The sequence below is a fragment of the Malaya genurostris genome, chromosome 1 (genome assembly GCF_030247185.1).
Source record: "Malaya genurostris strain Urasoe2022 chromosome 1, Malgen_1.1, whole genome shotgun sequence".
Taxonomy (NCBI): Eukaryota; Metazoa; Arthropoda; class Insecta; order Diptera; family Culicidae; genus Malaya; species Malaya genurostris.
Genome location: NC_080570.1, coordinates 18,562,890 through 18,672,819, shown reverse-complemented (window position 1 = coordinate 18,672,819; position 109,930 = coordinate 18,562,890). Strand labels below are relative to the sequence as shown.

At 39.6% G+C, this 109,930-nt stretch overlaps 5 protein-coding genes and 1 long non-coding RNA gene across 11 annotated transcripts; 2 read left to right on the top strand and 4 right to left on the bottom strand.

The window, feature by feature from the left end:
- Window positions 1-5,319: 5,319 nt before the first annotated feature.
- Window positions 5,320-15,895, bottom strand: LOC131434169 (nuclear pore complex protein Nup98-Nup96). The gene is made up of 5 exons (XM_058600823.1): window positions 15,266-15,895; window positions 12,899-15,191; window positions 6,254-8,904; window positions 6,079-6,191; window positions 5,320-6,004 (listed from the first exon to the last, which is right to left on the bottom strand). The coding sequence occupies exons 1-5, from the start codon at window positions 15,540-15,542 to the stop codon at window positions 5,684-5,686; spliced, it is 5,655 nt and encodes a 1,884-aa protein (XP_058456806.1). The 5' UTR covers window positions 15,543-15,895; the 3' UTR covers window positions 5,320-5,683.
- Window positions 15,896-19,613: 3,718 nt separating this feature from the next.
- Window positions 19,614-83,738, top strand: LOC131434138 (dedicator of cytokinesis protein 1). 5 transcript variants are annotated; one of them, XM_058600784.1, is made up of 13 exons: window positions 19,614-20,083; window positions 53,817-53,928; window positions 58,162-58,606; window positions 58,676-60,312; window positions 60,376-60,907; window positions 65,618-65,731; window positions 66,173-68,053; window positions 68,122-68,627; window positions 68,701-68,811; window positions 69,067-69,174; window positions 70,054-70,129; window positions 70,203-70,415; window positions 82,384-83,738. In XM_058600784.1, the coding sequence occupies exons 1-13, from the start codon at window positions 20,038-20,040 to the stop codon at window positions 82,861-82,863; spliced, it is 6,261 nt and encodes a 2,086-aa protein (XP_058456767.1). In that variant the 5' UTR covers window positions 19,614-20,037; the 3' UTR covers window positions 82,864-83,738. The 5 variants fall into 5 exon arrangements, with proteins under 5 accessions (XP_058456767.1, XP_058456778.1, XP_058456774.1 ...); XM_058600795.1 differs by lacking the exon at window positions 65,618-65,731; XM_058600791.1 differs by lacking the exon at window positions 69,067-69,174.
- Window positions 76,702-80,527, bottom strand: LOC131434163 (uncharacterized). The gene is made up of 3 exons (XR_009230315.1): window positions 80,103-80,527; window positions 76,859-77,004; window positions 76,702-76,793 (listed from the first exon to the last, which is right to left on the bottom strand). It is a non-coding gene; the product is annotated as an uncharacterized LOC131434163 (long non-coding RNA).
- Window positions 83,739-83,782: 44 nt separating the features above from the next.
- On the bottom strand, window positions 83,783-86,368 carry LOC131434121 (cellular tumor antigen p53-like). 2 transcript variants are annotated; one of them, XM_058600776.1, is made up of 5 exons: window positions 86,162-86,368; window positions 85,340-85,450; window positions 85,228-85,270; window positions 84,031-85,165; window positions 83,783-83,947 (listed from the first exon to the last, which is right to left on the bottom strand). In XM_058600776.1, exons 2-5 carry the CDS (start codon window positions 85,387-85,389, stop codon window positions 83,898-83,900), a joined length of 1,278 nt encoding a protein of 425 aa, XP_058456759.1. In that variant the 5' UTR covers window positions 85,390-85,450; window positions 86,162-86,368; the 3' UTR covers window positions 83,783-83,897. The 2 variants fall into 2 exon arrangements, with proteins under 2 accessions (XP_058456759.1, XP_058456751.1); XM_058600768.1 differs by having other exon boundaries at window positions 83,813-85,165.
- A 396-nt stretch (window positions 86,369-86,764) lies between these two features.
- LOC131434114 (venom protease-like) lies at window positions 86,765-96,207 on the bottom strand. Its single transcript, XM_058600760.1, has 4 exons — window positions 95,909-96,207; window positions 87,781-88,011; window positions 87,195-87,725; window positions 86,765-87,133 (listed from the first exon to the last, which is right to left on the bottom strand). The coding sequence occupies exons 1-4, from the start codon at window positions 96,003-96,005 to the stop codon at window positions 86,811-86,813; spliced, it is 1,182 nt and encodes a 393-aa protein (XP_058456743.1). The 5' UTR covers window positions 96,006-96,207; the 3' UTR covers window positions 86,765-86,810.
- A 6,379-nt stretch (window positions 96,208-102,586) lies between these two features.
- Window positions 102,587-103,731, top strand: LOC131434066 (venom protease-like). Its single transcript, XM_058600717.1, has 3 exons — window positions 102,587-102,713; window positions 102,794-103,073; window positions 103,134-103,731. Exons 1-3 carry the CDS (start codon window positions 102,620-102,622, stop codon window positions 103,726-103,728), a joined length of 969 nt encoding a protein of 322 aa, XP_058456700.1. The 5' UTR covers window positions 102,587-102,619; the 3' UTR covers window positions 103,729-103,731.
- The last annotated feature ends 6,199 nt before the right edge of the window (window positions 103,732-109,930 follow it).

Below are 109,930 nucleotides of genomic sequence, written 5' to 3'. Positions count from 1 at the left end.
AATGATGAGTATTTGTAACTACTCCAGCAATAGCAATATTTTTATTTTCGTTTAGCTGAAAATAAATTTGATTTGCCATTGAAACGTTAAGGTTAATGAAATATTAACAATTTAAATCTACACTTTGTCATTTTTTCGCGTATAGTTCTAAAGATATTCATCACTTCCACAAAAAAAATAAGAAGAAGAAATAATGTTGGTAATGATGGAAAATCCACAATTCCATCATTACTGAACTCGTAGACCTTACACGATCATTAAAAGTGCCATTCCTTTTTAGTAATGACACTTTTAATGATCGTGTAAGGGCCGCTATAGAATAGTAGGCATTGGAATGGTTGAGCTTGTGTGGTAGGGAAATCTATCGGAATCGATAGTTGCTGAGTATTTGATTGAGTGAATAAAACGTGAGTTGAAAATTCAATTTCAAGTTCTTGTTTAATTCTGAATACCCGAACATTCCATTTCGGTTTCTAATCCGATGATGAAGTCACCATATTAAAATTACAAAACGAAGTAGGGGCATACTCCATTTTGTATGATGTAGGTACGTGAAAAAAAATTCTACTTACTTTTTGGTCTTATTTTAGAATTAGTTTCTGCAGCAACTTTTTCAGTTTCACTTCTTTTTTTTTCCTCTACCAGCGTACGCGCTTATCATTTTTCAAACATAATTGGACAACATTTCCACTTTTACTATGCATATTAAAGTTGAAAGTTTTTGAATGGATTGATAATTATAATACGATTGAAGAATTTATACGCGATCAAATTTAGAAACAATTAGCTCCGTGAACGGGCACAGCAAGTCCGGAGCGAAATAAGAGCGGCTTTGACATCTTCTTCTCGCTGATTGTCAGTGATAGCACAGTCACTTGGTGGGTGAAATGAACTTCACCTCTGAGCTAACTTTTTTCGTGAGGTAAGTAAAATACGGCTGAGTCGGCCGCCGACCTGTCGTCGGAAGCGGCGAACCCCACACCTGTAATCCACCCGTTTGTCCGGTCTACTCAAAACTAGGGGCTACCCCTTGGGCCCATATAAGAATGTCGCAAGGCGGCGAAGCCGCATTTTTTTTCTATTTACCGCCCTTATTCTGATAAAGACGACGCGGACAAGGCAACCTCGACGGCGCCAAGCCGCCGAGGTAACGCAGTCCGACTGGCACAATCACTAGTCGGAAGCAATTGTCTCTAGCAAGGAAACCTTTTATCAACGTGTTTTCGGTCTTCTGTGTTTAAACTTTTTGTGATATTTGGCCTTTTGTAGCTTTCGGCCTTTGTGCTTTCACTTTTATTTGCCGCTTGTTATACAAACTTGGTTTGAATGGTTTTCCGGTTTTCGGTTCCGGAAGTAGCGGCCAAAACTTCCAAAAAAGAACACACAAATATTTACCAGAGATGCCCGATTGTCATGATGATAGGATGGATTCAAATGAAAGGTTTTATCCGAATCCGGCTTCTGGTTCCAGAAATACAAAATCAAACTGTTATATACGTTTATGAGCTCGCGATCGAGAATGATACTCATGTTTTCGGCAGACAGAATTTGTCCGTTTGAAAGAGTCATTATTGAGCATTTAAATAAAATTGGTTACTGTGCCCGTGATCAGGTTACTATATTACTTTTCATTACATTACAAGACTTTATAATCGCCCTTATTCTGAATAACGTCGTATCAATTTTACGATCGTATTTCATTTGTATTCCTAATAACGCTAGCAAAATCAAAGGTAGCTAGGATTCGATCGAACCACATTCGATCGAAAAATCAATACGTCGTTATTCAGAATAAGGGCGAATGATGCGTTAGATTTTGCAAAGTGATCGGAGATAGCTCCCTTACTCCGATACGTGGAGAACGAAAAACATCTTCTAAATTTGTAGTTTATATTAGTTGCTAACTATACAAACTTACTTTGGTTATACTATCTTCGATTTCAGGTTCCGGAAGTACCGTTCGAAAATTCTAAAAAGAAACTCACAACAATTTCTCAGAGATGAGAAGAGGTTTGGGAACAGATAATAGTTCTACGAAGGTAAATCAGGTGAACAAGGTGGATCTTTCCGACCCATTGAGCTGTCAAGTTTTGTATGCTGATTCATGGGTTACTATGATACTATATGCTGTATGATTAGTTTCGGTGGTGCGGATGAAGGTAAACCCATGGAAAATCGGTAATTTTCGTCGTTACACGCTTCTTGCCTTCCAGAACGACATTGAATTTATTGGTGTTGATCGCAGAGTTGTGGAAGAGAAACAAAGCGGCGATAATAGGATTGATCAATTGAATAATGAACAAATTAGTTCATTTAGCTTAGAATTGCAATTCAAGAAAAGCGAAAATGTTAATCTAAAACTCTTCGGTTTCTCTGAATACTGTCCGAGAAAAATTATTTCAGTTTCAGCTTACTTCAACTAACACATGTGATTAGCAACGCATGCGGGAATTAAAATTCACATTCATAAAATGTAAGCCATATTCCATCAAACATTTGTGAAAAATTGATCAAAACTGATATTTTTCTCAACATGCCAGGCTTCAAGTAGTGATACGGAAGCTGCTGTTTCGGATGTTCCAGGTTGACATGGTAAACTTAAACAATTTCATCGATACCCCGGAGATGGTCCAATGCACTGCAAAAAAAAAACTGAAAAGTTCCTGAGCCCGATTGACGCTTTGGCTGGACCACTAAGTGTTATTCTCACTCGATTATTTGAGCCAGCTTAATTCCCGCGGATATCCTATATTTACCCAATATTTAAAGATGGCGGTCGTCGTAATGTTGAAAACTATCGTGGCATAACAAATCTTCATCGAAACTTTTCGAGATTGTTGTGAGTAGTGCTATAATAACAGATCGGCTGAAAAGTTCGTATCGTTTCTATGAGAGGGCGCCACTAGAATTAAATCCATACCATTTTCAGTTAGTACCAACCTTCAAATGATACGTATATAAATTTGACAGCTGTCTGATTATTAGTTTGTGAGATATTGCATTTTGAGTGAAGCTACTTTTGTTATTGTGAAAAAAAATGGAAAAAAGGAATTTCGTGTGTTGATGAAACACTACTTTTTGATGAAAAAAAGTGCCGCCGATACCAAAACATGGCTTGATGAGTGTTATCCAGACTCTGCATCGGCGAAGCAACAATTCGTAAGTGGTTTGCAAAATTTCGTACTGGTCATATGAGCACCGAAGACGATGAACGCAGTGGACGTCCAAAAGAGGCTGTTACCGATGAAAACGTGAAAAAAATCCACAAAATGACCGTAAAGTGAAGTTGATCGAGATAGCTGACACCCTAAAGATACCAAAGGACCGTGTTGGACATATTATTCACGAATATTTGGATATGAGAAAGCTTTGTGCAAAATGGGTGCCGCGTGAGCTCACAATCGATCAAAAACAACAACGAATTGATGATTCTGAGCAGTGTTTGGAGCTGTTATATCGAAATAAAACCGATTTTTTTCGTCGATATATAGCAATGGACGAAACATGGCTCCATCACTTCACTCCGGAGTCCAATCGACAGTCAGCTGAGTGGACTGCACGCGATGAACCGAACCCAAAGCGTGGAAAGACTCAACAATCGGCCGGTAAGGTTATGGCGTCTGTATTTTGGGATTCGCATGGTATAATTTTCATCGACTACCTTGAAAAGGGAAAAACCATCAACAGTGACTATTATATAGCGTTATTAGAGTGCCCCCCAGTGACTTTTTTCTGTTCTCAGGCCTCAAGAGAATGCTCGCTGGTAAAAAATTTAGAAGCAATGAAGAGGTAATCGCTGAAACTGAGGCCTATTTTGAGGCAAAGGACAAATCGTACTACAAAAATGGTATCGAAAAGTTGGAAGATCGCTATAATCGCTATATCGCCTCTGATGGCAATTATGTTGAATAATAAAAACGAATTTTGGCAAAAAAATGTGTGTTTCTATTAAACGATACGAACTTTTCAGCCGAACTGTTTGACCGAGCAAGGAATTATATATCATTCGATCAACATGGATTCATGCCAGGAAGATCAGTTGCAACAAATCTGTAAACATTTACTTCAAAGTGTATTGCCAGCATGAAAGCTAAAGCTCAGATGAATGTCGTTTATACGGATCTAATAGCTCCTTTCGTCAAAATTGACCACACAATACTTCTCAGCAAGTGTTCTGGTTGAGCTTATATCTCTCCGGTCGAGTTTTACAGGTAAAATTGAGCAACAGTTCATCATCACTTTTCTCTAACAATTCAGGGGTGCCACAAGGCAGTAATTTAGGACCTTTGCTTTTCGTGTTATATTTCAATGATGTCTCATTTGCTTTGAGAACTGGTTGCAAACTGACTTATGTAGACGACCTGAAATTGTACCTCGTTATTCGCACTGTGGAGGATTGTTGGCGGTTGCAAAATGCACTTGAATCGTTCGTAGATTCGAAACAAATTTATGATCAACGTCGCAAAATGTCAGGTGATCACGTTTAACCGTACTCTGAGGCCTGTCAAATTTGACTATCACATCGGAGGCTAGAGTTTTGACTAGAGTTACTCGGGTTTGCGATTTGGGAATACTGCTAGATGAAAAATTATCATTTGATTTACAACGATCACAAATCATCTCAAAAGCATCACGTCAATTGGGCTTTATCAGTAAAATCGCTAAAGATTTTAGAGATCCTCGCTGTTTGAAAGCTTTGTATTGTTCACTTTTTTTTATTCAATAATAACATATTTGAAGGCACACTGCTTAAGCTCTAAGATGCCAAGGGTATTTTCTGATCTTGATTAACGGTATTGTTCACTTGTCTGGCCTATTCTAGAGAATGGTTCAGGAGTTTTGATTGCTTATCAACTTTCGTGCAGCATACGCATTAAAAGAGTTCGTCTGGCATTACGAAACTTACCTTGGCAAAATCCTGCAAATCTACCGCCATATCAGGATAGATGTCAACTATTAGGAATCGATACGCTTCATCGGCGCCGAAAAATCCGACAAGCATTATTAATTGCAAAACTGATCAATGGGGAAATTGATGCTCCTAAATTACGCTCTGAAGTAAATATTTTCGAATACCGAATAGGACACTGCCGATCGTTTGAGAATGACAAACGAACAGTTCAATTCAAAGGGGGTTTTTCCCCACTTTAATTGTCCATGAAGATCTTGTATCCGATGGACATAATAATAGTAAATAAATAAATAAATACGGCAACCGGCGAATCAATCAATAGAAAATATTGGGAGGGGAAAAAAGTTTCAAGTGGAGGAATCATTTGGAAGTCATCACATTCTAGAAATAAAATACGCCTTGGCCAGTCTAGGTGCTGGAAGGATACACTATTACCAATTAACATGATTCAAAACTTACAAAAATATTACGTTTTCGTTTTGGTTTATACACTACAGTAGCATAAGTTGTCTTTCTAGCAAAAAAATAAACACATAAAAGTAATCCCTATTTTAGGCAACTAAATTAGAATTATTTCAGTAATTATTTTTAACTCGGTACAGCTGTGAAATCTCCATCTAGTGCCCTTATCTATTCAAGTAAGTAGTATGTTCAACAAGTTTATATTGATGTATTTTCTCCGTTTAAACACACCTTACAGAATAAAACACGGAGCATCCTGCTGCGATCTAGTATAATAGCTCCAAATAGACGCATAGTTACGTCGGAACTCTAGATCGGTTTCCGTAGGTCCTCGGTCAGGAACGCATGCAACATATGCCGCAGCTCTTCCAGAGCGTACTCCTGCGGTAGCGGTAGCTTTTCCAGTGCACTGCGCATCAGCGCACAACTGTTGATACGCGGGTCCTGCGTGAAGAACGACCGTATCAGATAGGCCAACCGTTGGGCGATTTCGCTTTGGCACAGCCGGTGCTTCGGCGTGGGACAGGGGAACATCTTGATCACCGAGCACAGATCGGAAAGTTTCGGTTTCAACTCCTCCAGTCGGGCGTCCGCCACCTCGTCATCGATGGCATCCCGGATGAGCTCGAACTGCGGAAAAGAAAGAAGGAGTTCGATATTTTAGCATAGCTAAATAATTTGTTTCACGAATAAAAAAACATTACCTTCTCATTCAGCTCGATGAAATCCCGCAAAATCTGTCCCTTGATCGACCAGTTGGAAATTTGTTTAACATCCTCAAATTCAACGAGCAGCGACTTCAAATATGGAATATCGTCTGAGAAAGAAGAAAATAAAGTTCTTAGGAGTCACAAACCCAGACGATTGAGAGCAACTTACCGTTGATGACACAATCCGCCGCTATGTGTTCCATGATGACCTCGTGTGCTTTGGACCACTGTTTCGCTTTGAGCAGGAAGCGGGCCTGCTGATGGTAATCGAACTGTGAACCGGCCCGTACCGCTTTCGCCCAGAAGATCCACTTTTCCGGAATGCCCAGCTCGCCGATGACAAACTGTTCCCGCTCGAGGTAGTCCGCTTCGTCGGATAATTCAATGTGACGATACAGCAGATCCTGAATGGCCAATTCCCGTCGGCTCTGGTCGTTCAGGTGCAGCAGAACGTAGACGGCCCATTGCCAGAGGCCATGATTTTCCAGTTGGTTCGCAAAGGACAGATGAATTTGACTGCGCGACAGTTCGGAACAGTGCCGATAGCCGAGGGTTTCCAGTGTTTGCAGCAGAAACCACGATAGACGGAAATCCAACGGATCGGGTGTGTGCGTTGCTGGGTTCAGCAGCGATTCCAGTGGGTGCGAACGTTTAGAGTACAGTTTAAGCAGATGGAAACGGATGTCCTGGATTGGTTTCGGACTGTCCAGCTTAATCCGGGAGGTGTACGGTGGGTTAGGAGGAAGTGCGAAGAATTCGTTGGATTGGAAAGATTTCTCGTAGCTCATCAGGGCATCCGTGATGGATGCGGTCGGTGAACACAGATACCAGAGGTTAATGGCAAGGGATTTTAACCAGTCGAGCTGTTCGAAAATGTTGATTGTGCCGTGAGTAGACGAAAGCAGCGGAATGCCGGCCACCAGCATAAACACTTTCAACCGACGAACATCAATGAATTTATCGGCTTCGACGTCTTGCCAGGAGCTCAGCTGATGTTGGATCAGCTGGCAAACGGTTGGACCTCCGGAAATTTGGGCCATCAACATCGACAAGTTGATATCGTCGTTCTCGAAGGCCAACTCGCACGCGTCCAGCACCTTGTGAGTGCAGATCAGTTCCAACAGTTGATCCAGGTAATCTTGCTTTTTGCCCTTCAAAGCTGCGGCCATTTCCCGGGATGACTGCTCGGTGACTACACCTTCCAACCATTCGGAAAATAAATCCCGTCGAAACATGGTGCTCAAATGGGCTGTGATCTCGACATCCTCAAGCTCTTCACGGGCTCCCCACAAAGCCGCACACAGGGACCAAACTTCCACGCACAGTTCATCGAAACTATTTTCGTCGGCAACCAATTTAGCCATTTCCAGATGATCGGCCAGTCCGGCATGTTTCCCACCGGCCACGTAGTACGGACAGTCGGTGTTTTCCAGTTTTCGAATATCGTCGTACTTCAGCTCGATCCGAAGATGATCTTCGACCGTTTTCTGGAACCCGTCGATCTCTGCTGAAGAACGGATTTGAAGCATCTGCAGTGCCGCCGGTGAGTAGTCCTTAGCCGAACGACCCCGGAAGAAGTGATGTAGATCACCGATGTGAAGAATTTCGTTCCTTTTCAGTAGCGAACAATTTTCCGCCGTGTTCAGTTGAACCAGCGACGATGGGAAACTCCATCCTACTTTAAACTTACGTCCATGGAAGAAAGCTAAATCCGTTTTCTTGTTCAGAAAACGAGCCAAAATGGATTGCTGAACCGGTAGAACGACGTCGTTGGGTTGAACTAGCTCTACCTTGGGCTTAACAACCAACGGTAGAGATTTGGGACCGATTGGACGAGGGATTTCGGTAGCGGTAGTATCCTTTCGCTTTGGTTGGTGAATGTGTTCCTGAAAATTTCTGCTCGTTGATGTCGTGAAAAGTGTCGTGGGTTGTTCGAAGTCATCCATCTGAATGGAATCAGATTCCAACACTTTCGGAGATTCCGTTCTTAGATAGAGGCTGCTGGTTAGCGTTCTTCCCAGTCCAAAGTATTGTTTATTCGGAACAGTCTGATCGGGACTATCCCGGCCACCGTCGGTCACTTCCGACAGTACCGATCGACGATCAAAATCATCTTCAACGAAGAAGGAAGCCTTCATTAGTTGCAGTTTGTGGGAGTCGGTTCCCATGCCGAGAGCCAGAGCGGCAGTCGGACTGGTAGGAGCTAAACTCTCGTTCGTCATCAGTGAGTAGTTGAACTCGTCCTGCTGACCCAAGGTCTTGTCACGATTAAACATAACGGATACAGAAGATTTTTTCGGGATCGCTCCGGTTTCTTTGTCTACGGGGGCCATCATTTTCACTTTCTTCGGATCGGCCTGTGCTTCATCCTCATCGCTATCGCTTAATCCGTATTTTGAAAAGTGCTCCACTTTAAACACCCAGCTTCCGGTATCCGGTCTGTACTCCAAGAAACGGGTATCATGTTTATCGCAAACCCGGCGCAATTTTCCCTCATAATCCATCAATCCCAGCCGTTGCGGATCCTTGATCGGTTCGTGCAGTGCCTTATCATGGGGCCAAACCTGATCCAGGGTGATTTGGGCCTTGCGATTCAGACCTTGCCCAACCGTCGGTTTGTTTTCGTCATCCGGATATATGATAACCTCTTTGTGCCGAAAGTGCACAATTTCGTCCAGGTTTAGATTGGCCACATCGATCGGTTCGTTGAAGTACACGTTGCCGTAACCTTTCCGACCGATGGTGAAGTTCGGCACCACGCAACGACCCTCCTCGTCCATCAGCTGCAGGATGTCGTCCAACGATGGAATTGTGTAGTACCTGCGGGAAGGAAAAATAAAAATCTGATAAAAACAACAAGGAACTACAAAACTGTTTTCAAAAGCGACACCATTCTGCACACCCGGAAGAGTGCAGAACGATTCGCAATATGTATGAGCAGAAGTAAATTCGGCACCCCATAAGGGATGCCAAACAACCTGCTAAAACCTATTTACAGCCAATACAAAAAAGATTCATTCACTCCAGGAAGAACGATGAACGCATCTGACTATAGCTCCCTACTACATTGGGTGAGAAAAGATAGAATATCCGTTAATTTTAGCTCCCCATAAACAGATTCAACCATGTATGAAGGACCAAAAACCCGGATACGTAGTTGCGTCAATGCGAGACAGTTACCGTCATCGCATTCCCACGAATAATACCCAGCATGTGAATAGTAGTCATGTGATAGTTCAGTTTACAATGTCCAATCAGAGTTCTGACAAGAATCCTGCAATGATGCTTGGAAAAATGCAGTAGACATATTGACATTTTCAGATTCAAATCTGGCGAAAAATGCTTATTGTCTGAGCACAAGTTGGCAAGCTGTGCCAGTAGCTGGCGTGTTTGGATGCAGCCCAAGAAAGAATCCTGTTCTTTATCCAACTAGTTGACAGTGGTAAAGTTGGATATTTCATTCGTGCTTTCAGCCTATAGCCAACTCGTCCGAGATAGTTTCTCCGGTATCTGAATTTTCAACGGTGAGTGAAATCCCAACTGCATCCCGCATTTGAAATCCAAATACTCGAGTGAATTACGTAGCCATCTCGACGAGCCTTACCAAAAGCGTTTTGCTTTGCAGTACCAACAAATGACGCGTAATCGCTCAAGAGAAATAAGAGAGATTAAGGCTGTGAACCATTTCGCGGTTAATTTTAACTTTTGGTTAAAATCTGACATTCGATTTGATGTCAAAAATAACCCTGCTCGAGAGCATGGTTATTTTTAACAGATCGATAGTTATTTTCCAACACTGAAAAAAATCTCGCAATGAAAATTCTAATACTAATTCTTTAGTTGAAATTGTTTATAGTGGAAAATAAACCCAAATAACTTTCCGTCCGTCAAACTTTGAAATGGGCCACAGTTTTAGTCAAATTTAACTACTCGACACCAAATAACCACTCAAGTGTCAGATTTTAACCAAAAGTTAAAATTAACCGTGAAATGGTTCACAGCCTAAGTAGGATATCACACTTCGCTTGACAGCGTGAGCGTATGAGAGCAAATAATGATGGCTTTAGCTCCACTGTAACTTATATAATATGAAGAATATGAGGTCATTGCTCGGCAAAGACCGGTTATATGACAAATGTTTTCTGTCTATGCCTTCAATTAGTCACTCTAACTGTAACACGGAGTTTCAAGCTTCGTAAGGGCAAAGCCCACAAATGTTCCGTTTACGACTGCCTTTTTTAGGCTCCTGCAGTCATTCAGTCATCGACACGGAAATGCACCTTGACTTGCGAGGCTTCCGTTTTAGTGGCCTTTTACGACATGGAACAGGAAACCAGTGAATTAATTCTTGGTTGAAATAATATTGCCGGATGCCACACGGCTTAGCTGTTTGGTGGACCTATACCATCGGGACAGGTGGACCGTAGTGCTGTTCTTAGCCAGTTGAGAACCGCTAACGACACTACACGACTATCTAGGTTGCTCAGATAGAGAAGTTGACATTAAAAATCAATTTCCATTGCTGGCCGAGTAGCCGAGTGTTTGCGAAAAAGTTTTCTCGTTTTTTTTTTCAAATGAAATCTTGACTTAGCAAGAAATAGCAGTCACAACACTTCATTTGCTATCATCATCCTCGCACCTTGTGAAACACAACGTTTGATGGTCCATACCGCTCGTGTATTTCCGTGGCTCTTACAAACAATTTTTCGAACCGCTTCTTCACATTGACATTTATTGAGAAAGAACCAATGAGCCGTTCAATTGAATCGGCTATTACGAAAGAGCGTTCGGTTCAGAGCCGTATTACTCATTACTAGTTCCAATTGTTGGTTGGTACCCATGAAATCTAGTCGCCAAGAGCCCTCTTCATAGAGGTCCCAGTTTGTAGACTTGGGATTACGATATATGACAATATCAAATTTAAAGTTTAAATGATTAAAAAAGATATACACTAAGGTCACTTTTTACACGGTTTTTTTTCGCACGTTTTTTTCATACACGGTCTTCAGATCTTGAAGCCCTGTCGTAAATTAAACGACAACGTCTCTTCCGCTCAGTTGTGGTGTATGATGTCAGCATCGTCATTGATATCATCGAGAATTTCGTAGCGTTGAAGAACTAGTCGGATTTACTAATCTCTTCAAATCTTCATCATACCGAGCAGTACAGTATTTTATACCCATTTGAATGATATAGCTCTAGTATTATTATGATTTACACCGATGAAATGAGTTGCTTCAGTATGACAGATAGTAATACCTTTTCTAATTTGATCCATATTCATCTCTATGAATTCTTCCCCTTTAATTCTGTCGCTACGTGCATAGATCTTCATCTAATAGCCATGTCTTCCCACGCAGTTTAGTTGAACATGACTGTTAGTGTTTACTACACATCGCACCTTCGGAATTGAAAAGAACTTATTTTCAAGCTTTATTTGTAGTGAAAGTGTTTATGGGTGGTATTACCAGCACTTCTTTAGTATAACGTTCTAATTTGTACGTATTATCGTTCTTCTGAAAACTGAATGCATTATACAGAAGGAATGAGCCATTTAGATTAATTTGCTTATCGCACAACGCGTTTCCTAAGTGTTCTAATTTTAATTCGTCATCCAATGTGTTTTATCAAGTATCACTAGACCCTTCTCGTAACCTCAGACTGGTTTTTAGATTTCCGTTTTTATTGTGAAATAACAGTTACATTTTCACAGTTATATGCACCTTGCATAAATTTGGGTGGTAAAAAATACGCTTTTTTCCTCTTCAAATTATCAAAAGTTACATTTTATCCAAAACAAAACAAACAAATAATCAAATCAACGGTTTTTGGAATTATTACGTCAAATTTTCCACGCGGTTTTTTTTGCACGGTTCCCGCAATTAACACGGTTTTCTTTTACACGGATTTTTTTCAACACGGTAAGTAACCCCCGTGTAAAAAGAGACCTTAGTGTACTTATGATCAGATAACAAAAGTTCGAGCTCATCGGAGATCAACTCATTCGCAATTCTATCAGAGCAGAAAGGTACGTCCAAAACCTCCTCTCTTGCAGATATCGCAAAAGTTGGAAGATTTCCTGCATTGATTATCTGCAGGTTTGTACTGCAATTCCATCCTATCAGAGTTTATCGAATTTAAATCTGTGCTGCCACGAATGATATGGCGAGCATTGATGTCACTGCCGGTAAATAATTTTTGCAGCAGTTTACTTGGCGACGGTTGGCTATGTGACAAATATGCCGGGCAATATACATATTTCCTGTCTATGCCGTCACTAGTCATACCAACTGTGACAGCACAAATATTCCGAGTTGTGAGCTTCGATATGAGAGATACATCGAGAGCACTATTTGCAAGTACGCATGCTCGAGACATTTTACGTGGATTAGTCATACCATTCTTGTTGAAGGCAACGACGTCCGGGTCTAACAACTTTCCAACGTAGAAGTTTCCCTTTTGGAAATATGGTTCTTGAACCAAAGTTGTAGAAGCTTTTTCTTCTTGCAGAAGTCTGGATAGATTCATAGTTGCTGTACGTTTATGCTGGAAATTGATTTGTGCTACTCGAACCACCATCTCCAGCACTTATCGCACAATAACTAGAAAAAAAAATTGGCTTATAATCGCCCATAGTGAACCATGGAAGGATTTTTTTTAAATGTTTTAATCATTTAAATCCCACGAGATTCGAACAAATGAAATCATCCACTGTACCAGAGATTCGCTTAACACAGTAACGACAAAACCCAAGATATTCCTCCTTTCACAACTGCATTATTTAACCTCCTTCAAAGCCGTAAGCCCTACTCACCCTGGCCGTCGCAGTACGATCCCGGTTGGATGTGGTTCCGCATCTTCCAGTGCAGCCTCGTCGGAAACGGCCGACACATCGCCAACGCCGGTAACGTTGGTGGTTTCGTTTAGGAAAGACCGATTCGATGATGACATCAGCGAAGAATCGTTCATGTTGACCGGCGAGCTGGTGCTGACGGAATCTTTCTTAGCCGCAACGGTAGACTGTGCCGAATGACCGGCCGGGGTCGGAGGGGAAGCCGAAGAGTCCAGGTTCGTGAGCTGTGTTTCTTTCGTGAGCGATGTGGATGCTGACTGGAGTCCGCCGGCCGGGGCGAACTCTTTGATGGTGCTGTCCAGAACCGATTCCGATAGGCGATTGTTCTGGCGTACCTTATCCAGGGCGTTCGATTGTAGCCACGAAACACGCCGGCTGGTGTCCTGACTGGTAGTGGGTTGGGCTTCCAACGGAATCTGATACGTTTCCTTTCCAATTGAATCTTCTTTGGGAGTAGTGCTACTGGATTGAACCAACGAGGATCGATTTTGAATGGTTATAGTAGGGGTGGCGGATTTTGGTTTGATAATTAATCGCTTGGCATTCGGTTTAAGAGAAAACGATTCTTCCAAAGTACTATCGTACTCTTCCAGTCCTTCAAACAAGGATTTTTTCGATAAAGTGACCGATCCTACCGGTTTCACCTTGACACCATTGCCGGTTACCTTCGGTGATACCTTGAACTGTTGATTCGTACCCTCGAGAATTGCTTTTTGAGCTGACGGATTCGTTGGTTTCAGAGAATCTTCCGACGCTCCGGCGAGAGGCTTGATGTCTTTAAAAATAGGATTATCGCCATACGGAGAAGTTACCATCGCCAGAATTTGCTGATGTATTGGAACTGCGGCACTAGCGGGATTGGCTACGTTTCCTAAACCGGTGTTTGTGCCAATGCCGGTACCGAAACCTCCACTTCCAAGAGTTCCGAAGGCTCCCGTTCCACCTCCCATCGCGGATGTGTTTCCAAACAGACTACTGCCCGTACCAAGGCCTCCGGGTTTATTGGCTGTATTACCAAACAGTGAACCGGATCCGGCACCAAAATTCAATCCACCACCAAACGTTCCCGTGGACGTAGCTGTGTTCATTCCAAAAGCTGGTGCTGCCGGTTTATTGAAAGTATTGGCAAACAGCGATCCCCCCGTGTTGGTATTAGTTCCGAAGCCACCGAATGCTGGTGCCGTAGAAGTTGGATTTTGCCCGAAGGTACTGCCTAGAGTGCCAAAGGTGTTTGCCGGTTTGGCACCGAACAATCCACCTCCCGCAGTATTGGTAGCCGTGTTGGAACCGAATCCAAACCCAGACTGTGTTGTTTGAGCTCCCAAGCCTCCAAAAGCGCTCGTCCCTGGTGCAGTACTGGTTGCAGCTCCCGAGAATAAACTTCCCGGTTGTTGGGCTTGAGCTTGCGTTCCAAATCCTCCGAAAGTGGAAGCCTGTCCGAACGTATTGGTCGCAGGGGTTGCAGTTTGTCCGAAGAGACCTGTTGTAGCCGCACCAAACGCCGGTTTATTTGCACCCAAACCACCCATTGTGTTGGTGTTTGTTGGTCCAAATCCGAATCCTCCGGTCGTGGTTGCACTACCAAAAGGCTTTCCAAAACCTGGCTGTTGTGTTGCACCGAACGCGGGAGCCGTTGTTTGTCCGAAAGTGTTGGTTGTGCTTCCGAATAAGCCCGTGCTCGCCTGAGCGGTCGTAGTTTGTCCGAATAAGGACTGTGGCTGTGCAGCAGTGGCACCGAATGGAGTAGCCGTTGGAGTTGCTCCGAAAAATCCTCCCGGTGTTGCTCCCGCCTGTGGACCCTTTCGATTAGCAGCATAATCCTCATACCGGAGCTCTTCCACTGATTTATTTTCATATTCCTTCATAAAAGTGATACAATATTGTTTGGTTTGAACCGTTGTACTTTGACCGTTCTTAACCAACGTGTCCGTCGATGGGGTTTGCTGGTATTTGACCACCGCAGTTCCATTCCCAGCGCCAACGGGTGCAGTCGCTCCGAAGGCCGGTTTTTGTGCTCCAAATAATCCTCCACTTTGTGTGTTCTGACCGAAAAATCCTCCCGTTGTCGTTTGACTTGTAGTGGCCTGTCCAAACAGTGATGTTTGTGGAGCCGTCTGACCAAATCCTCCAAAACCCGCTGGTTTCGCCGCTCCGAAAGCGGAATTATTGTTAGCACCAAACAACGATGCATTCGGTGCTGTATTGTTTTGCGTTCCAAACAAAGACGTTGATTGTTGTTGCGGTTGACCGAATGCTGAAAAAATAATTTCATTCATGAATTTTCTTGTTAGCAATTGCGTCTTATTTAATGGCATGAGCTACACCCACCTCCAAAGCCGGACTGTGTAGTTGCTGTAGCTCCGAAGGCCGGCGCTGTGCTGGTACTCGCACCGAACAAATTACCTGCCGGCTGCGGTTGACCGAACAGTGAATTGTTCGCTTGCTGTCCAAAGGCCGGGGTAGCTCCGAAAGCACCCGCCGTTGCAGGTTTACCGAATGTGTTTGCCTGTCCGAAGGGGCTGGCCGTTGCTGTGTTGTTTCCGAATGTACCGAATCCTCCAGCAGCACTGGTTTGACCGAAACCACCCGGTTTTGCACCGAACATTTTGCTATACAATATTTTTCAGAAACAAAACAGCCCTTGGTTTGCTTTGTTTTGAAAACACTTCGTAGCTGTCAAATCAAAGTTCGAAACGCGCCAACCTCGTCGGCTGAAGACAGCAGAAAACTTTATTCGAGTAACAGAACAAACAAGAGTAAGAAAATTTTACGATTTTCTTCGACGGTTTAACACCAAACTTTACGTCGCAATTCAACGTTTTCCACTATTTATCACTTCTAGCTGATCTGTGGAAACGATTTCCACACTTTTCAACAACTGTAAATCAAGGAAAACCTCTAATTATCGCTATTTTTCTCAACTTATTCACAGCTACACTTTTCACGTTGTTGATTCAGACAGCGTTCGGGTAGTGAAGATCAGAGTTGCCAAAATATATTATAGCAGTTTGTTGGTTAGAAAATGGTTAGAAAATTTTGTCAGAACCTGTTGAGGACTGCTTCAGAGAAGGGCGAAACTTACAAAAACTTAACATAATGGGCCGTATGAATAAACCGTAGCATGCTTGAATTTCGGTAGTAAATGCTACATGTGGATCACGTTCCTGTCAAAAGCAGAGACTTTACTACACAACAACGTTCGAACATGTAGTATTTACTACAATTTTTCGGTAGGTAGCTCCAGAGGTTGCTACTCGTGTATTTGCTGATAAAATGAAGTAGAAAATTAAAACCAAACCAAACGTATTTTACTCTGTGGACTATGTTTTTGAGAAGATACTACAAACAAGAGACTTTACTACATTTTATTCATACGGCCGAATGAGTGCACAGCCAATAAGACACCAGTCGACATATACTTTGAAAAGTTTGAACAGGAATCGCAGGAAAACTAAAAAAGCAATATCACTTTATTCAGTATATTTTCCTAAATAAGATGATGCTTTTCTCACGAAGATTTATCTAACGATAGAAAAATGCTTCTTCGTCTTTCAAACATGGCTGTTTTCCAAAGATTATTGGTAAAATCTTAAATTTTAATACCAGACAAAAGACAACCATTCTTCTTCGTTTATTGATATGATAAACTCTCAACGAGCACTGATTTCTTCGGAATTCTTCAAAGTAGATGTAGACCGGCCTCTTATCTCGGAGCCCTCCTGATAAAACTAATATCAGAACATCCAAAATCAGGGGATTGCAACGTAAATAAACTAATGCAATCGTATTTTGTTTTACCTTGTTTGTTACCCGAAAGTGTGAGATGGCTTAGTCGATTCTCCAGCAATAACATGTATGTTTACCTAAAATACAACTGAAATTATTTTGGGATATCTAGTGGAAGTAGCGCGCCATCGTCTGAGAATATCGCAGTGTTTAGGGCCCGAAACGCGAAGGTCCCAAAGTAATTGTTGAACCTTCAAATGGCTGGTACTAACATACCAGTGGTAGATGGCTGATGTAGATAGATACCCGAATAAAAAATAATGTAGAAACACAATACGATTTGCTGTTACAGAACCTGCCACAATTTTGATATGACCATTGAAAAATATTTTAATGTATTGTTATACACTATTCAATTAATTGTGAACATGCTTCTAACATTTTTTTTAGGTTGTTAAGTATCGTAACAATTCAAATCATAATATTTTCTCATACATTTTTTCTTGGAAAACTATCAAATGTACAGTTTGCATATTGTTTGAAACACCACGTGTACAATAAATTCAATTGTAGAACCGTAGAATCAATATATTGAATCGTTAGAAACGAAAAAAATCTTGTCAAGATACAATAAAATGTATTGTAACCCATATATCTAATTGTGAATCAATTGCTTATGCTGTAAAATCAATGGTTTATTTTTTACGGGTAGCTTATTGACCAAAACCACGAAAGTTGTTATTTCCTTTGAATAAATGTTCTGCAACAACATCGGTCTTTATAAAACATAAACTATGAAAGCGAAACTATCCTTCCATGAATTGAGTAAAGCTAGGATACACTGAATCAAAGCTATTGTAATGTGTGTACTTTATCAAATACCTACTGTATAATTATTTTGTTTTGTTAAAATTCCTTTCTTGCTGTACACCGTTGTGTTGCGTTCCTAACATATTTTTCTACTTATCGAGAAAGGATTTGTTGAACAAATTATAATCACGACAATGGGGGATGACAACAATTCGCTTCATTGTTGCTAGTGATAAATTTGCTAGCGTTTTGCCGATGACAGGACCAAATACTTGTTTTTTTTCAAGCATCAAATGCTTAGGTAAGTTCACTGTCTGTTCGACATAACCTTCACTGAATGTTCGGCAAAAGCAACAGTAAATTACTAAGCTTTCTGCAACTAAAAGTAAACAAAGAATTTGATTTAACTGTAAACTGAATGTTTACAGCATTCAGCAGGATCTGAAAGGTGCATTCTATAAATTACCAACAATAATTTGTAGCTATTATACTTAGTGGATAGATCGTAGATTCTTACGGTTTACTTTTGAACTAATTCCATTTTTATTTCTTATGACCACCGGAAATTTTTTTCCGGAATATTTCGTCAAAAGATGCAGGATCTCCGTCTTGACCGGACTAATGGAGGACCGAATTATTGAATACTATAAAAATTTATTTAAAAAACAGGGCTTGATTATGGCATGTGAATAATTCGATCGTTCAGCGACAAAATTGCTAAATATCTGAAAAAATTCAAAATTAAAAATAATTGTTTATTTAGGAATTTTAAAGCGCATATAAATCGAAATAAAAGTGCTCAAATTATTGTAAATTAGTTTAAAAGAAATCAATATGTACGATTCAAGCACAGATAACAGATATACAGGCTCGAACAATTTTTTTCAAAATCCTGTGTAAATTTCAAATTTGCTATACGTTGAAAATACGTTGATCTTTCAAAACGTTCCGGAACTATAACATACTTCTCCTGCCTGTTATAGAAATATTCCAGCTATAACAATTTTAACACTTTTCAAACGATTCCCCTAAATGTTAAAGACAACTTCATTTCCATGTTACATAAATCACACGAGAATTCGATCGGAATAAAACAAAAATAAACTGAACATTTAGGGGTTTTTTGGTTTGTACGTAAAGTACATATTTTCAATTTGAACTGCTTTAAGTACTGATGAGCCGAAGGCGAAACGCGAAGAAATCGAAAAATAAACTGATATGACATCGTGGTGACATCTGCAAGTGTTCGCCACGCTGATTGAGCTAGTTTTACACACAGTTCATATGTGGGCCTGTTTATCTGTTATCTGTGATCCAAGGAAATTTATTTCAACAAAAAAGTTTGTGAATTTAAAGCGCCACAATTAATAACTTTATTTAAAGTTCTTTCACTCAGAAAATTTTTTTCCAATTTTAATTTTATGAATTTTTTTTTAATTTATGAAATAGTTTGTCAAGAGATTGACAGGAACGCACTAGTAAAATAATGATTATTTCTATCAAAATATTGATTGAAACAAATTAATTCACTGATAAAAATTAAGTTTTATTTTTTGGAGTTTCAAGCAGCAATATTTGTTATATCAAACCAGATTTTCTTTTGTCACTATTTTAATCAAAAATTAGTTATTTTCACAATTTTTTTTCTGGGTGTACTCGGGTAGTGTACCGAAAAAAATATATGAATAAAATCAACTAACTTTAAAGACAAAAGTTGTCTATTACTGAAAATTCATAATGAAAAAAAATCGACCACATCATTAGTACTACCGAAACTAATCAGTAATTAAAATACCAAATTCACATTTAACAATAAGTATAAAGAATAATAAATAATATGTGCATTTCGAAGAATTTTGATGTTGTCACAGTCGCAATATAAGAAAATTTTCGTCACAAGACTGACTTCCGAATTGAAATCGGAATTACTATCCCCTCTGGAGTCACAAATGAAGAGCAAATGAGTTTCTTCCGAATATCATACCTACAATATATTGTCTTGAACTCATCACAGCTGAGCATATTGACAAACTTTTCCGCCAGTCTTCAGTTATGTCGAGATATATATTCCGTACCCGAATGCAACCAGTGAACGAGCGAGCGAGCCATCGATCACGAACCAACAAAATAGGCAGTGTAAACATTCGATGTGTTGCTGTGGTAGCGTTCGGGCGTGTTTTTGCTGTCGGGTTCAACGTTAATATTTTTTCTTGTGTTTTGCTGTGTTCTACCTACCCGCGCGTACCGCACCATCCTCACCTATCAATTCTCACTAAAGGCCGGGGCTCTGCTGCTGACACCCCCACCCGTGTTTACGTGATGCGGTCGGTCGGAGTGTGTGTGAGTGTGTACTGCATAAAGCACGGCTGTAGAGAAGTAGCGAAAATGTGAATAAGTAGAAGAAAATACACGCAAAGGGAAGCGAAAAAAAACCTTTCAATAAATTTAGATTTTTTGCTCGCATCGTTGCTTGGGTGCGTCTCATGGATAGGCTGATGATAAGATTCAGTGAATCGTTTGAAGTGTTTTGGCATTGAAAAAAAAGTGTGTTAAAATCAGCCAAAATGACGGTGTGGAAGAGTGTTGGCGAAATGAAGTTACTTGCAATCGGTAAGAATAAGCTATTTGCTTTCGTTTTTTTTGTCTACTACGTCACGAACACAGTGTGAATAGGCTATGGAAGTCAATGGGGGAAAACGTAAGGCTCAACTTCGGATCCCGGAGAGTACGGTGAATGAAACACTAGTAAGAAAATTGGAAGAACCGGATCGGGTTTTTTTTTGTGTGTTGGCGACGGAAGCAGTGTGCAAAGAAGGCGGATAAAAGTGAAACGACGACGACGCGTGTGACTTTATTATGCTTATTTTCGTGGTAAAATCTCGGTACAGACGAGCGGCATCGAAACAAGCAATTTAGAGGTGTATCAAAATGCAAATTTAATCGCTTTAGTGTGTTCATAATTTCGGATTGGGGTTTGTATTCCTTCGTAGCATGTTCTTGATGAAGACGTGATAAGGTAGGAATGGAATGTGGGTTGACTCTTTTTTTTGGTACGTTTCATCTTCGACTCGTCACCGCGTAGCAAGTCAAATTGAACTGCTAGTGTCAACTTAGCAGTTCAACTTAATTATTGATTCATATCGTATCAGTTCATATCATAAACTGTAAATGCTTTGCTATAAACGGTTGAAGATCTTATCTATAACTACAATTGAAAGTAACTATAATCAGAAATGATTTTCAGTCATTACGGGAAAGACAAAAGCATTCCACATAAAGAGTGCAAAGTGCGTTGGTGATATCGCGTGTGACACATAAAACCGAACGACTAGGAAGCAAAACTAGAAGAAAAGTAAAACAAAAGTTCGACGACATCACACATGTACTTCGTGGTGGGAGGGCAGCATCCAGTTCAGTGCAGCCAGATTGGTACCGAAAGTCAGCAGTGCAGTTTCAGGTTTGAGTGTGAATGGGAAAACGGTTCGAAACGGTAGCTAAAGTACATTCAAATTGATTAATAAGTTCCCCTCCCAAAATCCAACTCTATCCGATTCTACCGCAAGTTTGTCACGCATGCAAATTCTAATCGCGGAGAGTGTACATAGCAGGATAATTTTGTACAAGCAAATACATGTGCATTACATACGCGATATGATTCACTGTTTTGTCAGCAGTGCCGTCCATCATCCAACGGAGGTGAACGGCTAGTAGCGGCTCGAGGCCGGCAGCTTACTTGGAAAACTGACTGAGTCATGTGAGCTCATCTTTGAGCAGCACAATCGATGAACGAACTTCACTTTATAGGCGCAAAATGCTCCCCTAGTTTAGTTCTGTACTGAAAATAACCACGACTCGTATGATTTCGTATTGAAGTTGAATTATTTTTTCCTGATATGGTTTATGATTAACGGTCGGTTCCAATGCATTTTGGTTCGGAGCTCTTGAATTGTTTCTTCTGGTAACAAATTTGCCCCAATTGAAGCAACAGGCGAAATCGTAAACACGATAATGACCAACCAGCTTCCTCATCATCATCATACCAAAATCAATAGAAATAAAACCTAAAAAGAAATCAAAAGCCTCTTGAACCATGATTCCAGCTGGCGATGGTGGTAAGAAGTGTATACGAAACAAGTCAATTCTTTTCGATTGCGGGTAATGTGAGCCGATGCGAAAGTTATCGTACGGGATGGGTACAGTTATAAGCACAATCACTTCGGATTTCCGACTGTAATCAAGCTTCTGGATGTTTTTTTTTGCCGCACCGGGCTTGCAAAAACTGATAAGCGAATCCAGCTGCTCCTGTCGAGTGTCTAAGAACGGTGAAATTATTTCCATCTCAAGCGCAAAAATATTTCCAAACCATGTACCTCTCCATAGGAAACAACAAACATCGTGATGCAGAAGTGTGAAATATTCGGTATTTCGCTTTTTCGGTACGTGTAGGATAATGGATGTAGCATAGGATCCGGGAGTTCTTTTTTCATAAATCACACACCACCGGCGGAACGAGTGTGGGAAGCAATTATCTAGTTTTGTAGACTTCCACTCTGCTGCACAGCTGTTTTTCGTTTCGATGCAGGATCCTGTGAACCGACGCGTCGATAATTTCTCAAGGACTTGTGAATGGAGAGAGATGAAAAAAGACAAAACCATTACGGTTCGATTGTTGTCGTGGTAACTTCATTAAAATTTCAAGATGAAAGCATGTTCATGAACAGGATTTGGAGTTGCAGGGTCACTTTCGCTTTGCAAATTGTTGTGACAAATTATGTAATTTGGCTGATACGAACTGATGACATGGCTTTCTCCTAGATTATTACGAAAAACAACTAAATATTCTGAGAACGATCACTTCCGATGGAACACTAATTGGTTCGGTTTATGCACAGATAGCAGAGTTGAATATCAGTTGTTCACCTTAAACCTTTTCCGATCGGTTTATGCTTTTTTGTTGTTGATGGTCTTTGTAAGGCGATTTGCTTGGCTGACATTTGCTTGATTTCTTTCGCTCGGTTGTTTTCGCTTTCTTTTCGTTAAGCAAGACCCGGATTTGGTGCGACTGATGTCGCCGTCGGTTTAGTCGAGATCAGTGTGCTGTGGGAATTGTTTTGGTTTTATCACAATATTGGAAAGTAATTTGAAGATTTAAGTTTTCTTATAGATCGTTTTAGAACTCTGTGCCAAAAAGTTGTATAGAGAGCTTTCGTTAGCACACCTTTTTCGAGAACAGTCCCAGTGTTGCTTCGACTGAAGCCTAACATTGGGACAAGAATTTTTCCATGAGGGGAGATATACATAATTCATATTGCACGCATATTTTCCTACCCGTTTTTTTCGCTTTTTGTCGTAGTCGGTCGACTGTTTGTGGTTTCCTCAGGCTGCTGTGCAAACGTAAGGTGTCTCCAATTGATTGAGAGGGGGAACAGTTGGATTCATTCACTGTGATCAGCATAATACGAAGCCGGTGGGGCTGAATTCTGTATTTTGCCGCAGTATCAGAGCTCACAAAGAGACTCTTTCATTCGGAATCAGATCATCCAGGTGTTGTCAGTCAGCTTTACGATTTTACTGGGGCTTCACTAGTTAGCTTGCCTTTTTTATACCATGATTTTTTTTTCAATATAAACTTTTTATTAGCTAATAACACTACTGAAAACAAGTACAAAACTGTTTCGATCAAATCAAGGATATAATGAAAAAAATGTGGGTCACTCCTTCGACGGATGTGCAAATCTCGAGCCCGACTGTTGAAGCTGTTGGCACGATAAAAGGATACTGTAATAACCTAAATATTAAATTTGTGCTTCTCCCCCTTTTACAAAAGAAGGCAAACTTTTTACATTCTGCATTATGCGAATGACATGCAGGTAACTGGTAGTGCCGGAAAAGAAATATTTCCAGGCGTGCTCATGAATGAATGATGTACGACAGTACAACGGAGCTCGACTACTTCATAGGAGAGCCACACACACTTACACAATGACTGGAGTCACAAATGAGGCCTCATTCTCGCATTTCACCGCTCGCTACTACTTCAGGTGGAAACTGAAGTGTCGAATGTGTGTCAGCAGGAAAGGCGTCAATGTCGTTCATACTGAAGAATGTTACTACAGGTGTCACTCGGTGAGACCCCTCGGTTGCTTTGCATTACACTCTCTACGATTGCCATTCATGCTTGTGCAATGTGCAAGGCACATTTAATGATGAAGTCATCCACGTTCGGCTCCAGAAAGGCTCGTTTGGTTCTGCTCTTTTGGAAGTGAAATGCATTCGAGCTTACCGGAATTCAGTTGTATCGGGCACGTGATCAACTTCAAACCAGTTGGAGTAGAATTGTTGATGAGGTTTCACCCCCCCAATATGCGTGATTCAACGATCAAAGGGTGGAGCGAAATGTTTTATACCGAATTATTCACCCAGAGAACCATGCAGGACGGACGTCCGTCGTTATTGAGTTCAATCAACCAATTCGTAAAACCCATGGGGGTGAATCAATTTACGCTAGAAGTGTTGAGAAGGTTTTTTTTTCAACCAATTGGTCTCAGGATACTGTTCGGAATATTTTTGAATTTTTCAGTTCTAACAATCATCATTCGTCGAATAAATTTCTCAAACAGAATCTCTACTGTTTCGATGATACCCATGGATCTGCGCTACCACTGTTCAAGTGGGCGATGCAGCCTATATTATCCAGTAGCTTCTGCTTGTAACGCGGAAGCTTCCATACTCGGCCGTTATAGTCCACAACGACACAAACATAACGTAAAATCGGTAGCCTTTCTAAAAATAATAATAATTTGCAGATTTTGACGTAAATACACACTTTTTTAGAGTGAAATGTCGTTTTAAAAATTTCCTGTATGAAGTGCTGTATATTGCTCTTGTCTGACAAGGCCTATTGTCTTCTGTTCGAGACCTGTCCTGGAAGTAGGATTCTTAGTGTCAATAGTACCGTGCAATAGTTATGTTCGCTAGGAATCGACTGCAAAATTTGTTAAAACAGAATGGTGAAATCCCGTCAAAACGGAATGTAAAACCAAGACCTTGCTTTTATTATCAAATGTATAAGAAACGTTCGTCAAATTGGACTGTAAAGCACTTCCGAAGGAACGGTTTCATGCGTTAAACTAGAGACGGATGTCCTGAATTAGGAGAAGTCCATTTTTTCTAAATATTTGCGAAAAAGTTGATGTTTTGGCAAGCGATTTGTCATTTAGGTGTTAGCCTATGTTTGTGCTTAGGGCACATAAGCGTTTTTACTGTTCTTTACGCGATTTGTCATCAATGTGGTCATCGAAAACAAATTCTGCCATTCGACATTATTTTGGTCTGATTTGGCATCTTGCCATATATCAATATGAGAACTGGCCAGATCCAAGAGAAGATAAATTCATTGTCTGAAGTACTCCATATTAATTGTACCGTCCTCAGAATCGTAGTAAAGTCAACCCGTCAACACGATTTTTAATACTGTTACTTGCAATTGTTTCTAAGTACCAAAAAGACTGTGAACAGCATCGTTTTTCATGACATTTTGCCTCGAATCGATTTTAGCACGTTTCGTTTTTGGCAACATAATCGTTCGAATGTGGCATATTTAATATGACATTTTCGAGTGGGAAGCAATTCCATAATTATATTGATTTAAATTACTTACAGCAATTAATGCTGGAGGAACATAACACCCATATACCATTCGAATCAGTTCGTCGAGATCAGCAAATGCGTGTGTGACTAATATTTGCACTCAATTTTCTCGGAGATGCCTGAACCGTTCTCTATAAACTCAGATTTATATGAAAAGTCGAATAGAAAGGTCCCAAACAATGTTCCTTGATTATGTTTGGATCCGACTTCTGATTGCGGAACCACAAGATGATATGTGAAACGAAATTAAAATTGTGTAACTCATTTTTCTCGTAGATGGCTGAACCGATCTAAGATTCAAATGAAACCTGAAAACTATCTAACATTCAAATGATAGGTGTTAATATACTATAAAACATCTTGCTTTTTAGTCAGATCCTACCTCCGGTTCAGGAGATGCAGGGTGGTATATAAATGTCCAGGTTTATTGGGTTTGTATATTTGGATAGTCGATAAGCAAATAAACTTAGTTCCGTTTAGTATTGGTATTAAATTTTCGATCCGGATGGCCCTCCGAGCCTAGTCTTCTAAGTGTTGTACACAGTTTTTCAAGTGCGTATTAGAAATGGTGTCTCACTTTGCTTCAAAACAAAACATCGCTTTACCATGCAGCGCTCAAAACTCTTTTTACTGGTATAAATAGGAAAAGTCGCTTCCGACTAGTCCGATTAAAATCGGCGCAGTCATCTCGGACATCTAAGGCTCTTTGTTCTGTACACACGTACAGACACTCACAGAAATTTCCGCAGTTCGTCGAGCTGAATCGATTGCTATGTGTCATCCCTCAAGGACTTGAAAAGTAGTCCGAAACAAGAAGCATTGATCAGGCCGAGGGTTCGAAAGCTGCACAATACGATTCTTGCTGGAAATTTGAACTGCATGATCATGGACGACGAAACCTACGTGAAACTCGATTACAAATCCTTGCCGGGACCACAATATTATACGGTGCGGGAAGGACAAGTGTTAAACCAGTCCGAGACATCGATTGACGTCAAAAAATTTGGCAAGAAAGCTATGGTCTGGCAAGCAATTTGTAGCTGCGGTAAGATTTCGAAACCCTTCATCACCACTGTTTCAATGAACAGCGAAATATACATCAAGGAATGTTTACAAAAACGACTTCTACCCATAACTCGAAGCCACAAGGATCCTGTTGTCTTCTGGCCAGATCTTGCTTCTTGCCACTACTCGAAATCAACGGTAGAATGGTATACTACCAAAAATGTCACTTTCGTCCCAAAAGACACGAATCCACCAAATTGCCCACAACTTCGACCAATTGAGGAATTTTGGGCATTAACGGAGGCACATCTTAGAAACATGTCTCGGCAGCCGAAACCATTCAACAGTTCGAAAAAGATTGGTAGAAAGTGTCAAAACTTGTCGCCAAGAAGTCTGTACGGAATTTAATGAGGAACGTTCGCAAGAAGGTGCGCCAGCTAGTGACTAAGTAGCAAATGTTGAGAATAATATTCTGTTGTTGTAGTGTAATATTATCAGTATATCGAATAAAATTTGAATATCTAACACTTGTGAATTATTTACAGCGAAATCAAGGTGCGTCCATACTTTCTGGGACAGTCTTTAATGTTAGTCCCTGCAGATGTTAGGACACAAAAGATGTCAAAATTTGCCAAAAAATACATGATTCAGCAAGCAATATGCTCATGTGGAAAGCAGAGCTCTCCCTTTGTGACAACAGGGACAATCAACGAGCTGGTATACAGAACGAAATGCCTCCAGAAGCGTCTACTTCCGCTTGTAGGTCACACAATGGTCCTAAGCTTTTTTGAGTGGAACTAGCTTCGTGCCATTACTTGAAAGATATTTTTAAGTGTTATGAGGTCATTTTTGTACCGAAAGATCTCAATTTCCCGAACGTATCGAAACTACGGCCAATAATCGGTTGAATGGGTGAATTTTGCCGAATATTTTCCAGTATTGCCTCGATAGAAAAAAAATTTATATCAACTCACTGAGACTTATTTGAAACTTTTTTTAGATACCACCATAATTTGTCATTTCATGCATCTCTAAAACGTTTGGCATAAATGATGTTGTTTTTTTCTTCAAATTAACATGAAACTTAGAGACAACGAAAATTTTTCCTTAGTTTCGTGTTTTTTTTGCAAATTTTTTTAATGCGATTTTTATGTGATACGTTTCTACCGCATAAAAAAGACTTAAGTGTACTAGCATAAGTAGCAATTGTGTTTGTGCTCAATGACGACATTCTGTTGGGTTCGCAGTGCCACTGCGGTGTTTATAATTTTTTCACCGAACTTGTACATGAAACACAAATTGTACTTATTCCAATATATTCTTATAGCTTACTTTATTCGATTAAAGTGTATTAAGCTCCTGGAATATTCCAGAGCAATGCCAATATTGCTTTATTTCGATTCGATATGAGAGTTTTACTTCCGAAGAGAACGCCGACGATTCCTAAACGTGGCTTATCAATACCATTCACTCATTTTTCATAATTATTACTTGGGAAGTGTCAAAACCAAGTAATTACTTCTATTTATTGCAAATTTCACCTGTGCTTTGATCATTTGTTGCGGATAGTCGTTCACCGGGAAAAATTAAACCTCTTACGGAATACTTTGATATTCAAAAAAAGCTTTAAATATTACTTTGTAAGAATTGCATATTACTAATTGCAAAGTGAATGGCGTAAAAAACAAAACGCCATGTGTTAAAGGCTGAAACCCGGATTCGTAACAGAATCATCGTTGGTAAATTTCATTCCAGCCGTAGGCGGTTCCGGGTGCAGATATCCGTCCTAACTTTTGACTCCAACCGGTATCTAAAAGTACCATAAAAAAACCCGTTCTGTGATGCTAAAATTAAACATCAAATAAGATTTTTTTTCCCCGATATTGATTTTTTCCGAAAGGAAAATATAACGCTTGATTCACAATCAATCGAAACCGTTGCTCGCAAAACTTCTCGGAACCAACCAAGTGTTGCTGTGGCCCGATAAGATAAGATAGAACTACCATCCCGAGTACCCACCAATGACTGTCCCGATAGTATAAGATAAGTTCCAGTGAGCTCAGCTCAGTTCAGCCTTCGGCCACAGCTCACAGAACGATAAACAAACTTTTCGAAAGTAAATCCAATGAATGTCAGCAATTAGCTCAGTGGCGGCAAACTGCGGTTCGACCCGCGATGGGAATCGGATCCAACATTACCAACCACCAATTAATAGGGCAGACACCGAATACCGCTCGGTCGTGTCTGCGTCTTCTAGACGGGTTCGGACCAATTGACCGATTGATGATCACACAGTGAACTCGGCCGCCGACCGGGGATTGTGACGGCGTGAATCATTCAATTGGTACGGAATCTGCGGTCAATTGAATAATCATCGACGGCCGTGCTTCCACAGAAACGACTACTTATTACATTTCTTTCATTTTCGTCGGCAAATATTTCGTAACACACTTACACTCACTGAGCATGGGGGCAGTCGGCCAGCTTAACCGAACCGGCTTGATTAAAAAGCTGCGGGGGAAAGAGAATAAGAGAGGGAGAGAGACAGACGGTGGGGTGGCACTGAATGCGTGTTGCGAATGTGCGAAAATGCAATCTTTTCTTGAAACAAATTGCCGGTCAGGCGAATGTTGCGAAGGGGAGGATGAGGTGGGTTGCGGGTTAGATTACTAACAAACCACCGAAATGATGTGTAAATTGGGAATTACGGGAATTAGTAGCACTGAGAGGATGGACAAAAAGGCTGGAACCTAGTTCAAGGTTTTTGTCAAGCAATGACTTGAGGGTAGTTCTTAGATCTTTTCGGCTCTCTATCCATTACAGCTACAGCTGTCGTCCATGCTTGTCAGATGGATTCGTTTCACTTTAGATGATCGAAAACCCTTCAAGTAGAATCGAACGTCTCCAACCCATCTCTGCGTCGGTAATTCCAAAAAAAAACGACATGGGAAGGTCATTTTGTAACACGATGTCGCACAACAAGAACAGTCAAAATCATCATTTCTGGACTTAAATGACAATTTTTCCCCACTCGCCATACCTCCCAGACTTGGGCCTTCCGACTACCATCCTGTACCAATACTGTAGTATTCTTCAAAATCATTGTAACCTATTCTTGAAAGAATAACCAGAATCGGTTTGTTCAGTCGTCTACTGATAATGATTGTTTTATGCCCCTTTAAGAGATGGTATACAATTTTTAATAAACTTCACCCTATTATTCTGGAACCGGTAGTCGAATCTAGGTAAAATTCAAAAGTTTTGTAAAGAACCACAAGACCATTCATATTTAAATCTAAGTTTGTTTAATCGATCCCGCCATGTCTTAGAAAAATAAGAACACATATTTTCATTTTTTTTGGACATTTTACCTCACAACTCCAGCACCGAAAGTCAGATTCAAACAAAATTCAAGATTTTTGTAAGGGACTGCAAGACTTTTCATTTATATCTAAGTTTGTGAAAATCCGCCAGGAAATCTCCGGGAAAAATTGATGCACTTATTTTAACATTTTTTTGCATATTCTACTCCATTAACATTTCGGCTGAAAAGTTCGTATCGTTTAATAGAAACACACATTTTTTGCCAAAATTCGTTTTTATTATTCAACATAATTGCCATCAGAGGCGATACAGCGATTATAGCGATCTTCCAACTTTTCGATACCATTTTTGTAGTACGATTTGTCCTTTACCTCAAAATAGGCCTCAGTTTCAGCGATTACCTTTTCATTGCTTCCAATTTTTTTACCAGCTAGCTTTCTCTTGAGGTCTGAGAACAGGAAAAAGTCATTGGGGGCCAAATCTGGAGAATACGGTGGATGAGGGAGCAATTCGAAGCCCAATTCGTTCAATTTCAGCATGGTTTTCGTCGACTTGTGACACGGTGCATTGTCTTGATGAAACAAAACTTTTTTCTTCTTCAAATGAGGCCGTTTTTTTTTAATTTCGTCCTTCAAACGCTCTAATAACGATATATAATAGTCACTGTTGATGGTTTTCCCCTTTTCAAGGTAGTCGATGAAAATTATACCATGCGAATCCCAAAATACAGATGCCATAACCTTACCGGCCGATTGTTGAGTCTTTCCACGCTTTGGGTTCGGTTCATCGCGTGCAGTCCACTCAGCTGACTGTCGATTGGACTCCGGAGTGAAGTGATGGAGCCATGTTTCGTCCATTGTTATATATCGACGAAAAAAATCGGTTTTATTTCGATATAACAGCTCCAAACACTGCTCAGAATCATCAATTCGTTGTTGTTTTTGATCGATTGTGAGCTCACGCGGCACCCATTTTGCACAAAGCTTTCTCATATCCAAATATTCGTGAATAATATGTCCAACACGTTCCTTTGATATCTTTAGGGTGTCAGCTATCTCAATCAACTTCACTTTACAGTCATTGAAAATCATTTTGTGGATTTTTTTCACGTTTTCATCGGTAACAGCCTCTTTTGGACGTTCACTGCGTTCATCGTCTTCGGTGCTCATATGACCAGTACGAAATTTTGCAACCCACTTACGAATTGTTGCTTCGCCCGGTGCAGAGTCTGGATAACACTCATCAAGCCATTTTTTGGTATCGGCGGCACTTTTTTTCATCAAAAAGTAGTGTTTCATCAACACACGAAATTCCTTTTTTTCCATTTTTTTCACAATAACAAAAGTAGCTTCACTCAAAATGCAGCATCTCACAAATTAATAATCAGACAGCTGTCAAATTTATACACGTATCTTTTGAAGGTTGGTACTAACTGAAAATGGTATGGATTTAATTCTAGTGGCGCCCTCTCATAGAAACGATACGAACTTTTCAGCCGATCTGTTATTCAGGAACCGGAAGACCGATTCATATTCGGGAATTTTGTTTGGGACTACAAGACTTTTCATGTGAATCTTAGTTTGTGAGAACCGGTCCAGCTATCTATAAGCAAAGTTAGTGAAAAATAACGTTACATACACACATACATTTTGCGTACTTGACGAACTGAGTCGAATGGTCGGTTTTCACAGTGATTATATAACCTTTCTAGGCTGAGGTCTTTTTTACGAGGATTTACGAAGTTACGTGGAGCTACGCGGTTTTTTCTACGTGAACGTTCAAAATTATCCGGTTTTCTTGTTTTGTCTTAGAAATACATGAAATGTAGAGATATTTTAAGTCAACTCTTTTACTCTCTCTAAACTTTGAAAGTCGGTTTGTTTCCAATTTTTTTTTTAAATTGCACTATATCCCAACAATTAATGCATTTCTAAGACATTTGTTATCAAAAATTCCTATTTTTCGTTTTTTTCCCATGCGGTCGAAAGTCGTTTTTTTTCCAAAAATGTTTTTTTGAAATTACACCATATCTCAACGTTTTATGCATTTCTAAGACATTTGGAACAAAACAAATGGTCCCAAAGTCGATTCTTCCCAGATTTTTTTTTTTTGAGGTTTTCAGCGGATTTCCTAAGTTACGCGGCACGTATCCTCCGCGTAAAATTAGAAAAAAAAAGGCAACCATGCATAGATTTCGAATTCAGAAAATCTTTCTATTAGAAAAAACCCGCATTTTTCACTGTCACACCTGGTAACTAGATGACTAGGATTCGAATTTATTCGCTTCCATCAATCTGCCGGTTATCGATAGTTATTCAAATTAGTTGATTGTGTGAATTGTACGAACTACCTTTTCCACATACACAAGCTGTATACAACGGCTTTCTTTTAATACTTGCGTCATTATAAATTCCCAGTCAATAAGGCGGGACTAACGAGTGCAAAAAATTGCTCAGTCGCTAAACTACTTACTAGCCTTTAGCATTTTAAAGGAAGAAATCTTAAAAAGGTTTTTAGGGGCTCCTTCCTCCACTTAAAGCCAGCGGATGACTGCGTTATTTTCCCGCTAGTTGACCAACCAACAAACTTTCCCGTGATACTACGTGATGGAATTCGTCGATTAAATATATTTCAACCATCGGAACTGTAAACAAACCGAATCATGTGCTCAATAGCATTCATATGCAAATGACAAAAAAAAAGTCACCATGAGTCACACCTACACCAACACACTAACGTGAGACGTCGTGTTGAGTAACAGTGACTAGGTATCAATTCCATCGATAAGTTGTTGGTTAGAATATGCTCCGACTGATTCGATCGAAAATTGCGCAGTCCTAAACTCGCCATAGCTTGTTAGTATCGAGCGCAGTGAAAGTGAACGATAATTTTACGATCGATCGTCTCTTTTTCCGCTACCGCCTCCCCGCAAATCGAGCGACCGAACAAACCCTTTTTCAAGCAAATGGCCCTCAGAGATGGATGACCACCTGATGAGTTGCTTCGGATCGATGCTGCTACGGTGAATCGGTGGGAATTATTTACACAATGCATAAGTCATTTGAGTCGGAAATTTCTCACTATTATGTTACTTCGACCGATGAGGCCAGTATCAGCAGCAGGAAAGAAGCGTCCGTCAAAATGCAAATTTGTCGGACGGCCTCACGCTACCGTTTTGTTGTTGAAGGTGAAGAAACTTCGTTCCAATTTGCGTACCCGCGAAAACAATGAGCGGTGCATGCATCTCCAAGTAAAGAGATGTAGAATAGGGTGCAATAAAAAATTGAGCAAACATTCAGGCGCGGGTTTTTGTTCACATCATTAATTCAGAAACTAAATAATCGCACGCGCTGGTGAACCGAAGCAAGCGTTGGAATCAAGTCCAAGGTGTAAGAAAACCCATAATGTGCGCCGATTGTCGCGTAGACTTTGCACCGCAAGAGACTCGCGCTTTCGGGGGGTGATTGACGCAATATCGACAAATTCGGACAGTCGGAACGAGCGAAGCATGCTGCGCTGACGAAAGAAAAAATGACACCTAAAATTTGTTTCATTGCGCTTGGACGAATTTCAAACCGTGACCAAATCGAAGGAGCTGCTGTTCCATAAAATACCTAACCCTACTCGAGAACTACAGCAATCCACGCGTTAGATTTGACGTTAGATGGCCGTATGCCGTCGTGCCTGAAACTGTGCTAATAAACGATTGCAACGGAGTTCGCTGTTTGTTTTTTAGCCTCGCTTCGAACAAAATCGCCTGCAACAAATGCTTTCCCGTTTGCTTCGTAAAGAATGATGGAGTAGCTGCATGGGAAAGCAATTATCGAAGTTTAAAGTGGTGTGTGCGCAATGTGTGTGTGTGGACATTATATTTACAGTAGTTGGAGAGAGAAGTTTAGTAACAAGTTGTGCTGAAAATTGATTTCTGTTGGGGCATCGTTTGCGATTAGAATCAAAATTACGATCGAAATTTTTCGTTAATTAGGACTTGACTAATATAAGTTAGGTTTCACAACAACCTGACACAACTTTATCGAATAAGCTGGTTTGATGGCTATCGATTCTTTATCACGTCTTTGGTCTTCTGGATTTTGTTGGACATAGTAACAAAATTTGATGAATTACACACACACACACACACATACCTTATAAGCATCCAACTTAAGATGTCAAGTATCTCTTGTCGCAGTGTTAGTGTCCTTTTCGTGCACATGAGTTACTACACAGATTCAAAAAGAGAAGGAATTACCCAGCACAGCTCTGAGATTGGTTGTTCTCTCTGTGAGAACTTGTACGCACACCTTCAGGAGAGGCCGCAGCGGCTTATGTTTATGGCAGTTGAAAACAAATTGCTGTCTCAGTTGCAACGTCCAAGCATTTTGATTGATGAAGTTATTGATCTATTTGCTCGATGTGCAGAGCGCCGAACTCTTCTATTGTATCGATTCTCATCCAAAAATATATCATTATTTTATTGTATTGAAAAACACAAGCGAATATGCATTCCTCAATCGTTAGTTTTCATTTACAACGAATTGCTACATCTGATTTCATATCACATAAGTAGAACAAAACCCGTAAATTTCGTCACGAGAGCCTTACATATTGAAATATTCAAATATTAGTTATACATTTCCAATATTTCGTGCAAAAATATTAAGATTTTGCGTTTTTGTTGTACATAAAAAAAATTGGAAATTAAATTTGTATCATCCTTTTCTCAACAGTAGTCAGTAGTGGTCAAAAACTTCAGAATCAAACTCACTTCGATTCTGATTTCATAAACATAGATTAAATCAAAATCTCTTTTAGTCCCATAGATCACCTATGGGCTATTGAATTATATCCTGATAATCTCCAGATTTGATGCACAAAAAACCTTTTTTAATCCACCTAGTGGTGTAATGATGCCTTTCTCATATCAATCATACTATACAATACTGTGGTATTCCCTCCGGGTCTAGGTTCAAAAATCGGTTTTCACAACACTACTTTTTGATGAAAAAAAGTGCCGCCGATACCAAAAAATGGCTTGATGAGTGTTATCCAGACTCTGCACCGGGCGAAGCAACAATTCGTAAGTGGTTTGCAAAATTTCGTACTGGTCATATGAGCACCGAAGACGATGAACGCAGTGGACGTCCAAAAGAGGCTGTTACCGATGAAAACGTGAAAAAAATCCACAAAATGATTTTCAATGAATCGTCTTCAATGAATTGATGATTCTGAGCAGTGTTTGGAGCTGTTATATCGAAATAAAACCGATTTTTTTATCGATATATAACAATGGACGGAACATGGCTCCATCACTTCACTCCGGAGTCCAATCGACAGTCAGCTAAGTGGACTGCACGCGATGAACCGAACCCAAAGCGTGGAAAGACTCAACAATCGGCCGGTAAGGTTATGGCGTCTGTATTTTGGGATTCGCATGGTATAATTTTCATCGCCTACCTTGAAAAGGGTAAAAACCATCAACAGTGACTATTATATAGCGTTATTAGAGCGAAATTTAAAAAAAAAAACGGACTCATTTGAAGAAGAAAAAAGTTTTGTTTCATCAAGACAATGCACCGTGTCACAAGTCGATGAAAACCATGCTGAAATTGAACGAATGGGCTTCGAATTGCTCCCTCATCCACCGTATTCTCCAGACTTTTTCTTGTTTTCAGACCTCAAGAGAATGCTCGCTGGTAAAAAATTTAGAAGCAATGAAGAGGTAATCTCTGAAACTGAGGCCTATTTTGAGGCAAAGGACAAATCGTACTACAAAAATGGTATTGAAAAGTTGGAAGATCGCTATAATCGCAGAATCGCCTCTGATGGCAATTATGTTGAATAATAAAAACGAATTTTGGCAAAAAAAATGTGTGTGTCTATTAAACGATACGAACTTTTCAGCCGAACTGTTAGTTTGAGCAACATACGCAGAAGTAACAGGAGCGCAGGTTATCGCAACATCAATTCAAACGCGCCATTCAAAGGCTGCGTCTGCTGTGTGTTACACACAAGCGAAATACTGCGCTCATGTCACTGCTAAAAATCAAACAAATTGCAAATAGCGTTTTTTTAGGTGTAATCTAAATAATCAACCAGCTTGAATCAAAATAGCATTTCGCCCCCATAATCACTATTTGGAATGCGGAGAAAAATATTGTTGTTCAGTTCAAATTGGTTCAGTTGAAAATAAAATAATTAAATCTGGCACGAATCACTTCGGTGTCGTCGTCATTGAGTTTTTTTTTCAAGAAAATCTCTTGCGATGAATTTTCCACGAGTGATAATGAATGAACTTTTTCTGACCACGATTTTCAGAACACTGCCGGTAATAAGGGACAATCAATACATGATTCTCACCTTGTATTGATACCGGTAATAAGAGCCAGTATAGCAAATCGATTATCACGCGAGAACAAATACTTTGTAATTAACTAGCTTTTCAGGCAAATTAATAATGTCAGAGAGTAATAATTAAATAAGCTCGCTCACTTTTCTCCTGCAGCTTATTGCAATGGAAGAAAATAATGCAATCAGTTATTTAGGATTGATTTCTTGGTTCTAAAAAGGACCGTTCAATTAAATCTCAACGATGTTCAACAGTGTTCCATTCGCTGGTTGGATTGATTATTTTAGTGCTGGTTTGCTCTGTTCAATGTAGGAACATATCGTAATCATATATTCGAGATCGATTTTTTGGTTCTAAAAAGAGCCGATCAATTTTGGAAAATATTCTAATCTTCCATCAATGCGAAAGATTAGTTGAATAATGCTGCATATACACTTCATCCGATTGGTGTAGATGGCGGTATTTGTAGTACTTTGATCAGAGACTTCGACTTGAAAATTCATTTTTTTTTAAATTTACCAGCCTTCAACCTTTCGATAAAAGATATAGTAACTTGGAACGATTGATTGAACAATCTCAATGCGTCGTGGTAACAAAAAAGCATTTACTAGTGTAAAAAATGAGAAATAGCATTGTGTTAGTAGATCAATTTTTTGAGCAACAAGCGCGCTTCAAAAACCGACCACTCAACAGCATAATTCCACTTGAAAGTGACATACAAATTGGGAGTGTTTTTTCGAAGATCCACCATCTCAATCGCCTCGTTGTCAGGTTGGCGAAGAGGAACGTTGTTGACAGGCTCACTTCCCCCGTAAGTAAGAGCCAATCGTTGCATGCAGACACTTCACCGCCGCGTCAGGAGCATCATATTTCAAAACAAAACAAAAAAAACTCATCCAACACTTGAGTATGTGACGTTCCCGGCCTACTGCGATACCGGACTCGGAGACACTGATGGATGATAATGAGTAGTTGCCATTGTCGACATGAAAACATTCTTTGTTTGGAGTTGAATGATAAACGGGCGAAGTTAGGAAAAAAACGAGAAGTGACCCAAAAAGTGATCATTTACCCTCAGAAAACGACCATAACTCTGGTCTGGTGCGATATGTGAGCAGCTATGTTTTATTAACAGTCCCTCGGATGCAGCTGCAACATTCTTTCTATGTTTTGTTCTCTCGTGTCGTGTCAAGTGTGTGGGCATTGAAGAAAGTGCAAGTGGCCGAGACGCCCGGTAGCAACAAAGTGGTACGGTCCCGAAGCCGGAACTCGATCGCAATCGGAGCACACTAGAGGGAAATTCCACAACCACCGGCAGATGCCGGTTGCAAGATAGACGGCAGAATTAGAGTAAAAAAAAAAATTGTCGAGCCAGGGCGCATCTTTTCTTTTTCAACTAAAGTGAACACATGTGACACTTGTGGAAACGTAAATGCCTGACGAAAATATGGTTTCTGTCGAATACCGGCCTGCTATATCGTACGTTTAATTTTATACAGAAATGAAAATCATCGGAATCAAGTTTGTTGAACCCAAACCAAATGACACATATTCTGCCAGGATGGAACACAGAAATAATCTTAGCCACTGCAGAATGGTTCTTCCAGTCCCGATTAGAGTGCAGCGTCCCAATTTTTGCTTATGCCCATTCAAGCAAGCCATGCCCAGAAGCGAAGCGGAAAACTGTCTGACCGTGTTTGACACATTTCTCTTTCGGGGAAAAGCAACCCAGTGACAAATAACAAACTGCCGGGACAGAAGTGCAATCAAAATAATGCCAAGAAACTCTCGGAGCATATTTGTATAGTATGTAGTAGCGGCAGCAGCAGACGCCATGACGTAAGGTACAGCAAGCTTTTGGAGTAGGCTGATATCAACGTCAGAATTTAGGTTAGCAGGGCCTTTACTGTTCCGCCAGTGCCACTTCGTTTGGCACCATGCCCACATTCAGTGAAGGAACGCTATAGTCGGGAGAAATAATTACACACAGTTTTATTTGTCGTAACGCGGCATTCTTCTGATTCTTTTCTAGATTTAATAGGTGTGAAACTTCGAAAAAAAGGGAACCAGTTTGTGTTATGTGCCTTGGACTACTTTCATTTTCAACAGTTCAACATAAACCGCTAAACAGACGTAAAGTTATCTCTATTTGAGACACTTATATTGTACCGAAGCACTGCGTCTTTACTGATGAAGTCCCGAACGTAAAGGAATCTGTAAACATCTGCTTAGCAGTTTATGTTGAACCGCGATGTGGCATTAGTAGTTCAACATAAACAGCCAATGCACGGATGAGTCGATGAGTATGTAGCTTGAAATTTGTTCATTTAGCTACAGAATAATCTGCTTGTTTAGTAGTCAAATTAATCCTCGAGCCGAACACAATCCCGTCGGATCATTATTTGCCTTTGTTCTGAGTTGTGTTGCAAACCACACAGACACACACACAACAATAATTATAGTCACCGATTCGAACTTCTAACGATAAATAATCACCTCACTCAATCGGTTATCTTCTTTGTGTTTATCACAAGCACACCGAAACAACGCTTTCGTTCGAAGTTAATCAGCACGTTATTGTCTGTGGTCATCATCATTCACATTGCCATCATCAAACGGCAAACGGCTCTGAAAGGCGTGATTGTTTTCCCGTCCGTCCGTTGAAGAAGAAAAAGAAACGAGGAACGTCATTTTCTGCCACTGTGTTCTACTGGTGTCTAGGAAAATGAGAATTTTTATTGCTCTATTCAAGCATTCCAACATTGAGAAAATGTGCCACATTTATAAGACCCCATCAAAGCAACCGGCTTCAGAGTACGGTGGTTGACACACTGTTTTGTTTTCGTAAAACGTGTCAACTTTGACGCCTACTTCTTGGATTGTTTTTCGCTACCGGTCACTGTTTCTGCTCATTCGTTATTAAACCCCAAAGCTTAATATTGACGGGTTTATACGAAGCAAATCCGCTCGCTTATAGTCTAAAATATCTACAAATCTTTACACGCAACTCGTACAGCTATTTCAGAGATGGTTTTGATTCAGTAGTCGTTTGCCTATCTGTGCGTACAGTGAACAGTGTCTGCGATTGTCTTCGCTCCCGCCAACTAAAATGTTTGTGATGTAATAAGAGTTTTATATACGAAAGAATCTTCAGCAACTGAACTCTATGTAAAGGGGTTAAGGGGAGCTACTCCTGTAAACGGACCTTTTGTTCCTTCATTTTGAGCGTGAATTAAAAAAAATTGAGGATTGTAGCATCTTCAATTTTGATGTAGTTATTATTCTTTATCAGAAACTGATACTGCGTAAATTATATGTAAAAATATCGAGTTGTTCCTGAGATATGGTTGCTCCAATTGGAGTATGCTATCGGCGTAGAGCCTCAGAAGTTGATTCTGGAACAAACAATATCATATGTTTTTTTTATCGTTATTGATTTCTCAAGGGAACGTCGTTTTTTATATTTTCACAAAAACTACAACAATTTAAAACTTACCTACTACTTACCTAACAGCTATAGGCCTGGGGTGTCCTTTGCTGTATCAAGCATACGTCTCCACATAACTCGGTCCATGGCTGCTCGTCGCGAGCCACTCAAGGCACGGATGCTTCTGAGATCACCCTCCACTTGATCGATCCACCTTGCTCGCTGCGCTCCTCTTCTTCTTGTACCAGTCACAATAATTAAAAAAAATTAAATTGTTGTATTATTTTGTTTAAATAATACAACAATTTAAAAACTTTCATTTATTGTCGTCGAATTTGAGGGATAAAAATTTTGTTATAAATTTCTGAATTCAATACGCTTTAAGCCGATATAACTTTTTCAGAAAAATAATCAAGCTGGTATTTTTTTATATTATTTATGCATACCCGGCTTTAACCTAGTTGCGGTTGTTCACGGGGAGCTGTTTTATTAATTATCGTGCACACCAGATCCCACTTTGAGCTCGGCAACAACTCAATGCTTTTACATAAAAATATGGAACCTTTTGTCATTCCGGAAACGAAACTCTGATTCGTATAGAATTTGGGCAGAACGTGTCCCTTGTGAATCTAAGTTTATGAAAATCAGATCAGCCATTCCCGAGAAAATATCATCTACAATCAGACAGCTTTCGATCTCGTCGAGCTGAGTCGACTGGTATATTACGTTTGGATTTTCGACTCTTTTCATATGTACATGAGAAAAAGGAACATGAATGAAATAGGGAGAATAGAAAGTTTATCACAGAGTAATTGCAGAAATTAATTGTCGAAAATGGTGGTAAAATCAGGATCGAAACCATTTATTTGAAAATGTTCGAGAATTTTTTCACGTTTTATCTTTGACTCATCAGTGCAGAGTAGTTCAAATCGAACTGCTTAATGCTAAACTCGCCAGCTCAATTTGAACCGCTAAGCAGACGTAAAACTTCTGCTATTTACAGAACACTTTTTATTTTGCAACGGAGTGCAATGTCTTTACTAAAGTGCCGAACGAAAAAGTGTTTTCCGACTTTTTTCTAGCCGAGGCAGGTTGAACTGACGAGTTTAGCGTTAAGCAGTCAAACTTGAACTGCTCTGCACTGATGAGTCAAAGACGAAACGTAAAAAATATTAAAAACAGTTATGTGCCCTAGCACAAAATTTGGCGAACACCTGTTTGAGAAAGCTTCGGAAAATGTTAAATATAAATATATATATAAAAAAATGTCTCCAAGAAGAAGTTGCATGAAATCAATTGGGCGCGCTTAAATGTACACTCAACAAAAAGTTGGATTCCAGAAGTTAAAGACTGTCCCAGAAAGTATGGACGCACTTTGATTTCGCTTTAAATAATTCACAAATGTTAAATATTCAAATTTTATTCGATATACTGATAATATTAGACTACAACAACAGAATATTATTCTCAACATTTGCTACTTAGCCATTGTAGACTAGCTGGCGCACCTTCCTTGCGAACGTTCCTCATTAAATTCCGTACAGACTTCTTGGCGACAAGTTTTGACACTTTTTTCCAATCTTTTTCGAGTTGATTTCAAGTAGTGGCAAGAAGCAAGATCTGGCCAGAAGACAACAGGACCCTTGTGGATTCGAATCATGGATAGAAGTCGTTTTTGTAAACATTCCTTGATGTATATTTCGCTGTTCATTGAAGCAGTGGTGATGAAGGGTTTCAAAATCTTACCGCAACTACAAATTGCTTGCCAGACCTTAGCTTTCTAACCAAATTTTTCGACTTCAATCGATGTCTCAGACTGGTTTAACACTTGCCCTTCTCGCGCCGTATAATATGGTGGTCCCGGCAAGGATTTGTAATCGAGTTTCACGTAGGTTTCGTCGTCCATGATTATGCAGTTCAAATTTCCAGCAATAATCGTATTGTACAGCTTTCGAAGAAAACAAGAATCGTATTGTACAGCTTTCGAAGCTACTTATAGGGGAAACTTCATCAAAAGAAAATTTATTATTTTTGATCTGTAAAATCATGTTCTAGTATTTAAATGTTTTTTTATATATATAAACATCCACAGTTTTGTAAATGCTTTCAAATTGTGAGATATAGGAAGTTCTTTTGGTGTTGAATTTCGTTGTTTTTTTAATTTTCTAATTTCTAGAAAAGCATTCAACTTTGTTTCAGTGTGTGATACTCGATTGGTTTCCTGCAACTTTCTTCTTAGTCCAAGATTTGTGAGTTACAACGATTTGATGAAAAAAAATACGTAATTTCATTTAAATTAGTGTTCTTTGAATTTAATACCAAAACATCAAAACTGTTATGGTTTATTTTAAATATTACTTAATAATTAAAGATGCGTTTTTCAAATTTCGTATTTTTTGTTACTTTTCAAATTCGATGTATATAATCTTAGGGTATACGTTTGTGTTCCTACAACTTCTTGGACGATTTCTTAGTACAAGTAACGGTCTCTGAGATAAAACGATTTGAAGAAGGTGATCTTTCCATCCGTGTGAAAAAAAATTCTTGCTATACTCTTGCTTGTTCTGTAATTGCTTCCTAGAGTTAAGACTCGAACAAACGATTTTTTCCAATCCACAGAACTGCTCTGCCATTGAGCTACCCTAGGAATTGCAATGACTAAGTGTAAACATATATTGAAGAAGCCAAATGGATGAGAAACTTACCATGTCGGTGCTGTATCTGCCACAGCTCAGGGTTGCGGATTACATAAGAACGCAGGTTCGTGTCATCCCTCTGAGTGCATCTTTTTCCAAAAAATCATCTTTTCCGTGAGTTTCTCATTTATTTGGCTTCTTCAATATATGTTTCTACTTAGCCATGACAAAATTGAGCTTTGTTATGACGACTTTACATCAAAACAAATAAAAATCAATAAGTCGTACCCCAGGAAGTTGGTCAAACTTTAGTTCAAAGTTTTTGGGTCGAATTTTAATTCAAATACGACCGACGCAGCATGCAAATTTTCAAATCCAATCCCTACCTGTTTTAAAATTGAAAATATCTGCCCGTATCTGACTCGAACGACTTTTGGCTTTACTCAAATTCTTTCCGTCCTTAGAAGCACCCGTCAAACATTCTTATATACTAGATATTTGACAGAGCTGACTGTATAAAGATGGTACTGTTTCCCAACCAGAAGCGCTTCGTTCGAACACACGCCAAAAAACGCTACTTCATTCGAGAATATCGTTTTCAACTAATCGCAATTATCCGTCCAGTTCAAGCGTTTTACCATATGGGTTGCATTAAGTAGAGATCTCGATCTTTTAGAACGGTATTGCTTGTCTTTTTGATAACGAAAACATTAATTTTCAGAAATTTTTAATGTGGGGGGTTACCAGAATATGTACATTAATGGACGATTTGGCAATCATAGGACTGATCAGTACAATTTCAGCTGATCCCGATCAGTAGTGGAGTGCCAACCAGGAGTGGTCGGTCAAGCTCAAAATCAACAATTTTCTCGTCATTCGGCCACTTGATCCGCTTCTGTTTCAGTGCGATTTTTCTTCGTGACAATCATCAGCCACATCAGTCCCTCACAATCCGCACGGGAGACCGGCACGAGACATTCTCCGGGATGGTGTTTGAGGAGTAGTTGATTGCACTTCCCTCATCTTCTTAAGTACATAAATTCCAGTTGACAAGTGGCTTTTAGCCTGCAAATGCAACACAATGTCAACAGAGTGGATGCGTGACAGCAGCAGCAGTAGGCGCTTGTTAAAATATTTGATGTCTAAATAGGCACGAATTTACACATTGCTATGGTTCTGTTACAGTTCGCTTCCGAACGCGGGAGTGCAGTGGGAAAACACGCCTACTGATGTTAGAGAGAAGTCAACAAAGCGGGAAAACGGCTTCTTTGCAACATCACCGACGACAACGACGTTGCAATGAGATGAGATCAAAAGTCACATCACAGAGATATGGGTGCCTTGCACAGTTCATTTGCCCTTGCAAGAAAAGAAGTGTTGGTTCATTTTAAATGTAACGAGGGGCCAGCTGTAATAATTTAATTGGGTGGCCTAACGTTTCCTTGATCGCGGAAGAAGGCGAAGAAAGTTGCTTCATGAGAGCCAGCAGCCAGAGCAGTGACATAATTGAGTTATATATTTTATATTTGGAACGGAAAATAGACCGGCTGCAGCTTGTTGTTCTTCTAGCGCTGGGGAAGTTGATGTGTTTTTAATTCCCCATGCACTAGACACTTCGGAAGCTGATTGCCAAGAGCTACTGCTTTATCAGTAGGTTCAGAACTGAGGGCTCAATCACAAGAAAGAAAGAAAGAAAAAAAAACTACTAACGAGATTAATTTGTCGTTCTTCACTTCTTACTACTTCCGGAAAATTAATCGAAACAGTGAGTGTAATGAGTGAAATGTTTTCTCATTTAATAATTACCGAAGTTTTTTTTTCTAGAAAAAAGTCAAAGTACACTCTCTCGAAAGAGGTTCAATAACTTTACATGAAGTCACATTTAATTACCGACAAACCGTCATGTGTCCCCCAACAACGGCACGGCACGGTCCTGTCACGGTTCATGATGACCTAAGAAAGCGAAACTTTTGCACGGTGGAAATCAGCACAAATTAAGACATAAAAGTAAAAGTTTAACTCAGCATGCCCTGTGTCATGTTATTTTCACGTGTTTCGCTTGCATGCCTCCTTCGATTCACCTTTAGGCGCATGTTCGAGTCATGTTTAGCTTAATGTCTTTTCAACTGTCAGAACCGTCAAGGAAATTTCGAACTACAGAACACGTGGAACCTCTGTCGGGTTTTCGTCATAATTGCGTAACCGTACCGAAAGCTTCTTCTCAGAATGAGATCTTACAAATACAAGCTATCTGATCGTTGTTTTGCAAGGATTTCAATTGTTCCAACCTTCAAAGGTACAGTTTGCAGTGCAAATAACAAAAAAAACCCAAACAGTTCTCTATAATTACGAAGCACTGCCGCAATTGCCATATGAGATCATTAGACGTCCATCTAGCTGTAATTATTCAACGCACCAGTTTTTTGTTTTGGACTTGCAGAGATGCTAGCAGTTATGGAAAAAACTCAAACGAAACAATTAAGGCTCACGCCAACACAAACACACACGTAAATAGGCGAAGCGCATCAATGGCAGTTCGAAAACTTCGGGTGCCAGCAACAGGTCAAGGCTGTAAACGAAATCGACGAGTCGAAGAAAACTCACGCCACTTGGTGTGTCAATTGGATCAGTCAACTCGGGGATCACATGTTGGGTGTGAACAACCAAACCAAAGTTCGGTAGCTTTTTAGGTTTTTCAATAACCAGTGACACATTTGTTTCTCGCTCAGAATTTACCGCTATTTTCGAATACTGATTTTCGTAAAATCGCAAAATATTTCTTTCATCTGGCAATAACACTCGCAATCAATAACTTAGAGATAATACTCGAGGAAAAAATTCCCGCACCTTGGAAATAACGTCTACCATTGAGTCCTGTGCAACACTGGCGCCATCTTTGAGCCACCCTTTTAATCTAATACTTGTCGTTCTTGAAGACCTTCCCTGTTTTCCGGAGATCACTCAGAATTTTTAGTCAAAATAGTTTTTTGCCAAAAAGACGTTACCCGTAAAAGGCTGACCATTGATGCTTCAGAAGGTGCAGGTCCAGACGGATTACCACCAACTTCCATAAGAAAAAAATGCACTGTTTCTCATGCCTCTTCTGCCGACAGTCAATCTTTCGCGAACTGCGTCTTCCAGAGAGCATGAAAAACTGCTGCAATAACTCGATGTAAATAATCACCGTTCTATCTCAATTCTCTGAATCTGTGCATCAAATAATTGCCAAAGAACAATACGGTTTTGTAAGAAAACATTCTACTAGTACTAGTATCTTATAAGTTACGTTTCTAATTTAATTGATAAAATAGATTGATGGGCGCAATTCGCTTGAAATATCTTCAGGTGTACCGCAAGGAAGTCATCTCGGTTCGCTGCTCTTTATTCTATTCATCAACGACCTTTGGAATTTCATTCGCCGGCACACTCCCCCTTTCGTAGATGCGTACTGCTTTAAAACCTTGTATTGTTCTGTAGCTAGTAGTATCTTAGAATATGCTGCTCCAGTTTGGGCACTGTGTCACAACGGAGAATCGGAAATGTGCAAAAATGTTTCCTAAGTTATGCTCAACGGCTATTTTCTTGGTCAGATTCTATGCATTTTTCCTCTTATGATGAGCGCTGTCAACTAATTCAATTGTCAATACTGTAACTAAAGTGGAAGAAGAACCCTGCAGCATCTTCTAATATTCGAAATGTTATGGACTGACTGTTAAAATCTTACGCTCCACTGAGACAAACTCGGCATGTTAACAGCTAATAAAAGTAATTTTCATTGACTCAAAATAGACGAAAATGACGAGAAATTTATGTCACTCTCAGCTTCGCTTTCAAACTATTAGAACGAAATCCATGTCCAGTCAATGACATAAGCGGAACAGTAGTGTCAAAATTGTGTTCATTCTTTCATTTGTCCTTTCAGTCATTTCAGCGGCTTCCAGTGAAAATCCCATAGTATGCAGTGTCGATATTCAACCGAAGCTTTGAGATTCGAAAATGACAGAAAAAGGTTTCACAGTGACTTTTACCTGCTGGTGCTCGAAACTGTAATAGTTTTGGTTTCCAATGTGGCTCTGGGGTGTAGTTACTTCGATTTGTCATTTTTAGTAACCAGACGCGGCAACTTTGGGGGTTTGGGGCAAAGCACTTTTTGACCCCCCCCCCCAAAAGATTTATTGGGAGGGCCATACTCCCCCAATGTTTTGCAACTGGAATAATTATTAGAAAATTTGCTAGGAATATCTTATGATATAAAACTTTTTTCTTTTATCCCCGTAGTTCGTCTCCGAAATCCTTCACATTTCTTAACTAAGTTACTAAAAATTTTAAACGAATTTACTATAATGTGAAATGTGCTATACTGTACCACTTTCGAATATTGGTTTTAACTGAAATAGTAGGGAAAATGTTTGTGATTTTTACTTGGTTGCTTTTTATTTGCTCTAATCTTTCCGATTCCTTTATAAAAATGCTTTATATATTGAAAAGTTTAATGATCTGTAGTAATAATTTTTTGTGCCCCCCCAATATTTCATCGAACTTGCCGCCCCTGTTAGTCACTCTTTATAGCCAAGCGTCTCAGATTTTCAATACATCGATGAAAGAATGAGAATTGAAATTCTGCTGATGCTCTCTGCAGACTCTCTCTTATTTTCAATGAGAAACGCAAATGCTTCGTCTCTCTTCGTTTGTTCTGGTGTCGGTTATTTACGAATGAGACAGTAAAATAATTAGGAAAATGGAGCTGTTGTATTGGATTCTTTCATTGAGAATGCGTGACAATTTGAAGCAACAAATCACCATAGGGAAGAGAGGGGTACATAAAAATTTCTGAAATCGAAATTGTGGATGCCAAATATTTTAGAATTGAATAAAAGGTTAAGATCTGGTGTAACCTCGAGAAAAAAATTGTTAGAAAAAAATCGTCTAAGATATAGCTGTAATTATTCAACGTCAGCTTGAAAACTGAGATGCATCATATTTTACATGATGAATCGGGCATGAGTAAGCGCTACGGATTGCTGCGCCACTCACCGTTTTCTCCACATTTGGCCCCCACTGACTACATTTTCTCTGAACCTGAAAAAGTCACTTGAGGGAAATCGTTTACCTTAAATTTTTGAACCAGGGAAATCGTTTTGCCAATTAAGCCACCCTGCATGTGAAACACACGAAGAAACAGTCGAATTGAATAAAAGAACCGAGTATGTTTACCTGTGCTCAAGCGCCACGGCGTTCATTTGCAGTCATTTCTCTGAAGCGACCCCCGCGCCAGTTCTTTCAGCCTTCAATTAGTCCGTTGTTTCGTGTGTTTTACATGCATGGTAGCTTAATTGGCAAAACGATTTCCCCGGATAGGAGCCAGTGTTGGTAATGGCTGAAAATTTGACAGAAGCTGCTCGATTTTTATCTATATTGTATACAACATTTTCAATCCGGTAGAAGATGCTACAAGAATTCGAGTCTCTCAATGCATGAACCTCGAGAGAATTTTTCTACATTTCTTCGCTTCACTTTATACTCTGAGTATTTCACGGCCCTTGAAAAAAAAATACAGTCTGATAATGATCGTTGCTGTGTGGAATTTCCCAAGAGAGGATCGCAAGTTGACAATTATCGCAGAAAATCGAATCGATGATTCAACTTGATGATTCTCATACTAGGTTGCAATATTTCAAAACCCTTGTGTGAAGCATTCACAGACATTTTCATAGACACAAATTATATAAAGGTTATAAGCACATAGTTAGAATAAGCGGCAATGGTAAAATGACTCTATCGCAATTATCAACTGCCTGTATAGAATCGGATCGCGAAACGAGAATCAGCGACCGTTTGTTGCTTCAGAGAGGATCCCCACAACAGCGTGCTAACCTTTCATTCTCAGAAATGTCATCGAGAGAAATTTGCTCTCGCACTGGTGTCGATTCTATGTTAAATGAGCCATGCCAGTTTTTTGTTGTTGCAATGATTTCCGATTCTCTTTGATGGCACTGATTTAATCGTGGAAGAGTTGCGAGTGAGCATTCTTTGATACGATAAAAGCCATCCTTGCCCGTCTCTGCGGTAGCTTTTTTACGGTTTTCTTCACACAGTTGTATTCGCATATCATCTTTTCAATCTGTTTATTTCATTAGATACTGATCAAAAGTAAAACTAGCTCAATACGGTTCTACGCCTTAACAAGACAAAACAAATTTTTAAAAGCAAATAATTATCAAATGATTTATTTTGATTCTTCTTGGTTGAGACATTTTTTTTAATCATCAAAATTTCGCTTAATTGTTATGACGCGCTCTGAACAAGCATAATTATTGAAAAAAAGTTATTTGGATGTTCTTACATTCGTTACGTGTTGTCACTGTCCTTTCTGACGTTTGTACTACGACAAATTAAAATTCGATACGTTAAAGATTTAAAATGGTGTATTAATTTTTGGTTTGAAAAATACAGTATATTTCAGTGTAAAAATACAGTACAAATTAAAATACAGTACATTTGTGGGTAAGAAACAGTGCGCAGTTTTTGGGTCCAAAATACGGTAAAATACTGTAAAATACAGTACGGATACGAGCGTTATGTTCGTTTCCGGTTCCGGAAGTACCGAAAAAAGGTGTTTGTATGCTTCACACCGGTAATCACTACAGTTTCTCAGAATAAACTGGACCGATTTTCACAAACCTAAATTCAAATGAAAGGTATTATATTCTCATAAGTTGGTGTAGAATTTCGTCCGGTCCGACTTCCGGCCCCGAAAATGAGTTTTATTTATATTGAAGTCCTAAATCCGTATTTCTTTTACCTATGAAGTCAGATGGAAAGTTTGAATTAATTTACATCACAGTATCGTGAATCTTTGACAAAAAAAGTGTGCGAAATCTTCATTATAAAGCCTGTACCCTATCGTCAAAATATTTGTTATCGTAGTTGCCTGCGCTGATTCAAATCTTACATCATACTCACGGCAGGTTGCTTTGACAGAGAAGCTGTTGTTTGAACACAGTGACCAGCCCTAGCAGCCAATACAGGTTTATTCTTCGCACTTGACTCTGCCACCGCTGTCTGCTGACAGAAGAACACAGTTCGGTAGAAACTATAGGTATTCTACGCCTCACGACGCTGCTTATCATTAGGCAGTTAAGTTCAGTTAAGTCAAACGCAGGATGGACGCCGGAGATGATCACCGCTGCCAGAGAGTGCGGAGGGACCAAGCCAGCAGACAGTGTCAAGTCGTCGTTCCAGCTTATACTGACTTGACTAGTATTATATGTGTGTGCAAGCTCTACGCTAAATTGTCAAGTCGGACGCGATTGGAATGTGGAAGTAGCAACAACAATGACAATAACAATAACAAAATAAAATCGCGATTTTTTTCAGCGAACTCGTCAAGTCTGGTTGCTGATAGGAACGACTGTTTGATGGTGTGGATGAAAAATCATTTGTTCGAATATTGGTAGATTATGGTTGCTGAATTCCAATACTTCTGTTGACATGTTTTGGCCTTAACTACCTTACGTGAACGTGAAGAATTAGATTATCACTTGCACTGTGTTTTTTTTGCTATCAATTCTGATGTCACGTTTCGGGCTCAAAACCGAATTATCGTAGGATTTCATTATGTGGAAACCGGTTGCCGATGCATCGCTGAAATCGACAAATATTTAGTTGCTTTTTTTTCTACTGCGTTCGATTATTGATTACATTTCAACCGCGGGAAAAAGGTCACTGTTGAAAACCAACAAATAAACGAAAATGTTCCAACGCTGCTATCGACTTGGACGTCAATTATTAGAGCTAGTAGTAGTAAACAAATTCAAACTTGCATATTGCTTTCGAACTTACAGTTCACGATTTCACCGATCCCTTTCGGTGCTGTTGATTCCATTTGTTTGTTTGATAAATCATCATTCATAATATGTATACCTCCGGCAAACAAAGCTTATCAGGTTTAATTTGATGATTAATTTACCTTACTTCCTCTGCTGCTATCCCTGTCCCGACAAGAGTAGGACAGAGGTTATCGGAGCTGTCGGGGAGGAACTAGCTGATCGAGTTCCGTGCCCGCTTCTACCAATACTATACGCGCGAATATCACTACTTACATGTTTGCTAGCTACTACCAACAAAGCAAAAATCGGCCCGTCAGTGTGTGCTTCCCGTGAGATGTTCGTGCTTCAAGACATCGAAGGCGGAATCGTGTGGAAGGCTCACGGTCAATACTGCAATTTACCCTGATTAAATACGTGATTTAATTGTTTACATAGGTACGTGGCGCCGAATTGGTTTCCTGTCGAACGGACTTTGGTCGGTTCCAGAATATTTGGTTAGCAGATGATTTTGCTCACCTTCGAAAATTCAATGTCGTTGTTTGGTAGCACTTTGAGAGATTAATTATTTGGTAATTTTGTTTACCAGAGTTTAGTTGAAACGTTTGTTAGCAAAGCTTTTACTGTCAGATACTAGTCATTGAAACATCATTTTGATAGAAAAAAAGCATTTATTGATTCATGCTTCTGTTTTGCAGTTAGATTTCGTTTCTATGTTGAGTTCTCTCTCGTTTTCAATTGTTAATGTTTTGTCTAGTTCTCTCTATGTCAGAACGAGTCGTCGAGCTGAGTTAAATGGTATATGGGTCTCCGAGGCCCCGTTTGGAAGTCGTTTCTCCAGCAATTCTAATACTTTTCCATAGAGCTAGGCGAAAATGAGAAATCATGTTCAACAATTAACAATAATTAACAAATGTCTTTCTCCAACAGGCATAAAACCTCCTCATCTTTTAATACCAATAGATTAACAATATCGAAATGGTACACGAAAGTTTCTAATAATAATTTGAACTTGAAACATTACTATATCGTTGAGAAAAAATAAAATTACTAAATAGCTAAGGAATCATGGAGTAAACGCTTTATCGCATTTCGAGAGACATACGCTCTTATTCTGAATAACGACGTATTGATTTTTCGATCGAATGTGGTTCGATCGAATCATAGCTACCTTCGATTTTGCTAGTGTTATAGGGAATACAAATGAAATACGAGGGAAAAAACGATACGACGTTATTCAGAATAAGGGCGATAAACATCGAAGTCCTGAAAGTAATTAATAAATAAACGACGCATATTAGAAAAATGTTCATTACATCCGTAGTTGGTTCTAGCGAATTAGTAAAAAAGGATGCTAACTAAAAATGCAACGATGGATGTCGAAATTGACCAATTGTAGGAGATCAGTGCAGTTAATTTAAAATCTGCGATGAAAATTGTAGATTATGGACTGCGAACCTAGTGAATTTGCATACAACAGCTTCGATACGATCAATATTAATTTAATAATGAGGTGGCCAAACGACAGCCGTATATTCATGCGTGGACTAGTGCACAGTAATGAGTTTTAAGCAGTGTTGTATGTGAACAAAATTTTTGGTAAACGGCCTTGGAATTTGGATGACATTACGTAGTCGATGTGATTCTAGAAATCAAGTTTGTCATCAAGAATAACTCCTAAATCGCTCACGAATTTTGTATTATAATCATGTCTAATTATTGAGCATCTATGGGAAAATGATATGACGGATTCAGTTTGAAGTCATTAGCAAACGATAGTTTGAAACAGTCCACTAAGAAGTTCGGATCATTGAGAGAGCATAGACATATAAACGGTTCTAAATGTCTTCCTTGAGGTACTTCAGGTTGCGAAGTTTTCCAAATTTCACCGCCATTTCACGACCAGTTAGATATGAATGCATCTAATCTAGTAAAGTAACTGTTACTGATATTTATGTGATTTTTAAATTATACAAAAATAGTGTGAAAGAAAAAGTTCTAGGAAATCTACACGCAGAACAAAAACATTGTAAAAATTAATAAATTTCGATTAATTCTGAAGTTTTTTTTTTTGTTGATTTAGTAACAATAACAATTCTGAGGAAGGGGTTCTGGGTTCGATTGCAAACGCCGCACATGGGGTCAGAAAAGAGTTTCTGGCTCAAAGAGGCGAATTACCTGAAGATCGAAACCTCTAAAATCGAAACAAAAAAAAAACTGCATTTCTGGTTCGATTCAATTATTGTTTTTTGCCTTTCTGATATAGAAAGGCTATACAATCACTGTGAAACCCAACTTCCGGCTCCGAAATTACAGAGCAATGAGTATCGAAACTGTCAAACTGTCATACAAATTGATACAAAATCGGTACGTGCTGGTACGGAAGAAGAAAACGCCACCATCTAACACACAGCGTGCTTAGTTCGATTTTGTATAACATGCAGGGTTGACACACCGGAACCGGAAGTCGGATCCGGATAAAATGTTCCAGCAATTTTTAGAAAACTATAAGACCTTTTGAGAAAGGCAAAAATCCAATAACACAGAAAAAAAAAATTATGAAATTTGCACGACATGTAAATCAATAGTACTATGAAATAGACCTGATTTAAAACCATGATCGATGTAAAATTATGATTGGAATTCATAAATTTTTCAATGAACAAGAATGTACATTTTTCTTTTAAAAATGAAGAACTGTGAAGTAACTTTCCAGTCAATTGTCTTGGTGATTTATTTCCAGAATTCGAATAAAATCTCACAAATAAAAGGCTAACAAACATCGCTATGGAAACCAATAAAAAAAAAAATACCCAATCGTTTGTTTCCCACTATCAACCTCAGTACCGCCGACTTCCTGCATTCCATCGGACACAAACAATTCGATCAACGACCTTCACTTTCCAGTTCCGGTCGCCCTTCGGTGCGAATACCATGTCTAAGCAATAACTAGCAACTACAAAAAAAAAAATAAAGTAAAAATGAAAACGAGGTACGTTGATGAGCTATTCGGGTCCGTAATCACTTCCGTCGAGGTACTGCACGCATGAATGCATTCACGTCATCGCAAGTCATCGGATAGTTTTGCTTTCCTTCTGGTGATTTACAAGCTGGTAAACATTCGATAGGCGTTCCACACCCCGGTCGAAACTTCCTTTTTCGGTGAAACTTCGGTGCGTGCGTTCCAGTGCGCTTCGCGTAACCGCGGTTACCTAAGTGTGATCTTGAACTTGCTGGGTGAAGCCTACTGCGATCCGTGTGACGAGTCCGAAACTGTCGAAAATATCTTGAAAAAAATTTTTTTTTTTCGCGTGCTGATTGAATGATTGAATTTTTGTGAATTATCAACCTGTAACTCTGGAACCGTGGCTCGGTTTCGTGTAAATGAAATTCTACTCGAATCTGAGTTTCTGTTCCGGAATTGTAACGTTCGTTATATGAAAAATATTCAAGAATTACTTTTTTTCAGCGGTTAGTGCAATGAACTATATTGCGTTTAAAGCAAATAATTTCCATTAATTGCACATTCCAGAAACATATTTCTAGGTTGGAACTGGCTATATTTCTAGCCTACTTTCACCACAATGAAATCAAATTCTGCTCTTGCGTTAGCTCTAACAAGCTAGCCGTTGTCTCCGACCTACGGTAATCCGTTTTCGCGTTCACCATTGCGTATGACGAATAGAAAATGGGTTTAATTAATTGAATCCCGTCGTCGATCGTGTCCGGTGTTCACTGAATCATGGAGGCATTCAGATTTCGTATCCCCAATCAAATCAACCCCCGACCGGATCGAATGAGCGGTAGAATGAAACCACGCGGTGTCGAATGACCGGTTTTGATGAGTAGGTTCCTGCACTGCTGTCCGACCGTCGTAAAACTAGGCCTGCTGAACGAGAACACATCCATCCCCGTTTATCCGCCGTTGAAGGTTGAGCTTTATTGTTTTGATTCCCATTCGCTAAATCGCGCGACTGGGGGAAGATGAACCGTGCTTTTTTGTTCCGATTGACTTCCATCCAGCCTGGGCAACACTGGGGAGGGATTCAAGGGATTACCACCGCTTGACTAATCCAATCTAATCCGATTCTCCCTCTCCCGGGATTTGTTTGTTTTATTTTTCCCCCAGCAAAAGCCAACTACTATGAGTCCGACAAAGAGCACAGACTGGAACTGGACGTGGGCGACACGGTGGTCATTCTACAGGAAGCGGCCAGTTGGTACTACGGATACAACAAAAGGTGAGTGTTTTCTTTTTGTGTTTAGTAAAATCTCAGAGAGTTCGGAAATTCGGAAGTGAAAGTGATTGTAGTTCTAGTGAAGAAAAAAATTGATTACGATATGCTTTATTACAATTATTGCCAATTCCTAGTTCTTTATTTTCAAAATAAGCTAAATTTTTTCGTTATACGTTCGAGTTTCAATATTTCTAAGAATACAAGATTGGGAGAAATATGACATCCTTGCTCATGAAACACAAATCAATGTAGACAATAGTCTCAAGGAGCCAAATACGGACTAAAAAGTGGATGTAAATGCATTTGAAGCCCTGGATCGTTCATTTATTTTTTTGAAAATTTAGTCTTTCTGACAGTTTATTTCGCATTAAAATAACAAAACCGCGATTGGTTTGCTTTTATCACGAAATATCTAACCTCAACCAGTTTTACACGAATTACAATTGTTTTCGACTTACATCATGAAATACTGAATGGTTCTTTTTTTAAATGTATGATACTGGGTATAGAATGTTAATGAATCTTCGTTAAAATCATTACTAAATCTTCAGAGTGCAATTTATTCTCATGCCTCGTGCATAGAAAATGGATTATGAGGTCATGGTCAATTTTAAACGGTCAACTGAGGAACAATTTACAGTCTTAAGAAACAGTGGCAAACAGTGGCTTCTGAAAATGAATTCTACACCTAAACTGAATTCTGAGCCTGGATGTTGGAACTAAATGTTCAACCTAGATTCAAGAATTGAGATCCGGGTATAGCGTAATGTAAGTCGATGCCTTTCGCACAGTTCGTCTGGGTTCAATTCCCAACTCCGCACATAGGGTCAAAAAAATTTTCTGGCTCGAAAAGGCGAATGACCTTAATGGTAAAACATCTATAATCGAAACAACAAACGAGATTGGAAATCTGGACCTGGACTAAATTCTGGATCTTTTGAAAGAGTAACAAAATTTCGTTAACTGAACTGAATGAAAATTACAAATTTGACGAAAAGATAAAAATTGAGTTCAATTTTTTCGGCTCATCAGTGCCTTGAATCGCCATCTTCGCCTAGCAGTTCAATATAAACCGCTAAGCAGACGCAAAGTTTTAAACTTTTTATGCAAACCTTTGATAATTGAAGCAAACACAAAATTTGCACTGCAACCCTTTAATAATATTGCACAGGTGCAGTATTATTTCTGACGTCTCAGGCGTAAACGAAGGGAGGCTTATTACTGGCCGTCGCAGAATGTGGAGATGGCAGTTAAATTTGAACTGCTTTAAGCACTGATGAGCCGAAGGCGAAACGCGAAGAAATTGAATCGAAATATGGGCTTTTTGCACAAACCAACAAACCCCTGAATGTTCATAAAATTAAATTAAAAACTAAAACAAAAATACAGAAACAGTAATATATTAAATCAAAAGTTCTAAGTACGATAATTAGATGAAATATAGAAATTTTAAAAAATAGAAATCTAAGCGAACCCAAACAAAATTTCTCAAAAAGTAAGACAATTTCAAAAGTTTGGAATGCTTAAAATTATGAAACTTTTGACTATCATACAAATTCAAAAAACTACAAAAGTTGGTAAATTTGAAGTTCAAAATATTGTTATAATTGTAACAATATCGGAAACTGCGGAAAAATATCATAAATGAATAAAAATACTGAATTTATAAAACAACATTTTAAAGTAATGAACACTATATTATACAAACTTTAAAAATAAGGTAAATCGGAAAAAATATAAAAATCGTGACAGTTATGAATGAAAATGACACTAAAATTAAATGTAGAGGCGCTGCTTGTTTAAACATGATCCTTTCAGTAAGAGCTGTCAAATCGGAAGGAACATTATTTAACATTTTAAACGATTTCTTTTAAAAACGAGAAAATTCATTTGAAAAATCATAGTAGAAGTGGAAGAAAATAAAATGCGAAATGCGAAAACTAACGTTTATTTAGAATGGAGCATTATACTTGGTTCAATACCATTATTCGAATGCCCGGAAATGACAAATAAAGTATTCAAAATAAATGGTACTCGATCGCTAAACATTTTAGTACTCGAGAAATCCACATTACACTGGTTTCTGTTCAAAAAACCTTTTCTAATCCACCTAGTGGTGTAATGATGCCTTTCTCATATTACATATATTTTTGAAAACCACTTGAAGATTCTGTCAAGATTTTTTTTTCAAACTTGAATAAAATTAAAAACTTTCTTCGGTTATAAACTACCATAACATTTTCAATTTGTAAACAGTTATGTCAAGTGAATATAGATTTAAATGTGGCAACCCTGCGCGCTATACAAAATTGAACAGAGCACGCTGTGTGCTAGGCGGTGGTGTTTTCTTCTTCCGTACCAGCACATACCGGTTTTGAATCATTTTGTATGACAGTTTGAAAGTTTTGACACTCATCGCTCTATAATTTCGAAACCGGAAGTCGGATCTAGATGAAATTGCACAGTATCTTCTAAGACACTGAGGGCTTTAATTCGAATCATGATTTGTGAAAATCGGTTTAAACGTTGCTGAGAAATCAAAGTGAATTTTGTTTTTGGAGCTTTTCTTCACTATTACCAGTGCTTTCGGAAGCGGAAACCGGAGAATAATAGTGTCCCAAAGTAGATTTATATATCAACTAACTAAGCAGGTTTACCAACTAGATGAATTTACCAGTAAATTTTAGAAAAATGTGCACCTCGTTTCGCCATCACTTTTGAAACAATATTCATATTTAAATTGAACTTTACCGGAACCGAAAGTCAGATCTGGATCAACTTACAAAACCTTCTATTTGCATCTTAGATTGTAAAAATCGGTCTAGAAATTTCCGAGGAAATTGAGTGCACATTTCCTCTTAGATTTGCATATATTGTCTTGTAATTTCGAAACCGGAAGTCGAGTAAAGAAAAAATTCAATAGCGGTCTATGGGACCATAAGACCTTTCACTTGAATCCGAGTTTTGTAAAAAAAGCGAGTGACATTTGTCACACTCACACACATATGCATACACAGACATTTTGTGATCTCGACGAACTGAGTCGAATGGTATATGACACTCCGACTTCCGGGCCTCCGGTTTTTACAGTGATTGCATAGCCTTTCTGTATGAAAAATGCAAAAATATTGGTCCGAAAAAACCTAAACTTTCCCAATTTCACACTTTTCTCCTACTTTCTTCTACTACCGAGTTTACATTTATTGTTGATATCTATTTGTATAAACAAAACGAAAAATCGTTGCAAATCACTACTGCCGATATAAACATTTTCGGAAGTACCCTTTCGTGGTTCCGTTTTTCTTCGGCAGGTGTCGCTACCGGATATACAGTTTTGCGACAATTTGTCAATTCTCGATCGATTTTTCAGAAGACAGTAAGAGCAAGTGACAGTTTCGCTTTGTTTACTTTCTTCTTTGATTATTGTGATGTGATTATAAATATTTTCTGAGGTTTCACAATGCTGTTTAAAAATCGAAAGCTTCGGGTATCATTTCATGCAAAGAGTTGAGTGATAAACGAGGAAGCCGTTTGGTGAGTAATAGAAGAGAAAATAAACAAAAAGAAACTGTCACTTGCTCTCACGGCCTTCTGAAAAATCAACCAAGAATTGTGTAGATTTGCAGTGTTGCTATTTATGCGCGCACGAATTTGACGGTTAACTTTTATATTTTTATGATACAATTTAGTTGAAACTTAGGACAGGACTTGACAATTGTTAATCCACCTCGAGGGCCAGTTTCGAGACAGCTTGTGATTGGTTGAAATTGACATAAGCAAGTACAAGTTGTTGGAATTAATATTACTGCAGGGTGGTAGAAAAAGTGCTGTCAGTTTCGTCGGTGAAACTATTAATTTCAATCGGATTCAAGTTCAATTTGCTTTTAAGTCGTGTCAATGTGAAAAGTACCGACAAATCTGCGGGTAAATTTATCGTCTCATTTACTATTTCCAGTAGTAAAAAGATCGGAAATCATCTAAAATAGCGAAAACAAAAAGTTTCACCATTCCTTTCTAGCAATTGAAATATCGCCGTGTTTTTTTCGTATTACAAAGATTGACATTTTGCAGAATCCGAATTTCATGGTAAAATTGTAGGATTTTGAATCATTTATTCGTAGGAAAGAGAAACTCGATTTGTTTACTTTTGTAAGATTCGCTCTTCTTTGAAAAATAGTTGAATTTTGAATCGAATATTATAAACTAAAGTTTCACCCCTCGTCATTTTCATTTCAGTCGACCCCACATCCGCGGGATCTTCCCCAAGTGCTACGTTCACACCGTCGACAGCCGCTCGGTTCGCACGGGAAGTGGAATCGGGGAACAGTTGACGATCGTACGCAGCGAGATCGTCGAAGAGATCACAACCGTTCTGCGGGAGTGGCAGCACCTGTACCGGCAGTTCTACCTTCAAACACATCCCGATTTTAAGGCGATTCGGTTAAAAATGCTGGAACTGATCCGGCTGAGATCGCAACTGCTGTCCGGGAACCTGCCGGTTGATGAGATGAAGGACATCAAGCTGAAGGCTACCTCGGAGATCGACACCGGTAACAAAATTCTCCGGCTGGACATGGTGGTCCGGGACGAAAGCGGCAATATACTGAACATTGAGCAAACCTCGACGACGCAGCTGTACGAACATCATCTGAACGCGGTCGATCGAATAAAGCGGGCAAGTGTGAGTATCGCCCGGGTCAATTGATCGCACCAAAGATAACCATTTATTAATATTTTTCAAATTTCACAGACTTCAACCAACAAAAATCGCATCGTAGAATCGATGAATCGTCACTCGCACAACCTGCTGCTCTCCGTGCACAATTTCGTGTGTCGGCTGTGCGAGGATACGGAGATTCTGTTTACGCTGTACGATGGGGACGACATGAGGGCAATAACCGAGAACTACGTGGTCAAGTGGAGTCGCCAGGGTGTGGCGGCCGATTTGGACCAGTTCAACAACATCAAGGTGCTGTTTACCGATCTCAGCGGAAACGATCTGAGCCGGAATCGGATATTTTTGGTGGCGTACGTGGTTCGGATTGGTGCCATGGATGGAAAGGATACGGACTCGCGGCGTAGCAGTATGGCCAACTCGGTTGGCAGCTCCAGTGCCGGGCGCAGTAAGGGACAGCTTACCAGTCAGGTAAGTGCTCCGGCTAGCCCAGGAATTGGTTCAATGGCAGGTGTCAACGCAGCCACGCACGATCAACAAATGCGGAGACCGTTTGGAGTCGCTACGCTGGACTTGAAACCGATCATAAAACGTTCGGAAGATTTCAAAAGTGATACCCAACTGAAGATGCCATTCATTGCGTGCGAGAAGGAATCGTTGGACAGCACGTTGCGAAAACTGATCACGAACAAGGATTTGGGTGATAAAAGCGATTCCGCTATTTGGATCAGTGTGGATATTTTGCACGGTGATATCAAACAAGTCAAAGAAGAGTACCCACATCTGGTGCTGGGGAACGTGGCATTTGCTCGGAAGATGGGATTTCCGGAAGTTATTTTCCCCGGGGACGTACGGAACGATCTCTATCTCACACTAGTCGCCGGAGAGTTCTCCAAGGGATCGAAGAGCAGTGATAAAAACATCGAAGTTACGGCAGTGGTTTGCAACCGGGAAGGTGTGGCCATCCCCGGCGTGATCAGTTACGGTGGCGGCGGTTATGCCCTCAACGAGTACAAATCGGTGATCTACTATCACGATGATAAGCCCAAGTGGAACGAGACGTACAAAATCGATGTGCCAATCGAGGAGTTCAAGCAGTGCCATCTGCGGTTCACCTTCAAGCACCGCAGCTCCAACGAGGCAAAGGATCGGACGGAAAAACCGTTCGGTTTGTCCTATGTGAAGCTGATGAATGACGATGGAACCACGTTGCAACACAAGCGGCATCAGCTGCTGGTGTACAAAATCGACCATAAAAAGTTCGATCAGGAAACGCAATACAACTATCTGCAGCTTCCGACGTTGTCGGAAGAACTGGCCAACATCAGTGGTGGGAAACCTTCGGTTAGTGGGTTTAGTTTGGCATCGAAAGATAGCTTCACAATCGAAACGAATCTGTGCAGCACCAAGCTGACACAAAATGTCGACATTCTGGGCTTGCTGAATTGGTCCTCGCGGAAAGAGAAAATGGAGGAATCGCTGAATGCTTTGATGAATGTGAAAGGCGAGGAAGTGGTGAAGTTTCTGCAGGACATCTTGGATGCGCTGTTCAACATTCTGGTGCTTAACGAGGATCCCCCGAAGTACGACAATTTGGTGTTCAAGTGTTTGCTACGGTTGATCGAAATTGTGTACGATCTCAAGTACCAACACTTTCAATCGGTGCTGGATCTTTACATCAACGAGAGCTTTTCCGCGACTTTGGCCTATGAGTGAGTGTTTGCTGGTTCTTTTGGTTTGTTTTTCCTGGTTAATTAATTTTTTTTGTGTTGTAGAAAACTTATAAACGTAGTTCAAACGCACATAAAAAATGCGATCAACAACGTGAGCAGTGAGCGATCGAGCTCACTAAGCATCTACGCTGTAAACGACAACGACGAAACGCTCTTCCGGACTACGAAGTACCTTCAGTACATCATGAAATTTATCATTCGATCGAGAATCTTATTCTCGGATCTCAACCAGGGCAAGGATCGAGAATTGTTCGAATCGATGCTGGAGGATTTGCTGGAGTCATTCACCGAACTGATCAAGTATCAGAACGACTTGCTGAAGTCGCAGGGTGCTCTGCTAAAGTATCTGCACATCATCGCTTCCGATTTGATGCAGGTATACGATCCGATCAAGCTGAGCAAGCGCATCGTGGATATCATTTCGAACGTTCCCACCGGTCGGCTGAATCAATCGAAAATGACGTGCATCAAAGATGTGGTGGATTCCAAACTATTCAAGTTGCCCCAGTGTAGAGCCATCCTGCTGCCAATGTTCTGCAGGCAGATCAAGGACAAGCTGGAAAGCAAGGAAGAGGTATGTGTTTTCGTTCATTTCCTCTGCCCCCTCCCTTTTCAGGATAATAAATTGCTGCATGAGATTCTATGTTTTGTGGAACGTCTCCTTGTCATGCACCATGCCCGAAACAGTCATCAGCACTTTTATGCATTGTTACGTAATGAAATGTTTTCCGTTTGATTGTTTGTTTGTTCCATCCATGTAACTTTATCTACTACGTGTTTATGTTTTTCTTTTGTCTTGTCGCGTGCTGAAGCTGTGCGCCTGTGCCTTGCGTTCTCCCGACTTCCCATCAACACCTCGAATGAATGCCTCGCATCCTGTGCTGTCTTGCGTGTATGTTCAACAATCATGCCATCATCATTACCTGTTACCATCAACACTCAGGGAAGCCACACAATCAGACACCTATCACCGTAACAATTGTAACTTCAATGTAAATAAACCGTTGTCATTATCATATCATTCCTTCATATCATTGCCAACTTTTTCCATTCCTGATATAACTCCCTCAATGTGTTGTTTAGTTTAGCGTCCTACCTGTTTACTAATCAATTCTATTTCTGAAGGCACTACTAAATTATTTTAAGACAAATTATATATTATAGCCTAGGGCCGATTTACTTGTGATCAGTTGCTTCTAATATTCTGAATTATGAATTCAAATAGTGTTTGTCGTTCATATAAAGCGGGAAGATATTCAGTTCCATGTGACTGCCTAGAGGATAGATCGTATGGAAGTTTAAGCGTGAAAGATGGGCAGTTTTTAATTTTTCCAGACTTTCTACAATCGATCAAGTATGATTTGAAAATCTCCGCGGTGTACTGAAAGTATAACTACATATGTTAGTGATGTTCCAAATAATATCGTCTCAAAGCAAATCAACGACTCAGTTTTGTTTCCAATGTTTTGGATAAACATCGAACCAAAAACATATTTGGAAATCTATCAGAAACGCTCTTCTTTTGATTGACGTTTCAGTATGCTTCTTTAGTTTGGTGAATGTAATGTGATTAAATTATTTACTTGTTGTCGAATATGATATTGCAATCAGATCTTGATATTGTCACGCATTTTCAATAAAAAAAATCGAATCCAACAGCCGACAAAAGACGTGAAGGACAAAGAATTTTCGCCTCTCACTGCAACAAAAGAGAGTAACGGTGTCAGCGTCACTCGTTCCCCTGCGACAAGACGAAACAAAAATAACGTCTGCAGGGAGAATCAGCCTAGTTTCAATTCACGTTCTTTTATCGATTTGAAGAAAATCTATGCCGTTGGACTATAAAAAGAGCACCAACAGCCAGAAAACCATTGTTTTCCGTTTTCAGTCATTATCGATTCTCGAAGCTTCGAGGTTGAATTTCGACACTGCACAGTACACAATTTTCACCGAAAACCGAAAATGACTGAGAGGGTAAATGAAAGAAAGAACACAATTTTAAAATTACTGCTCCGTTTTTGTCGTTGACTGGACATGAATCTCGTTTCGATAATTTGTAAGCGGTGCTCAGAGTGACATTTATTTCTCGTCATTTCAAAAAAAAAATATGACGAAAATCATACGTGAAGCTGACAAAATTCCCGACACGTGGGCGCCAAGAACTTCCAAATCCGTCCACCAGGAGCGCCACAATATGAGCAAAAGTTTGTTCCAATTCTAAATGAAGCAAGCTTTATAATCCGACTTTTAACTTCAATAAATTGGCAAACTTGTTTGCTAGTGATAACACCCATTCATAGCAAGATTAGAACTTAGAATATCGAGCAGAGTGTTCTGTGAAATTTCCTCACAAAATTAGCTTCATTAGATTTTTGGATGATTATTATTTTCGGTTTAGTTTAGTTTTCGAAAACTAACTGCCACTGGGAAAAAGCTTAAGTTTTGACAAGAAATAATTTTTGTTGGAAAAACTTGTAGCCTTTCTCTAAAAAAGGTAATAGAATTGTTGTGAAAATCGACTTTCAAACGAATCCTCTGAGACTTATTGTGTTACATACCATTCAGCTCAGCTCGACGAGACCGCGCTCAATTTTCCTAAAGAAGGCTGAATCGATCTCAACAAACCTAGGATCGTTCGAAAGCTACTATTAGGCCATTGATCAAGCTCGAAGATTAAATGGCTATGACTTCTGGTTCCGGATATATAATGTTATAAGTAACGTAACCGACAAAACGCGTTGTTGTGTTACCGCTCAATTTTCTCAGAAATGGCTGAACCGATTTAAACAAACTTAAGCTTGTTTCTTCATTTGAATTAAATTTCTTACCGTTGAGCACTTTGTTTAAATCAGTGAATAGCCAGTAGTTACTGGGGGCCAGATCTGGACTATAAGTTGGATGAGGAAGCAATTCGAAGTGTAATTCGTTCAATTTAACCATCGTTGCCATCGACTTGTGAATCGGTACATTGTCCTGGTGAAACAGTGACTTTTTTCTTCGATAACACATGGGCTGAAAAGTCTCGGGCCTAACAACGCTTTATTAGGCCCTAACTTTATTCATCAACGTAATCTCCATCAAGAGCAACGCAAATATTCCAACGCCGCTCTAACATTGCAATACCATTTTTGTAGAACGATTTATCTAGGCGATAACCTCTTCATTCGTGCGAAATTTTTTACCAGCGAGCATGTTTTTAGGTCTGAGAACAGCCAGTAGTCGCTGGGATTTCGAATACGGTGGATGTGGGATCAATTCAAAGTTCGATTCTAGTAGTTTTGCCATTGTTTTGATTGACACTTGTGACACGGTGATGATGATGAAACAATTTTTTTCTTTGCCATATGCGGTTGTCTCTTTGCAATTTCAGCCTTCAAACGTTCCAATAACGCTATTTGATATTTACTATTAATGGTATTTCCTTTCCCAAGATAGTTGATAAATATTACACCACGCACATCCCAAAATACCGTGGCCATAACCTTTCCAGCCGATTGTTGTGCTTTCGGGTGCTTTGGACGAGGTTCGCCAGTTGCTGTCCACACAGATGACGATCGTTTTGATTCTGGAGTGAAGTGATGAATCCATGTTTCATCCATTGTCACATATCGACGTAAAAATTCTGGTTTGTTACGTTGAAACATGGCCAAACACAGCTCAGAATCATCAACAAGTTCTCGTTTTTGGTCAACAGTGACGATGTTTTCTGGTGTTACCGCTTCATTTGGACGTCCACTGCGACCACGTTTGAAATCAGCGAACCAACGGTTTATTGTTTTTTTTCTGATGAAGCGGAGTCTCCATAACACTTTTCAAGCCATTGCTTTGCTTGAACGGTATTTTTTCTCATCCAGAAGCAGTGTTATATTAAAACACGAAATTGTTTTTGATCCATTGTTCTGAAAATAACAAAAGTAGCGTCACTCTTAGCACAATAACTCAGAAACTAATGAATAAATATTAGAAATTTTAACAGCTGTCTTTTAAAGGTTAGTATTAACCGGAAAAAATGTGACTGCAATGAAACTAGAGCCATCTATGTGTTGCGCCTGGGGTTTTCAGCCCATGTGCTATTAAACTTGTGTATTTTTTATGTTTTCTGAAGCAACCGCCTCAATGGGAGGACAAGAATGTTCATCATTGACGGTGTCTGTACGATCACGTTTAAATTCAGGAAATCAATAAACAAATGGTTTTTCGATGGAAGAGATTCCGGATTTGAAACCATTACTGAGCGTATACCGTTTTTCCCTCAAGATTCAATTATAAATTAGCGCACATAGTTTTTTTTTGTTTCATTTACAGAGGTTTTGTTTTAACCTTAAGATCATTCGACTCTTCGAACCAGAAAACCTTTCTGACCCTATGTGCGGGGTTGGGAATCGAACCCAGATGGGTTGTGTGAAAGGCATCGACTAACCGATCACGCTATACCCGTCCCCACACACTAAGTTGTTTTGAATCCATTATTTTGAAAATGACACAAGTAACTACACTTAAATAACTGTCACTTTTTTCTGACTAATCAAAATCTTATGCAAGTCCTCCGGAAGTTGGTACTTTACGATTTATTGAATAATGTGTTACCACGTGCAATTCCTCGTGCATGTAAGCTTTTATTCAAGTTCTCAAATCGAGCCACATTTGTGAATGTGTTTTTAAGCTAAGCTAGCAATGAAGGATGGGTTCAATAAAACTGTACAGAACGGAAAATCCTAATTTATTCACTATTAACTAATCGCTTCTTTTTAAGTAAGACAAAAACTTCGGAAATAGAACTCTTCATATACTATTTTTTTCTAACCTTATTTAATCCGGTGTTTGGTATCCCCGTTACTAACTGTGGTAGTCGATCACAACCCAACTAGAAAAAAGTATTATATTTAACAAGTTGTATTTTTTCTTCCCGATTCCTATTTTACCCGAAAAACAAATTCCCGCAAAAAAAAAAACAAAATGCGTTGACATGACACTTTCAAACGTTTCATTCAATCCAAACCCGGTGGACGGAAATGCTCCTAATATTCTAACACTTTCAAATTGGCGTTACACCAACACATCCTCACAACATTGGCAACAAACCCCGCTTCCTTTCCGAACTGCGAACCCCCCTTCCGCGATCCTCACACACCAAAAAAAACCGGAACAACGCATTTGCCGTGCCCGGGTCCGCATTGTTTGGCTGTGTGCGCAATTAAAAATCTCTATGTGTGTGTGTGCTACTTACCAAAACGGAACGCGGATGCGATTTTGACTTACCACGGATACACGCACGAACACGCAGGGTGACTTCATGTTCGACATCCGGCAGCAGGAGAAGAACCTGATCAAGGCGGCCAAGGTGCTGGGAGAGAGCAAGTCACAGCTGCACACACGCGAAACCACCGCCAAGACGAAGGTATTTATTATGACACCATTTCACAAACACAAACACACACACATACAATCTTGTTTTGCCGTGATTTCTCCAGTCTGCAGTCGCAATATGTGTTTCTAACTGCCTAAGGTAGTATCGTGGTGAGTGTGAGCTGATGAGTGTTGTTCGCATGCTGGAAGCGAAGCGAGCTCTGGTGTGTGCGTGTTTGTTGCAGAATTTCCGGCGTAAAAAAAGAAATGAGTGCTTTTCGGTGTGCATATTTTTAGTTTTTTTTTTGTGGAAAATTTCAAAATTTCGTGTGCAGCAATTTCATTTTCTAGAGTTGTTGAGTTCACCTGCAGGATCCTGACAGATGAGACCGGATAACGGCCTCTTGTTAGCGTGTCTCATTTGAAGGAGTTGGTTCATTGCTATTGGTCTGAATCCGACTAATCCACTTTTCAATCCTTCCTAAAAACGCAGGTAGCCGAGTGTGTGAATATCATGAACAATATGTTGGAATTGTTGTTCCACAACGAAGAGGATATCGGTTCCACCGAGGACGATGTTCGCGAGATCATGCAGATCCTGCTACGTACGGTCATTCAGAGCTCGATCGCAATGGATCGCGATAATCCACTGGTGGGAAATTTGGTCGCCATCATGCTCGGTATCTTCCGCAGTATGAGGGAGAACCACTACCAAACGTACGTGCGAAGTTTCCTCACCAGTTACGATCTGCTCGACTTTCTGATGGAGATTCTGTTGGTGTTCAAGGAGTTGGTGTCGAAACCGGTCTTTCCGGTGGACTGGCTGGATATGATCATGCACCAGAATACTGTGATACTGGAGAGCTTACGGCATTTTGCCGGAGTGATTATGGAGTGGTTCTTTTCGCCGTTCGAGAAGCAAGTCTGGTCGAATTATTTCCAGTGCTCGATCACATTCCTGACGCAGCCGGCACTGCAGTTGAATCTGTTCAGCAAAACAAAGCAGTCGTTGATTCTGAGCAACTATCGGGACATTCGTCGGGAGACGGCATTCGAGATCAGAAAAATGTGGTTCAATTTGGGGGAGCACAAGATCATGTTTGTGCCGCAGTTGGTGGGTCCAATCCTGGAGATGAGCATGATTCCGGAGTTGGAGTTGAGGAAGGCTTCCATTCCGATCTTTTTCGATATGATGCAGTGCGAGTACTACAGCTCGCGGTACGTGATGGAGAGCTACGGAGATACGAAGAGGAATGCCAGTCACATTAAGGGTAATTTCAACGATTTCGAAAAGGAGATCATCGAAAAACTTGATCACTACATCGAGGGTGGTTACGGGGATGCTGAGTACAAGGATCTATTCTACAAAATGATGCACGAATCTTGCAGTAATCACAACACCCTTCAAACTCCTGGACTACAGTGCGTTAACGTGTTGACTCGATTGATGGAGAAACTGCTGGAGTATCGGTGTCTAATCCATGATGAAAGCAAAGAAAATCGCATGGCTTGTACGGTTAGCTTACTGCAGTTCTATTCCGAAGTAAATCGTAAGGAAATGTACATCCGGTACGTGAACAAACTGTGCGATCTGCACATGGAATTCGATAACTTTACGGAAGCTGCCTACACCCTCAAACTTCACAGCAATGAACTGTACTGGAATGACTCTCCTCTGTCTGCTCTGTTGAAATCCAGTCGCTATCTGGCCTGCTGCACTCATTGGACACTCAAGGAAAAGTTGTACCGAGACATTATAGATCTGTTCGATCGTGGAAAAATGTGGGAGTCAGCAATCGACATGTGCAAGGAGCTAGCGCTGCAGTATGAAAACGAAATCTACGACTATCTGAGTTTGGCCGAACTGTACAAAAAGATGTCCCAGTTCTACGAGAAGATTCTCCGGGAGAAACGCTACGAATCCAATTACTACCGGGTAGCCTTCTACGGCTATGGATTTCCGCAGTTTTTGCGCAACCAAGAGTTCGTATATCGTGGCAACGAGTACGAGGACGCCGGATCCTTCAACACCCGTATCCTAAGTCAGCATCCAAGGGCGGAGCTGGTCCCGACCCTGAATCCGGGTCAGGAAATTCGACAAAGCGAAGGTCAGTTTATCCAGATCGTGAAGGTTGACCCGGTAAGTCGTGATCTTCGGCTTGGCAGGGACAAGAAAAACATTGCGTCTAACATCGTGAAGTTCTACCAGTCGAACAACGTGAGCGAGTTTCAGTTTTCCCGACCGATCCGAGATTCGTGCGGAGGAGGCGATGACATCGCCAACACTTCGTACGAACGTACAGTATTGCGCACGACTGATGCCCTGCCCGGCATTCTACGCTGGTTCCCAGTGAAGTCCGCCGAAACGGTGATGGTAAGTGTTGCAATAATGACTTCAAAATGAAACCGTGAAATAACTTGATTTATTTTTTGTTGTTGAAGATCTCCCCAATTGAGATGGCGATCGAATCGGTGGAGGCAAAGAACCGCAGTATTCGCGAGCTGGTGTTGGAGCATCAGGCCGATCCGAACATTCCGATCCACTCACTGAGTGCGATCATTCACGGTGTGGTCGATGCGGCCGTCAACGGCGGTATTCCGATCTACGAAGATGCGTTCCTAACACCGGAATATCTGATCCGGTATCCGGAGAACGATCAGCTTGTGGCACAGCTGAAGGATTTGATTGCTGGACAAATTCCACTGCTGGAGGTGGCCATCCTGGTGCACAAAATGAAAACACCGGCCAGTTTGCTGCCGTTCCACGATCGGCTGGAGAAATGCTTTGCCAGTATTCAGTCCAGCGTGGAAGAGAAATACGGTAAGCGTACGACCGACATCAAGATCGATCGCGACAGTGAGGTAACGCTGCGAAGGCAGATCTCGGCACTGCCTCAGGTGAGCATCGATTCCAGTCGGCTGTCGGAAACGAGTATTGGATCATCAGAGTAAGTACTTTCTGGGAGATTTTCCGGTAGAAAGCTGAAACTAATGCTATGATTTCTTCTGGGATTTTTGCAGTAGTGGAATTTCCAAGAGCCAAAACAGTCGACCAACAACCACCAGCTCCGGAGGATTCAAATCCACCTTCACCAACTTCGCTACAAACTTCAATACTGCCAACTTAACCAGGTAAGACAAGCCACTTTATTGTTGAATTCCGTTCCCATATCTTCAACATTTTCGAAAGCTCAGAGGGGAAAATAGTATCTAGAGTAGAAAGTACCAAATCGTCGTCAACACACAATCGCCATTTTTCACAAGAGTCAACATTAAACCAATCGCATTGCTTGTATTTTTTTCCATCTCCTTAACACACACACAACTACTACTACTACTACTGAATCATCCACCGGTGTCCTCGATCGTCCCGATCGTCATACGCAGTGACTTTTTCGAGTTCGATCGGTTGAGTCTGTCCAGTGTCAAGCTGGGTTCCAACTCCGGCAAGCTGATCACCAACATTTCCAACAAGTTTGGCAGCAAAATTCGACAGTGCGTGTGTATTTATATATCTACTCAGTAGTGCCATTCCGGTTTTCTGCTAGGGAGAACTGATTTCACAAATTGTTTTCTTGTTTTTTTTTCTTTTGTTTCTCGTTTTTACGTCTCGTGCTTTTTTTCGCTTGCGTGATTTTCACTGCCAACTAGATCGCTGCAAGCTCGATAGCAACAAAAAAAAAAGAAATTAACAATAACCTGATGTGTACACGTCTTTGAAAAAATTCGGAACATTGGCTGGCATCACGCGAACAAACAAACAAAAAATTTAAGTAATATGTTTTCTTCGTATAATATCGGTATGTTGGTGTGGATGACCTTGTATTGCCTCGGGCGTTTTCACAGAACCGAAACGCGATGGCTTCACAGTAAGGCGTGTTTTACTCACGATTTGTCATTGAAACAGTTGGAAAAACATGGTTTCGAGACACCAACCATTCACTTAAAAACAAAAAATTAAATATGAACTTCTCATTCAAACTGCTTTTCTCTCTTTCATTCTCTTTCTACCATTTCCCTTTCTCCTGTGCGTCGCCACCGACACCGACCGGAACCTGCGCGAAAACAAAAAAGACTCGATCTGTCGTCTCACTCGTTCCTACAGTCGAATGGAAAAATCATGTCCCAGCACATTTTCTCCTTTTTGCAACATTAAACTAAACGCTATTGTTTTTGGTGTGTTGTTAATTGTTTCATTTTGGATGACAGTTTATTATCGTTTATGGTTTGCCCCCATCACCGATGCGACCCATTCGGGCGACCATTTTTCTGGGATGTGTTTGTTTTATGTTACTGTTATTTAGTTAGTTTTAGGTTATGTTTTTATACGTTGATTTTTATTGTTTCTTTTCGCTTAAAATTCGTTTTGTTCAGAACATCCCTTGGAAGTTCACCGGCATCGAAGAGTAAGAAGGACAAAACGTTGACCAAACGACGATCCAGTCGAAAGGTAAGTTCACGGGTTACTTTTAACATCGATCATGTACCATGGTCAATTACTCTTATCTTCTCTCTCTTTTCAGATGGATCGTGACTCACTGACGCTTCCGGTGTCGAACAGTTTGTTCTACACTTCACCAATCACGGTTGCGAGTGAAATCGGTAGCAGCTGTAGCGATCGTGACAGCGCCATTCTACAGAGTGGACCCTCCAGCATCAGTACACCGGCCTGTTCAACTCCGACCGGTAGTCTGAGCGGCTTCGGCTCGTTACCAGTGGTGGAGCTAACCGAGGAGGTGAGTGACAGAATTCCACTGTTTTTTTTTGCAAATAACTCTTTCGTCTTCCTGATACACAATCTCCAACATGTTTGATTGAATAATTGTTCAGCGCCTTGGAACGTTCAAACTAGAATTTCTACTAGTATTTCGATAGGATAAGGACTTTCTCGCTGCACAACACCTTGAGCTCAGACCTAGATCCATCTGGTACCGTTTTTCTGTATTACTTAAGGAGAGGTCGACCTTAATCGCATGATCGCAACCGACCGTTGGAAACGTGGACAAAAAAACACGGGTTCACTTAATTGTGAAAATTTTGAATGTCAACATCAAGAGCAGCCTTCAAATCTGCGTTCGGATTGCCATCTCAAACTACCCTTTCCGTTACTTCTTGGTTTACATCCTTCTTCTGGCCCAACAACTCACAACAGCGTCTTTCATGTATCTCCATTTGGTTGATCTTATCCAGCATAACGCAACGATTGTCCGACGGCTGACGTATTGGCCTTTCTAGATTCAAGCCACCAGGAACTTTTGGCATGAACAAACACCGACCATATGGTTCACGATACTCGCGGTCACTTTTACTCTCGCTGGATAGTAATCCAACAGACAACTCTTGGAGTCTCTTGAAGTCTTTTTTGGAGTTTTTCGTCTTTCCTAGAGTTTTTTGGCCTTTCTTTGAGTTTTTCTTAGAGTCTCTTGGAGTATTTATAGGAGTCACTTCGAGTTTTTCTTGGAGGGTCTTGTAGCCTTTTTTGAAGTCTCTTGGAGTCTTTCCTGGAGTCGAGAAGTTCTTCTTGGAGTGTTTGTGGAAGTCTCTATGATTCTTTCTTGAAGTCTCTTGAAATTTTTCTTCTAGTTTTTCTTGGAGTTCTCTAAGGTATTTTTTTAAGTCTCTTGGAGTCTTTCTTGGAGTCGCTTGGAGTCCTTTGGAGTCTCTTGGAGTCTTTCTTTGAGTCATTTTGTAGTCTTTCTTGAAATCTCTTGAAGTCTTTCTTTGAGTCTTTCTTGAAATCTTTCGGGGTATTTTTTAAGGCTCTTGGAGCTTTTCTTTGAGTCTTTTTTAAAATCTCTTGGAGTATTTATTGGAGTCTCTTGGAGTCCTTCTTGAAGTCACTTCGAGTCTTTCTTGTAGTGTCTTTGAGCCTTTTTTGGAGTGTGCTGGAACCTTTCTTGAAGTCTCTTAGAGTTTCTTAGAGTGTTTTTGGAAGTCTACGAGTCTTTCTTTGTGTCTCTCTTGAAGTCTCTTGGAATCTTTCTTTGAGTTTTTCTTGGAGGTCTTTAAGGTATTTTTTAAGTCTCTTGGAGCCCTTCTTTGAATCTTTCTTAGAGTCTTTTGGAGTCTCTTCGAGTCTTTCTTGAAGTCCTTTGGGATCTTTTTTGGAGTCTCTTGGAGTCTTTCTTTGAGTGATTTTTGGAGTCTTTCTTGAAATCTCTTGGAGTCTTTCGTGGAGTCCTTTGGAGTATTTGTTAATGCTCTTAGAACCTTTCTTAGAGTCTTTCTTAGAGTCTCTTGGAGTATTTCTTGAAGTCTTTTGGAGTCCTTCTTGAAGTCTCTTCGAGTCTTTCTTGTAGTGTCTTTGAGCCTCTTTTGGAGTGTCGTGGAGCCTTTCTTGAAGTCTCTTGGAGTTTCTCAGAGTATTTCTGGAAGTCTACGAGTCTTTCTTTGAGTCTATCTTAGAATCTTTCTTGGAGTCTTTTTTTCAAGACTCTTGAAGTCTTTATTGGAATCTTTCTTAGAGTCTCTTCGATTCTTTCTTGGAGTCCTTTAGAGTATTTTTTCAAGCCTCTTGGAGCCCTTTCTTGAATCTTTCTTAGAGTCTTTTGGAGTCTCTTGGAGTCCTTTTTAAGAGTTTCTTGGAGTCTTTTTTAGAGTCTCTTGGAGTCCTTTGGGGTCTTTTTGGAGTCTCTTGGAGTCTTTGAGTCATTTTTGGAGTCTTTCTTGAAATCTCTTGGAGTCTTTCGTTGAGTCTTTCGAGTATTTTTAAGGCTCTTAGAGCCTTTCTTAGAGTCTCTTGGAGTATTTCTTGAAGTCTTTTGGAGTCCTTCTTGAAGTCTCTTCGAGTCTTTCTTGTAGTGTCTTTGAGCCTCTTTTGGAGTGTCGTGGAGCCTTTCTTGAAGTCTCTTGGAGTTTCTCAGAGTATTTCTGGAAGTCTACGAGTCTTTCTTTGAGTCTATCTTAGAATCTTTCTTGGAGTCTTTTTTTCAAGACTCTTGAAGTCTTTATTGGAATCTTTCTTAGAGTCTCTTCGATTCTTTCTTGGAGTCCTTTAGAGTATTTTTAAGCCTCTTGGAGCCCTTTTTTGAATCTTTCTTAGAGTCTTTTGGAGTCTCTTGGAGTCTTTTTTAGAGTTTCTTGGAGTCTTTTTTAGAGTCTTTTGGAGTCCTTTGGGGTCTTTTTGGAGTCTCTTGGAGTCTTTGAGTCATTTTTGGAGTCTTTCTTGAAATCTCTTGGAGTCTTTCGTTGAGTCTTTCGAGTATTTTTTAAGGCTCTTAGAGCCTTTCTTTGAGTCTCTTGGAGTATTTCTTGAAGTCTTTTGGAGTCCTTCTTGAAGTCACTTCGAGTCTTTCTTGTAGTGTCTTTGAGCCTCTTTTGGAGTGTCGTGGAGCCTTTCTTGAAGTCTCTTGGAGTTTCTCAGAGTATTTCTGGAAGTCTACGAGTCTTTCTTTGAGTCTATCTTAGAATCTTTCTTGGAGTCTTTTTTTCAAGACTCTTGAAGTCTCTTGAAGTCTTTATTTGAATCTTTCTTAGAGTCTCTTCGATTCTTTCTTGGAGTCCTTTAGAGTATTTTTTCAAGCCTCTTTGAGTCCTTTTTTGAATCTTTCTTAGAGTCTTTTGGAGTCTCTTGGAGTCTTTTTTAGAGTTTCTTGGAGTCTTTTTTAGAGTCTCTTGGAGTCCTTTGGGGTCTTTTTGGAGTCTCTTGGAGTCTTTGAGTCATTTTTGGAGTCTTTCTTGAAATCTCTTGGAGTCTTTCGTTGAGTCTTTCGAGTATTTTTTAAGGCTCTTAGAGCCTTTCTTTGAGTCTCTTGGAGTATTTCTTGAAGTCTTTTGGAGTCCTTCTTGAAGTCACTTCGAGTCTTTCTTGTAGTGTCTTTGAGCCTCTTTTGGAGTAGCGTGGAGTCTTTCTTGAAGTCTCTTGGAGTTTCTTAGAGGGTCTACTAGACTTTCTTGGAGTCTATCTTAGAATCTTTCTTGGGGTTTTTTTTTTCAAGACTCTTAAAATCTCTTGAAGCCTTTATGGAATCTTTCTTAGAGTCTCTTCGATTCTTTCTTGAAGTCCTTTAGAATATTTTTAAGTCTCTTGGAGCCCTTTTTTGAATCTTTCTTAGAGTATTTTGGAGTCTCTTCAAGTCTTCAAGAACATCACGCCACCAATATTTTGTTGAAAAAAATATGTTTTTTCCACCACAGTGATCACTTCACTATGCGTGATACTGGTAATAGGTAAAATAAAGTGAAGTGACATGTAAGTGAAGTGAATGTGGAAGTGAAAGTGAGAACGGTAATAAGGGCCACTGAAATTACCAGAAACGATGTCATTTTCGAATCGTATCATCACTGACAACAAATACTGGATTTTTATGATCATCGGGGAAATTGGAGACAAAGCGTATTGCTCAAACAAACAATTTTCTAGTGGTCAAGTCATCAACAATCATCAGTAAAGGCACTGGGCTTAGGCACAACTTCAAATTCAGTTCAACATGAACTGCTATGCACTGATGAGTCAAAGACGAAACGTCGAAAACCAAATAAAAACACCGTATCGACGTCAAGTGAAGTGAATGTTTAAACTTGAGGTGAGTCCACAACTGTCAGTCACTTGTTGTGACTTCGGTCAACTACTATTGCGATAATAGTGGATGCAAAATTCTACCTCACCCGCTCGATAGTACAGTGGTGGTGCAATCCGATTACAAAATAAAAATTGCATCCTTAAGCTGAAGCTAAAAAAGTTTTCCGATGGAACAGAGTACGTTTCGTAGTTTGTAGTTCACCGTTAAGTATTCTGCCACTTCTAGAAATTTTCTTGGTGTTTGAATTACACACTTAAATTTTTTAGCTGAGTCTCGGCAAAAAAATGCCGAGATTCGCACAGCCGAGTAATCAGCAATCATCTCGGCAAAAATAAAATTACTGAGCGTCTCGGCACACTAAAATTTGACAAACGTCAAATATTGCCGAAATCGCCAGCATAAGATTTACTGTTTGCTCAGTGAAACGTTCACTGAATATTCGGCAATCCAATGAAACGAAAAAATGAAAAAATAAATTACCGAATCATCAGTAATCAAAAATCTAGTCGATTTATTTTGTTTGTGATTTCTCAACATTATAAACACGCCATTCAGGATCAATAATTTATTTCATTAATATTTAAAGGAGGCTTACAAATTTGTTGCCAGTAGTGCTTAAAGCCTCTACCTGAAAACATGCAGCATAAAAAAAATTAAAAAAAAGTTTGTCGGAAGGCTCGCATTTGATACCGAATACTGTAAAAACCATGCAAAGAGTTTTAAAAGCTGACAGTATTTCGGATCCTATGGGAATTATTACATCTCTCCAAACTAATGAGCAGTCTCCTTCGCCAAATTCCTCTGACAACACTACCAACAGCGGCGTTTCCGGATGCGGCCACCTTGAGTCGAGCTGGAATTATGAAAATAAAAATAAATAAATAAATAATATATATATATATATATATATATATATATATATATATATATATATATATATATATATATATATATATATATATATATATATATATATATATATATATATATATATATATATATATATATATATAGATTTTGGGCTTACAAAAATTCGGTATTGTTCAAATATACTTACTTTGATCCATTGAATTATTCCATGCATTGGGTTATTTTTTCGCATATCCCCCAAAGTTTTGTCTCTAGGACGCTTTGAGCCCCGAGTTGGGTGTTTTTCCCTTATGATCGCGAGTGCTCTGATAAAGTCGCTTTTTATAAAGCGAAACATGTCACTATATTTATTCAATATTTTTACTTGCAAGTGGTTCCACGCTTCTTCGAAGATTGGCGCATTTGGTTGAAGCATTTCGTATTCTATCAATATCTTTAAAAATGAACAAGTTACATAATATTGAGCAATGAAATGTGTTGCACCTACCAACATGCCATTGAACGCTGCAACCACTGGAAATTCAGTCAAAAATTCATAAAACGTTCCTTTTGCGCGATGATCGCTCCTTACTTTTTTAGTTCGAATCCAGAGGTTTCGTATGTACGTTCTGGTTTCGTCCGAAGGAACAGAAAATTTCAACTCATTCATCTGTAATTTTAGAGTCTTAGCATTTGGAACATACATTTATCTATATATGATTAAATCTTACCAAACTATCCACATCCTCCATATTTTCTAGTAAATCAGCTTGGTTCATTTCAGACATTTCGTCGATGTTTTGTTTGTTAAGCGATCTGTAAAACACCCTCTTATCTGATTTTTTTGCAAAGTATTCCATACGGTAGTGAATTTTTCCCGCGTGACGACCGTTACCTCGACCATTTTTATGGAACCACAACGCCTGAAATGATGTATCGGTTTCTTTAAAAATTCCAATTCTATGAAAAAGGAAACGTTGCTGTAGTCAGTGTCTGGAATGCCAAGTGAAATCTACAAATCAGTGCACAACAAATTGCTTCAACAAATCCTGCTGGTTTTAGTAGTAAAATCAAATTTCATTTCTTACAATGTATTAAGACTATGAAAACTTTATTCTATATTAACATTATCCTTTCCAAAAACATGTTGGTGGTGGAATTATTTTAGAAATTGTAAAAAATTATCTCTAAAATAAGTCGTTATAATAATGAAAACATACTGCGAATTTTTCAATAGGATTATACCAAATCACCTGGCAGCGCTGGCTAAATGACTTATGCTGTTTTCGCTTGCAGCAAAATGAGCAAAAACCAACCCAGTTTCGACCTAAGACAAGACCTGACAACTGGCTTTGTTTTGTTTTGACTTCCAGCGAAATCGATACTGTTTTATTCACATTCTATTTTTTTGTTTTGATTGTAAATTCAGTTCCTATTTTGTTTTCAGGTGATGTTTATCTTATCTAAAAGTTGGATTTAATAAGGATAACTCATTGAATAAAATGTAAGAAAAGATGCAATAATTAAAATGCTTCTACTGGAGAATGTTTTCAATTCAAATAAATGATTTGGAATAATGAACTGTCCTGTTACTTTTGCAACGTCAGCAAGTATTCGAATGTATTGAAATATTATTTATAAAATATACATACGTGTGGGACATCGGAGGCAGTAGATGCAAGGGTGGGAAATGTGTTTACGAGCGATCGAGCTATCATATCTTTATGAAACGTTGAAGGCCTCCTGAAACAAAAAAGAGTTGAATCATACATTTTCTCGTTTCTGAATTTATAAATTTAAACACATACTCTCCGTATATCGCCAATAGGCAGTCACACAAAATGTGAGTGATTTGTGAAATCATTTTATCGCTCGCGCTTTTTCCTTCCAACAATTGTTCGATCAAACTCCTACCTAATTGTGTTTGGCAGAACACCGTGTTTATGTTAATTTCCTGATAATAAATTCAAAATTAAGCTTATTTTATATTGTGAATACAAAAGCATAAAAAACTAATGCAGCCATATTTCACTGATCCGAATATTACTACAGGATTCCAACATTTTCTAACGAAAAATATAGGAGCCTGTGTTGCTGCTTATTCATTACGATATATAAATACAAAATCTTTATCGTGTTTTTATGGATTCTGTTTCACCTACCACACAATCATGCACTCACCTTATCAAGCTTAATTGATTTATAAATATTGTTCCCATTAGTGATGACGTCCTCATCAACTGCCATGCAATCTATATCGTCAATTTTTACAATGCCGGTATCATCAAGTCTCTCTTCAAAAACTAGATCGCTGTATTGATTTTGTATTTTTTGAATTATTTTAACCATTTTCGTTGTTAATTTTAATCTTGTGAAGTCATTATTGTCCAACATCATAAACGTTTCCATATCCGAAATTTCTTCGTTAACTGAAAATGTATTCAGAATCAAAATTCATTGAATCCCTATCATTATTATACGTATTTCATGTTACATTTATTCAATAATCGCGATGGTAATTTCGTCTCGATATATATTTATCATTTCTTTCAAAGGGTGACTAAAAGGCGAATGTTGTATGTGAATGGATGTCATCCAAATGAAAAAATCCATCATTTGAGTTTACTATAACTTTGTACGCTTGCAGAAAATTGTCATATGATTCGGTGTAGCACATTTTAACAAGAAAGTGAATACTACTGTTAATTACAACAATCTCTTTGATGATTCCGTACGACGGATAATATTTATCGTTAATACTTTTGAGACAAACGATCAGGTTCGGACGGAAATCTATTCCATTAATAGTAATTTTCTTCGGAATAAACACATTAGATGAAATGTGTTGCAAATATGAATTGCTCTGACAAGATTCGCGCAGTACTATGCTTCCAGTGCCATAAAAAATGCTATCCTTGAAAGGGTTATCTAGAATATCAGTTACCATTTTAAAGTTTTGTCGTTTTGCCAAACTTTTACAGATATTTTTAAAGTTTTTACAAGTGGCGGATTGATCTTTTAAAGCTTTGTTTTTTTGCTCAAACACAAGACAATTGAATTGCTTCATATTCCCACTTTTCTTAATACAATAAACATAATGATCCAGATGATGATTCTTATTTATTTTCCTTCTAAATGTTGTGTAGAAAAGCTCTTCATACAGTCTTATATGCTCTTCTAATGAGGCTATCATATGATCGGAAATAATTGAAGACATTAGTATTCGGGATATATTAATCAAATGACCGATCATGGTCATGTGAGTGCTATCTTTTGAAACTTTGTGACCAAAAAGAAATGGAAATGCTCTCAGCAATAGAAGATTTTGAGATGCCGTTTGCTTTATTCGATATTTCGTTGGTTTGGATAGCATTTCATCGGTAAAATTGGATGACGGCCGGTTCTTCTTGTCTATGTAACCGTATTTGAACAGATGAATACGCTGGTTAATAAAATCGCTAGTCATTCTTAACTCTTTAGTTTTGTGAAAATGACTTAGGACTAGTTGAATAGTTAACGGCACCAGTCCTTCGGCGATGTCATGCATTGTATCAAGAGCAAAATTCCTGGTTATATGGAAGTTATTGAGCTCATTTAGAATGCACCCTGTTCGTTTCAATCCACATTCAGAAGGAGATATTTCTCCGGACTCAACCTTAGTTAGACGTTTTTGGTACCATTCTCTAGTGCGTAAAGAAAATTTTTCAAATGGATTTCTGTGGAAGGCTGGCCTCTGTATAGTACATATCCTACAAAAAAAAGTTGCACTGGGGTTAAGAAGACCAAATATTTCATGAATAGCTAATGTATCTCCGCAGAAAATAGTAACAGCTGCACGTAATTCAAACCGCTCGTTACCGTAATAAACAGTCACACCATTTTCAAGCTGTTTTAGATCATCTATCAGTGGTCGAAGTATCTTGTTGAATCCATGTTTTTTCGCGTCTACTGTAGTAACATACAATAATGGGAAAACTGAACGAGGAGAACTGTTCCACTTCTCAGGAATGTTTTGGATTTTGAAATTGAATACCGAAATTTTATTGATACCAGCTCTCGAGCTTAATGCGTTCCCGAGTTCGACGTCATCCTGATATAAAACTAATCTTATGGCATTTGGAAAAGCTTGAAAAAACTCACTATTTTTATACGATTCTCCAGTTCGATAAGTATCGTACTCTTTCATAAATGAGTTACTCGTTTGACTATCGTCTAATAGTTCTCGCGTTTTTGGATTTCTAAATATTAACTTTAGAGTTTCGATTATGGGAATATATGAAAAAGTTTCGTTAACTCTAATCTTTTTCGAAATCCCGTCTATATGTCGGATATCTTCACGCGTTTGTAACATTTTTTCTGAAGGAGTAGGGATGGAAATCGCTAGTTTATTCAAGAATTGTGTTTGTTTTGTAAGCGTTGTCACCTCAGAAAATAAATCAGGTAAATGGAAACAGTTCAGTAAAGCTACAGATTCTTCCGATGTTTCATTGATTTCATTTTTTCTTAGAAATGAATAAACATTATCTTGGAGATATTCACAAAGCATTTGAACAAGTGTCTGGCATGTTCTAATCATTTCAGTGATTTTTGTTTGGGGGAGTGAAACGTCTTTCGAAAGACGGCAAATACCGAGAGATAAACACTCCTTGATCTGGTTCAAAGAAATTGTTGTATTTTTCAAATCCATCTCTTCTGATGAAGATATTAAATAATCGGCTTTCAGTTTTTTCATGCATGGTTCGTAATTCGATCCAAAAGATGCCTCTCTGTCACGAATATCACGGTCATTAATATTACTGAAGTGCATGTTGTCTAATGGATGCTGATTAATAATATGGCGCTTCAATGATTTGAAATGATCGTACCGCGACTTGCATTTTGCGTGTGTGCAATCGTAAAAAATACAATTTGGATTAAAATGCTTATTTCGGATATGATGGTTTATATGTCGCTGAAATTCTTCAACATATCCCATGATGACTTCACGACAATAGAAACATGTAATAGAAGTTGCTTTCTATAAAAAAAAGAATGTGTTGCAATCGTACTTACTGAATAGATCGTAGATTCTTACGTCTTCCTTTCTAACAGTTTCTAAAATATTATCCATTTTTTCACTAGATAATTTCTTCAGAAAATAATCGCGCAATGCGAAGCGAAAATGTAACGCGGCAATAAATGACAGCTGTCGTGCTGAATCTCGGCAACAGCTAGCGCATATTCCGAAATCTCGGCAAACGTCTCTGCTGATGTCGGCATATCTGTTGTTTACTGATAAATTCAGCAAGCAATTATGCCAAATTTCGGCAAAGTGAAACATTTTACCGAAATATCAGTGAAAGCATTTAACGAAGTTCAGAAACATGCGTATTGATTACTGAGCTATCAGCAAATTTACGTGTTGCTGATCAGTTTCGGCATTTTATTATGCCGAGCTCAAGAAATGGTTTTAAGTGTGTAGTATAAAGAATATTCTATTGAGGATCTTGAATATATTGATAACTATTCAACGGGCTGCCGCCAAACCAATCCGATAGAATCCCGTTTTTTGGCGGTGACGTTTTTTCTCCTTCCCGGTGACACCGATTCCCGGCCCCCCCAAGCGAGAGTAGATCTGTGGTGGGACCGGATTCTTCGGTTCGTTAATCCGAAAGCATTTCCACAGTCCGTACCGCAGTTCGAGGGCATCGAAGAACAGGATCGCGTCGTTCCAGGTGATGTGATGTTGCGCGTACTGATAGATTTCCAGCAGGGGAGGATTTAGGTGCGGGGCATGATCGAAACGGCGGTTGAGGATCATGTTGACGTAGGCCGTTAGCGAAGGTCCCCGATGGATCCAGTTAACGAGAGTCATCGTACTGATTATGGTCGCATGGATACGATTTGTTTGCTGTTGGCTTTCGAATGCTTCCGGACATTCCAGAAGTTTCCGTTGTACTTTTAGTAGCAGGCATACAATGGCACAGGACGTAAGGCCACAGGGTATTTCGACGAGCACCATACATAGCACGGCGTACAAAATGTCCAGATTTATTCGACGCTTACTGTGCAACTCGATGGCGGTGATGATCGCTGTTTCAAAATCCACCCTCTGTATGTCGAACATTTCGCGACGGGCGACGTTGTACTGATTGATGTCAATTTCGTAGTGAGTGTTTTCATGGAAGACTCTTGGAGTGCCGAATTGAAGAAAATTGCTACCCCGATCCAGCAGTTTCGTAAGGATTCGACTAGCCAGCAAGCTTTTAGACGGTGATTCCGAACTAATGTTATTCAGCAGGTAATCCAGAATGTAGGACTCTTCCGAGGCTGGCTTCGATGCCAATACAAGCGTCGAGGCGGTATATTCCACCGTTTTGCCAAACTCCAGCATCGCTTCGTCCGGTAGGTCCGTATCGAATGTCAACGGAAGCATCACTGTGATGAGTTTGATCAATTCTTCACCGGAAAGAACTTTGATCAGGTTTCGCAGGCAGATTTCGAAGCCCCTCCGAAGTTCGTAGATTTGGTTTTTCGATTCTCCGATGATTGCACTGCTGTGGTAGAATCGTAGCAATTTCGACACATGCCAGTACTCCACGTTGCTCCAGTGCTGCGGCTGTATGATGTTTTGCAGTACAACGACAGCGTGACGAGCTTGCGGGACGTCATTTTTTGTCAGTAGTGTTTCCACGTAATCGACCATTTTGCACAGAAGCAGCGCCGCCGGGCTCTTACATTCCAGCACCATCATGAGAATTTCCACACAGATAAACTCCACTTTCCAGAGGTTTTCCCGCTGCAGAAAATTAAGAATCGTATCGATCACTATGCCCTGCATTTCCGGGATCAACAGGTGGATCAAGGCCTGGAAGCACTTTTTCGCACTGGCAAATGGTTGTCGTTTGAAACGGTCGAGAAAGGTTTGACGTAGCTTCAGGTGGGCCACGTACGTCTGTACCAGGACCAGTGAACACTCCAGGATTGAACTCATCTCCGGTATGCACTGCAGAATCTCACGATCGGTTCGTGTGACGATGACGTTAAGGGTCTGAGTAGGAGAAAGGGGATGATTTTTTTTTCTGGTGAGGTTAAGAACAACAAAACAATCAAACCTTAAGGGATTTCCTAGCTTGAATGTTGGTGGAACGGATGGTGGCATCCAGAAATATGGCCGTACTTTGTTTCAGCTTTTTGGAGTTCAGTCTTGCCCGTGCAACGGAATGCGATCTTCGTGATCGTGTCCATAGTTGGACAAACGTGGAGGCAACCACAATTTTCGTGGAAGCCATTTACAGCAGCGACATAGAAATGACAAACGTGCATTCATAGCCTACTTTGTTTTTTATTTCAGCTCCACCCAAAACGGCCCCTGCGTTCGGAGGTTGAAAAGGAGAAACGTTTGTCGCGGCCACCGAGTGTCGTGACGCCTACGCTCAGTGTGAAAACGCTTACCAGTGTCGGCGCGGATTCCAATTCCATCGGATCAGCCGATAGTAGCAGCAATCGTAATTCAATCATTACCAACGGTTCCACCACTTCGGAGGAAGATCTGGTCCCACCGCCATTGCCACTGAAAACACGTGACAGTGATTACGGCAACCTGCCGCTGAATGATAGCGCACTGCACCGACGGTTGGTGGCGGGTGGATCGAGTCATTATGTCAGCTGTAAACCGTTACCACCGGTTCCGGCCAGCACCGCCGTCGTAATCAACTCGTCATACGATGTGGTCGAAACCAGAAACAATCATGTGATTGTTATCGGTGCGTACGACGACCGGAAGCGACCTCCGACACCCCCACCGAAACCGGCGAGAAATTCCAAGGTATGAATGAACACGCGGAAACATGAGAATCAAATCAAAAGTTTGTTTAGTACAAAAGATGTTAGATACGGGAATGCGAATGTCTGGCCAATGGAAGGAGAAACCATTTTCTAGATAGTGTAATTTGTGAGTGAGCTTTTTCGAGTGCCTCAGGCAAAACGTCGATCCCGTCGATTTACAAATTTTTCCAACTTTTGCGTTCCACATTAGGCCGTCGTAGATTTCGCCGAACAAAGACAGAGAAAGAAGTATTGCAATTTACTTGAAAAATCAAAATCGCAGAGCCATTTATTTTTTAAGGTTTTAGACCGTCATTCGGGGCAAAGCCGTTGTTTTTTTCCTTGTTTATACGTATTCGTTGGAAGTTGGTGGTACCATCAACTTCTGCTCTAGTTAAGCATATCTCTAGATTTCGATCAAAATTTTAACAAGAGATTTCGATTTCTCTACCAATTGACTTGAAACCAAAGACGATAGGACGGAACCGTTTTTTTCACAGCCCTCTTCCATTATTAGGTAAACTAGGTTAGGAGAAGAGAAAAAAGAAGTATATATATAGTAGGCTAGCGTCAGAGTAAAAGGGAATGGTTAATTTGAGGTTAATTTCGGAACATTATTTATAGAGCAAATCATTCGCCTAGAGTAGATTTTGTTTCGCATCCGAATCAGAATCGCGTTTTCTATTACAAATACCTTATTAGCAAGTTAGTGTGTAACTTATTGCTTACCATCGACGGTGGTAACTCTCCATCGTATTCGTATAATGTCTTAAGTTTCTATTTCAGACAATAGATGATAAGACAAATTTAGCACAAATATAAACTTGCGGTCAGCAAATAAATGGCGTGTTTAGTAGACGGCACACGAACAGTAGACTCAAACCGGGGTCTTGTCATCTCATTTGAAAGAAACGTTCTTGCTTTATTCGACTGGAATTTCCTGCTTTATATCGACTGTAAAACTTAAACATCTATCACTTCATAAATTAAACAAACATACATAAAATGTTAACATTAAGTAGGTACTCGCCACGCGCGCCATCAAATGTCACTGTCCACGCTACTCTGACTGTTGACGAACCCGATCGAGGCTGTAAACCAACAAAAGAAAAGCGTTACTCAGAATCCCACGCGACGAGGACAACGTCGTCGACGTCGATGCCATCTAGCTTACATTTCGTGCGCCGGATGTCGTGAACGTACTGCATCAGTTGGGTCCGGTCGCGTTCGCTGGACGTTCGCAGGATGGCGGACGAAATGTGTCCGATTACGTTCTCCAGCATACGCTTAGCCATTCGTCGGTTGGGCAGTGTCACCTGTACGGTAACCGGATCGAGCTCACAGTGTCGGGCGCCCCCCGATTCTTCCTTTATATGATGAAGCACCGGTTGTTGCAGTCGACCGGCCGAATGGTATCGCATCATTTTCTTGCCACGTCTCATTTCCAGCGGACGTGCCGCCTTGCGCTTACGGATGTTCTCCTCCAGTTCAGCTTTCTCTTCGTTCAGCATGTCCCGTTTGATGTTTGTGCAGATTTTGATGGGAAATGCTTGACGGCCCAGAATTTGGCCCGCTTCATTTTCCAACGTGAAAACCAGTGCTGTCGAGCGGCGGTTTATGTTGCGACAGGAATTTTGACAGACAAATTCCAGTGTGATTCCCGTTTTGTTCGTTTGTCCCATCGGGATCAGTATCGCCAGACGTTCCTCGAAGAGTTTACCTTCTTTGTTGCCCACGTAACTGAACTGTTCATTTTTGCATCGAACTACGTGTGTTTTGATGTCATCCGAAATGTCCGTATGATCATTACAGCGATGATTGTCGCATCGCGATACCGGATTGTGTTGCTCTTCGGGAGCCGAACATACCAACATCACCCGTACAATGGTGCTCATTTTTGAGGCAGCCGCTAGCGAAACATTGAACGAGCATGTGTTGCCCATCTTCACGAAAAGCTTGTTCAATACTTCCGAATACTTCCAGCTAGTTTTATCGCTTGCCTCACTCGGAAGGTTCACACGGAAATTGATCCATGGCAAGAGCATTGCATCGATCGCAGGAAACTGCTTTAGATGCTCCAGGCTGGTGGAGGTCGGTTTTTCATTAGCAGGTGCCGTATAAACTTCCATATCGATCGTTTGGCCTGGTTCCAGTCTTTCTAGACTTTTGACTGACACTGGCAGTTCGAATCCTTCGGAATGTGTCGCAAAATCGTTGTTGTTAAGCACTTTGCATGCATCATCGGCGTACGTCTGACTGTTGAACAACTCTATCGTTTGGCTGTCTAAATCTTTCAACTCGAATTGTTGCTGCAACGAAATAAAACTTCATTAGAAAATCAGAAACTGACGAAAATCAGGAAATCACTTACCGAAGTTCCCGTCAGTGGAAACATCTCCTCGTCACTGCCTGGCCTGTTTTATAACACCGAAACAAAACAGAATTAGTATCATCTGATCAACAAACAGAACAACCGAACTTACTCTGCTTCTTCCTTGAACTCGTCACCATTCAGATTCTTGGAGTCGACCATTTTTCTCAATAACTATGAATCCTTCCTGTGGCTTGGCTTGACCAGCGCCGCCGTTCTGCGTCTAAAAAATAACAAAAAACCAAAATGACAATCATATACGTCAGTGCACAGACCAAACAAATAATGACGCAATAACGCATTATGTATGTGTTGCACGGCCAATAGCGTGTGAATCAAAACAAATCAACAAATGTAACGCGACAAAAGTTGCGAGACATCTCACAATGCAACATTGGATTGCCAAACGAAACGGAGTTGTTGTATTAAAGGAGTCAGCGGAATAGAGGGAGGGTAAAGGGGGTGAGAAGTTATGTTTTTTTTTTTATATCCATTCCCAAACATGTTTAATCATGTATGATGCATATGCCGACTGTGTTTGTTTTCATGCGTGCAGTTTTGACAACTGTTCGAGTTACCGGCGAAATGATGTAATTTGATTATAAACTCGTTGTTTTGTTTAGACTGAAATACGGAACTGTATAAACTTCTGGTCCTTTGTAACTGTCTTCTCATTTTTTGACTTTTGTTGTCGGATTTTTCGAATAGAAATCTGGAAAAATGATCATTTTTGTTGTTGTTTTTCGAATATTTTCATCAGATGAGTCATTCAGAACTGAAAATCTACAGTGCAGTGTAAAATGGCGACCCCACAGCTGAGACTTTCAAGTAGGATCAGTTACGATTTCAAACGATTGCGGCACTTTCTCCGGATCATCGCCGAGGCCATCTCCAAGGAAGAAAATTCATTGTCTATTCAAACTGTTTTACTCACCGTTTTTCAACTGTTTTTCCTATGATTTCTATTGTGTTTCAGCCGGATCGACTTTGCTTCCAGCCACACACTGTTATTATTTAACGGAGTAATTTTCACAACTTTTTGGAACCAAAACGGTCCACGACACTTGAGAGTGAAGAAGCAGACTAAAGTATTACACAAGACTGCTTAACCGGACGACGAACGGTCGACTGTCAGAAAATGTGAAACGAAACAAAGGGCTCTCTCTGTCGCTCTCGCTCTCTGTTTGGAATAGTCCACAACCGATCAGGGATGCCAGATATGTGACATTTCTGCTGACAGTAGGGCTGTGCAGTGTTGAGGGGACTAAAGCAAGTTTTACTGATGTCCTTTTTCTGGGAATTGTTCGTTTTAATCTTCCCAAATCGTTTCAGATGACATTACGAAGACGGAGAATCGTGTGAGCACAGTTTGCAATGTGATGTTGTCAACTCGGACGAAGATGCGTTTTGCAATTGGGTAAGTGATGTAAGAACTGTGTTAATTTACTGTTTGAGAATTGACTAATTTTCTCTCACTCGACGTATTTTTTTTGCAGGGACAGACAGACAACGATATAAAATGATTTTAAAATTTGTTTTATAGCAATTGAAAAATCCGTTTTATTCCAACTTCTGCTCCCAGTTTAACCCCACACAATTGGTTCTATCCAGTCTAGGTAAGATGCGACCCGGGTATAGATAGCCGGTACCGTCGAACCGCACGTTTGTCCGAAGGACGTTATGCCGAGAATGTAAAACACGCAGTGATTCTCCTGCTTGGTAATCTGCAACGGTCCTCCCGAATCACCCTGGCATGTGTCCTGGCCACCCAGGACATTTCCGGCACACAACTGACTACGCATAATGCCCTTTTTGAGTTGCCGGCTGTTGACGTACCCTCGACCGCAGACCTCATTGTCGTAGATGTTCAACGATACCTTCAGCAGTTCGTCGGATTTATCACCATCTAGTCGGAAGATGAGACCATCATCAATTTGGCCCATGATTGAGGAGAAAAAAAAACTTACGATCCTCGGTCAAACCGAAACCAGTTGCGATTGCTTGGTCGGACGATGTCTGCTCTCGATCGTACAGACATGCCGGTCGAATGAAGTTCGTGAAGCGTACCGATTCTACCAACTTGATCAAGGCAATGTCGTTATAATGACCCTCTCTCCGTTTGAAGTTCGGATGACGCATGTACGTATCGATATCCACATCTTTGGGATGTGCACCGTCGTCCTGTCGGACCAGGTTTTGGTCTCCCAGTCTCACGAACGTCGGAAATACACCGTCCAGCTCTACGTAGCAGTGAGCTGCCGTCAGCACAAAACGATCGCTGATCAGCGAACCGCCACAGTCGAATGATTCCGTGTTGCCACGACGCCACCCGATGGCCGCCATGTGTGGGAACTCACCCGGCTTTGTCAAATTTCCACCGACGATCAACTTCACAATGTTGTCACACTTGGGCACCTCGAAGCTGACGACCGTCGGTGTGAGGGTTAGCGTACTGATGGCTATCCGATTGTACGATAGCTTGCGATATTCGTTGCACTCTGTAAAATGCAGGGGATTAATCTGTGGTTCACTTCATCTCAGTTCTTAGCTTACTCTCAACGGCTTTGCGAACATTTTTCACCGTCACACCGGAGGAACTGTCCGGAAATGAACTCGAAGCATCGTTGTCATCAATACGAAAACCTTCGGACTCCGGACAACACACGACAGCCTCCTGAGAGTTGTAACTGCAGATCGTAATCCGTTGGTTCTGCAGCTGATTACGGCAGTAGGAATACCCTCGACATATGCCCGGTTTTCCGTTGTGCTTGCAACCGTCGTACTCTGAAAGAGGAAGTTCACGAGTGTTAAATAATAGTCGTATGGGGAATAAGATCTGTGTTACGCATGGATCAATGTGAATACTTGCTGTCAAATTAAGTAAAAAATGGGAAAGGTTGATAAAAACGACCTAAAACTATAAGTAGAACCTCAGGTTCCTAGAAAAATTTAACATTAAAAACTCACAAGCCAATTATCCTATCACAAAGCAGATGGCTTTGCCATTCCGGAGCCCCATCATTTAGGTGTTGCAGTCTGAGGGAAAATATCTACAGTCTTTGTTTTACATTTCTTATGCTTAAAAACAATTCCGCATATCTGAAAATTTACGTAACTTTCTCTTACATAAACGCATAAAAATCGCACGAAAAGAGACTTGTGTGAAGGGGTTTTGTCCAATTAAACGACATGCTAAATATACAGGGTGAATATCTAGAAGTCACAAAACCTAACAATTTTTTTCTGTATTTTTTCGAAGCTTAAAAATCCTTTGCCATTTTTCACTAGAGCTAAATATTCGAGTTGGAATTTTTAATAAAGCATATCGAGTTTTCTTTCTTAAATAATTTTTTTTTCATAGTTATTTCGGAGAAAAGTGACAAGGAAATGAATGCTTAATTCATAATAAAGAGAAAAATGCTGAACTGTAGCCCAGGGTTTCTGTAAGCCTTGTTCAGATAATTAAATAATAAAATTATTGAAATTGAAGATCGACTCATAACCATAAGACCATTCGCTTATGTCTACGTTTGTGAAAATACATTCGTCCATTTCTGTGAATACGATGTGAGTTCCATTCGGTTCTTATTTATTTGCTAATAGCTAGCTCAGTACGTGGATTCAGGATCTGGAACTGAACTCTGCACCCGGATTTTGGATCTGGATTCTGCATCTGAATTCTGTAATTGAGTTCGGCAAACTGTATTCTGAAACAGAAATTTAGAGCTGAAACTTGAACCTGGATCTGCATTCTGAAACCGAATTCGTAAATTAAGTTTTACAACAGAATATCTTAGCCTAGAGTTTGTCATTTAATTCTAAACCTGAAATTGGGATTTGGGGCCTGGATTCTGCATCTCAATTTTAAAGCTGAATTTTGAACCTGGATTCTGACAATTAAGTCTGCACGTGGATTCTGCATCTGAATTCTCGAAAGTGCGTTCTAAACTTGAAATTTTGTAATTGAGTTTTAGAACTGAGCTGTGGAGCTGAATTCAGAACCTGAACTGAACCTGAACCAGAACTGAGTTCAGAACCACAATTCTGAACCGAAATTGTGAACTCGGAACCGAGTTCTGATACTCAGTTTTGTTTCTGAATTTCGGAACAGAATTCCGAGCCGAAATTTTAGATCTGGACTTTGAAACTGAAGTTTACAGGTAGGATCAGGACCTAGATGCGGCTTCTGAATCTGGATTTTAGAATTAAATTCAGACTGAGCTTTGCAGCTGAATTCTGAACTTTGGAATTGAGCTTTGAACTTGGATTCTGGAACTGAATTCTAAAGCTAAATTTTAAACCCGGATTCTGAATCTGATTTCTGGACTCTGCATCGGAATTCAAGGATTGAATTCTGCAAATGCATCACGAATCTAAAATTTTGAGCTGAACCGGGAATCTGGAATTAGATTCTAGAACCGAACTCTGATACACTGAGATCTCTTTTTACGTGGGAGATAGGTATCGCGTAAAAAAAAACCCCACAAAAAAACCGCGTAACTTCATAAATCCGCGTAAAAAAAACCTCCAAACTAAAGAAATAAAATTTGTGGATGCCAAATATCTTAGAAATGCATGGAACGTCCAGATCTGGTGTAATCTAAAAAAAATCGACTTTGGGACATTATGAGACTTCCGAAATCGAAATTTTTTTTCATTGATTTCGAAAAAAAACGCGTAACTTTGGAAATCCGCGTAATAAAACCGCGTAAAAAGATACCCCAGTGTATTGAATTCTCAGCCTTCATTCTGGAACTGGATTATGACACTGAATTCTGAATCTGAAATTGAAATTTGGGACCTGGATTCTGCTTCAAAACGTTTGAACAGAATTCTTAAACTAAATTCAGAGCCGAAATTTCAGACCTGAGACTGAATTCTGATATTGAGTTATTGATCTGGAGCCGAATTCTACAGGGTGATTTTTTAAGAGCTTGAGAACTTTTTTAAACAATAAAACGCATAAAATTTGCAAAATCTCATCGGTTCTTTATTTTAAACGTTAGATTGGTACATGACATTTACTTTTTGAAGATAATTTCATTTAAATGTTGACCGCGGCTGCGTCTTAGGTGGTCCATTCGGAAAGTCCAATTTTGGGCAACTTTTTCGAGCATTTCGGCCGGAATAGCCCGAATTTCTTCGGAAATGTTGTCTTCCAAAGCTGGAATAGTTACTGGCTTATTTCTGTAGACTTTAGACTTGACGTAGCCCCACAAAAAATAGTCTAAAGGCGTCAAATCGCATGATCTTGGTGGCCAACTTACCGGTCCATTTCTTGAGATGAATTGTTCTCCGAAGTTTTCCCTCAAAATGGCCATAGAATCGCGAGCTGTGTGGCATGTAGCGCCATCTTGTTGAAACCACATGTCAACCAAGTTCAGTTCTTCCATTTTTGGCAACAAAAAGTTTGTTAGCATCGAACGATAGCGATCGCCATTCACTGTAACGTTGCGTCCAACAGCATCTTTGAAAAAATACGGTCCAATGATTCCACCAGCGTACAAACCACACCAAACAGTGCATTTTTCGGGATGCATGGGCAGTTCTTGAACGGCTTCTGGTTGCTCTTCACTCCAAATGCGGCAATTTTGCTTATTTACGTAGCCATTCAACCAGAAATGAGCCTCATCGCTGAACAAAATTTGTCGATAAAAAAGCGGATTTTCCGAATGGACCACCTAAGACGCAGCCGCGGTCAACATTTAAATGAAATTATCTTCAAAAAGTAAATGTCATGTACCAATCTAACGTTTAAAATAAAGAACCGATGAGATTTTGCAAATTTTATGCGTTTTATTGTTTAAAAAAGTTCTCAAGCTCTTAAAAAATCACCCTGTACATCTAAATTTTGGAATTGATTTCTGCAACTACATTCTGAACCTGGAATTTTGAGCTAAGTCCCGAACCCGGATTTTGCATATGAACTCAGCAACTGAATTCTAAAATCGAATTCAAATATTAGGTTATACAACTGAATTCTGAGCCTGTATTTGTCACTGAACTTTCTAAATTTTTAAACTTAATTCTGGATTCTGAAACTGCACGTAGGTTTAGGACCTGGATTCGGAATCCAAATTCTGAATTTGGATTGTAGAACTAAATTCTGATACTGAGCTTTGTAGTTTATTTCTTAACCCGAATTCTGGATTTCGATTCTGCATCTGAGTTCTGTACGTGGATGCTGTATCTGAACTTGAACTTGGATTTGAGCTTTGAATCTGGACTCTGAAACTGAATTCTAAACCTAAATTTTAAACTAAAGAATCTGAACTCTGGACCTGGATTCTACATCTGAAGTCTGCAAATGCATTTCGAATCTGAAATTTTGAGCTGTATTCTGACCCTGGATTCTGGAACTAGATTCTAGAACCGAATTCTGATACTGAGTTTTGGAACTGAATTCTCAACCTGCATTCTGGAACTAGATTCTACCATTGAATTCCGAATCTAAAAGTTGGGTTCGGGACTTGGATTCTGTTTTTAAATTTTTAAACTGTATTCCGACCCAGAATTTTAGACCTGACACTGAGTTCTAATACTGAGTTATATGACTAAATTCTGGATCCGAATTCTTACCCTGAATTCTGAACCCGGATTTTGCATATGAATTCAACAGCTGGATTCTTAAATCGAATTCGAATATTAGATTGTACAACTGAGTTCTGAACCTGGAATTTGGATTCATGACCTGGATTCTGTATCTAAATTTTGAAACTTAATTCTGGACTTGGATTCTGAAACTGCACGTAGATTTAGGGCCAGGGTTCGGAATCTAAATTCTGAATCTGGATTGTAGAACTAACTTCCGATACTGAGCTTTGTAGCTAAATTCTTAACCCAAATTATGTATTTGGATTCTGCATCTGAGTTCTGGACCTGTATGCTGCTTCTGAACTTTGGAATTGAGCTCTACACCTGAACTCTGGAACTGAATTCTAAAACTGAATTTGAAACTTGAATTCTAATTCTTAATTCTAGGTCTGGATTCTACATCTGAATTCTGGAATTGAGTTCTTCAACCTGTACACAAAAGCCAGCGATCGCATGAATGTTAGTTGTATTTCTGAATTTGATTGGTTAAAATTTGGCACATCTAATCAACTGTTGTTTTAACTAAACTGTAATTTTTTATTTATCGTGCTGGCAGTTTAGCAATGACACTCAGCAAAGAAACACACGAGTAATGAAATGTTTCAGTTGAGTAATGACATGCACCCTTATCGGAAAATGAAACGTTTGAACGACGTGTCATTCGGGCAACTGAGCAATGACACCCCTCTCAGCAGGCGGTTCTATTTTGTTGGTAGTTGAGCGCTCGTTGAACGACATACTGCAAGAAATATTCTTTTAGTTTGCTGGCACGGTTTGTTGTTGTTTTTTTTTCTCTTGCAAAAATAGTGTGAAAATTAGGTGTTACCTTCTTATAGAAAGAAGATTTGTTGTTATTCTACGTGAAGTAGGAGTATTGTACAGGTATGTAGTGTTAGTTTAAAAAAAATAAGTGGAGAAAACTTCGAAAATTGTCCAGTAAAACTAGTCCCCCGGGACTCCAACTCCTCATATTAAAGATGGTTCAACAATGGACCTCTGTCTGCCGGGTTTGTTGAACGAAAAAAATGGCATTCGGTTCAACGGTCTGTTTCAAAATCGGCAAACGAAGGTGTCCCATGTTGGCCTCCCAGCAAAGTTGCCTGTATGCATGATAGCAAAAAATGTCTCAGTTGTTCCAACCAATTATTCAGTTATTTGAACTTAAGACGCCTATTGCAATAAATATTTTTTACTGCTAATCTCCTCGGGGGGGCAGTTCGCAATTTAAATCACGAAATTCTTATGGTTTTAACATTAAAGACTTAAGATGGAATTACCCAGAAAATGTTCACAGGGTATTAGAAATTTTTTTACTCCACTTGCAGGATGGCTCACTGGAAGAGTAATTTCGTAATTCCGTTTTCAAGTTTGTAGCTGAAAAGTCTAACGCTAGAGGTGAACTTTTAGGAGAATACAAATATCATCGCGTCATTTTAGCAGTAATTTTTAGCCGTTAAGCGTAGTTAATTACATGGAAATGAACTGACCGAAAATACATTACTCACAGGTGAAATTAGAACACTTGTACTGTAGGAATATCTATTCAGTACATGACAAATTTGTTTCACAATTAACTCTTATTTTCTTCTGCATATTTTCATTTACTACGTAACTAAAAAAATGACGTTCAGCTTTAATTATAACATTTAAACATGAAACGTTTAAGATTTTTGCTTTGCGTTTTGCTGTCTTTGTTCTCCGCCATTGACAGCATTCGAATACAGCAATTTCTTTTACCTGAATGGTTAAGACAGAATCAACTGATAGGTTGGTTAAATGAACAACATTTTATTGTTGAACCAGGGCGTGAAACAACAATTGCATCACGGAACGACCGAAATTAGCTCTGTGCCTAATTCGTATTACTGTTTTTGAATTAGTCGATTTTAACAACAAAATTTCCAAAATAACTATGAAATTAGTTAAAATTGAGAATTTACTTTACTGAAAAAAAAAACTCTTATTTTTAGAGAATGTGTTTAGTTGGCGAATATCCTGGACACAAACCAGCAATATTTCAATCCAACACGAAATTCTCATTGACAACTAATTTTTTTTACTAAAATCAGAAAATGTGTTTCTATTTATCCATCACCATCATTGCTGAAGGACAGCACAAAGAAAACAAAAATTAAAACTTGTTTCATTAACAAGTTTATTAACCAAAAACTCATGAGAAGTGTCAAAGCAAAACAATCCATTAAAAAGCTAAAAAGGACAGTCTTTTTGAAACTGCTTGCAAATTGTTTTTATGTTTTTTCGCATGTGTTACGATATATCCACATATAAATTTCTAAACCGATATGTAAAAATGCCGTAAACTGGAAGTGGAAAGTGTATTTATTCAGAATTGGTGCGCATTTGAAGCGATTGTGCGTAATAATGTTTTTACGTGGAACAGTGAAGTGAGTCTCGAATGTTGCACTCTAATTGTATATGTCAAATGATTTTTTTTTTTTGTAAATTCAACCTTCCGGGCTACGCCGTCCGGTGTACTACTTGTATTCGGTGTTTGTTTTCCGAGTGCTCAAAGTTTTCAGTGAGAGGGTCGATTTCGCGAAGTCGAGTGAAGAAAACAGCGATTTAGAAGAAAAATTTTCAAAAAGAAGTTTATGTTTCGTTTATGTTTTTTTCTCCACTACAACATCGTATTTATACCTGCCAATATAGAAAAGACAACCGCGACTGAAATTTTTTTCGGTAGTAGTGTGCCATCTAGTGGCTAGTAGTCATTACGCTGTTAACGTTTTTTCGGTGACAGCTGCAAATTGCAGAAGCCAATTGAACCATTTATGTTAGTTGAAAACAACGCTTTATTTTTCTATTTCAACTAAAACATACGTTGAATGGAAATGAAGTGTGCCTAGCTAAGAAATAACAGCACGTTCAATTAGTGAATTCAGCTAAAAAAATAACCGTTTCAACAAATATTTTATTATTATTATTAAGGGAATGAGAATTGAAAATCTAAATTAGCAAAAGTAAGATTTTTTCAGTTGTCGCAAAAAATAACTAACTAAAATCAGAAAATCAACTAATTTTTTCGTCAAAATGCTGATTTCGAACTTTCCGTGCAATATCGTAATTTTGTGATCTGCGGGTTCTCCGTGTGAATTCTGGAACTGCATTCTGAACCTGAGATCCGAATCCGTTTTCTGAAGGTGAGTTCTGATACTGCATCAGAATGCTTGGATTCTGCAAATTACTTTACAAATTGAGTATTGAGCCTGAATATTTGACCGGAATTTAGAAACTGAATCTTGAATCTGAATTTTGAAGCTGGATTTTGCAACTAAAAGCCAAACAAGCATCTTTGGTTATTCCTCAATCTCGAGAAACTGAGTAGAATGTTATGTGATTGGGTTTGATTGTGATTTCATAGCTATTTAATATGAGAATGCTTAAATTGTACACCACATTTTTGTACATAAAACCCCTGCATAGAGGTTTGTAAACTTGAGTGAACGACCTTTCATTTAACTGGACCCCAAGAAAATCGATTCACTTCGTTTTTTATGCTCCACCCTAAACCAAAAAACTCACAACTATTCCTACATATTTTTGGTTTTAGAAGAAAATTTTTGAGACAATCCTGGGAACCAAAATTGGATTCTTCTCTATGAAGTTGTAAATTAAGAAAAGCAAAAGCATTGACACGCTGAATGACTTTTTTGTAATCAAAACGAAACACGACCTCTCAATTGGCGAAACTTGACGGATTACAAAGTAAACAATCCTTCTTCTTCCTCCACGATATGATATTGTTTCAAACTAAACAAAGAAAGAGTTCCACTCTCTTACTCTTAAACTCGTTTGAAATGATTTTTAGTCTTGGATTGTTTTTGTTTTTAAGTCGCAATTAGATGCTCGAACCGCTGCTAGTATTAATTTACTGAGAAGTAGTTAGTCATGTTTCGAGAAATGAGTAATCATTTCGCACGAGTCTAGATGGCAATCATGACTCTAAACGTGCAATCAGCAAACTCCTGTCGTAATCAACGAACACCAATTGTCCCAAAAAAAAAAAAACACTTCGGACTAAAGTCGTTTCACTTGGACCTTGTCGGGAACGGGTTGAAATTATCACCTTTCAGGGCAGCATCGGTCGACAAGCACAGCTCTAGAATTAGTAAAGTTCCGGCGATCCAAATTCGTACCGAAATAGGGCTCATCATCATCATCATCCTGTCGTTGAACTTTCACCGGTAATCGGGATCGCGATTCTCAATTCTAGCGAAAAGTCGTAGTACTTCAGGTTTACACAAACACAAACGACCACGGCCGATAAACAACACAACACAACGAGACCGGTTCCCACGGTTCTCGATCACACGATCGCGCGGCTACTGTTTGTAAAGTAGAAAATCGACCGACTCCTTCGAGTGACTAAACACGACTGTCTCGTCGTCTTCATCATCGCGTTCGTTTTCCAATAGGAACCGACGGATGCACATCGATTACCGACCTGATCGTACGATTGATGATCTTACTGTCATTATCGATGCGGAATTTCCATCCAGTGCCCATCCTCCTCCTCCTCCCTAACAGTCGATCGCGTCGGTTTCGGGAACGCCAATGATGGTGCTGTGCTGATGACCATGGAGATCGAATTGTTCGCCTTTTGTGAGCCCAAACTAGTTTGCGGAAAGCGATCAAGGTTTGAAGAAATTCTCTCTTTCCTTTCGGGATTTATCGAATGATGGTGTCGGGCTGTCCGAAAAGTTGTGATTTCTTACCGTTCCGTGTTAAACCCATTTTACGGTCATATTTTGACGCGAGTTCTTGAACTTGACTCAAAGGTTTATCGATTTGAATTGTACTGAAATGGTGAATCTGGAAAGTACGTGAAATATTCTAAAATAGTAAAATAATATAACTAAGAACTTAATCTCTCTGTTAGACTTAATTTCTGGACCAATGTCCTTCGATTCTCCAGAAATGGAAAGAAGAGAGGCTATTCGAAAATTTGAACATTTTAAAACCATCATTTAATATTTTTCTTGCACTCAGATCGAGACTGTTACAGTAACGTGTTCTCTAGTTTGTAACGATTTACAAATTTGAAACACAGCTTCACAAATTTGGAATTTAGAAATGCACTAATAAAAAACGGTTTGATAGGTTTCAATGATTATACATTTATTTGAAAGGTGGATTTATGAATTTGAATCTTTGAAAATCGAATAATCAACAGAAATTAGAATTTTTGTCGTGGATATGACTTACTTTACTATAGAGCGCCTTTTCAAAGTTAGCCATGTGGAAGAATGGGCAGAACTTAATCGTGAATATCTCGACTTGTAAGAATGGCAGCAACATAATTCTTTCACTATTTCATCAAAAATATGATTAGGAATTTAGGATAATATTTTGAACAGTGTGAGATAACCACAAACACCTCAAAATCTAGTTTTTTTTTTTTTGAAAATATCACATATCTTCAACTGACTGCGTATAAAAGGGGAACCGTAGTCAAAAATCGATCAGTTCTTATTGTGCATTGGATGGAAGCAGACGTTGGGGCGAGAAGACGCATTCAAACAGCGACATCGGAGAGCGCACCTTCTGCGTGGTTAAAAACCTCAAACGCTCAGGTCGTAGTTCTCATCAGCGATGTCAGATCTACGGAAATCTCCGTAGATCTACGGATTCGAACATTTTCTACGGATCTACGGATCCGTAAACAAAATCTACGGGAATTGGATTTTTTTTACGGAAAATTAAATTTATCTACGGAGAACTACGGAAACATGTTTTGTCTGGCCAAGCAAAAAAAAAACAAAGCTTCTCACCGCGAGCGCTTCCGAGAAAAATTCCAATCTTCGGATATGACACTACTACTATCAGGCATCGCTGGTTCTCATTTGCCTTCCGGTCGTCAACGCGAGACGACGCATTCAACCAGTTAGGCATCATTTGGCACTGCGAGCAGATGTGTTCCGGTTTGTACGCAAAGCTAGTTTCAACTCAAACAAGAGCGATTTCATCACACAACAGTGCTGCTGGTTGTTTGCATTGGAGAGAAAGAAAACGAAAAGTGGACAACATTATATAAAATTAGTCGTTCTAATGGCTCTGAATGTTACCTAAAGAACTATTAAGATTACTTCTTTGCTAATCGAAGGTAAAAATCATCAGTTTAGTAAAAATCCAATATCTGATTTGCTTCGTGCACTTTTCGCTGTGCGAAAATCGTTCGAGAAAAATGTTCCGAGCTGTGCTAAATATCATAAAGAATTCCACAATTTGGTCCTTCTAAAAGGCAGAAATGAATCCTATACAGCATCTTGATAGTTTCTTCCAATGAAATATGCAAATCCGAAATGAAATAATCGCTGTCAAAAATCGTTTAAAATTCTAGTAGTGAAAAGGGGGAAAGTTTAACAATTCACACAATAGATCAACTATCAATTCGAATTCGAAAGTATAAAGAAATCGTGTCAGTTTTATTCGTATCCAGTTATGTCTCTGACATTACACACCCGTACTTTTTCGTGGGACACCTTGTATTTCTCCTTACTAGAAATCGGGATTGACTAAACTTCGTCGATTATTCGGGGAACGTTTGATCGATGGATCTATTTTCCTTGAGGGTTAAACGCTAAGTTTAAGACGCGCACGTGAAGTTTATAACCGTGCAGATATTTCTTGCGATCGTGCTCAACTAGGACGTATGAAAATATAGTTTAGACTACGAGGAGGATCCATTTGGTATATTATTATTTTGGTTGGGGATGAAATATCGACAGTCCACCGTATCGCATAAAGCGTTGTTGTTCGATTGATGATTGATCGAGTGATATCTTGCCAGTATTTCGGCTAACTATTGACAAAAAAAGATTTTTATTAGTTTCGGTAGAAATTTTGTATTTTAGTAGGATGCACATATCAATACAAAACGCGATAAAATGTCGATGTATTCTTGGTAGCCAGCTACCCAGAGCAATAAACACATGATAATTTTATTCGAAAATTTACTAAGAAAGCAACTTCTTGTGATGCATATGTTTGTGTAAAGGTTTCTAGTAGTAACATGCATTGAACTAACAAGCCTTCATTTCCCAAATAGATCTGCATTCGGACGTGGACGGCGTTGATCAGCATGCAATGATCATTGCAATTTGCAAGTTGTTTGTAAGCCTAATTTGTTCTTATCCAGAACGGAGTAGCAACACACGGGCGGTCTCTAATGCTAATGAACTGTCATCTAATGAACACAAACATTGACACAAAACTAGTGTTTTGGAAAAATTGATTTAAAAACAAGAGTTTTTTTTATTTCGGTTATAGAGATTTTAGCTAGTTATAAGATCACTAGTCTCTTCGAGCCAAAAAAAACTTTCTGAACCTATGAGCGGGGTTGAGAATCGAACCCATGCGGGCTGCAGGACAAGCATCTACTTACCCATCACGCCCCTTTTAAAGAGGTTGTTTGAAGGTAATTTTGAGATTATATGCATTTGATTTGATTTTCGCTCGTTATTTAATTTTTGGTGATTCGCATTACAATTAAAATCAAAATCAATGGTTAGACCAAAATTTTGCTAAGTTGTTAGTCCATGTTAACGGTTTTATAAAAGCATCAAAAACGACCTAAAAATTAACATATAATATTAATATTCGAGAGAGGAATGGATTATAGCTGTCATTAAACCGGTAGTCTTTGTTCAAATAATTACAAAAGCCTTATGAATTTTAAATTGACGTCAAGGTATTCGAACTGCATCAAATACAGCATATTAAAAAGATATCCAGCTCTCACATTTCCCGAACAAATTATTGGCCACATCCTTTTTTTGGAAGCATGGCGCCCCCAAAGGAGTCCGCATCGAATCTCGTACACAGAAGTAGGGGAGAGAAATTCGTGCACGCCAAAATAGCAGCACTGCTTACCCATACAATTGATGTTGATATGTTGAATGTGATGCCGTGCGATGGCGTTGCTGAACTGAAAATTAATTTCCCTCCAAGCTGACAGGGTATGATAGCATGAAACACTACAAGAAATAGTTCTTTGGGTTGTTCGGACTGTTGACGCAGGACTACATAATCACTGTTAATTCCTGTTCGGAACATTTAGGTAGCCATATTCCTGTTTGTATCACGGCGAACAGAATTCCGAATTACCTGAAAAGTACCGTTAGTCTGTTTACGATGGTGATTCGAATTGGATGCATAAAGTCACCTCTGTTTAAAATCATCTAGCATTATTGAGGTCGTTCAGTACCTTGAATGGGAAAAAATAGTAGAATTCCATCATTGCCTCTCATGCAAAGCGAACGGCGCACAAAAATGCACAGAAGGCCTAATTAGGCTGATGAGCACAGAAACCCTATTTGTGAAGAGGCTCAGATCTTCCAAGCTAAAGTTTTAGCGCCCGGGTCGGTCGCCTCACCCTCACTACGGCTCTGCTGGTCGTTTTCAGCTAGTAGTCATATGGCGGTCAACATGAAACTCTATGCACTGATTAGCCTAATTAGCTGCAAAGCTAATCACCCCTATACTGTATTTCGATCGAATCGGATTTTGTCTAACGAATATAAAAATTTGCATTCTGTAATTCGATCGAGTGATGCTTTTGTATGGAAAACTCGAACTCGATCGAGCTACAGAATGCAAAATTTCGTATTCGATCGAAGCAATCCGATTCGAACGAAATATAGAATCGGGCTGAATATCGTGATTATTTTTTACATGTTCGAGGATGCAACTTCAGTACAATGTTAAGCTCCATTTACGTGCATCTGTCAAATGCAAATTTGACAGATGTTATCGTAGTATGTAATTTTGATTTTGGCATTTGCCACTAAGGAGTGTATCGAAAATAAGCTATCCACATACATTTGTGTTGAACACATGTATTTGTGATGGTTTTTATGCTCAGATCACAGCATGCTGTGCGTTTGACTGTCAGCTTTCGTTTGTTCACTTGTTTGTGCGGTTGGAATTCTGCGTTTTCAAAATGTCGCGTATTGAAAAGGAAGTGAAAATTAAGGTTCTGGACACATGGCTAAATGAGAAGGGTATCCAGTTCTATAAAGAGTTGGATGCAATTCAATTCGCTAAAGACAATAATAATGTGCACTATGTGGCGCATGAAAATATCAAGTACAACATTCCAGTATATATGGAAGATAATGCTATAGGAGTGCGTGTGCATGATCTTTTCTCAAGCGTCATCGATCCTTTAATTCGCAAAACCATGTCCCAATACGGAGAGATTCTCTCTATCGAAAAAGAAAAGTAGAAGAATTTTTTCCCCGGTATTCTAAATGGCATACGTTTGTTACGCATGCGCTTGAGGAGGCCTATACCTTCTTATGTGACATTCGGTCAGGATACAAGAATACCGTGCAAATCACTTGTTACATATGACAATCAGATGGCCACATGTCAATATTGCCAAAAAGCTGTTCACTACGGTAAGCCATGTGATAAACTGGACAAGGAGACAACCACACCAAAGGACAACGGTGCTTCCTTCACACCAACCCTAAGCAACCCCAGTGCACCTATGAAAGTCACTAACAGCAGTGAAGCATCCTCTTCAACGAAACCATCCAACGTATCCCCTATAGAACAAAGTACACCAGCTGCAGTTAACAACTTACCATCCAACCAACCAGCAACTGCAAACAATGTACAACAAAGCGCATCTCCAGCAACTAGTAACGAAATCAACAACAATACCACGGCAATGGATGACGAGACGAACCACGAACAAACTGCCCCTCAATCCTCGCAGGAGGAAAATGGAAGCTCCTCTCCCCCTAGAAAAAGGGTGACAACGCGATCCAATTCAAAAAAAAATATCTAAAAACTCAGCTAAATCGGCCACCGCCAAAATCGGCCAAAATTGAGTGACATACCACTCAATTTCATAAAAAGTTCACGTACTCTAAACTTGAGTTACCACCTATCTACTCATTGTTGAGTTAGGAGACGAAGCTTTCAAAATTTGAGTATTTTTTACTCAAAAATGGAAAAAAATTTTTTTTCTAAAATTTGAGTCAGTTTAACTCAAAACTTGAGTTCCTTGCACCCAAAATTAGGGCATTCTTATTCGTAAATGTTAATATACAAAGTCATTCTTCTTTCTTTTAAATTGAGAGCCCAGAAAAAGTGATTCAAAACCGTTTCCTTTTGACCGGTGCTTATGTTGTACTTTTCACTTAGCATAATTGAAACCACAAAATTTCTATTGAAAACATCTATGATTGACGATTTATACGCCCATATTCTGAATAACGTCGTATCGTTTTTTCCCTCGTATTTCATTTGTATTCCCGATAACGCTAGCAAAATCAAAGGTAGCTATGATTCGATCGAAAAATCAATTCGTCGTTATTCAGAATAAGGGCGATAGTTTCCAAAACCAGATCTAGAAACGGCAATGAAAAACGACGTATTCTTGCATCCTTAAATTCGATGAAAATATTCCGAGAATGAAAACGCACTGAGCTGCTAGAAGTATTTTTTTCACTCAAATGTTTGAAAACTCAACACTTACTCTATTGTATGAATGGCCTGAGCAAATTCGACTCAAATTTTGACATATTGTTCCAGTTCATGAATTTGAGTGATCGAAACTCAAACCATGAGTTATGTTCAAAGAGCGTTCAGGACATAACGAGCAGCACCTACCCTGACACAAAGGAAACTGTGCAGGTGCATCAAAAGGTCAAACACTAGCCACAGTAATTGGTTGCAACTATTTTGCATTTGAAAACACTATTCAAGAACTGAATTCTAAACAGAAAACTAAGCAACCAATCAATCGCCGACGAAGGTTATTACGATGATCGCTCGCAGCCTACTTGGACTTGCCCTGCTGGTGGTTTGCAATTCGGCAGTTGACGACCACGAGGTTGCCACTCGAATAGCCAGCGCTAGTGAGTATTCAGTTCAGAAAGTCCGGAAGTTTTTGTTTGATTTTGATATAGCTAACGAAGAAATGTTCGCTTTTCGGCAGAATGTCAGGAATACGTGGATATGGTTTCAACGCCACATGACGTCATGACACTGGCGCTGGATTCACCCGTTCGACACGTGTACAGCCTGGAGTGTCCACTGCAGAACCCTTACGTGCTCGGTGGCAAACGGGTTACCAAACATGAATTCCCCCACATGGTAGCGTTGGGTTACCGAAGGTTTCCGGGAAGCACCGATTCTTCCAATCGGTACGAGTTTCTTTGCGGTGGGACACTCATCAGCGAGCAGTTCGTTTTGACTGCCGCCCATTGCATTAACGAGTGAGTAGACACTGCTGATCGGGGTTTTACACTGTAACAAATTTGATCGTATTTTTGCAGCAAACTTGATGTTGTTCGAGTCGGAGTTGTGGATCTGAACGACCCAGACGCTGAGGATTATCGCATCGGCGAACAGTTCATTCATGAGGACTATTCACCGGTGACGAAATACGATGACATAACTCTGCTACGGTTGCATCGCAACGTGAGCATCACACTTCACATTCGACCGGCTTGTCTAGGAACGGACCGTACCGAACGAATACGACGTGCCACGGTTACCGGCTGGGGTAAAACAGATCTTGATTCGGGCCCTTCCAACGAACTGAACAAGGTTTCGCTAGACGTACCAACGGATCGTCGGAAATGCTCCAAAATGTACAACCGTCCCGGGTACAGCCGGCTGATGGATCGACAGATTTGTGCCGGATCGTTGGAGGGCAGTCAGGACGCTTGCCAGGGAGATTCCGGGGGTCCGTTGCAGGTGTTCGAGGAAGGCAAATGCCGCTACCACGTGATCGGAGTGGTCTCGTTCGGTAAAATCTGCGGTTCGGCCGAGTACGGAATCTACACCCGGGTTTCGCGTTACCTTGCCTGGATCGTCGCAAAAGTTTGGCCCGATCAGTGGCAGCACCGGGACGAATGGGAATACTAATCAACCGAAAAGTACCTGACCAAAAAATGACGAAAAAAAAAATCTCGATTAACAAAATGAATCTCACACATTAAAAAGTTTTATTCACCTAGGGCACTTACTGCCTGCGGTCGAGCAAAACAAGTAGAACATTTTTCTAAGTTCGGTAACAAAAAAAAATTACCCAGCAAACGAGCCGACGACATTATTCATAACATCTCCCAGGGAAGCAGCAACAGGTACTAATGAATCATGCAAATCAACCCCATAAAACAGCAAAGATCATGCCTCGTTCCACTCAGTCGACCGGGCGGTGCTTTTGGATTAGAACGAGCGAAATATTAAGCGTTTCGGGTTGGCTGTTTATTGCAAACGGGCGCCAGTTTTCGGCGAATTGTGAAGCGATTCAACACACGGTTTCGCTTACGTCCGGACTGTTTCGCGACTAGTGATAACAAAGCCGTATGGAAAAATTGTGGAATTAGTGATACGAGATGAAGATTCTGTTGTTGTTGTCCGGATTGTCGATCGTTCTCCTCTGGGACCACCAAATGACGGGAACACATGCTCTGGAAGGTGAGGAATCTTGGAAGTTTGCTGTTGGATTGGGATAAAAGCGGTGTTTTCTGTTGTTGTTTTCCTTTCCTTTTGTTATCGATAGCCCGAAACCAGCTCCGTTAGTATTGATATTTTTTGACATAACAAATTGAAAACAAATAAATCACACACGTTATTATTTTTTTCTTTGGTGAATAAACGATTATTTTGTGTACTGAAAGAGAAGGTAAGACGAACTACGAAAAAGTGTGTATGTCAAACGTCATGAATGTATAGCTTACTTTGATCGATTTATCAACTTGGTATCGCATTTTGAGGAAAACGTTACACGATAAACTGAATGTACCGAGAAATGAAAACTTTTTTTGTAGAACTCATCAAGTAAGTTTGAAAATAGTGCAGAAGTTAATAGAATTTACTGTTCAACAAGAGCAAATTAGCGCCCATAACTGGTTAAAAACTGAACCAATAATATACCTAGATTCTGGTAGTTTATGGTAGAAACTTAAACTACTCAAACAAACTCAGAATGTAGGTAAACTTTTGAGACAGTTTCCTATAATTTACGGGTAGACGAAGCAAACTGGTGATTTTTTTTTTTTTCATAAATACGTTTATTTCATAGGCAATATACATAAGTTTTTCTTCGCCGTGGCATCCACAATACATAGTAGTTTAAACCTAATACATTTCGAATATCATATTAGTATGTTGGTACTCATTAGTTAATCTAAACACTGTTTTTATCAAGCGAGTTGCTATTTTAATTACATTAAATAAAATACATTTATTTTGTACATGATCTTATAACTATTTCAGGATTGTTTGTATCAGTTCACCACTTATATTCAATATCCTATAGTTGGCTATTGGTTGAACTCATGGAAGAGAAAACAGTTTAACATAAAATAAAATTTAAATTGGAACTCCAATGGATTTAATGAAATGATAAAGAAGTTTCATGTATGGAAGGTCACGACAAGCAAGAATGTCGCGAACTGGGACATTGGATAGTCTACCTTGGGTACGCAAGGAATTTATTAGTTGAGATCTGACATCACGAAACTCCACGCATGTCCAAACAACATGGTCAATATCGCGGTAACCTTCGCCGCAAGCACAATGATTAGTCTCGGAAAGTCCAATTCGAAGGAGATGTGCATCTAACGTGTAGTGATTGGACATGAGTCTGGACATCACACGAATGAAATCTCTACTCACATCCAGTCCCCTGAACCATGCCTTTGTCGATATTTTAGGAATAATTGAGTGCATCCACCGACCCAGATCATCTTTATCCCAAGAAGCTTGCCAGCTGGCAAGTGTTCTTTGGCGAGACGCGCTATAGAATTCGTTGAAAGCAATCGGTCTCTCATAAATTTCACCCTCAATAGCACCACGTTTGGCTAAAATATCGGCTCTTTCATTGCCTGGAATGGAGCAATGAGCCGGAACCCAAACTATTGTGATTAGATAATTATTATTCAATATGTCGTTCAGACACTGTTTTATTTTACCCAAGAAAAACGGTTCATTTTTGCCAGCAGCGTTTGAGCGAATGGCTTCAATTGCACTCAGACTATCTGTGAAGAGGAAATAATGGTTTGGAGATAATGTGACGATTACATTCAAGCTATAATGAACTGCTGCTAACTCTGCTATATAAACAGATGCAGGTTCTTGAAGCTTGAATGAGGCCGAAACATTATTGTTGAACATACCAAACCCTGTCGCTTCTTCCATTCGCGATCCGTCCGTGTAAAACATTTTCTCAGAGTTAATATGCCTGAACTTACTTGAAAATATTTTTGGGATTTCCATAGAGCGTAGGTGGTCCGGGATTCCACGCACTTCGCGCTGCATGGATGTGTCGAAAAATAAAGTTGAGTCAGGTACATTTAGGAGGCTGACACGGATAGGAATATATCTTGAAGGGTTGATTTCCTGTGACATATGGTTAAAATATACTGTCATAAATTTTGTTTGAGATCGAAGCTCGACTAGTCGTTCGAAATTATTAATTACCATGGGATTCAGCACATCACATCTTATTAGCAGGCGTGATGAAAGCTCCCAAAATCGATCTTTTAATGGAAGAACTCCCGCCAGAACTTCAAGACTCATTGTATGTGTCGAATGCATGCAGCCTAAAGCAATTCGCAAACAACGGTACTGAATTCGCTCAAGTTTGATAATATGAGAATTTGCAGCGGAACGAAAACAAACGCATCCATATTCCATCACTGAAAGTATCGTTGTCTGATACAATTTTATTAGATCTTGCGGATGAGCACCCCACCAAGATCCTGTTATTGTTCGAAGAAAATTTACTCTTTGTTGGCATTTCGTTATCAGATACCTAATGTGTCCTCCCCACGTGCATTTGGAATCAAACCACACCCCGAGGTATTTGAAAGTCAAAACCTGTTCGATTATTCTTCCCATCATATGAAGCTGAAGTTGCGCGGGATCATGCTTTTTTGAAAAGACGACCAGCTCTGTTTTCTCCGCAGAGAATTCGATACCAAGATGAACAGCCCAAACGGACAATTTATCTAAGGTATCTTGCAATGGTTTTTGCAGATCAATAGCTTTGGATCCAGTAACTGAAACCACGCCATCATCTGCCAATTGTCTTAGTGTACATGGGGTTACTAGACAGCTGTCAATGTCATTCACGTAAAAATTATAGAGGAGCGGACTAGAAACTGGTGATTTGTTTGTAATAATATATATCCTAATCAGCAGGTTATGATCAATTCAACCAACTAATTATTGATGCAAATTGACGTTATATATCGAAGCTTATGAGTTCCAGACTTCTTTTTTTATGCATCTCGTTCTTGCTAAACACAATTCAGAACTAGGAAGCTAATGCCAAAAAATCCCCTCATGCTAAAGATGACTGTTTTGTTGGCGGCGGTAAAACTGTGTTGATGTGAAACCGTTGTTGAGTCGTCACTATGAATGTGATAGTGGTAAATAATTACAATAACGAGAAGTGATTTGAATGATCCTAAATTTATTCTACTAGCAACCTTGAAATGGACCCGTTAGACCAATTCTATTTGAATTCCGGTTTCGGATAAAACTCGGTAACCGTACGACTGGAACACAAAGTTTCTCCGGTTGAGTTCGATAGGATTAACGTATTTGGCTGATGAGGCAATCGAAACCAATCTCGCTTGGAATGAGTTTCGATAGCCCGTGGACTTCTTGTTAGATTCCGGAGATTTGAAACTAATATTTGTCGTTAATCGTTAACTTACTTTAATGTGGGACGCCTTTTCAAAATTTACCATCTGAGGCTGTGAACACTCGAGCGGTTAATTTGATGTCAAAAATAAGCCTGCTCGAGAGCAGAGATGCCAGGTAAAAATTTCAAATATCTTCAGACAGGGTTGCAAAAGTCTGTGTTTCCAAAAAAAATATCTGTAGTTGGCAAGTATGGCTTGCTGGCAGCAATTTCTCTTTAAAATATGATACGCTAAACTGACGTGACAAGCAAAAAAAAAAGGTCACAAAGGTCGCGACAATTTCAAAAGTCTGTAAATTTTGACTAAGATCTGCGAAAAGCTCGATTTTCAAAAGTTTGCACAACCAAAAATGTCTGCAGCACTATGTCCGAAATCTGCAGATTTACAGACAAATCTTCAGATCTGGCATCTCTGCTCGAGAGCATGGTTATTTTTGACAGATCGGTGGTTATTTTCCGACACTGAAAAAAAAATCTTGCTACGAAAATTCTGATATTAAATCTTTAGTTGAAATTATTTCCTGTGGTATATGAACCCAAATAACTTTCCGTTCGTCAAATTTTGAAATGTGCCGCAGTTTTAGTTAAATTTAACTACTCGACAAAAAATAACCACTCAAGTGTCAGATTTCAACCAAAAGTTAAAATTAACCGCGAAATGGTTCACAGCCTGAGAGGGTGATGACTTTTTGATCGTTTTATCTAACTAATCAACATAATTTTCGCTACATGCCAGAGCTCAGTTCCAGTTCCAGTATCGAGAATTCAGTTCAGTATTGAATCAATTGCGGGACGTTCGCAGAGCCAGTTTCTGTTCAAAGAACAACGAAAAAAAGGACAACTATGGGAAGCTTTTTGCAGAATAAGCCCTTCTTAAGACCTTAAAATGTTATCTAAAGAACAATAAAGATTGCTTCTTTGAAAATCGGAGATGAAAATCATCAATTTAGTGCAAATCTAAAATAATTTGATTAGTTTTGTGCACTTTTCAAAATTCGCACCAAACGAGTGCGAATAAGATCAGCATTTGACTGATTTGCGTTCGAGAAGTATTTACTATCGTAGAGAATTCCACAATTTAGCCCTTCTGAATGCCGGAAATTAATTCCGTACACAATTTGGACAGTTTCTTTCACTGAAATTTGCAAATCAGAAATGAAATAATTGATATCTAAATTCCGTGTGTTGCTATTTTTGTCTTCCCTCCCATAGAAAGGTTATGCAATCACTGTGAAAAGGGAGGGAGGGCTAAGTGTCATATACCATTCGACTCAGTTCGTCGAGTACGCAAAATGTCTGTATGTAATAGTAGTAATAATAGTAATCGGAAGGAGCAATGTCTGGGCTATACGGTGTGCGGGGTAGGGCTTCTTCTTTTGAGTGTTTCAACGCATGTTTCTACCGGCTGTGGACGAGCATTGTTATGCTGCAGAATTACTTTGTCGTGTCTATCGGTGTATTTCTTGCAATTCTCGACTCAAATGCATCAATTCTTATCGGCTGACCTCATCTGTGATCCTCACCCAGCTGTTTCCACTATAACACATGGATCACTAAGTCCCGAGACTAACAATGGAAACAACATTTGTTTTGCAAAATTTTTTTTTAATTCATCAACATAATCACCTTTTAGGGTGATACAATGGTTCCAACGTTTTTCCAATTTTTCAATACCATGTTTATAAAAAAAATTATCTTTCGCTTCAAAATAAGCTTCAGTTTCAGCGATGACCTCATCATTTGAGCCAACTCTTTTTCCCTGGAGCACTTTTTTAAGATCAGAAAAGAGCCAGTAGTCACTGGGTGCTAAATTTGGCGAGTATGGGGGGGGGGGAAGCAGATCAAAGCCCAATTCGTTTAATTTAAACTGCTTTCTGAATCATCGACTCGTTGCTGTTTTGTTCCATCGAAAGCAATCGCGGCACCCACTTGTAAAAAACCTTTTTCATGCTCAATTTTTCATTAAGGATAGTAAATAAACTTCCATATGGTATCTGTGTCATCTCAGCAATCTCACTTTACGATCTTTTATTATAATTTTTGTCACTTCACTCACATTTTACGGTGTAACGGCTTCCACAGGTCTACCCGAGCGTTCCGCGTCGTTTGTGTCGGTACGACCACGTTTAAACTCGGCGAACCACCGACAAATCGTTGCTTTTGATGGACAAGAGTCCGGATAACATTTTTCAATCCATTGTTTCGCTTGCACGGTGTTTTTACCCATTAAAAAACAATGTTTTATCAAAACACGAAACTCGGTTTTTTCCATTTTTTAAACAAACTACAAAACGACTTTGCTCCAACCTCGATAACTCAGCTGTTTCTGGTCGGATCGACTTAAAATTTTGACCCGTTTCAAGCAAAGGTTAGTACTCTGGAAAGACGTGGTTACTGGTTTACTACGAG

What these genes read in the sequence shown, in the direction of transcription:
- LOC131434169 (XM_058600823.1), bottom strand. Translation starts at nt 15,542, where the DNA reads ATGTTCGGTGCAAAACCGGGTGGTTTCGGTCAAACCAGTGCTGCTGGA. An exon ending in TACACAGTCCGGCTTTGGAG is followed by an intron (nt 15,192 to 15,265) that starts GTGGGTGTAGCT and finishes TTATTTTTTCAG; the next exon opens with CATTCGGTCAACCGCAACAA. An exon ending in TCATCGAGCTGAATGAGAAG is followed by an intron (nt 6,005 to 6,078) that starts GTAATGTTTTTT and finishes TCTTTTCCGCAG; the next exon opens with TTCGAGCTCATCCGGGATGC.
- LOC131434138 (XM_058600784.1), top strand. Translation starts at nt 20,038, where the DNA reads ATGACGGTGTGGAAGAGTGTTGGCGAAATGAAGTTACTTGCAATCG. An exon ending in TCCGCGACTTTGGCCTATGA is followed by an intron (nt 60,313 to 60,375) that starts GTGAGTGTTTGC and finishes TTTGTGTTGTAG; the next exon opens with AAAACTTATAAACGTAGTTC. An exon ending in ACGAGTATTGGATCATCAGA is followed by an intron (nt 68,628 to 68,700) that starts GTAAGTACTTTC and finishes GGATTTTTGCAG; the next exon opens with TAGTGGAATTTCCAAGAGCC.
- LOC131434121 (XM_058600768.1), bottom strand. Translation starts at nt 85,389, where the DNA reads ATGGTCGACTCCAAGAATCTGAATGGTGACGAGTTCAAGGAAGAAGCA. An exon ending in GAGTTCAAGGAAGAAGCAGA is followed by an intron (nt 85,271 to 85,339) that starts GTAAGTTCGGTT and finishes GTTATAAAACAG; the next exon opens with GCCAGGCAGTGACGAGGAGA. An exon ending in TTCCACTGACGGGAACTTCG is followed by an intron (nt 85,166 to 85,227) that starts GTAAGTGATTTC and finishes ATTTCGTTGCAG; the next exon opens with CAACAATTCGAGTTGAAAGA.
- LOC131434114 (XM_058600760.1), bottom strand. Translation starts at nt 96,005, where the DNA reads ATGATGATGATGATGAGCCCTATTTCGGTACGAATTTGGATCGCCGGA. An exon ending in TGTTCGCAAAGCCGTTGAGA is followed by an intron (nt 87,726 to 87,780) that starts GTAAGCTAAGAA and finishes TGCATTTTACAG; the next exon opens with AGTGCAACGAATATCGCAAG. An exon ending in TTTCGGTTTGACCGAGGATC is followed by an intron (nt 87,134 to 87,194) that starts GTAAGTTTTTTT and finishes TCTTCCGACTAG; the next exon opens with ATGGTGATAAATCCGACGAA.
- LOC131434066 (XM_058600717.1), top strand. Translation starts at nt 102,620, where the DNA reads ATGATCGCTCGCAGCCTACTTGGACTTGCCCTGCTGGTGGTTTGCAAT. An exon ending in CACTCGAATAGCCAGCGCTA is followed by an intron (nt 102,714 to 102,793) that starts GTGAGTATTCAG and finishes GCTTTTCGGCAG; the next exon opens with AATGTCAGGAATACGTGGAT. An exon ending in GCCGCCCATTGCATTAACGA is followed by an intron (nt 103,074 to 103,133) that starts GTGAGTAGACAC and finishes GTATTTTTGCAG; the next exon opens with CAAACTTGATGTTGTTCGAG.